Raw genomic sequence first — 121,896 nt, forward strand, 5'->3', positions numbered from 1 at the left:
GTAAAACATATTTTAAGAGCAGGTCTAGGACATGGGTTTACTTTTACACAAACGCCAGCCTAAACAGGTGGGTTTTGAGCTGGCTTTTAAAAGTATCCACAGTATCTGCGAGGCGCAGAGTTGCATTCCAGAGCCTCGGGGCCACTGCCTCAAAGGCTCGGTCACCACGGGTCTTAAATCGTGTGCGTGGGACAGAAGACCTAGAGCGTTTGACCTGAGAGTGCGGGCGGGTGAATAGGGGCGAAGTAGATCAGCTACATAAGCCGGAGCCTGACCGTGAAGTGCTCTGTAAGTGATGGTGAGAATTTTAAAGTGTATCCGAGATGCTACAGGGAGCCAGTGGAGAGATCGGAGTACGGGGGTGATGTGAGACCGTTGATTTGTCCTGGTGAACAATCTGGCGGCAGCGTTTTGGATGACCTGCAGGCGGTTAAGAGCAGATACACTGAGTGATGTGAAAAGTGAGTTGCAGTAGTCAATGCGTGAAGAGATAAATGTGTGTATGATCATTTCTAATTCAGGTGTTGATACTACAGATCTCAGTTTACTGATATTTCTTAGATGGAAGAAACATGACGTTGTTTCTAACTCACTGAACTGTTTCACCGACAGCTACATTTTCCATGATTATATTATCAGGAACTCAATCGCTCCTGTCTTTGTCGCTACAGTAGGTGATACTGTGACATTGTCTTGTCATTAAAAGATGTTGTAGATTAAATTCATCAGCTAAATGCATCGTACTCTATGGAACAGCTCTAATCTCTCCAGATCTTAATCCAATTTACTTGTGCTCAAAACACAAAGTTAAATATGCGTAATATGCTTCGCTGAAGGTAACAGATAGCGTGATCAGCATAGCATGTTACTGCCATATCTGTCATGGGGTATCGTTGGTCATGGTAACGGATTATATTAATGATCAAAGCGGATGTACAACTTGCAGTCATTGGCCGAAAATCAAAATACTGATATAAACAGAAAAGAATATAATGTATAGTCAGACAGGAGATCATTTAAGAGTTATTTGTTTGTGATTCATCTGATCAATACATGTTTTGTTCTACAATGTTTTTCCATTGTCCCATCATGTCCGATACTAATAGTCAAACTCATAGGACAAGCGCAGTGACCCAGTGAAGTACAGTGCAAGCAGCCCGCACCACTTCTCAAACGCAATCCTCCTAACAATCCCATCTGGTACAAATATTCAGCGTGACCTCCAGCTGTATGTTAGCATGCGTGTTTATTCATTGAGAACCCACAGCCTTTCTTGCATGAGGGTGAAGCCTGATCTTAAGGCAGGTTAGACCTCCACCCGTGCAGTTGGGGAAAGAGGGAGAGTAGACCTTGCTTTGTTCATTCAGAGCCACTGAGAGCTCTCCTTTGTCCTGTGTTTGTGCCCTCTTTCTCTCCTCCTTTTATGAGCTCATTTGCTGATTCCGACAAGGGCAAGATGAAGAGATAGAAGGAGGTTTTATTTTCTCCTGACCGACAACATATTCTTTGTCTCACCCATTCTACTCAATATAGCGATCCTTGGACCTTCTGCACATGCAATCTTTTACAATCGGATACAAAGAAATGCATCGCTTCCTTACAATGCAATAATGGAAAACATGTTCACAGAATGCCACAGACAGATTAATGTTTTAACATTCCGATACAGTTCTTGGATCCATGTATACATGGATCCATGGATCCATGTATACCAAGATATCACTCTATAGTATTTAGCATGGAGATACAATATGTAATGCATAAGGTATGCTTGCAAAAGATAACTAGTATGTATTGAGTCTTAATGGGAAACACTGCTTCTTGCTTGTAAAAAAAACAGAAAAGGGCGGGCGGGAAGAAATTACTTGCAATGCCCTTGCCTAAATACTTGGGAGTCATTTATATAGTCAATGGCAGGAAATAGTCTTGTTAACATCCCATGTGGGAATGGCAATTATGTGTGTGATGTTAAAGCTGTGAAGATTTGCAGGAATTGCCAGGCTCTCGCGTCATTTTAAAACGAGGAACCAGAGAGTTGTTTTTTGCATGATTGCTTGAAAGCAGAGCTAAGAGACTGTTTTCAAGTACAGAAGACACGGACGATATTGCTTTGCCCTCTGTCTGTTTTCAGGTCAATGCAGGAGCATCGGAGGCAGCGAAGCCAAGAAGCGACAGAGGACTTTTGAGACGCAGCTTGTACTCGAGTGACTTCACGCAGAGAGGCATCCAGCGGCACCAGGTTGATTGGCGTTTGTTTTGCGCTGGCTTTGACTGAGACCCCGGTGTGTTGTGCCAGCCAGCTGTGCAGCTACAAACCGCCACCGCAGGAAAATATGCAATCATCAGCCATATCTCTACCCCCCCGAGCACTCATTTGATGGTAGCCTTCTAATGAGGAACAAGCCAGACGACTTGCACCCGTTGCGTCCTTGCCGCTAACCTTTATGCAGAATGGATGAACTCCTGACATACAATGCGACTGGGGGACACAGACACGAAGCATTCTGGGATGTGTACTCGCACGTGACGAGTGTTAAAACGCCAATGGGGTTTGGTGTCACATGGACAGAAGGCGTAGCAGGTGCAGAAAGCAAACCTTTTGACCAGTCAGCACCCCTGTCGTCCTCCCTTCATCACCCTCAACCTTTCCGAGGCTCTGTCTGTCTTTCTCTTCTGCATTTCTTTGTCTCTTCTCCCTCACATATAGCTGTAAAAATCTCATTTGGCATGTATTAAAAGTTCTGCAGATAAGCTTGAACACGCAACGCATTGAGTGACAAGGACAGATTGCCACCTATTGGTAACAAGCGGTCATTGGTGGCAAAACTGTAAATGTAAAGGTGACATCATTCCTAACAAACTCACTTCAAGGAGTCTGTAAAGCTGTATGTATATTTTTGTAGAGATTTAAGAGACAGCTAATTTGTTTTAGGATTATTGTTGTTGCTGTTTCTAATTCAGAGACCTATCTTAGCTGAGACCACACAAAATACAAATTAGCATAACAAATCATTTCTATCCAAATTGATCTTTTTGTTTACGAGCAAAACAGCATTGCTCACAGCTCTGCCGTGCTTACAACTCGCTGAAATGTCATATTTCCGTTTTATGATTCTGCTCTGCAACAGCTCTCTCATCTCTTCTCACACTTTGAGAAAGTATATAAATAAAAAATGTAATGGCTCTTCCATTTAGCCGTCCCATTTCTCATGAGGCCCTTGAACTAATCTGAAGCCTCGGTGGATTTTTCTACCCTGGAGAAGTGTGTCATTGGTACTCTCATTTGAATAATATTAGAGGGGAGAAAGAAGTGCCATCATGAGCAAATAGCAAACCACAATCAAATCACGACATTGCAGGAGACAAGGAAATAATAACAATGACAGAAAGCTCAGCGAGACAGTTGATACGATGAAAATCAACAAAGAAATAAGTAAAATATATATTTCATAAAATAATTTAGTAAAATCAACAAATACAAATAAAACAGAAAAGCGATTCTGCATCATCATTTCTGATACTTCTTGCTGGTACTTGCAAGGTATTTTTCTTGTGATGCGAGTACTTTAACACAAGAAAATAATGTAACCCCGAGGTTCATTTGGTAGCTGGAGTATTAATTTAATTAATTTTCATCAGATGATGAAATCTATACTGCATGAAGATCACAGCACCTTGTGGTGAGATTGTTTTTGCATTGGCTGTTTCCAACTTAAGCTTTGAATCAAAATTGACGAAAGCTCCTTTAAGTGCTCAAATAAAATGGAAATTCATAATTTACTTCTCAATTGCTGCTTCCAAGGTCAATAATTATTTTTGTATGTCAGGTTTAACGTTGTGGTAGAGCTGTTGGTCATTAATGCTCCTCCTGGCTACATGTACTTTCACTTCAGTAAAAGATCTGAGTACTTTTCCACCACCGCTAATACAGGAAATATGCATCGGCTGCCCTCTTCCAAATATCCTCACATCTGACATGAAGTTAAATTGCTGTAAAATGATCCCTGGAGTGCTGTCACACTTTCAGAAATATAGTCCGGCGAAAAGAGAGAGAGAGACTGAAAGCAAGACTGACAGAGCGAAAGATAGATTAATGTCAAGGATGCGGTCAGCACGCGCTCCAAACACTCAAGCCACATGGCAATATGCAGGACAGATAGAGTTACCAGTTTGAGGTGGCATTAACAGCTTGAGCCTCTCATCTAACCAAACTTTACATCATACTCAGATTTACAGTTGTTAGTGTGATTGCATGTGAATATGCAAGTGGCACAGGCTCTGTCGGCCATATTGGAGGCCCCTTAGTTTATAGCACTGAGCTTAATATGTTCTATGTTGTGATTTTTCTCAATTTAACAAATGATTTAGTTGTGTTTCAGACATTTGTGAAACAACCTCGTTATATTCGACTGTGAACAACCATGCAAAAAAAAAAAACAGTACGGCATTTGACTTAATTTTGATTTGATTGTCATGAAAAAAAGCTTCAAACTCTTCAGTACAGCCCTTAAAGTTGCCTAATTTCCTAAAATTCTCATGATCCCGAACTGATTGGGCAGAGACTCAGAACTCAAAGCTAAATCCACCATGCATTTGACGAGGCGGACGGTCCACCGCATTGGTCCACACTGAATCTCAAGATTTAGAAAAGAAATGTGGCATACAGGCCTCTATATCCATGGTGCTCAGACATAGTCACGACTGTGATGTTTAGCTGACTTTTCCACTACATGCCACCACACTTCACGTTTAAATTGTCAACAATTAAATCAAAGTCAAACAGTACCTGTTCAACATCACCATGCTAGCATTGTCCTTGTGAGCATGTTAGCATGGTAACTCTTGTCTTGTTATATTTCTGCTTTTATTCCTACAGAGCCTATATGGTTGCTGTCACAAGCTGTAGTTGCTAGGAGATTGCCGCAAAATCTGTAAGGCCTGTATCAGAGGGTGGGATGGTGAGAGGTGGGGGGGCGTGAATGGAATCCTAACTTCATTAAAGTCTCTCCCATGCTCGCTCACTAGATGCATGTCTCTTTGGTGTTTAATGGTAAATAGAGGGGAAAAAAGGCGCGCGGGTCAGCCTGTGGGAAATTGGTGTCACTCTCTCAAATTAGCCGTTGCTTCGTGAATCTGAATAGAATAATTTGTGGTTGATCACTGCTGCCAGCAGGTTTGTTCCTTGCATAATTTCCTGCCATCGTAGGACACTACGTCGGAGTCGTTTGACATTTCTGGGTCACGTCTTGCCGACGAGGCATTTTTTGGGGTTCAGTGGTAAATTGATACATGGATGCGGCATGTTCCTATATTCGAAACATAATGGCATCATGGTTCCCTGAACGGAATGAGGAAGCAATGTTTTGAAGTCACATTGTGAAGGTAATATATGACGATGCCCCAGGGCAGAGTCTTCTCTCTTTCTCTCTCTTCTTCTAAAATACACAGAACAGTGAAGCCAGTATTGTCTTTGCTTTATTAAAAATGCAGACTCAGAGGTATCCACTGCAACTCTCTGTCACAGTGAGTACTTTCTGTTTAGATTCAGCGACCTTTCAGACCCTCTGAGTGGCTTAATTTCTAATACTGCAGACAGTAGGACGCCACTTGCCTCAGGAGTCGGGGCTCAGTTGTTGTAGAGTACGGTTACATTAACGCTTTCACTCTGAAACTCACTCTGGATTGGATTGGTTAAATGTTATTTGATATTTAAGTGTTATTTGATAGTTTATGTTATTTTGACAGTTAAATGTTATGCACCTTCCGCCACGACAAATTCCTTGCAGGTGAAAACTTGCTTGGCAATAAACGGTTCTGATTGTGATTCTGATTCTGAACTTTACAAAGTGCGAGGAAGCTGCGCACTATAGTGTATGCGCCATAGCGCTCATGCCATTTCTATTTAATCTGTTGAAATTTTATATATACAGTATATTAAAATAGTTGTTTGATTTCCACCCTCGCTTTTAAGATTTTGTCCTTGTAGAGAGTTTGTGATTATTTGGCTAAATATTTTTTTACCATTTTATATGGCTTTCTGTGATCTCGCCCTCACTGCAACCGACACTAAGCTTTACACTTATGAATGCGCGATGACAACACCATTATGCAAATGAACGTATGACGTCTTTTTTCAGCAACTTTTGGACCTACTGATAGCAACTTTTATTGGAAAAGAGTTGGCAACACTCACCATTCTGGAACACAACAGAGAGGCTACACAGACACACAAACACACGCAGGCATACGTCCTTCCTGTTATGCAGAGGCGGTAAGGGTTTAGATGGGAAAGGAATAGCAAGCGGACATAGAGTGAAGAAGGAAGGTCAATATGTCTTCAAATTGCTCTTTCTATCTCCCCAAGGGCTGGTAATCAGTTTGCCATTGAAATATATCATTGGAATGAAAGAAACAAGTACAGTAAATGCCTTTTGTCTGAGGGTCAGAACAAAACACGGAGCCCTTTACTCAGCGAGCTGCTGTGTATGTAGTATAAAATCAGAGTTGTGTGAGCTGGCTATATACTGTAATATGTGGACTTGGAAGAACAGAATTGTCCTGTTCCTCAATAGAAGAAACTTCAAAGCAGAGCGTTACCGTTCGTGCTTGTGACCACAAAAATGTCAATTAAATTCCCAAGATTGGCTGTGAAAATTCAGGTCAGCTGAAGAACCATCGAACAAGACATTTACTTCCATTGTTGTAGTAAGCATAGTCCGCAATTAGCCTTGCCTTCTTTTCACATTTTGTTTCAATAAACAGAATTATATACATGTAAATACATGTAAAGCTGGTATGTCATAGAATTTTTCGGAAATCAACATTATGTGCCAAACATTGTGAATACAAATTACGTGAGAACATTCTACCGTCAGTCCACTTCCTCCCAACACAGAGAGACACCTGCACAGTGAATACAAATTTTCATTTCAAAATCATTTCACAGATCATGCTGCGGATGCAATTGCTTGCAGGATTGTGGTGCCATCTTCCTTGTCACATGATCACCCTGCTTTTAAGACAAGTGCATGTATAAAGAAAGGTGAGCATCATATTTAGTGGTGTTGACATGCAAGGGAAAGCGCATTAGAGATGGTTACAAAGCAGTTATTGAAACCGATGCCAGTTTTGTTTACAATCTTGTGTAAATAAGTACCTGTTACAGGTTGTGTAAGTAACCACATAGCTGAGGGATGTTCAGTGAAGCAGAGAGTTTACATTTGGAAAGGGGAAAGCGACAGCTACGTTGAATAGGGATTCGCCTCCATGGTATCTACGTGCAAGAGCCAGGAGGGTGGAGTCAGTTTGTGAAGTAGATTTAGCCTGATCAGCTGCTGCATTACTGAAGGTGGAGACAGTCAGCTAGCCTCCAGACCCCTCTTCCCCTGTTTGTTTGGTGACGGTTGTCGCATTTTATCACAGATGAACCGACTGTGGTATAAAGCCGCCCCTGCAACATTTATTTGCATTCAAACAAAGAAGAACTGGTTTCGTTACAATGTATGTTTGGCCATGAGATAAACCTGGTTTATATTGCAGTTGAATTTTGAAGGTTACTAAATGCTAAAATGCACCCCTGACCTGGTCCAAAGTGCTGAACATTGTCTGCTTTCAAGCAAGCAGTGTTCAAGCTAGGTGGTCTGTTGAATGATCCACATGAGTTTCCATACTTGTTGATCTTCGAAAACCTTCAGGTTATAATATTTGTTTTTATCCAAGAAGCACTCATTCTCAGCATCTCTCCTCATGAGACTGCTTTGCTTGGACAGAAAACTACCAAAGTAAGCCAGGCAATTTCAGTGTTTTTGCACTGGAGTTGGCCTGTTTTTTAAAATTCTAATTTCATATTTTCAATCATCCACATTGGCAGCATTTTCTTAAAATAATGTGTAGACTTATTAAAGAGATGTCATGCTTCTCAACATGTGAGGACTACGTCACTTAATGACTTTATTGTGGGATAAACATATCTGGCTCAATCAGTTCATGTATGGTTGTATTCTTCCTCACGTTGGCTCGATGAACAGTAGCCATGTGGTGTGAAATAAATCAAAAAGATCTTTGTATTAAAACATGAGCATGTGTAAATTACTTTAATCTAGGCTACATGAGCAGAGCTCACTCAAAATGAACCTGTGTTGGAGGATGAACGATGTTAATTTGATGGCTTGGACTTGGTCTAAGGGAAGTGTCTCGTGCTTCTGTTTGATATCAGTCAAAGAAAACCATCTACTCATTTTGGAAAGTAGTAGATGGCCTTCTCTGTGTGCTGTGCAGAGTGAACGGACCAGACGAAGAAACTATGGGCTGAAAAAGTGATCTGTACCTCTTTATTTTATAGGTCTGTTATTTTCTAATCACTTCCTGAAAAGCATAATGTAATTTGGTGATAATTAAGAGCAAAATAGAGAGCGTTCTGAGACAGTTCTTGGTGAATTAAGTGTGGTGACTTTAAAAGCAGTTGTTGGTTTTATAAATTTTACCTTGAAAGAATTGCTCCATTTAATTCCTATACAGTTGAACTGACAACGCAGCATTTGATTGGAATAATTAAGTGGAGGTGCACCTAATTAAACGCTGTCTCTACTGTATCATTTATTTTTCTCAGTGCCAATAAGAGGTTTTTAGAAAATTATTTCTCATGTGGCGATCAGTGGTTGGAAAACTTGGAGGCAGGTGTGCTTAATGAGCGAACTGCAGACAGGTGAGTGTGATCAGCAGAGGAGGGAGAACACGCACGCAAGCACATATAGAGAAAATAAAACGGGGAGAAAGAGAGAGAGAGAGAGAGGGGGGAACACAGGGATGATGAAACACAAGAAAGCATAATTATGAGAGGGCACAGCTATAACAGGAGTAGGATTGTATGGCCCTGTAAAATAAAACATTACTAATCATTCCTGTGCCATCACTGTTAGTTTTTTTTTTTTTTTCTTCCTTGTAGTTTGCAGCTCAGCTACCACTTGTGTGAGTAATGAACAGTTAACCGCATTTTCAGAGTATGCTTTCTCAACAATGGTGTGTGTACTGTAACTGTTGCTTAAAGTACTGCGTTTTCATTTTGACTGCTGTGTAGATGGAGGCAGTACTTTATAAGATCCACAAAGTGGGTTGAATTGAGATATTAAAAGATCTTCAACCCTCAGGAGGTATACGGGAGTTCAAACGGGAAGCTGGGGGCCACGCCGGACCCGTGTCTAATAAAGTGGCAAAATAAAAGTGCTGCCAAGCCTCATTTCAAATCTACTTCCTCGATGCGTCTTTATCAGGTGAATCGACTGGGGCAGTGCTGCTTTTTACTTCACACTAAAGTGGCAATGGCCTCTTAGTACTTGTTGAGAATTATCGCAACTCGTGCAGCTCTATCTCTTGTCAGATCTATAAATAGTGCTTCCTGACAAATTTAGGTTGCCCTTATCAGAAAATTGAGATTTCACAGCTTTGAGGGTGAGATGTGAAGTGACACATCAAAGGACTTTTCCGCTGGGTTGAGCTGGGCGAGGGTCTGATAGCAAATGGGGAAGTATATCTCGCTCAGAAAAAAAGGGGAGCCAGATGAATATGGAGCTAGGGATGCATTGCTCGCCATCAGCTGGTGACAGGTGATTGTAGAAGAAATGGGAAAAATTGTCGAGGGTGTGGCAAGAGAGGGAAAGATTCATTTTAGAGCATGAATTACAATGCATTAATGTTAACACATGGAATCGTTAATCAGCTGCAATGCTGACTTTTGTCCACTCTTTCCTGTTTTACTCAAAATAATGTTATCTAAGACAAATGTATACAATGTAGAATCCAGCTATTGTTTTTTTCACTTATGTGATTGATGATGGTCATTGTCTACATAGCAGAGTAACAAAAATAAAAGGTGGTTTTGGATTTACTCTCAGCAAGCTAATTAAGTTAACTAGGTTCAGCAAAGTTAAGATGATGACTCAGCAATCATGCTTTATGAGAAAAGTCCTTCTAGCGGTAACAGACTGATGGTATCTGTTAAGACCCAGGTTGTGGGGATAATTGTCTCCTCAATACTCTGTCCTCATATGCCTCTCAACAGATGAAGTTGCAAAGAAAAACACAAGTCCCATCCCTTATGGTAAATTAAGAACAACACAAGTCCCATCCCTTATGGTAAATTAAGGGAAGAGACAGACATACTCGATTCCTCTACTTATTTTTAGTGCTCCTGCCAGTTGCAAGATTCCACCACGCCCGCAGAAAAACAACTCAGTCGATGAGTCTCCAACACAGCTGTCAATCACTACTTGTGAATTCTAATTTAACTGTAAAACTTTACAGTTTACCAAATATGAATCAATACTCTGTTTCTTTATTTCTCGCCTAAAATGTTTTCAGAAACTTGTCAGTGTACTGTTTAGCTGTGAAATTATGTTTGTTACCCGGCTGCCATTTCGTAGGTAGGTTGACAGTTGGGAAAACAGGCCAGAGTTAACTTTCTCATTTTACAGCTTAACAATACACTCGGGGTGTAACGATACGCGTATTCGTATTGACCTGTTCGTTACGAGGCTCACGGTTCGGTACGCACGACAAACCGAATACGTTTGAATAAAAAAAACAAAATAATAAATAAAAAAAACGTTATTTAACCAGGTAGTCCCATTGAGATAAAAAATCAGTTTTGCAAGATGTAAGTAACAATCCAAGATGTAAGCAAGATGTAAGTAACAATATTACATAACATTAAGGAGCAGTTTTTGTTTTTTATGCTTATGTGTTGCTAAGAAGACGGGTCACTTAGGTATAGTTCCATCATTGTTCAAAGTTAGTTGTAATGAATAAATCTATTTTAAAATCAAGTACATTTCTCTGGCATTTATAGTTTTCTACTGTACCGAACCGTGGCTCCACTGTATCGTACCGAACCGAACCGTGAATTTTGTGAACCGTTACACCCCTACAATACACTAAATTGGGTGTCTGAGGTGAGAAATAGGCAATGCAGGACCAGAATCTTGCGTAAGAGAATCCTCATCTCTGATTGGTTGTTTTACTTTGGGGCGCAGTGGAATCTAGCAAATGCCATTTGGGGCACTAAAAGGAGGTAGAGGAGCCTGACTTTTTTTACAGATCGTCTGTCACGATATAGTGACAGTTTAAGCACGAATGGCAAAGTTATTATTAACTACAGCTTTTGAAAAAGGGAAAACATTTTTTACAAGTTTCTCGTAAAAACAATATACATATTTTTGTATTTAAATAGTAAGGCAAGGCAAGGCAAGGCAAGTTTATTTGTATAGCACATTTCAACAACAAGGTAATTCAAAGTGCTTCACATGAAACCATTAAAAGCATAAAGGCAAAAGTAAAGGAGATTTAAAACATACATTGAAACAATAATCAATGTCTCCCTGAGGTACCAAAAACAATTACTTCTGTTGTATCAAAGTCAAAGTCAAAGTAGCTTTTATTGTCAATTTCTTGCATGTCAGGACATATAAGGAATCGAAATTACGTTTCCCACTCTCCCACGGTGGAACATAAAGTGCAAGCGCGACACATAAAACATAAAACACTTCCTAGGCTAGGTAAAAACAGATATCCTAGTTAAAACATATACTGTACTACAATAAAACATTCAATACACATAGAACGGGAAAAATGGGCAATTAATATAATAATGTGTGTGTATGAAAGTGAAAGTGGGCAATTAATATAATATAAATATAAATATGGATACATATTTACAATACTTCTGTACTGGGGGGGGGGGGGTCAGCTTCAGCTTCCCGTCAGGCTGGAGGATATGATTGGGGGGAGTGAGGGGAGAGAGTTCAGTGTCCTGACAGCTTGGTGGGTGAAGCTGTTCTTTAGTCTGGTGGTGCGGCAGCGGAGGCTCCTGTACCTTCTTCCAGAGGGTAGGAGGCTGAACAGAGTATGTGCAGGGTGACTTGGGTCGCTTACGATTTGAGTGGCTTTCCGGGTGAGGCGTGTGGTGTATGTTGCCTGTAACGAGGAGAGTGGGGCACCGATGATCTTTCCGGCTGTCTTTACAATGCGTTGTAGTGCATTTCTGCTGTGTTGGGTGCAGCTACCGCCCCACACAGTGATGCAGCTAGACAGGATGCTTTCAATGGTGCCCCTGTAAAATGATTTCAGCACTGATGTGGGGGCTTTTACTCTCTTCAGCTTGCGGAGGAAGTAGAGGCGCCGCTGGGCTCTCTTTGCCAGTGATGCGCAGTTGGTGGCCCAGGAGAGGTCGTCACTGATGTGCACCCCCAGGAATTTGGTGCTTTCTACTTGCTCCACAGCAGCACCATCGATGGTCAGTGGCGGGTGTACAGTGTGGCCTTTCCTGAAGTCAACAACAATCTCCTTAGTTTTGGTGACATTCAGCAGGAGATTGTTGTCGCTGCACCACGTGGTCAGAAGGTTGACCTCCTTCCTATAGTTGGTCTCATTGTTCTTGGTGATGAGACCAACCAGAGTGGTGTCGTCTGCGAACTTCACCATGTGATTGGTGCTGTATGTAGGTACGCAGTCGTGAGTCAGCAGGGTGAAGAGCAGGGGGCTGAGCACACAGCCTTGTGGGGCCCCAGTGCTTAGGGTGATGCTGCGTGAGGTGTTGTTGCCGACACGTACTGCTTGTGGCCTCTCACTAAGGAAGTCCAGGACCCAATTGCACAGTGGGGTGTTGAACCCCAGCTGGTCCAGTTTGCAGATGAGTTGTTGTGGGATTATGGTATTAAATGCTGAGCTGAAGTCTATGAAAAGTATTCTTACATATGAGTCTGCTTTTTCTAGGTGGGTGAGGGCTGGGTGGAGAGCAGAGCAGATTGCGTCCTCTGTGGAACGTTTTGCTCTGTATGCAAACTGAGAGGGGTCCATGGTGGGGGGGAGGATGGACTTGATGTGGGCCATGACTAGCCGTTCAAAACACTTCATAATGATGGGGGTCAGTGCCACGGGGCGATAGTCATTGAAGCAGGATGGAGCCGGTTTCTTGGGTACAGGTATGATGATGGAGGTTTTGAGGTGTGATGGGACAGCAGCTTGACTCAGAGAAGTGTTGAAGATAACAGTGAAGATATCTGTTAGCTCCTCTGCGCAGTCCCTTAGTGTGCGGCCTGGGATGTTGTCTGGGCCTGTTGCTTTTCGGGGATTGATGGTGGAGAGTGCTCTTTTCACACTTGCAGCAGACAGGCACAGGGCCTGGTCGTGGGGGGAGGGTGGGGTTTTCTGTGGGCTAGTGGTGTTTGTTGATTCAAACCGTGCGAAGAAGCTGTTGAGGTCGTTCAGCAGAGAGATGTTGTCATCACAGGTCTGTGAAGCAGGCTTGTAGTCCGTTATGGTCTGGATGCCCTGCCACAGGCTGCGTGTGTCTCTGCTGTCCTTGAAGTGGTTGATGATTTTTTCAGAGTAGTCCTGTTTTGCTTTTCTAATGCCCCGGGACAGGTTGGCTCTCGCTGTTTTCAGGCCAATTCTATCTCCGGCATTGAAGGCTTTGTCTCTGGCCCGCAGCAGCTGATGGACGGCCCCTGTCAGCCAAGGCTTCTTGTTAGCCCTAGTGGTGATGGTCTTTTTAGCGGTTACATCATCTGTGCATTTCCGGATGTAGGAAAGAACAGTGTCTGTGAGCTCCTCATTGTCTATGTTGTTATTGTACGTAGCTGCATGTTTGAACATGTCCCAGTCTGTTGTAGCGAGACAGTCCTTGAGAGCAGATCTTGATCCTTCCGGCCACACTGTGATCTCTTTTCGAACCGTTTTTTTCACTCTCACTCTGGGCCTGTATGCTGGCGTTAGCATAACAGTGAGGTGGTCAGAGAGTCCGATGTGGGGGAGAGGGGTGGCCTTGTATGCTCCTTTAAGTGAAGTGTAGACTAAGTCCAGGATGTTTTTCTCCCTTGTTGGGAATTTTACATGCTGGTAGAGATTTGGAAGAACAGTCTTAAGGTTTGTATCTTTGTTTAATTGAAGAAAATTCTGGCACATCCAGTTGTTGATTTGTTCAATGCAGTTACCCAGCCCTTGTATAGGATTATAGTCCCCTGGTGACATAGTTATGTAGATTTGTGTGTCGTCTGCATAATTATGACAACACACTTTGTTGTTTTCCATAATCTGAGCTGGTGGAAGCATGTAGATGTTGAACAGAAGAGGCCCCAGTATTGAACCTTGGGGAACACCACATGTCATTTTAGTCAGCTCTGATGTGTAATCAGCTACAGACACAAAGTATTCTCGGTCCTTCAAGTAGGATTCAAACCAGTTAAGTGCTGTGCCAGAGAGTCCCACCCAGATGTTTAGTCTTTCTAGGAGTATGGCATGGTCGACCGTGTCGAATGAAGCACTGAGATCCAGTAACACTAAGACTGAACTTCTGCCATTGTCTAAGTTTAAGTGGATGTCGTTGAAAACCTTAACAAGAGCAGTTTCAGTACTGTGGTGCTGTTGAAAGCCTGACTGGAAAACATCAAAGCAGTTATTTACGGCCAAGAAGTTGGTCAGCTGTTGGAAAACCGCTTTTTCAATTATTTTACTTAAAAATGGGAGGTTTGATATTGGCCTATAATTTTTCATCGTTGCGGAGTCTAAACTAGCCTTCTTTAGGAGCGGTTTAATAACTGCAGTTTTTAGGGCTTGTGGGAAGACACCTGAGAGAAGGGATGTGTTTACAATTTGTAAGAGATCAGTGGTCATGCAGTTTGAAATATTTTTGAAAAAGTGTGTTGGTAGAATATCCAAGCAGCAGGAGGATGACTTCAGATGTAGTATAATGTCTTCTAGGCTTCTATGGTCGATTGAATGAAATTGTGTCATGATATTTGAATGGATGTTATTCAGAGATCGGGACAACACATATCCTGTGGTTGGTGTGGAGGCACTGACTGCTTGTCTAATTTTCTGAATTTTGTCAGTAAAAAAGGAGGCAAATTGATTGCATGCCCAGGTGGATTGGAGATCAGCAGCTACCGACACTGGAGGGTTTGTTAGCCTATCGACGGTAGCAAATAAGACGCGTGTATTGTTCTTGTTTTTGGTTATGATGTCAGAGAAGAATGACTGCCTTGCATTTCTAAGTTCCAAATTATAATTGCGAAGTCTCTCTTTATAGATGTCACAGTGAACCTGGATATTAGTTTTTCGCCACCTGAGCTCAGCTTTCGACACTCTCGTTTCTCTATTTTGACCAGCATAGCATTTCTCCAAGGAGATCTTTGCTTACCCGAGACAACCTTCACTTTAGTGGGTGCAATGGCATCAATAATATTTTTTACTTTAAAATTGAAGCCATCTCCAAGCTCATTGACTGAGAGGCAAGAGAGGGCTGGTGTGGAGGAGAACTTCTGAATAAATAGTTCACTAGTGTTTTCAGAGATGTAACGCTTTGTCACAACCTTGGTTTGGACATTTGGGTGCAAGGAGATTGCACTCTCAAAGCAAACACAGAAATGATCAGAGAGTGCAACATCAGTCACAGCAACCTTGGAAATGTTTACACCTTTGGTGATGATTTGGTCCAGAGTGTGCCCCCTGTTGTGGGTGGGTCCTGTCACATGCTGAGTCAGATCATAGTTATCAAGGACACCACATAGTTCTATAGACTCTCTGTCCTGGGGATTATCAACATGGATATTAAAATCACCAACAATAACAACACAGTCAAAATCAATACAGATTACAGACAGCAGTTCAGTAAACTCATCAAAGAAGGTTGCACAGTATTTAGGCGGTCTGTAAATGTTTGGAATAAAGCTTGAGTGGAATTTAGAGCCACATATTCAAAATAACTAAAATGACCAAAGGACATCTGCTTGCATTGAAGAGAATCATTAAATAAAATAGCAACTCCACCTCCTTTCTTATGCGCTCTTGTTTCACTCATGAAACTGAAGTTGTGAGGTGTTGATTCACACCTGCACTGTTATCTTGATTAAACCAAGTTTCAGTGAAAAACAAAATGTCCAGTTTGTGCCGAACAATAAAATCATTGATTAAAAATGTTTTTCCTGACAGAGACCTGACATTTAATAAAGCTAAGTTTAATGTGGTTAAAACTTTCTTTGCCCAATTTATTTGGACAGGCTGAGGAGGAATGTATGCTAAGTTTGATAAGTTTGCATGTTTACTATTGTTTCTTCGCAGCCTCACCTTTCTTTTTCTATAAACTTGCAGGACAGGAATTGAAACAGCTAGCTGCATACAGGGCCCCGACTTTTCCTGGAGAGAGTCATTGGTGTCATTAGCCTTGTAGCCTGGACCCAGAAGATATCAATTATTTCCGTTATCAGGTAGGGGAGACAGAGGATGGTTGTGGAACCGTCGAGGAGTGTGTTTGGTTCCAGCAATGACCAGCTCTTTCATGCGGTCAGTGAACTCCAGGTGGGGGGTGGATGGGGAGAGTGTGAGAGAGGAAAGGGACCTGGATGGAATTTGGGGGATGGAAGTAGGTGCTGGGGAGGGAGGTAAAAACTCCTCGTCTAGGAAGGGTGGGGAAAGTGGGAGATCGGAGGCGGTCCCTGATGATGAGGTTGGAGACTCCTCCTTTTGGCTATCGTTAGGCGGAGGCATCCTTCCCGTAAGGTCTCCATGGCGATGCTGTGTGGTTATCTCTTGTTTAGACTCCTTTTGTGTCTTGTCGTTGGCAGTAGGGACAGACGGGTGACGCAGGGAGAAAAATAGGTTTGAGGTAAACAGTTTTACCCCTGACTTGTTCAGGCAAACTCCATGCGCTGTAAAAAGATGTCTACGCTCCCAGAAAAGGTAGAAATTGTTGATAAAATGTACTGAATGGTCAGTACATACAGTTGACAGCCATTCGTTCAGTGCAAACAGCCTGCTGAATCCTTCATCTCCTCCTCTGACTGTTGGAAGAGGGCCACTGATGAACACCTCAGCCTTAACAGATCAATAAAGTCTCGCTTCAGAACTTCAGACTGTTGTTTCACAATATCACAGCTTCCTGTATGCACGATGATGTTTTTTGCTGTGGGATAGTCAGCCACAATGTCCAGGATTTTGTCTCTCATGTCAGAGACCATATCTTTCGGAAAGCAGAGTATTTTGGTGTTCTTGCTGCATAGTTTTCTGACATCTTTTACAGCATAGTCACCAACAATCAGAGTCTCAGGCCCAGTCATTAGCTTTGCCTGCGGCCTTTTACTCTCACATTGACTCTCAGTTCTTACCCCGCTTTGAGGAGATAGCTGCTTATCCAGGTCATCAGATGATTTAGGATCCTGCGACAATGGAGCAAATCTGTTTTGAAGTTGTAGGCTTGGTTGTTGTGGAGGTGTTTTGCAGGTTTTACTTTCCTCAGCTGTCCTTGGCTTTGTCCGTCTGGGTGCAGGGGTTGAGGAGGAGTTCTGCCTGTGTGCTAGTGCAGGCCAGCCAGTCGCATCACAAATCCTAGGGCGCTGGGCTCTGCCTGTTAGTCATCCTCCCACATATTTTCTCTTCGGCTTTGCACCGAGAGAGTTCCAGGGAGGACTACCATTTGAAGATTCATTATCTGCTCTCTCCTCCTGTTTCTTGGTAGGCCTGGTTGTGCTAGTTAGCTGTGTCTTAGCTCGCGTTTGTCCAGTGTTTTGAGTCCATGGTAGAGTGGTATCATTCCCACACAGTCCATTTACCTCCACGTTTACTTCTAGTCGGTGGATTTTTGTTTCCAAGACTGCAATCTTCTGTAGGAGTTTGTGGGAGGCATCTTGCTGCTACTTAGCTTTAACTTAGCTGCTAGTTAGCATTAGCTAACAATCCAAATAGCTTGACGACTTTCTGGATTTGTCTTCACTCAAACGTTGAAGAGTGATATATGTGATATGTCTGGCAAGATATATGTGATATATCTGGCAAATTGAAGCAAGAAAATGCAAGCATAGGCAAGGGCAAGCAGCAAAGCGACTGCACTCTCTGCACTCTCTAGTACAATAAATTGAACTTCTGCAAACCAAGCTATCAAATTACAAAAGAAAAATAACATACCGTTACTGGCAATGTCTTTATGTCTATATCTTGACATGAACTTCCTTAACTTTTATAAAAATTGAAATGCCTTTCATCACTCCGATGAAAAATCATGAATTGCTCTCTTTTGACTACAGATTCAGAAACAACAGATAAACAAAGTCCAGAGTGAACTGGACAAAATGACAAAAAAACATCACGTTTCCACACAAGTAAAGAGTTCCATTGGAGATGGAAGGGTAAATGTCTCAACCTGACCCAGCATGTCACATACCATCCACATCGTGAAGACAGTCACTCACTGTATCAGTCGATTTTTGAGTGATTGTATTTTAGGTTTTAGGTATTTCTGTCCAAGTGAGAGAAGCAGTCTTTGAATAAACTCAATGGTGTACCTGAGCTGTTGAGGGTACTCCAAATTCAGGGCGTAAAGTCCGAAGAGTGGGCACATGGCATGCGGAAGATTGTCAAGGTCATCCATCACCACTGTTCCTTCCAAAACGATTGCATTATAGCTGTAGACTCCTGGTGCAGCGAGTGAGGCGAGGCCACACAGTCTTCAGCAATCACTGTCAGGATTCCCATGGAGATGTGGGATATGTCTGGAGGGTCATCGCAGTCCTAACAACAATAACAGCATTAAAACCACAAATGCATGTCAAATGTCATTTTGCATTTCTGTAGTCGAAAACACAATGAATATATTTGTGCCTCACAGCAAAACAAGGCTCCACAAAATCAATTGGGCATAGGTGATCAGTGCATCAGTGCAAGTATAGCAGCACTAATTCAGGCTGAGTGGAAGAGAAGTAACTAATACCAAAATATGAACAGAAGGAATGCATGATTGGGCATCCTGTGGTGTGGAATTAAATAAATTTGACAAAGTCTACTTACAAAGCAGATCTTGAAGAAGTCTGTGTTCTCTTCTCAAAGGATGACAGGAAGCCCACGGAGGACTGTGATTCGCTTCTCAGTAACATCTGTACTCTATAAAAAAAATTTCAACTCTTTCACTGGAGGCTCCGGTCATGAGTCCATATTCTTGGATATCAGAGCAGCAGTTGGATAACGTTTCTTCATCTCCTCTACAAGTTCCAGTCGTTTGGACTCCATACTTGTCTCATCTTCACCCTCAGGAAAACAATCTGTGTGGAGGCATGGAATTGGAGTCAATCTGGTATAGCTTCCATGTTTTAAGCAGTAGTGTTTGAATAGTTGAGCCCTCTTTTCAGAAGACAATAAGCAGTACTTACACTTCCAATTCATTGCCAGGTTTCAGCAAAAAACCCGCTAAAAAGTACGCTCCGTCTGCCAAGTCGTTGTTAAAAGTACATTTATTGTAGCGGGGTTTGGCACGGGCCAGCGTTAGCTAGATTAGCTTTAACGTTCGCTGGCTTTCAAAATCGAAGACATAAAGTTGACCTCCAACCCCTAATTAACAGATAGATAATACGGTAAAGGGCCGACTAGGTTTGCTAAAGTAGATAGCCAGTGACATTTTATTTCATTATGTAGCTGAAACGTACCTTCAAATAACTTGACGAAGTAGCGCTCTCCTCTCGCTTCGTGTATCCGCCATTACCTCTCGAGCGAAGACCGTCTTCAGTCAGGTGAAGTGTTGAACTGCGCATGTGTAGTCGTCGAATGCGGCCGAGTTCGGTCTCGTGTTTCTTCGGACTTTACGGATGGTCCACCTCACAGATTTTTTTATATTAAAGGTTACTTGAGCTGATGAGTTTCACAACTTTACTCACCAGAAAGTGTTCTTTACCATGTTTCCTTCAGTATAGTCAACTAATTAAGCAGAAATGAGTTACGGTCACTTTTTTTTTAAAGTAAGGTCATCAATTACATTTTACAGTACAGGTATACCTGTGTCAAAAGAGGTCCAGTATATCTCTGATCTGCTCTATTCACAAAGGCCAGTGGCTGTAGCCTCTCTGCTGATAGTGGAACAATCTTCAGCCTTCATCTCTCTCTCTCTGACTCTGTTGGCGAATTCACTGTATTAAAAACTGCTCATATCAGCCAAGGAAGCAGTTGTCAGTATAGCCTGAAGCATATAATATTTGTGCTTGTACCAGCATGTACAGCGCACATATCTGCAAAGTATGTGTTCCAAAGAATAAAGATCAAAATGTTCCATATCTCTCATGTGTTGCTCTCTGATTTATGTATGAAGGAAGGCACGCTATACCGTCACTGATAACATGCATGCGCAGAGATGCTGCAAGGGCTGTGTCATCTAGCTGATACTTTCAAACAGGCTTGGGTAGCTAACTAGCACCTTTATGAAATGAGATCCCTGTACCCTGAATGACTAATGAGATCATACAGCTAAAGACAAGGCAAGTTTTTTTTTGTTGACTGATTCATTTACATGGGTTCGCCATCCAGGGTTTCACCTATCGGGCTTCTACATGCTTAGCTGCTGCGTTCATAGTCTACTATATCAAGGCAGAGGAGAAGGAGGACATCTGCGAAGGGAGGGGGGAGGGAGACGAGATAATGTGCATGTATACGGCATATGGCAGTGGCGTTGCGGAGCCAGATCAGTAATAGTACTTTGACTATTGACATTGTGAGTGAATACTAATGAGACTCAGTTTATAGTTTGATTATTGGTTAGTGATGCCCCGTTATTATTAATAATCGTGATAATTTTACTGACATTAATAATTCTAATGATGTCAACTATTTAGTTTTATATATGCTGATAACTCAAACACGCTCCTTTTCGTTCCCAACAACTAGCACACACTGTTGCGTGGTATCATTGTCACTGCTCTCAGACACCACTGCTGTAATGTCTAGACGGGCTGCAGGTCGAACATTAAAATGCATGGAGCCCCCCAAATGATCAGCATCATTGGTGGGTTGGATAATGTGCTGAAGAGTCACTGATGCTCAGCGCAATCGAAGAGACATGGACTTAAGCCAAGCAGGCGGGGTCTGCTTAGACCTTGTTGAAACGAACAGATTAATAATTGCAGGATAAAATGGACTGGCACCACTCTATAAAATAACTTCATATTAAAGCAGGGGTAGCAAATCATCCCCTCTCACTGCCCTCCTGCTCAACTCCAAACAATAGCGTCTCCATCATAACTGGGTTCATTAGCAGCTGGTGTGACGCAACATTAGTTCTGCACCTTCCCTCGAACGCTAATAAATGTTCACCACGTCTAGATTAACACTACTCTCCCTGCCTTTATCATTGTACACTGTTCTTCGAAGCCTCAAAGGGGGGGTACACCTTCTGGTCCCTATGAATGGTAATTACGCACCCAACCTCACATTACCAGAAACAGTGGTGTTGCCGTAAACCCACTGCCATATTCATCATAGTTATTATTCAGTGACAGGGTCGTCTCCCCCTGCCTGAGATGCAGGGCTTGTAAAGACTGCCTCGCTGCCCGTAGGCCTCCTGTTATGGAGCCTGTAATTGTCTGATTGGCGCTGAGGAGAATGCACCGCTGTCTTGTGAATGGATGACCCAAAAGACACGAGTGCGGTCCCCAGGGCAGGCAGGCACCTATTAAGGGGTCCTTTCCAGTTTGACACCTCATTGTCATTGTTCCACACATCGAAACCCTTACACGCTATCGTTTTTTTTTCTTCTGCCCTTTGAGTGCCTTTGCCTCTGCCATAAACTATAACTTCTAAATTGTCTTGTTCAAAGAAAGTACACCCTGGCCCAGTTTTCTTGGCCGTGGGATGTTTGATTGCCCGGCTCGGCTGTATCGCTTTTGCTGCGAGTGGTTAGACAATGGTGTTCGAAATTGCCCGTGTCCTTAAAAACGTCAGTGTCGAACGGTGGTAATTAAATTCCAGACTCTCCGCAGTGGATAATTCACCTCACCATTCATGTTGTCCACGCACGTCACCTCTATCCACACAGACCGTACTTGGCAGCAGACGTTGGGCTTTCTGAGGCACAATCGCTCAAAGACCATTAAACAGAACTGTATGTAATATTTACAAAGGTTGGTATTTTCAATTGGTCTTTATACAGCGCAAGAGCTTCCCCCCCCCCACCATTACCATGCAGTGAAGAGATAGAGGGTAAGGAGGGTAAATACTGTGCATTCATGTCAAGATTATCTCTGCACCTTTTAGGCAGTGCTGGAAGCGGATTTTGTTTAATAAAGGGTTGATGAATGAATAGAGCAAGGGAGGAAGATAGAGACTGATAGAAAGAAAGAGAAACTCTCCTGAGCCTGAGCCATCTTAACCCCCTGCATTCACATGTTTAAGGTCCCTGCCTGCTTTTCTCATTTTTTCCCCCTGACAGGAGCAGGAGCAGCTCAACGTTACATCATTCAGCCACATCTGAGGGGTTTTTTTATTTTCTAAAAAGCATCAAAGGAACCTGGAGCTTTGAGGACGTTTTTTAGTTTCTTTCTTTTTAATCAGAGGAAAATGTGAATGGAGCTCTGTATAGGGCCTGTCATCTGTATCCATTTAATATGCTTCATACCCATTAGATCAAAGCCAAGTATTCACTGCAAGACCAAAAACCTATCTCGAGATTTCTCATGATGTTGTTTGTGAGAATTACTGTACTCCAAGAATAACTGCAGATGTGACTTTTCAACCTCTTTTGTGTGTCGGCCCAAAGGCAGGTGTGATGACCCCTCCCTTCCACTTGGGGTCTGTGCCCTGTTTGCTGTGTTTTCTGTCTTTCAGGATGTTGATTGGCAGGTAATGAGCCCCACGTGAGTCTGGTGTGGTGACCGCTATAAAGACGCACCATCTGAACATGGATTGCGCCGCTTCTTCTTTGGCTGACACGCTGCTTATTTGTTTTGTTGGTTTAGTTTTTGTATTCTTGAAATAAATGTGTATATATTACTTTTACACTTGTCCTGTCTCCCTTTTATGTTTCAGCCTTTGAGCCGGGTTGTAATACAGGCAACAATAGTTATCTTTATTTCCTGATCAGATTTAGTTCTTTATTTGCCACGGGTTGAATCCCCAAATCCCGTTTGTTACACAACTGTAATAGATTTAGCATGTGTTTTGTTAATGTACCAATACACTTATCGATCATGAGCGAGTTTCTTGCTGAAACTGGCGGATTCAGATGAATGTTGATTTAAATAGGCCCCAAAAAATGACTGACACCAGTGCCCATCCACCTTGCAGAACAGCCCGTCATTGCACACACTGTATTCTACTGCCAGCTAATTACCCTGTATTTATGAAAATATGGGATCTGTGAATAAAATGCTAATCAACATATCGGACACTGATGGCACTGTTAGTCCATTTATATTGTGTCACACTGGTAATGAAACGATGTCCAGCAGATGAAACAAAACGGTACAAAGGTTATACATCTTCTTACATCTGTGATATACATACAGGGGGTTGTTTGGCTTTTCTCGTTATCAGAGGAAGGACCACTGTGTGTGTGTGTGTGTGTTTGTCACTGTGTGTGTGTGTGTTTGTGTGTTTGTGCTCAGGTGAGATGGAAGGGGAGCCTCTAAGTCAAACAATTAAAGGCCGTCCGTGTGGAGGCAGACCTCTCTGTCTAGAGACAGTGAGGTCGGGGCAAATTAGACAGCCTTATCACTGTGTGTGTGTGTGAGAGAGAGCGAGAAAGAAGATGTAGTGCTTTACTGGTTGTCCTGGCAACCATTTCCTTCCCTTACCCGAGAGCAAGGAATCAGTTATTCATGATATTGTGTTATTGCATATAATCTGACTGCTGACTGCCCTTTAAATATATACAGTAGGAAAGCATGGATCAATTGTTCAAACCTGGGTTTCTATGGGAACTCTAAATGCATTTTCAGCTCACCAGCCTGGATTGTGCATGTACACATCGTGCCATAATCAATAAGGCGTTATGAGGTAGTTAAAGTGCTCTGACAGCTCATTAGAAGAGTCATGGGTAATTTACAAATGGTATATACAAATATGATATTAATGATTTATATTTCATGTGTTGCCTTCTGCATGTGTGAGGAAATACATGCATGAGGAATGAAAGAGTGGGAGCAAGATCAAAGAGTTTTAAACCGATCGGTGTGGGATGTTGTGGTCTTTTTGCCGGCACTCATGATGGTGTGCACAGTAAGTGCATATAGGATTGTATGGCATGTGTGAGTCCACGAATGCTTTCTAACATGCTTGACTTGTGTTGGCTCAAACACAAAAGTCGATGCCAGCGCTGATCAAAATCTGGCTTCAGTGTGGACAAAAGGGGATCGCAGGTGCCTTCTCACTCAAAATCAATTAACATAACATGTAAGCGCAAACAAATAACGATTTGAATCCTCGGAGAGCTGGATCGTGCTCTCTCTCCCACTCAAACTGTTTGCTGCCCAGTGGTAACTTGAATGTCTATGCTCCCTTGAAGTCATTTCTTTTTTTTACCAAATGTGAAATCATGGACTATCAAATGAATTGTACGGTCTGTTTTCTTTTAGCTGTACAGCTGAGATAAAGGGATAAGAAGCAGAGAGTATATTTTTCCACAAGTGAGTCTACAGATCCACTGACAGCATGGACAACTATTATTTATGAGTGCTCCCCATTTTTAAATTCACGACATGGAGCCTCTTGGTATTCCAGTAGATTACAAAACCCGTTATACCCGTATTGAGCAGGTGCAGTCACTTGTAAATTGCATAGTAAGTGCAAAATCTAGGCACTCGTGGTTTGGGATCATTCAATTTTTTGTCTTTAAAGCTGAGACGAAAGGTTCATTCTTGACTTGGCAGTTTACAAAACAGCTTAACACGAGGTCCATTCAATAGCCGCTATCATATTATATGATCTGCAGTGGAATTTTCTTTGTTGAAATGCAAGCGCATCATTTTGATAATTCAACATTTCCATTAGAACTGTGGTCAGCAACATTGGAGAAACCAGCAAGAGTAGATTTTCAAAGTGTCCAGCTGTAACACGCAGCCCAGTGTTACCGACTCCTTTCCAATGAAATCTGCTTGCAGCACTGGCTCCAAAAGTCATAACATCTTGCAAGGAAGTTGCTTAGCAGCAACCCTGACAGCCCGTCCCTTCAGGCCTCCCTCCACAGCCACTCACCCAAAATTATCATAATGACCGTAAACAACGGACATGGCAATTGTTAATACTCGCTGCTGTAATGCTGGCAGAATGTGGAGGACTCCGTTGACTTTAATGAGTACACGGGCAGAATTGAGTGAATAGACCACACTGACTGCTAAATAATGGTCACGTAAAGCAGATTAATGCCCATCAATGGTTTTGGAACGGATTCTTCAACAATCGGGTGTGAAGTTTGTGTTACATACTTACAGGATGAACAGCCTCCTAGCAGGACTGGGCGTTATTATAAACAAAGCTACATTATCTTTGTCGCTGGGTACCTATATCATTTTATTAAACGGGCACATGCATGTTTTTGCTGATATCGGTTCAAAACATTTTCCAAAGCTCTTCATGATTGATTGATTCATTAATTGTGTTTTCCCCATGAGGATATGTATTCACTGTGTAGGCACAAAAAGGAGCACACTTATTAAAAACGTATTAATAATGCAAATCACAGGCACATGGTGAATACCTGTACCGTGGTAGATCACAAACACACAATACAGCAACGAATAATCCATTTTGCAGCAGGATAAGTGGGGAAATCATTGAATAGAAGATAGAAAGTCCACTGCCTGTGCTGTAATACCTGGCCAGCCACCTCGGAAATCAACGTAACGCACCGGACAGTGTGTTCTTAACAATTTAGCCCTCGGGACATTCAGTCTGAAATTAAAGTAAAGCCAGGTTCTTTGACCCTGTGATCCTACGCTAGTGAACAGGACCTGGGGGGAATCCAAGAGCAGCTCGACTTGCTGAGCTAAAGCACAGACATGCGGGCCAGTCAGGCTCAGAGGAGGGTCGACGGAGGGTCACGTACACCTCCGAGAGCCGACAAGACAACACCGTTCGACCCGGCCCCGTCCATGTTTGAATTGAACAAACAACAGCAGATGGACAGAAACAAGATGGATGTCAACATGACACCGAATGCCCAGGAGAGGCATGTCTGCAGGCCAACTCAAAACTAAACCAAACAAACCCAAACAGCTGCTTCTCTGTGGTATGGCATTTAATTTGTTCGGCCACGCCTTCCCACTGCTGTCTCGCCCTCGGCTTGCTCCTATTTGCTTACTGGGTTTGCTGCCCACTGTGCCATCAGGATGTCGCTCATAGAGAGAGACGGAGCAATTCCAGGTAGACTGGTGTGGAAACGCTGAGTTTAACCAGAGGGGGTTGGAGAAAATGGCTTGTTCTGTCCTGTCTTGTTTGACCTGGCTGAGGCGGGCACCCGGCCACACTTGGCCTCTCTGGCCTGACGGATCACATAAATACACACACACACAAAGAGCTCGCCGTTGCATGGGTTGGAAGGCCTGCTGCCTGTTGTCATTCTCTGATCGAGTCAATTTCTGCCTGTGGATGGTCTCACATCACGATGCAGCCTTAAGTGGTTGATTGTTTGTGTGTCACATAGATGGAAACAAAAACAACCCAGTGCACATTTGAGAGATGGGCCCTACAGGAGGTTGTGAAGTCGAACAACCTAAAGAAAGCTATATATTAGTCACAAAATGATCCTAGGACGCAAAAAATATTATTAAAGACACCAAAAAACAGATACTTCCGGGAAAACTGAATTTTATTGTCTTGACAGCACCACACGACGACACAAAATTAAAATTTAAAAAAGTGTACGAAAAAAACGTCCTACTTTTTAAAGCAAAGTGAAATCTCGACTGTTAACTGGTGCTCTTGCCTGTTCTTTTACCTCTTTAGGGTTTGATTACCTATTTCTGAACATATTCAACAATGCAAAAATAAAGACCAGAATTATATATAAATGTTGGAAAAAATATTTAATACAGGTAACGAATGAACCACTGAACTATGTGCACTGGCTCAACTTCAACACTGAGTTTTAACCTGGTTTACAACACCGCTTCTGGGCCTATACATACATAATGTTTGTAAGAAGGGAGAGTGAATGTGAAAGTGAGGGAGACAAGTCAATGATATGCTCCACAACACATTTTGGCTGTGAGGAACTGACAGGTGAAGGGAAGCCAGGGAGTTCAGAGTCTGCAAAGTTAGTTAACTGGCAGACATATAGATGATGGCAGCGATATGAAGGTTGGAAGCCTGAAGGTGCACAATGTCAAAACAGGGAAGCAGAAACCTACTGAGAAACAGGGGCCGTTAGAGCACCTGTTGTGCAAGTCTATGCAATCTTATGCAAGCCCTTCTAAGTTCAGGGATGCATTCATTAGTACAGGAACCAAAGAGGGTAGATAAAAAGGTAAGATGGATGCATGAGGGAGGCAGCAGTGAAATTGAATTGCGACGTTGCAATAATGATTTCTTTGATCTGCTCCTTTCTCCCCTGTTAATTAATTGTATTATATCAACTAAAACTAAACGTACTGTTAATGTATGGTTGGGCAACTAAAACTAGTGAAGGGCACACTAAAAGGTTAGGTGTTCAAAACATGAGTCAAAGTAATTTCATCCAGTTCAATGCACATATTGATGGTCACTGACTATGTATGTAATGTCTCTTTAGCTAATGCTAAAGCTAATACACCATTTAAAAGCACATCGGTGAACGATAGAAGCATGAATCAAACTACCGTGACCTTAGGGCTCTGCTTCTGTTCATCTGGGATTCTTATGTTAAGGCCGATTGCGTCTATATGAGTACTACTGTTAACACTGCTCGTTCCCATATTATGACGTTGTCATTTGTGGGGTCTCTCCGTGAGCTTTTAACGAGGAAGTGGTACGCTGTAGTGGCTCAACTTGACTGCAATTCAACTGCAGTGGGGAGAATAATTCAATGCAAATGTATCCGTAGGGAGTCGGTTGAGATGATTACATACATACTACAAGATGACATGAAATCATATCATGCCATAATAAGGTCCCAATGTTTGGGGATTGCTGCAACCTCGGTGAGCCAAAATCCACACCAGGTAATTGCAGCCACATAAGTGTGAATGTAATTCAGTTAGTTCAGTCTGGTGCAATTTCCTCTCTTTTAAATCTTCCTGCCTCTCTCCCTGTATCTCACACACACACACATAAATGCTCTCTCCAAACTTATCTCCACATTCCAATGAGCACAAACTAATTCACTTAAAGCTGACAAATCGTACAGCCATATGCAGCGGAAACAGTCAGCTCAGCTCAGCTCTTTTGACCACTGCTGCGTCTTTTCCCCACATGAGTTCATCACTCCGAGGGGACCAAACCTCCCCCGTGCATTATGTATGCCCTCATAGACCGAATTGAAACTGAAAATGTTATGTTCCACTCCGCTGCTCTTCTAATAGGCTGGCTCTCAGTAACCAGGCTTGTGAGGCAATTACAAAGCAGAGCCGTGAGTCGAGATGAATCTCAAAGGGGGAGCAGGCACAGTGGGTGTGAGTGGCTGTGTGTGTTTATACTGGGGGTCTTGGCCAGCTGAGAGAGCTGGAGAGAGGTGAAGCCTAACTGACGAACTGATTATAAATGTCCTTTTTTGCCTTTCCTCTTTATGCTTCCCACTGTTCCGTGTGGATGAAGGAACTGAGCCCTGGCAGATCAAACGTGATGCTTCGCTTCGTTGGCTCAGCTTGAAGGCTTCCAATCAGAAACAATTGGGTGCCAAGTGAGAGCAGCCAAGGTTGCATCCTTATCCAACAATTTAAGGGGATGAAATTTGGGGCGCTTTCATGCTGGCAGTTTTATCTGAATCTGGGAGAGGTTTTGCCTAAAGCACTGGTTAATATTAACGCTGTTTCTGGAACAAGGCGCCACAAGTTTGGTTCCAGTCGAGCCGGGGTAGGCTAAATGTGCAGCAGAAGTGGAATCATGTCTACGTTGCATGGGAAGAACAAAGTACCCAAACACTGCTATCTAGTTTCTAGTTCTTCTTTGATTCTTCACAGTCTTTGAAAACTCACACCTTTCCGACATCAAATTTTTGCTTTGATAACTTCCCTTCCAGTACAAGTCTCAAGCTCCTTTTTTTTTCATCCTCCTCCACACAACCACTTCCGTCAAATGTGTGCGTGTACAAACCTTTAGATATGGTGGGACAATGCTTTTTACAAACAAGTTCATTTAAAAAATAACCTGCCCTTGAAGAAGTACGTATTGTTGCGTGCTAATATTGCTCCACCTTCCAAAACGGGCAACGATCTCATTTCTTGGCAGCAGTGGTACACAAAACGAGAACAACAGTAAAGACGTCCTGCAAGCAGACAAGGAGGGTTAAATGTAGGCGTGACAAAACTCTTGACTCCTACAAACAAAGCCACTGTGAAAATGGCATTCAGTGAGCTTCTGACTTCCTATACTGTCCTCCATCCCTGCGACCTGGGGCAATTCTTTCTGTACAGGTGAACATCTATTCCTGTCTCATGCAGCCTGAAACAAGAGAGCAGAGTTGGTCCGGTCCCCGCGGTTGTGAAGCTCCATAGAGAATTAATTAGAAAAGGTGGCTGAGGAAGAGCACAGGATATGGGTCTGTATTCTGGTTCAGAGCTGTTAGCACAGCTGCAAAGTTCAAACCAACATTTACAAGTTCACAAAGTTCATACCTACTTCCTGTCTTTATCACAGGAGCACCTCAGTGTTGACAGCAGCGCAGATGCTCATGTTAACAAGTCAGAGAGTCCCAGAGACGTGGCATAATGAGGATTTTAAAGTCAGTTGTGAACTTTTTTTAACAGAGCAGTGGAGGCATATATATATATATATATATACACACAATAAACTATGCCTTGGTACCTGCTCTCTGTTTGAAAGGAGCTATTTGAAGAGTTGGGAGTAAAGATGACATTTGAGAGCAGGCAAAGCAAGGAGATGCACTGTCAACTTCTGTGGTAAGCTACTGACTGGAGCATGTCATGGTCGTATATCCTTTGGATGTTGATACGCCATTTCCTATCTTTTGAACAAACTCGTTTAGCTTTGGCCATAGGCGGCGCTAGGGCATCAGGCATGGGGAAGCTAAAAAAATTAAAAAAATGTTGTACATTAATCTGGTGCAAGAGGCTAGATATGGGAAGTATATTTGTCCTCTTGAAAACAATTGTGTGCTCTAGTAAACAAAGTGCTTGACGAGATATATATGGTGATGCCAGGCAGACGCGACGGGCGCAGGGGGCCCGGTCCCGAGGTTCAGGCAAGGGGTGCTATAAATCTCAAGGCCAGACCTGTAAGTCACTTTCATCGCAGGCAGTTATCTAGAGCCGGTCATAGCACACCGCCAAGCCCCCTCCTTGCCTCTTAATAGCGCTGCCTATGGCGTGATTACATAAACGGTTTGTGATTTAAGCTCTGTCCCTGAAGATAATTCAAATTTTGGGAGAATCCATTGTGCTGTTGAGTTTGGATTCTGAAAGTGAAAGCCAGTTTAGCTTGCAAATATTAGGAGAGATCCCCTCTAAATATTACTCTTCAAATATGATTTTCAACACCTGCTGAATGATCGAAAGCTTCCACAGATTCAGGGTTGCATTCATACCACAATAGGATGTGTGGCTAGCATTAGCTGCCCTTTTTTCATGGGTTGATTTGTGCAGATGGAAAAAGACAAATGACAAAGTAAGAATTCCCAGCAACGAACAGTTCTTCGACATTATTACTCGATACATTACACGGTGATTAATATCACGCCACAAAGTAGTGGACTGAGTCACAGGGTAGTGCTCAAATGAGTCCAACAAAGGGCTCAGCAATGGCTAACCATGGCAGCCCCCTTCCCCGCCTGCGGTGATATTACGAACCATTTTAGTTCACGAAGATATTGTATCATGAAATTACCATACAAGTACAGACTTTGTAAATTGGGAACAAAACATTTAAGCCCCAGGAGAGCACTGATGTAAGAAGTGCTATCACTGAAGATGAATCTTGGTTTGACTTATATAATCTAAATTGTTATGCCAAAGCACTGGGATATCTAAACTAGGAGACTTACATTGTTTTTTGTATTAAATAAATTTGTATTGTTTTTGCAAGTTGAAGTGACGAATGTAGTCTTCAATAGGAAATAGGTGCTGTGATTCCACAATATATCTTCTTTAACTGTGTGAGGTGTTGAGTACTGATTGCAATTCACAGAGAGTTGATTGATTTTCACATGGCAAATAATAGAGCACTAATTCCTAATGAGGCAATGTCATTAAGAGAGAGCATCAACACGAGTGCAACTTATTGCCAGCTGCTTGAAATGCACTGTTGATTATCTTGCCTGGATTTTTCTTTCTCTTTCTCCTTTAATGTTTCCCATTAAGGCTTAATGGGAATGGCTTCAAATTGCACTTCCACGAGAAGACACACAACTGCATATTTACTGGAAACACTGCCTAGAGGTTAAAATGAACAATTTGTGTTTCTAGAGATATCCAGTGTTATTAAGATTTGTGTGAAACATACATACTGACATATGTGAAAAAGGACATCTATCTGTCTGTCTTTCTATCTTTCTATCTATCTGTCTATCTATCTGTCTGTTTTGTCTGGACTAAATGTTTGCTTTTTAACCAATTATGTAAATTATTACCATGATTTAAATCCTGCCTGAATTTTTAGGACTCTCAGATCTCTGCCCAAATAATGTAGAGTAAGTACTGTTTCCTGTTTGGACGGGAGCCAAAATACAGAGTCTTATGAAAGACACCACTATAAAGAATATGATTAGTTGATTGCGGAAGGAAGCACCCTGAAGGATCTGGAAGAGAGCTGTCAAACGGAAGGCGGTCAGAACCAAAAATGCAGCACAAAATAATCCGTCCTACCACACAAAATAACTGTTGAGCTAATCATCTCCTCCTTCTTCGTATAGTCTTCTTCCTCCTCCTCCTCTGCCACAATTACCCCCACAATTTTGGATCTATTATGATGCAGAGAGAATAAAGGGGAGAAATTAAGGTGATAAAGGGTGGAAAGACCGAAAGGGGAAGACTGGAGGCAAAGAGAAAGGGGTACTGGTAAAGCAGTGCTTAAAGTATTGCATGCACACACGTTCACGGGTGCTAGCAAACCCCCACACAGGGAAAAGACAGTCTATTCACAGCTAACTTGAGCAGCCTATACGATTGAGAACTAGGGTGAAAGGGGGGGGGGGGGGGGAAGAGAACAAGAGGTTCTGGATATTGGATCAGGGCAAAAGAACACTATTCTGACAAGATGTGGAGAGGATATGTCAGCTTTTATTTCCATCCCCCTCCTGCAGCTCTCTCTGTCAGATCAGGACTCATCTGCGAGGAGGGGAAAGAGGGGAGCCCAGTGAGGGGGACATTAGCCCTCAAGCGCTCACCAGAAGCCGCTGACACTCATCAGTCTAAGAGGCCTCCAGCTAAGGCATGGTGTCATTTTAGCAATGACCTTGATTGATTGGTGCCAAAGACCTCCTATCCTTTCCAAACAAGCTCTAATGAGTTTTAATGCATGGCTCCTAATAGATATAGTCTAACTGCCGTGAACATTGCCATATTGAGTAATTTTTTTCAAGTCATTTATCTGTTTAGGACTTGTTAAAGTGGTATTAAGTCATCGGTGACCTCTGTAGGAATTGCTCCGAGGAACTCTAGAATGTGTCACTTCCCTAACACTGTCCACCAGCCTTACCAAGCTTACCATTTTATACGTGTGTTGCCTGTAAGATAGATGGACAACCCTGTGACATTGCACACAGCAAAGTCTTTATAATCAGTTACATTTTGTTCCCTGGTTTTGCGGGCAAGCTTTGACTAAAACGAGCCCTAAATACACTGAACACCAATGACACTCTGGCTAATGAAGAAAGTTAATTTGATCCTTATCTGAATTCATGGAGTAACTATATATACCTACCAAGTACCAGGTACTCCCATGACAATATATCAGAGAGGATGGGGATTCTGGGTTTTCATGGATGGCAATGTTGGTGAGTAGGTTGATGAGCGGGTCCACTTTGGTCCAGACTGAAATATCTCGACAACTGTAGAATGGATTTCCATTCCATTTTGCACAGACATTCATGGTCCAGAGAGGGTAACATTAACTGACTGGCATTTCTGTAAAATGTCACGTCCAGCACCTTCATCAGTTCCAAATACCTGCAAAACTAATGGCATCCTAGTTGGTCTGCTTTTGGTCTGCTAGTCCAAAACGGGGGATAATGAATGCACGACATCAGCAAGATACTATCAAATAGTTGCCCAGAGCACACTCTTAACTGTCTCATATTTCGTATATTCTTTTTTTTGTGATAGGTTGCTATTATCTCCAAATTAAGCTGTTCTGCAATCTGCCACACCTCAAATTACACATCTCTGTAGCCTTTAGGTTGTTTGTCGTGAAGTGCTTTGGGAGATGAAGTGAATCTGCTGATTAAATGCCTTTTTGGATGATGATGTTTTGCTTATACAGTGGCTCTGAGTGATCAAACAACGGTCCAAAGGCTTTTGACGGATGTGAAAAAAATGCAGGCGACCAAACCTTTTCATGAAACATTAATGACGAACGAAAGTTTTGGAGTCTGTGTGGAACCTTCACAGACACAATATGAGGTTGTGCTTATTTTTCAATGTGTGACAATTTCTGATGGAAAAAACTGCCTCAGGGTCCCGAGGCTTTTAGTCTTGTTTGCAGTCCAATGTCGTCCTTTAAGAGTTACCTTACAAACAAAATGATTGAATAGAAAGCTTCTGTTGCAATCAAAATAACAAGTATGGCCAAGAGAGTTGAGCTCTGAATGCCAGAAATTCCAGCTACGGCTATCATCCCTGTCACACACCTTATTACTGTCATTTTGTGCAATGAGGCAGTGAAAACCCTCCTTGTTTCCCCTTTTTAAATGTCACAGGTTTGGGATCAGCGCTGACAGCCATAGGTCCACTTGGCTCAAATGTGAAGTGTTGATCGGAAGCAGCTCCTTGTGAGCTTTACAGTGCCATTGACGTATTGATATTCAGTGACATTTGAATTCCACAAGCTTCTCTTTTGTTTGTTTTTTTCTCACCATATTCATTTGATTTGATTCTTACATGCACTGCAACATACTGTTACTGTATCTCTTGATTTTCTTTTTTTGGGGGGCTGTCCACAGTCAGTAATTAGCAATGGTGTGGCAGTGTTTCCAGTAAAAACTGAAAACACTAGGGGTGTAACAATACGCGTATTCGTATTGAACCGTTCGGTACGAGGCTCACGGTTCGGTACGCATGACGAACCGAACAATACGTTTGAATAAAAAATATATATATTTTATTTGGAGACAACAGCAACCTATTTTTGTTGTTTTAAACCTTTATTTAACCAGGTAGTCCCATTGAGATAAAAAATCTCTTTTGCAAGATGTAAGTAACAATACAAGATGTGAGCAAGACCGTGAATTTTGTGAACCGTTACACCCCTAGAAAACACGTATTTATACCTGCATACCCTTTATCTGTTATCCAGCAGGGTTATTCAGAGTTATGCCAGAATGCATCATGGAAATGTTTTTTTTTTCAATTTTCCTCCGACTGACAGGTAGAGTGAAAAACGGGGAACATGCCCCTGTGACAAATTGGTTCTACTGTACAATTCATAAGTTTTCTGGGTGTGATCATAGCAGCAATGTCCAGACATGTCCATCATATTGTACATTGTGGTCAGAGTTGAGAGGATAAAGCATGATTTTTTGTGCCACATTACTGTAGGTGAATACTGTGAAATCCTGGATCTTTACAATATTTCATTTCATTTCCCATGGTTGAGTGAACAAAATGTCAAAGGGGCTTCGCTGTAAGCCAACAACCAGCACTTTATATGATTCTGTGGACCAAGTTATATCTTCACCACAAGCACGTCAATAGATCACAGCTGCTGTCAGCTACAGCTACGATATATTGACTGTTACTGCTTGTACTTCCAGCGCCATTACTAATTATGCTACATCCATTGTAACCGTGTCGGAACAATAAAAAGCCTGGAAGATAATTCAAAACATGTGGAGACAAAATATTAAGCAATCAAACAAGCATTCCAAATGAAGCACTCATCATCCAATTAGACAGGAAGCGGCAGATGGCCGCCTGAGGACAGCTGGTTTTTGAGGTTTTCACTGTTTGTCCGTCCATCAGTGTGTCAATCATGTGCTGCTCATCCTGAAGCTCTCACAAGTTTGAGACTGTCAAAAATCGTCAGGAATGTGTCATGACCGCCGTGCGTCACAGAGATGAGGAGTGATGTTGCGGGTGTATGATGAAGCAAGAGCTCCATCTAGTGTTACGGGTGCTTTCCATGATGACCAGCATTTAGTGCTTCTGGCCCAAAGGCTTCCTGAGAACCTTCAGATAGATGATTACAACATGAAGTTTCAACACTCTGTTCTCGACCCACTGCACTCAAACAATCTGTTGGTGCAGTAAATATTTGGAAGTTTTCCAATTCAATCCAGTATATTGGAATGAAATGCACTCTTAGATGAGTACTCTCTTTATTAAGACAGTCCAGTGCTGATATGCAACTTATTACATCACAGCTATAATGTGTTTGAGTTGGTAGAGTTGAGTGAAATGTAGTCTGTGTTTCAGGATTTTATCTAACTTTGACAAATGGTGAAATTTTGTTTTAGATTTTGGTTTATGCTGAGGTTAGAATTGTATGCAGGTAATAGTTGAAGGCTGAATTACCAGCTTTAGGGACTCTGTCTCAGGTCCCTGTGTTTCTAGTGGTGCCAAAAACCTATGGTTCACAGCAGATCACTTGGCTTTTGAAGAAATATATCGTAAATGTAACACAAAAGTATTTTTAATTCATTTTACACTCACCTAGATATTCAGGAATAAATTGCTGTGGCGATATCGTAGGGGACCAACAGACCACCAATTACACTATGTTCAATATGCATTAGTCTTGTTGAGAACTGAATCAAAATGGCTCTGTGGAAATGAAGTGTTGCACTGATGTAAAGTATTTTTTTTTTAAAGTGTTTGTAAGTGGTGCTGGATTATATTGTGTTTGTCTTCTTGTTTAAACCAGAAACTTGCGGCAGTCCCCTTATTATACATCCAATTTATTGTCCAGTGAAATCAACAAGAGCCATAATGGAGGGTGGGAAAAACACACACACACACACACAAACACACACATGCACAGAACTTCCAAGTCTTATCAGCTTAAGGCAGTGGGAGTTCTGTTTTCCAGCCAAACCACTGCAAACATATGCTTATCTGAGCCGCACAAAACACCTCAATATACTCACACACACACACACCAACCCAAACCCCCAGCCCACACTCAGTGTTTGTTTCAAAGTCAGGCTCCTGACTGCCGCGGCCTCATATGATTTGCCAGCAAGGATGGGGGGGAAGGAGCTTGTGGGAAGAGGGGTTTGGTCTGTTGAAGAATTAGGAATCAATGCATCAGGGCTGGCTTTGAACACTCGCTGTATCTCAGATCCTGCAGTTCAGAAGTGATGATGAAGAAAGGACAAATAGGCTAGGGTAGATGAAATATAAAGTGAGGGGGAGGAAATCACATAACCTAAGAGCAATGCTGTTGAGAAGGAGAACATGTAGTAAAAGATGTCCCTTTGACAAAGGTGAGATTAAGGTAAGGTTTTTGAAAAGGTTTGCTTATGGTGCTAAACTCCTTGTTCACAGCAGGGTCAACCCGGGCATTTCAGAGCTTACTCAACAAAGTGTCGACCGTGTTCACCCCAAAATCTAATTCCAAATGGTTTCTTATCAGGATTTGTTTTTTTACTGAGCCGGTGCAGGTGACGCGGCCTGAGCTTTTAGATGTCCTTCCCCACGCTGAGCTCCATTTGGCCCGACTGCTCGCAGCAGGCAATGTCAGACATTTACCTGCCATTGCCTCCCATGGCCCCCACTCTGCTCCAGCTATCATCAGGCCGTCTCACCATCTTTACACATGAATTTGCAGACGGAAAGGAAGGGGAAATGGAGGATAGATACCTTTTGATCATCACTTCTGTCCCAGTACAGACTGTAGGAGATTACAGAGAAAGAAAATGAGTTAATCTGGCTCCTCCAAATGAGAATGAGGTTCATCTCTGTCTGCTGTAGATTAATAAGGAAGAAGACTGCAGGTCAGAGATGATTAAGAGCGTAATGAGTCCAGAGAGTAGGGCGAGGGTGTTGGATGGTGCGATCTTGGCACAGCATCTTGCAGTCGTGTTGTGTTAATCGTATTTTTTGGTCTGGAGATTTTTTTTAAGAATGTATTTTGCTATGTTGTATAAGCTTCTTTCAATATGGGAAACATAAGAGGAGGAAGCAAAGGAAGAGTAGTACTGATGCAACTACTGCCAGTGCAGCCAATTCAAAAAATATACAACTACTCCTATCATGTAATCATGGGTATCAGCTTTGAATTGAACTAAGTTAAATACCTCAGCAACATTGATACAGAAGCAGATTAATGAAAACACAGGTACTTTGTAGATGAAAGGATGAATATTTTATGTATTACTGTTCTTCAACATGGATTGATAATAGAACCAAATGTTGGTAACATTACAGTTTTACTCTGATGGTGTGAAGGTCAGATTGTGTGTCTCTGTATCTCTGCTCCCTCCAGCCACAGTCACTGAGCATCACATACAGTAAATCTGACATTAAACTAGAAATGCCAAATGTGTAAATATGAATAATATTTTTCCTATCCGGTGACCTTGATGTTGAGAATTAAGTCATGGCAGCGGTCTGACGGTTTGAGCTGAGGCAGAGCTTTCTGTTGACACCCCACTGGTGACTCATAATTCGCCGTGGGATATTTTAAATTACAGACTACAGTAATTCTCAGCTCGGGAATGATTGCCTTGCTTATTTCTTTCCCTGAGTATTAAGAATTGACTGCCAAGCCATCCTGCAAACTGGCTTTAAAGTTATGAACTTGTTATTTATCACGGTCACAAAAGACAAAACACTGAGAGTTAAGATAATTTGATCAGAGCTACTCTGGAAAATTGAAAATTGGGTAGATTTAATTCCGAGCTGAGTGAGATTTGTGGATGCGTCCAAGTGTCTACATCACTCTTTAGCAGTCTGGTGAAAGTGCACTAAGTATTTTTGTAAATTTATACTTTATATAATCTAATATCTCCTTGATTAAAACAGTGCTGAATCACTTCATGCATCACTCACATTGTTTTTAGACTCCACAGAAGCTAAACAGGCACAGCATATGTACACGCTGTGTGTGTACATATGCACATATGCACTATGATGCGTACACCTGCACGGAGACACACACTCATACATATTCCTCTGCTTGACCTCCACCCCTTCCTCAATATCTGCAGGAATGAGGAGGTTTTGTATAAAGACAGAGGAGGAGACGGTATTTATTATAACCCGCTGGAGTCCCAGAGGCTCCCTACCTCATATTTCATCTTAATGCCTTACAGCCTCACTTTTCTTTTTTTTTTCTTTTTTCTGTCTCATCGTAGAAAACTTCAGAGGAGAGAAACAACAATGGCAAAGCAGGGGACTCGGTGTTCACAATCAGTCTCACCTTGGCCTTATCAGGCGCTTCCATATCTCAACAGATTAAACTGCCCTAAATTAGACTGTGCTCTCGCCGGACACGGCGAGACGTCCCCGGGGAGCCGGAGAGGAACGATGGGTTTTTGCTGGAGCGGGGAGTGTGGTAGCAGGCCTTGCTGGGCAGGCCATTATATGCCCTGCCATGCTGGTTGGGTGGGCCCCACTGTGCCGCTCTGCATCTATGGTTTCTGCTCCATGATGAAGCCTATAGAGCCCTTCATGACAGAGTTCCTCACAGGGACTTACAAGAATCTCACCACCGAGCAGGTGAGGCACTGAGCTATGAAATGAGATTTGTGACTGCTGCACGGTGATGGAGGCTTTAAGGTCATTAGGTTTGCTAGGTTTTTTGTTTTAATATACATAATATGAATAATCTAAATGCATGTAAACAAAGTTATGAATATACAGGATTAATCCAAATAGTGGATGTTTGGTTCAGACGTCTGTCAATGTATAGTCAGAACTACAGTAACTAGTTGCTTTATTGGTTACAAATGTAATATGTAAGTCATTATAATTGTTTTCCATTATTCATGCCCTTATGACATATTAATGCTGTGCTCATAATATTGGCATTATGTTGGCTATGCCTCTAATATAGTTTAGTGAACTGTCAGTTTAAATTGAGTCAAATAATATTTTGAATGACACCACCTGATAACTAAAGATGTAGCCTAACGTCAAATTACGTCCTTTCACAAAATGTTTAACCTGATGGTGGCACTAAAAAAGAGGTTCAGACGGTTACTGAAATAAGTAAAATCAAGAATGTATTAATACAATTTTGCAATCTCGCCAGTCTTTAAGATTATCCTTCAACGTGGGCAAATGTGTAAAATACCCATACAAGGCAAAGTAATCACATGTTGTGTTGATCGTTTAACATGTTGTCTAAGAGGATGAATTCTTATTGTAATATGTATTACTTCTTTACATTATTCACCATGTTATTTTCTCTCCATACATGGAGAGAAAATACCACCACAACTAATAATGTACAGCCACTGCAAACGGATGTAAGCACTAGCTCGACTAGCGTCAGCAGAGCTGTCCTCTTTACATGAGAGAGTTCAAAGCTTTTGGTTCAGACTGGAGGGAACGGGGGGAGCCTCGACAGCATTGTGCCTCACATGGGGGCATTAAGAAGAAACTGAATAGAGTCCTTCACGCCTCTGCAATGACAATCACTTTGTGATGCACAAGGCGGGCTGGGAGCCACTTTATGGCAGGTTCACCCGAGGTGTACTCATTTCATGCTCAACCATGTATGATGCAAATTACGTTTCAACTTGTGGTCCTGAGAGGCTGTTGAGATTCCATATGAAGTTTATTGGAATTTACTAAGTTGGTGAACAAAGTGCAGACTCCAGAGATTCAATTTCCTGTTCCAAACGTACCAATGAAGTACATTTGACACAAGAGTGACTAAGATATGCTCAAGGAGCTCTTAAGGATGCATTTAGACTGAATACTTACCAACACAGTTGGTTTGATCCATGCGTTTACAGAATGACTACCGCAGTGTTCCATGTTGATTTGCCACAAACAGAATTAGGAGAGTGAGGGTTGGGATATTAGCTAATAGCTCAAGTCTGTACAATGAAGGAATTTTCTCAGTTTTTCTCTCAAACAGCTTGCACAGTGGCATCTCTATTTCAATGCACATGTGTTTAATTGGTGTGAAAAATGTTCGGTTAACTGTTGTAGCTACTGATTGGTACAGCAGGGGTTATGGGTGTTACTTTATTCAGTTTACCCTTACCAAAGTGTTGGTTAAGAGGGCAGTTTGACCTTATTAAGGTACCACTAAGAAAATGAATATGGACACCAAAGTCATTATAATGTGTCCTCTGGAGACAGATGACTCATTATCAAACCTCTTATTTATGTAAGACTCTGACACTTCCTATACAAATCACTATTTACAACAACTGTCTGATCTCATTCACACACATTGTTTTGTTACATAACAGCTGATAGAGATCAGGCAGATTTGAAATTGTGCCACTGCCATAAAAACCCATCTTTGAATCGGATTTCAGTCGAAGCTAAAGTGAAACGCCCATAAACAACTGAACTGGAACAATCAATTTAATAACCATATTTTTTGCTTACCATGCCTTCCAAGCTGGTGCCATTGTGTTTATTGTCATAATAATATAATGAATCAATTTATCACATTATGAGCCTCATTCGAAGTGTTTCCTGTTCCATCATGAACATGCAGAAGTGATTTTTCATTGATTATGAAAAGAGGTAGAACTGCATGACGGAGTGCTGATCTCATCGTGTTTCCATACCAGTTAGGAATCATTTTCTAAAGAATAATTAGGTCTCCACCTTCCTCCATTTCCAGGTGACGAGACAGGTGTATCCCGTGTGGACTTACTCGAGCCTGGTTCTCCTCATCCCAGTCCTCCTGGTGACAGACTTCCTCAGGTACAAGCCTGTAATCATCCTCCAGGGGCTCAGCCAAGTCACAATGTTTTTGCTGGTACTAGTTGGCTCGGGGGTCCGCTCGGCTCAGTTGGCCTTCTTCATCTACAGCATTGCCATGGCAGCAGATGTGGCCTATTTATCCTACATGTACAGTGTGGTGCAGCCTAGCTACTATCAGAAAGTGACCAGTTATGTCAAAGGGGCCGTGCTGCTGGGCTACGCTGTGGGCGCTCTGCTGGGTCAACTGCTAGTGTCTTTGGGTGGGGTGTCCTTGTACTGCTTAGCTATTGTGACTCTCATCTCTGTCTCCGTAGCACTCATAACCTCCTTTTTCCTGCCCATGCCGGAGACTAGTTTACTTCTTAAGGGGACGTATTCTGCCCAACAGGGAAGCTCAGGTGAAGACCGTCACGACTCTGAAAGCCAAGACTTTTCCACGTGGGTTAAGAGCGTGACGGCTGCCAGGCACGTGAGGAGGATGTTTAGGAGACTCGTATTGGACTGCAAGAAATGTTATTCGTCTGCGGCCATGCTCTACTTCTGCATATGGGCAGCTACAGGGAGATGTGGCTTTTACCAGGTTACAGGGTACGTCCAGCTCCTCTGGGTTTACACGCAGCCTCACAACTTCACGGCCTACAATGGAGGGGTGGACAGCCTCAGCACACTGTCAGGTAACTAATGCACCATTACAAGCACCACTTTAACCAGCTTCAAGATGAACATGTAATGCATCGGAAATAATAATCCATTTAACAATTAACAGCCTTGACTGTAGGCTCCTTGCAAAGAAATAGCCCGGCACATACTGTAAATCTCCATGAAGTCTTTAACTCATATTTTTGTGCGGTTTAAGCGGATGAGACGTGTTTTATTCATTATTGAGTTTTAGAGGTGCTGGTAGGTGGATTTTGTTTTCATTCTACACATTCTGCGGCAAAAAAATAATTGAATAAATAGAAAGAAAGAACTCAATCCCTTTCTATTATCAGTACCGGTATTCACAACCCCCAAAGTACGGCGGACAATAGCAGCAACATTAATTAGAATGTTTAATTGCCTGCTCTCATCCCCATATGGGTACAGCAGCTGCTGCCATCCAGCCAGTACACTTTTATTGATTATAGAACTGATAGTCCTGTATTCCCCAGAAGCCAAAGGCAATTACTCTGTGTAAACCGCATCCAGCTGTATGCGTTTCACTTGCAAATGGTTCTACCCAACATGCAGTCAAGCTGTAGGTCCCTATGTCTGATATTTCCCCAAAGATCCCTGCTGTGTTCTCTTCTGTTCCCCACCTTGACCTCCCTGAGGAAAGAGAAGTTGGTGGAATCCGAAAGGGAAACTATGAATATGGATGACCAGCATGATAAAATACGGCACATCATTTACGATTTATGTTCAGTATATTAATAACTGTACGCCCTCGTGCTCGAAAACAACATTCTCTTGTAGCTCATTAGGATTAAGATAAAACAAAATGTGTATGCAGAACAAACTGAGTTATGTTCAGTAATATGTTTTTGTATGGTGTGATTTTCAAAGGAAAAGGAGTTACAGGCTTCCATCTTTTTATCTATGGTCTTAAGCAGTAATTACAAATAATTTACACTTCAAACATACATATTTATTTATAATTCAGTTTTTATTGCAAAAGAGGTAACGCCAGACACAATTAAAACAATAAAACTATAAACAAGACGACTGAAAATAAGAGAAAAAATAACAATAGATGTACATAGATAGCTGCTATGGACATATCCAATAGTAATGAATTATATTGGGAAAATGGCATCCTCATAGAGTTATCATTCATGTGTCATAATGTAAGAAACCTACCCTGCAAGAATCGCCTTTAGTAGCAACCCTTGTCCCACTTCCTGCGACTATCAGGACATCATTTATCACATTGCTATCGGACACTAATCATAATGATAACAAGATGACCTACAATGCAAGCCATCCCTCACAACCCAAGATAACATATTATAACATTGTCAGCTTAACTCCAGCCATTCAACATTGTAATTTAGTGCGCCCCATATTTTCAGAAATACCTCCCGTCTTTTGCGCAATTAAAAACTTGACTGTTGATAATTGGAGTGATGGTTTCTCCCAACCATTCATCAAAAGGGGTGATATTTTTTGTTGTTTTTTCAGTTTAGATTCAGGCCACACACACACACAGTTTAAAGCTTGCAAATACATATTTCACTCCCCCACATACACTACACACACAGTATGATGTTATCTAATCAGCGTGAAAAGCCAAACGCAGCGTGATGTCACATATTTTTCCTCTTCGATGCCACACATATTACAAAGTGGTTCATAAGCAGGGTGACCTGCATGCAGCTTGTGTTTGAACCTTCATAAATTTGGGTGAAACTAATGATGGCGTCAAGGTTGACTCAAATAGGGCATGAATACCTCAGATTATAAACAGAAAGTCTGTGTTACAAACTGTGGGCATGATGTTGGAAAAACATGGGCAGTAAGAGGCAACTCTGTGGAAAAAATAATGCAGTTCTTAAATCGGGATTAAAAGTCAGGATGCCCTCTCCATCAATTCTGACTGTTCTTCTTTTAGCCACACTACCTACATGGCTCTATCAGTGCTTTATGGAGGGTCTGCCCACTTCTTTGGTCCAGACCTAAATATCTCATCAACTATTTAATGGATTGCTGTGGAATTTGCCGCTGATATTCCAGATTCTCAGGGGATGAGTCTTAATACCTTTGGTGAACCTCTAACTTTCAAGATCTCTGTTAACACCTCTTGCTGTCACATATAAAATTGGTTAAAACATATAATAAGTACAAAAACATATCCAATTAAACTGAGACCAATTTAAACACTGTAGAGCCCAGCTGCATTATTGATTCCTCCCTATGAAGCTGTACAGTTGGCCCCTGCTGACCCTACTAAGCCTCCAATTGACACTGCTGAGGAAACTGGTCCAATGATTCAGTCTTCATTTGACCCACCTCTGCTAATCAGCACCCGGGGATTGATTAAGTATATCTTAAATACACACAAGTTCCAGTGGTGTCCATGTTGGACTATTAGCACTGATTGATCACGAATAGACAAGGACTTAAAGGAAATGTACACATTTAGATTAGTGAAGCAATTACACTTCGCTTCTCTTCAGTCGCGTAGATAAAGAGCTCTGAGTGAAGAGATCCATGTCTCTGGTGTTCCCTATTTACCCTCACCACACTGAACTCGCTTTACTTTTTATTCAATCTTCAGCAATTACAAGAAAGGTTCGACATGGCAGTTGTAGTTGTGGAAATTGTGATGAATATGTAGCAAGCAAGTTAAAGTGACGTGAGATGAAGAGTGGGGGGATGAAACAAGAGAGAATTTCAAAAGATAAAAAGAGGGCAAAAAAAGGGAGACCTAAAATAACCAATGCTTCAAAGAGCCAGTGGAGTCCCCGATCGTACATCCATCGACAGGGATGAAGGTCTCATAACTCCTTCACATGTCATACGAGGAGTCTTGTGATGTGTCTGGGCTACACTGTGCCACCTTGTGGCTGAAATGAGAAACGTCACTTTCCAAAAGAGAAGAGTTCAACTCGTCAAATGTTGGACAGAATTATATCGATGCATATCCTGCTGCTGAAGAGCGTCATTATTCCATGGAGACATGGATATTATGTGACAGATTGAAGACAAAGCTGAATATATTTGACTGTGTTGGGATGAACTGTGAATACATTTTGAACTAACCCGGTAGTCGTGCAGTGACTCAGAATGAATGTGTTCTCCTTTAGGAGCCGCAGCCACTGTTGCTGTGGGACACATGTCTCTGGAGTGGTCTGTGTGGGGGGAACTGGTCCTGGGGGGTTTCACGTTCCTGATCGCAGGAGCTATATTCCTAATGGATCGGACTGACAACATCTGGATCAGCTACTCATGCTTCTTCCTCTTCAAAACCGTTTACATGGCGCTCACCACCATCTGCACGTAAGAATGCATTATAGAAGTGTCAGCAGCACAACAGTCCACAAATACTGTATCAGTGTGAACACGTGCATGATTTACTGTGTTGAATTTGAATGTATGACACCACAAAGATGTTTTGTGTGTTAAACAAGTCTAGATATGCCTCACGGGCTGTAATGGTTCTATGGCGAGTGGAGAGTATTCTAAACCTCCAAATGCATCCTAACCGTATTTAATGGTGTTGTTGCACAGTTAACGACACAATCGCTTCGTGCAGCTTGATCCATCTTTTTATTTGTACTTACGTGTGTAATTTGGGCTCCAGCGATGCTTAATACTCAGGTTGTGCAAAGATTTCCCTGAGCACAACATAAGTCAATTACATCCACCACTAACACCACAAGATGAATGAATTACTCTGCTTGTTTTCAAACTGGGTTATTTTCCTTTATTTTCCTGGGTTATTTTCCTCATATCTTGTCCCTGCTGTGTGGGACAAAATGAAGAGCTTTCAGTCAAATCATTTTTAGCGATGGCAATGACGGTTGGCCGGTCCACAAACATTGGTCAAAACGGAATTATCTCAACAATTATTGGATATATTACTCTCGTGGTCCCTGAAATGTGAAATGTGAGGCTAGATTGCCATACAATTTGATACATGCAGTCCAACCATGTCCGCAGAAGATAAATCCCAATGTGGATGACTTATTGACTTTATCTGTTGCCACCATAAAGTTAAGGTTTTTACTTATCTTGTGAAAAACCTTAACATCTAATAGACGGATTGACATTCATGGTTCCAGACGATGTATCCTAATGACTTTAGTGCTGCCCTAACTTTTCCTCTATTGTGGCTCCCTGAGGTTGACACTTGTGGTCTATTTTCAATGAATTGACAGGAAACAAACACAATCGGGGTCATCACGTCAAACATTGTATTTGTTCAAAATTGTTGTCTATAACCAAATGAACAACAAATTATGTTTCCATCTGCCTCAGCTATACTTTTTTTAATTAGTAAAGGTTAGCATGCTAAAACCCTAAAGTAGAATGGTGAATATGCTTAATACAATCTGCTATGCATCCTCATGTTAACATTGTAATTTTCAGCATAATAGCATGCTGACTTTAGCTATACCACCAAATTGTCGAATTCATTTTTTCAATATTTGATTATCCTTTGTTGTAGGTCCAAGTTCATATTACTATGTTATAACTGAATTGGTCAAAGCGTATGAGCACTATCATGTACGTACTTCCCAGTTTTCAGATAGCCAAGATGCTGAGCAGGAAGCGCTTCGCTTTGGTTTTCGGCATGAACAGTTTTGTGGGCACGATCCTCCAGAGTGTCCTCACCGCCATCGTCATCAGCTCCAAGTCTCTGCAGCTCACCATCACCTCGCAGGTACTCACACATCACACGTTGAGTTCAGGAGATGATTTATCGGCTTTATATTTCATTCATTCATTCATTGAAAGTAGAATACTGAGTGATACCTATGAGCTTAACTTGGATTATAAAGATATTTTATTGGAGCTTAAATAAAAACAATTAAGAGTGCTGATTAAAGGCCTCAGAACAACATTATGCTGTTTGAAGGGACTTTTAATAAACATACAGAAGGAGACGGATCAAAAGAGAATGTTCGGATGATTTTTGTTTTTTGATTTACAAGTCATCGTCCACAGTGCAAGTAACCCCCTCACATCTTTTCAGTTCCTTATCTACGCCTCGTACTTTGTTGCCATTTCCCTGCTGTTCACAGTCCGAGGTGTGTATACTGTGCTCCACATGAAGCGTCCCGCTGGAGCCAACCAGACAGAGAGAGGCACCAACCTGCCAGAGGCCTCAAGCCTTTGAAGACCCCAATTATCATTTTAATCAAAACTGTCATCATTTATTACAGCAGCTACACACAAAAAAGATTAAAGATTCATACTTACATGAACATCAAGCTATTCAATGTGGTTGAGTTATCAGTCTGTCATCACCATGATGTAACTTATCGATTCTACAGACGTGCTGTGAGGAAATTAAGGAAAGTGCATTTCTTAAACGTGGCCACCAGAGGACACTACCTGCACAATGTAAAACAATGATAGCACTACACTGCAGCTCTGTGAAACACAGACATTTTAGACTATCATTCTGGATGTATGTTTTCAAAGTAAATATATCTAGTGTGACAGAATATGTGAATTATAACCTTTTGGACGTTCAAAGCTATGAATCTCAGTCGTCCTTCTCGTTGAGATGCTGACATGTTGAAATCAATATTGTTTCCAGTATGTTCTAGTGTTCACCTACGTGTACATATATGCCTGAGTCACAATGCGTATAAGGTTTGCTTCTTGTGTTTGTGGTTGATTGATGAAATAATCTACAAAAGTGCATCTACAGGATATTTATCAGGCTTGCATGAACATTTATGTAAGCTCTTTTATAAATGCTGATCAGCCTCCCGAGCACCAACAGCCTGCTGTAATGATGTCCAGTAAGTCTCATTCAATGTTTTGTTATGGCAAATAGCTCTATATGCCTCTCAGCTTGCTGTTGATGTTTAGACACTAAATCAGCAGTAAACTTGGGATTGAATTTGGTGAATTGAGGCATTATTATAGTGCAATAGGACGAATATCTTAAAGCAACATGTTGTTGCCAGGTAACAGACCCAGTTCGTTTTTTAAGGCTTAGCCTTGTTCAAACAGGTCTGAGTCAGTCTGCTCTAGCTTCTGATGGGTTTGTATGTGTACAACAGCTTTTATTATACATGTGTAGGGACATGATTGCATACGTGTTTTTTTGCTAATCATGTGCCGTAATCAATCAAGCGACCTCGTTACAATCAGTTCAGTGCTGTGATTCTCAGCATGTGGTGCGTAAACCTAATGCTCTGCATGTTTCTATTAGTCGATAAGCAATTTCTGTCCTCATTCATGAATGACACCACACAGCAGTCAGGCAGATAGAAAAAATGGAAATGACCCTCCCCAAGTGGTTGGATGATGCATGCGTAGTCACGTCTGACCTTTAATTCATAATTACAACAGTCAATAATAAAGGTCCCACGATGGATATTAAGGGCAGCTATTAGCTGGAATGAGCTGGCACATTTTACGTGTCGCACTTGCTTATTGTTAATATATTGATGACAAGTCCCTTAGTTTTGTCTGGTGTTGTTAAGACTCTCGTTAAATGTAGAGCAAAGAGCTTCTGGTAACACTTTGTAATAACTACACGCTATGAAGCATTAGTTAAGTATGAGTAAACACTTAATTCATCATTTATAAAGCATTGTTCCTACATACAGCCATATTCTTCTGAAGGAGAATCTCTTTGTTTTGGTTTTTACATGAATCCATGTGGCTGAGAGGTTTGTATTTAAGAGTACATTGTTTGCATCTTGTAATAAATATTGATATGTACTTGATCACTTTGTGTTGTGTCTATTTACCTTTTGTGGGGTTTCAGGCACTGATGGCCTTTCAATGTCATTTATAAATGCTTTGTAAAGCATAGATAGTCTTCACATTAGAAGAGGTCACACAAAATACTTAACAGTAACTACCTGAATTAATCATGAATTGCAGTGTTAATATGCATTCATAAAGCATATATTAACATAGTCCCTAACCATTAGCGAATATATCAATCATTATATATATAAATGCATGAAGGTACATCTAAATAAGTTATTAATCATTTACTAACACTTCATAAAGGATGTTATTAATCATCTACAACTCCTTAATAATTGGTTTGTAATATATTTATAATACTTCATTTACAAATGGGGAATCTATCATTTATAAAGTATGAAAACACAATCATGAAACACATAATAGAAGCTTGTTAATCAAGAATAAAACATTTATAACTGTTATAAATTGTATACTAATGAGTGTTAATGTAGGAACAATGCTTTAAAAATGATGAATTAAGTGTTTACTCACACTGAACTAATGCCTCACAGCGTGTAGTTATTCTAAAGTGTTACCGAGCTTCTTTTCTAGGGTTGTGTGACGTAGGACGACCTCAGACGGGTTTCGGAGAAGCAGCGGAGCAGGAACCGCACTACGCCCGTTGCGGAAGAGGACGGTAGTCAGCTGCTCGCGGACTAATATTAACGGCGTGAAGGAAGTGAAAAGGCTTGAACGAGCTAGGTGGTGCAAAATGACGGCCGTGTCTGTAAATAGATTAGTTGTTGGAATGCTGTTAAGCATTCCAACAACTGATCAGAACTGGCCATTTTAAAACATGTCATAACAAGGGAAAGAGCAGACATTTTGACTTGTCGTAGTTGGAAAAGTTAAACTGTGAATAATAACAATGGGTCTGCATTCTACATAAATGTCACAGTGAGCCATGACAGTGTGACACGGAGCTGACATGCCCACCCCAACGGAGCTGACATGCCCACCCCAAAACTGAAGCAGCTAAAGGATGTTCAGCCATCATTAATTTCATTATTCACACTTGTGCTTTTCCTGCTGTGACAGGTCAAAATGTCTTCTGTGGAAAAAAGCCTATTGGGATAATGCGTATGTCTCCCTGTGAGAATATATTACTGGAACTGATTTAAAGTGGAGTTAACTGAAATTTGAAGAAAAAAAAACTGCTCTGCCAGCGCTGTCAGACGAGGATGAATTTGGAGTCTCGGAGGTTATTCATGTGAATTCAAGCTTTCATGAATCTAAAAAAAGGGTGGGTACAGTTTATTCAGTTGTGGTTATCAGTCTTTCCGTCAGAGGTAGACACTAACTATATAGTGTTGTAAGATAATTAAGGAAGCAGGTTTATGATCATCCACCTCGTAACTCACGATCAGCTGCAAATAAACAGCCACCCACTTTATTGCAGTTCCCTGAGGTCACACAGTCATCATTCCCTCACCTCTGAGAGAAATGAAAGCAACAGCCAGATCACTTGGGGTTTGGATTTATTGAACGAGAGGCAGAAGTACGAAAGATCGACAGAATTAATGAGCTTTATAATACTTTGTCTTGACGCACCGGTTTACTCACCCTCGCACATGTTCAAATCATCGTGGACCGTACAGGTCATCTGCAGCGTCACAATGTATGTACAAAGTCAGAACTTCTTGTTGGGAATGAGTCGTCTGAACTTTACAGTATGTTAACCGAGGGTAAAATAATCATACTTAACCTGCGTTTCACTTGTTGTAGTCACACATCTAACAGCAATGAATACAAGTTTTAAGGAAGTGGTAGATTCAACAAAAAACGACGAGTTCAATTTAGTTTATTTTCTCTGTATTTATGTTTGCATGCATCTAAAACACTTTACGTTACTTTTTCTTTTACCTTTTTAATAGTCGTTAAAAAAAGAGAAAATAAGAGCGCTGATGGTGAACAAACTGAAAAAAAAAATATGTATATATAATAAATATATATATAATATTTATTTTATGCATAAGAGTAAGCTGTTACTACTTTTGGCTGCATTGTAACATCACACATTACCTCTCATTTATTGAGGATTGCTTCATGGTCTCCACAAAAATGATATCACCAAATGAAAATGCCAAATGTTTTGTCTTCGGAAGAACTGTTCAGTTGGGTGACCGTGTGATCACTGGGTAGAGTGGGAGAAATCACTTTGTACAATGTTCTGCTGTATACCTCCCACACAAACCTGTTCTACGGCCAACATGTTTGCCGCCACAGTTCCTCTTTTTCACACTTGTTCGACGCTAGTGGGATTATTTCATCTTGTTAAACTATTGGAAATACAAGGAAATAATTTCATTCATTTCCCAACTGTTCGTGTCTGCAACTGCCATGCAGGTCTACCCCAGTTTCTAAGATGTTTAGCAAAGGGGCACACAGGAGCTCAGACAACTTTCTTTTCTATTTATAGTTACAGTCAGCAATGACAACCAGGGTATTTCCCTCAATATAACTACTGTGACGGTTCCCTGCCATGCTCCTGGTTTGTGTGTGTGTGTCCCTTTAACGGCAGGAACCCGGAGATTGTAAACGGGAGACACCTGGGCCAGTGTGCCAGGATAAAGCTCCGCCTTCCTGGCAACATCTCCTATCACCCTGTGGAGGAGCGAGGACGGCTCGCGCCATGCACCATTTGTCGCTGGATAATTTGTTATGTCAAATAAAACTCTTTGTTTTGGGTAAACGGTCTGCGTCTCCCTCAATAGGTCATGGCCGACAGCCAGGTCGTGACAACTACATATGAGGCAATACTACTGTAACTACAGGTCCGGTACACATTCATGATTTTATTGGTGACACTTTTTGTATGACACTCACATGAGCACCCTGTAAAGACAATATTACATAAACCACTTAACTGGCTTTGTATGTCATCCAACTTGTTTTTGATGAATCAGTTCTATTTTCTTCAGTTTTTACTTTATTTCAAGAACATGTCACATTAAATACCCAAAAATGTAACACATTCCACGTGGCTGGCAGCAGTTTGGGGAATGAGTTACATCGACTGCATGCATAGTACTTTTAATCCAAATCGCTTTAATATGTTTGCTCCCATTCAATCATTTTCACACGCACACACGGCAGCAAGCTTCGATGCAAGTCACTGATCTAACCATCAGGAGCAATTTGGAGTTCCATGTCTTGCTCAAGCTCACTACGACATGTGGACAGCAGGCCCCGGTAATCAAACTGTCAACCTGCTGATGACTCATCCTGAAGACCTCTCCAGACATCTGGACCTTGAAGGAAAGAAGGTTACGTTTAGCCTGAGTTTGGTGTATCTTTGTGGGGCGTGACAAGGCCACCTCTGCACATATTCCACATTCACTTGATATCATGTTTCAGGTAAAATCAATGACTGAATTGGAGAAAAGTCGGCTTGATGTAGATTCATCGAATGTGCTGCAATTTTCCTGTACCAGTCCAACAAATCGGGATCCAGAGAGAAAAACGTCACTGTGTCCCCAACGATTTCTATTTCTAGACAGTTTGGGTGATTGAATTAATATTGATTTAAACCGTCCTTGGGCCGTATTCACAAACAGTCGCAGAATACTCTCCTAAAAATGTGTAGTTGCAGAGTGATTTAGAAACGTCTCAAAGCAACTCTGAGCAAGTAAGAAAAATAAACTTTGACCTAAGTGAGGGCACGTGGTTGACCCCGTTGATGCATTATTTTGAAGAGGTGTGATTGGTTGATCCACGTTCAGCGTATCTAACATGAGATCGAACACAAACATTATCCCGGCGCAACTCGTTTCACCGGGTCCTGGCAACTGAATCCCTTTTGTAAAGAATTGTATTTTTAAAAAGAATAGGACATTCATTACTCTGCTCATCTAAAGAAGCCTCTCTTCATCAGAGGAATCAAACCCTTTCAGGCTCCGAAGCTCTGTCATCCTCATCCCTGCTTTGCCAAACCGCTGCTACAACTTCAGCAACTGTACACTTCCTTGCCATTTGTCAATCCTCTCCAATGTCAACAAAACGACAACTACAGTGTTTATAAGATGATGGGTAGGTCCTTGGTTATTTCTTGAGCGTCAATTGGTTTCACTCAAAGTGTAGACGGAAACACAGATCCACCAAATATGCACAGTGAGAGGCAGGTGTGTCGAGCTCGCTCCTCTGCCTCCTAGCATGCTGTGTGAGTCACGTACGATCTCGCAAGGTTACAGACTTAAGCAGTGGAGAGTCTACAGATTCTGACATTTGAACTTTGTGGCAAAGATGTTTCTAGAAACATCAAGTAAACATGATGTACCTGATGACTAATAGGCCTATACTGATGACCTGCTGGTGTTGAGGGGGAAGCCCTCCAGTCTTCTCACCCCTTTGATCGAGCAGTGATCAAACACTGTGTGGGCACGCTCACTTGTATTTCTCAAGTGAAGCCCACTGCTCCATGCATTACTTTGATAGGTGGTTCTTCCATCTTCTCGCCATGCCACAACATGACATTGTACCCCAACTCATACAGAATGCCCTTGATCCGGGTTGCCAATGTTCAGTCTTCTATGAAAGGCCAGACTGATTCGGGAGGTTACTTGTCAATATCACATGGCAGGCACGTGGGTTAACTTGACACACACATGATTCAGTGGTAGGCTACGTGGGGAGGAAGGGAGCTGTACACTGGTGTCTCTGCTAAACATATGATCCATCTGGGCTAGTTCTCCATCCAAAATAAATCACAAATATGGCAGGACGTGCAACACTTGCAACACATTTCTCCCTCTTTCACCCTCTGCCCTCTAAAGTCATCTCCGCCTATGCTCTCTGGTCGCAGGCATGGATGGTGTTTGTCCCATCTGCTTCATTATGTGCATGACAAACATCCCCCCAAACCCACAGTTTCTGCTCTGTATGTCATTCCTCAGCACCCTAACACCCGAAATGATGCGGTTCAACTAAGTAAACTCCCGCCAGAACACTTTGCGCCTGCATTTTGGAAATGCCCAAGACTATTTGTACCGAACTAGAAGTTTTCCAAAGGTAAATAGACTACAAGTTAAGTTTGCTACCTAGCTAGCTAGCTAACTAACTGACAGGTTATTATTATTAATATTACTATGATTATTTAGATTATGTTGAAAACCGGGACATTCTCGTGTTTTATGGATATTTGTATGGACTCAGGACATTCAGCTTGAAACTGGGACAATCCCTGTCAAAACCGGGATGTCTGGTTACCGAAGGGAAGCCACAAGCGAGTCTTTTGGCCCAAATCAAGAACGACAATGCTGGCTCAAAGTGGAACACAGTCTAATCTCAGAACACAGATTACCACATTGAGGTTATGATTATGTTGCCAAACATCAATGAAGAAGCAATTTGTTTGCAAGCAAAGGAGATATATTTCGACAACCTGAAATGAAAAAAGTGTAAGACCTTCTCCCCTGCTGAGCCAAAATCCTGAATGCTTCCCCTTCCAGTTCGCCAAACAGTGTAATAAACAACGACGCACCTGCAACAGTTCATGGAATTTACAGACGAGGCATTCTAGCGGTCAGCAGTCAATTCCTCCAATTTTAGCTGCTATCTAGGGCGCCTTCACATGCCAATATTTAGTCCGTTTAAAATGAACTCTAGTGCGGTCAGTCTGGGGTGGTTCTGAAAGCAGTCATAATTTAGAGAGGACCAAAATAACTGGTCCGAGATCACTATTTGGTCCACTTTAATTTGAGCACTGTGAAACCGAACCAGACTAAATAGAAAACAAACAAAGTGTGAATTCCAGTCAAATTTGGACCAGCCCAAAAGGAACCCTTGATGACACAAAACAAAATCTAAAAATCCTGGTTTTGCTTCGTCATTATGGGATAGTGCGTGTGGTTTGGAGCCACGAAAACTAAATGCGACATTAAGAGCAACACACAATATTTACAAACTTTATTTATTGATTTCTGAGTCTTTTATAGTGAGATTAAACTACTCTAAATTATCTGGTAAACTTGTTTACACAGGTGGTTTAAATTAAGGCCATCTGTGCAAAACACAATGTGAAAAAAGGTGAGAGATTAATGAAGAAGCTGTAAAGTTAAATCTGACAGCCTGAGATAAACATGGAGGCAGACTCAACAACAATGACTAACAGGGTGAATATATTTAACCCTGCGGACAATCATTTCAGAATGTCCATGTGTTCCAGGGGTATTATGACCTATTTTAGCAGGTCAGTAAGCCTCCTTGTGTAAGTCATAATGGCTTTGTTGTGTAAGCCATAATAATGGAGATGAGGGATCAGAGGGGGAATGCTGGAGACATAGATGCAGAGGATTTTACACCAAAATTAGGAACCAATAAATCTACCAGACAGAAGCCCTACTCAGTGTGTGATGGTGGAAAGTTGATGTTGTCAAATTGAAGCCATAACACATTTTTGTAAGTCACAAAAATAAAATAACCTTTCACTAAGAACAGGTTTATTTTTACAAGCCTGCAAATTAAAAAACAACAACAAAGAAACAGCATGACATCTCAGGGGTTGCAGATGAAAATATGGAACAGTTCCATCAGATTGATTGAATTAATGTGTGCTGTCCCCATTAGATAAATTAGGTGGAATCGGGTTGTCTATTTTTCGATTTCAAATCAAATAATTTCTGTTGATGAGATCCAATACTAATACTATAAACAGTGATATTATAAGCATACACTATATGTAAGTAAGGTATTGGAATCTATGACACTTTAAACTTTTGTTTGTTTGTCGTCTTATTGTAACCATGATGAAAAATATATCTACAGCCACGTTAACGTCTCTGTAACCTCATACTCGGCTAAAATGCCAAGGGAAGCATGGTCACATGTTCACAATGACAATGTTAACATGCTGATGTTTAGCGGGTATCATCTTTACCATGTTCATCATCTTATTTTATTTCGCATTGTCATTTGAAATGTGTGAAATGCCAAACAGGACTGGGAGACGTGCATGTCAGACAATGTGAAGACTAATTACTCGATGGAGTAAGGATGTGTGAAATGTTTGCTTCCGGTAGATTTCCGATTCGTCACCCAGAGAGACGGTGAGGGACAAAGACGGTGTCTGAATGGTAACGCTACGATACAAGCATCTGCAGCGTCATAAAGGTCACGTATATCTGAACAACCATGTGGGCGGATATTTTCATCACTCTTTCACCCTTTTGTGGTCTGCTTCCTCGCGTTTGGAAAAGGGTTTTGAACACATAGTTTATGTATCTGCTCACTGCTGGATGACGGAAAAATAGAATCAGTCAAACTGCAAGATTTCCTTTCTCAGCTGTGAGGGTGCATGTGTTTCTTCTTACACCATAATGGGTGATTCAGGGGATCTATGCATCATTGCCGGGTGCGACGGGAAGATACTGTGGTTATGTAATTCATCAGAATACAGAAATCTCACGACTACTGGCTAAATCTGATCTTTTCAAACACCCCCATCATCAACTATTGGTCTTGTATTTCCACGCCTTCGCTTGATTCTTAAATTGGTTGTTTCAACATTTATATTTACGGTGTTGATCAATAAAAGATACTCCAATTTCTGAATGGTTTTTGCTTGCTCCTCGAGTTAGTTCTCTGAACCGTAGCTTTTACAGACTGTGTGCAACTCTGAATTCTTGACGCAATAGAATGATGATGTGTTTGTAAGTGTCTGAAATTGAGGAAAGAGAAGAAGAAGGATATAGACATGGAACATGTGTGTGTGTAGGCAGTGTTTTTGCATGGTTTTGTGTGTGAGCGTGCGTGTTTGTGTGTGAGTGATTTTATGTAACACTTGGTTGTCTATTCAGTAGCAGGAATTATCTGTCCTCTGCCAGGCTGCCGCCTCCACACTCTCAGCTCCTTGCAGATCATATCTTCCTCTCAAGATTGCAAGATAAATGTTCTGCACTCCCTTTCTATGCACTTACTTGTAACATATCATCTTCAATATGGTTTTATATGCATAAAGGTGCAATCGCAATTCCTGTGTGCTTTGCGTGCGTTTGTGGATATGCAATATGTACTAAAACACCCGACTTTAAGAGAGGAGAGAGATACTGTCAGAGAAATGATTTGCTTGCTGTTGCTACCAGAAAGAACATTCATGTTATTATTCCCATGGCACCTTCCGAGTGCTAGTTTGCATGTGTGCACTGTAGACGCTGTGTTAATTAGCATGTACACAGATGCACATGGCATGGTGGTGAACCTGCTGTGGTCTGTGCTTAGTGAGCGAAATCCATAGCATTTACTATAAATCATCTGTGGAATACTTAGTCTCGCCTAATAATGAACTCTCCTTTGTAGTCTTAAACCGTATCCGCTATTTCTCTCTGTCTCTTTCTGTCACATGCTCAAACAATTAACTACATAATGCAATGTAACATTAGCATCTTCAAATAGCTTATTGTGTCCATTTAAGTGTTAAATAAAAAACAAATATTCGGTGAATTTTCTTTTTTTTGGGGAAAAAACAACCCCAACTTAAAATCAGCACATTTCAGAAGCTGGATCCATTAAATGCAGAGCATTTATTCAGCACAAAATGAAAACAAATGCATTCTATTTATTCTCGTTTTCTGTTGAGGTTTTGAGGTAGCACCCCTGCTGCACTACACATCTCTTCAACCACAACATCACTGAACAGCACTTCTCCACTTCATAGATGTGTTCAGGTTGTCCTTGGAGATTTCCCCCGTGCAAACAAAGCTCTCTTCCCCCTCCATCTCTCTCTTATTCCACCCCCTCTGCCTCTCCCTCTATCCGTCTCGGCTGCTCTCTCCCCCCCTGCGATTTCACACCAATGAGCATGCCGCCTGTAGTTCCCACTCGCTGGCATCAGAAACACCAGATATCTTCAGCTCTACAGATTCATACAAATACACACCAGCATTGGCTAGACGGAGGCTGCGTTCTGCCAAAACACACGTTGGCGATAGGCAGTGATATATAAGAAGGGGAGAGAGTCCAGCGCCTCTCGCACACAGCAGGCTCAAGGTAAAGGATCCATATTCATTTTTTGGATGACAAAGTGTTATGTAATTCTGCTGTGGACAAAGAGCTCTAGACATTAGTTGGGTCTTTGTCATTCTTAGTGGTTCACCGGGCTGATTATTATCTGCTGCTTTGAATAGCTTATAGTTACATCAGTAAAAACCCTGTTGATGAACTGATTCAACATCTATGTGGAACAGTGGAAACAGTCAAACTATTGGAGGCGAGAAATGCAAGCTCCATACAAGAGTGTCCTATTGCCTATTTTCCAGCTCATTCAATGTACGCTTGTGTTCATTCTGTTTGGATGCATGTTCAAATTTCTGGCAACGTGATTGCTTATTCACGCATGCTTTCAGTAACATTTCCTGTGAGCAATACTGAAAATCAGTTCCCACCTTCCCACCTTCCCTCCCTTGATGTAAAAAGCTCTGAGGGCTTTTCAGTCCAGTAAATGTCACTCATCAGAGCTATCAAAGATGGAGGAGGGCTTTGAAGCCCACACAAGTGCCACCTCAAGGTGAGGTGTATCCAAACCCGCCCATAACATTTAGATGTTTGAATTTTGAACTCTTCTACCGCTACTTACCCTACCTTTGTATGTCATTGACCAGGACACTTGTTATATCTTGTTAATTGTTCATTTGTGAGCATTAGAGGTAATATGTACCTTCAGCACATAGCCAGGCTGGCTGTTCAACCCTGCCTTGTGTTCATCTAGGTGACTACTGGCGATCACTTCTTATGTACTGAACAAAACATGCGAGTCGTAACGATCTTCTCGGCAATTCTTCAATAAGCAAATGAGCTTTTCCCCCAAAATGTCAAGTCATATCTAAACCAATTGCTTATATTTCCCTAAACATAACAATGAAATGATATTCACACGATCTCTCTCCTTATGTTTGTGAACTAAATTCCTAGAAATCTAAGTTGGACCAGGTTTTAAAATATAGGCCTAGCCTTCAATAACTTGTATGGCAGCTGGATTCTCACGATGACAGAAGGTCACACAAAAATCTATTTTGTCAGGCTTCAAGTAATGAGACCAATAAGCTTCCTGTGAGCAGGTGTGGTTCAGGTGTGTGTGACACGATACGGAGAGGTGACTGTATATTAAATAATGGTGGCGTAGATACTGCAACGGTTTTATCAGAACTGGAGTATTTCTCCATTGAAAGAAGGGCAAAGATGGCCACTGAAGGCTTTTCTCGATGGAAAACTTTTTTTTGCTTTTCTCTCGACTGGCTTCGGAAAGCATTTGACAGATTGTTCTGACAATTATCTTTTGGAAGTTCTTGCCTTTTCCAACAGCTGTCAATGACGGCCTCTCAAATGGTTCTGTTAGCAAAGCAATCCGGCGCATCAGGTCGGATAGCCTTCTTGCAAATAAAATTAAGGTCAATGTAATTTCTTCAATCTAAGAAATGCTGGGATCTTTTGTTTGGTACAAAGTAGATCCACTGAAAACTGTTGACAGCCATGTCTGTAGATTATCTAGAGCAGCGGTTCCCAAACTTTTTAGGCCACGCACCCCCTTCTACATCCCGACCGGGTTCACGCACCCCCAACCCCCCCCCCCCCCACAAACACACACCTTAAAAAAAAAAAGCAACAGAGCCGCATAAAAATCGGACGAATGAGAGAACAGTTTGCTCGCGCGTGGCGTTTGTTTACAAGATAAAAAACACAAAAACTCTTCCTGCACCGTGCCTTCGAAAAGGTAACGGACGTAACGTTACGAAGGTAACGGACGATTGGCCAGATTGGCCACATCTGTAGGCTCGTCTACTTGCAGAGAGTAAAACTCACTCTTCTTCACGCGACCGACCAATGTAGCCAGGATGTCTTCGGACAAAGCATCGATGCGCGCGACAGTGTTGTTGGACACCGGGATCACGTCCAACTTTTTCGCTTCTCTCTCTCTCCAATCATACATTCCACCATCTCTTTAACATTTTCCCTCTCCACCACGCCTCTCCTTCTCCCTATTACGCGGTCAGAATACTACCACAACACGCCGCCTGTCTTCGGCAGAAATGCGCTCATCCACGCACGGGAACAACACCGAGTTGTAATATATACCTCCATAACACCCCGCCACTCTCGGCTCATACCTCCCCAGCAACGAGGCACATCACCCGGTCACAATACCTCCAGAATGTCCCCCGGGTGAAATCCGGGACTTGGTTTTATGGTTCCAAGCGGCGGGCGCTCACTCGTTGGCGCCGGGACGCGAGGTCTCCAGCCGCCCCCGCCGCGAGGCACCCGATCGTCAGGTCTGTCAGCCCTCGGAACAGGCCGCGGGTCAACAACTCGTGGGTGGCGGGGTAGAGGCGAGGCAGATCACAGAAAAATAATAAAGACTAGAGTACAGCAAAGATATGTTGATGAGAAGCGTATTTGTACGTCAAACACAAACGTAATCAGGGAGAAAATACGTTCGTGGTAAAACGTAATTGAGAATGCATTTTAGTTTTGGGGGAACGTAATTTTTAGGAGACAGGACTGCACCGCCATTACATTTTTCCTCTCGCGCACCCCCTAGAGCAGTGATTCTTAACCATAGGGCCGCGGCCCATGATTGGGCCGCGAGCGCCACCTAGAGGGCCGCGAAAAACTTTCAGTTTTGCACCTGTGGGCCGCGAGGGCCGCGGGACCGCATTGATCAATTGAAGACACCAGAGATATCACTGTTATCCATGAGACGCTCAGTTACAATACAGCTTCCCACCACCTGGTGGCGGTAATGCGTCAGTCTGTTGTTTAACAAGCTGCAATAAGCAGAAGAAGACACTCAGCTAGCCGCTAGCCGCTCGCCTGTAGCGAAAGTTATGGATAAGTTATTAAAAAGAAAAAATGAACACGACAGTGGTGCCATACCCCCCAAAAGTCTAAATGTGTGCGCAAGTACAACCCTGACTTTCTTAAGTACGGCTTTGTGAACGGAGGCAACGAGGCAGAGCCGAGGGCTCAGTGTGTGGAATGTGAGCTAATGCTATCAAACGAAGCACTGAAGCCTTCAGAAATAAAGCGACACGTAGCGACGAAACATCCAACGCTCGTGGGAACGTCTGCTGGGCTTCTTGTTGTGTATGCAGGTTTACATACACACGATAAATAAATGTCTTTGTGATCATCACATTCTATCATCTCATTTATTGAACAAGGGTTTTGCCTGTTCAACACCGGCATCCTCGATCCCCTCCCCTTCCGGTCCTACGGCTTGTTTGCGCAAATACGTCACAAAACATGTCCGTGTTTGGTATCCCAGCATGCCCAAAATCCTCATCCTTGCAAAGAAATCATCGATTTCCTTTCATTTCTTATGGTTTCTCCACAAAAGGAGCCCACACACACACTGTCCAAAGTCGCCATAACCGCTGCAAGTCGTATCTTGCAGCATTTCGACGGAAAAAGACACATTACAGACCCGACAACGTGCTAGCGGATGTTACCATGGAGCTCCTGCCTTCAGAAAACGCTAGTACTTATAGTACAAACCTTATCCTCCTCTTCCGTAACCCGTCAACCAACGTTTGCGTAACTGAGCTATTCTCATTCTCGTTCGTGCGCTCGGTCTCAGCCATTAAGCACAGGAAGTGCGCTACTCACACACCATGTCTTCGACCACATATACATAGTTTTTGCAATTTGCAAAGGCTAATAATAAAAGTAAAATAATATAATATCACAATATAAAGGGAGAAACACCTTTAGTGTGTCAGAATATCATATGGTTACCATGTGTCCATTTGGGTCTCCAAATGTCCTTTTAGAGCTCCGCCTGGATCTCTTCATGGAAGAAACACTGTAGAATGGTCATACTTTGTCCAATCTTCTTCAAATTTGAGGCAGTTGTTCACTGATAGTGTAGTTACAGCCCTATACTGTCCTTTACCTGTACAGATACAGCCACCGGCAGTTATTTATACTGAAACATACTTTTTTATTTTATGCGGACAAAAATCTTAAATTTTTACTGACTCTGAAGGCCCACTGCTCTGTTTCTGTATGACCTACAGGTTGTCTGACACTTTTGATGCATATAGTCAGAGTGGGCCCCGGGACACTTTGTACTTGAAAAGTTGGGCCCCGAGGTCAAAAAGGTTAAGAACCCCTGCCCTAGAGGCAGCTCGCGCACCCCACTTTGGGAATCCCTGATCTAGAGTAACACAAACACTGATTCTGGAAAAACAACTTGCTGTTTTCTATATTTAAGTGTTTTTATGATGTGAGCACCATAAACTAAATACCAGTCATTGCATTTAGGTGGCAGCAGAAAAAACGGACAAATAAATGATTCTAAATCGACTGTTACAGGTTGCGTCAGTATTGTCACCACATGTGGCGTTTGAAGCACGTGCACATCTGTTGCTCAATGGTACAAGTCATGCATGTAAGCACAAGCATACTATATGGAAACACATTTTCACATCCTGCTTATTAAGAGAAATGCTTTCAGTGTCTGCAATGCAAATCAAATAGCCTGGAACAAACTGATTACCAAGTGGCTAAAGGCAGGATGAGCGAAGACATGCGCTCAGACTGTAGCGCTGAGCTGTTAAATCTAAATAGAACAAAGCACATGTCCAGATTGAAAAAACAAACACTTCAGTATTAAGTACACCTGCATAACAGGGTTTGTTACACATGGTGGAAAATGTGAACGGTAGGATGTGCTCGTGAATAACTTTCAGGCTTACTGTGGCTTCATATATCTCCATCCATCACTGTTCTTTGTCATTCTCCAGATTGCAGTGTATGGTTATAGCTCATTCTCCTCATCAAATGCAGCAGGAACATACAAAACCCAGTCACAGCCCATCATCTTGGGATGCAGCCGACAGGCTCTGACTTTTTTATCAACCAAGCAAAATGTTCTCCAGAAGCTAATGCAAGTCAGTGGTGCACCTTTATCATCCTGAACACCCAGTGGCGCACATGTGCTTTCAATAGTCCTGTCCAGTCAGTACCGGGCAGAGTTATGAGTATAATCCGACATCGCTCTTTATCAGGTACTTGGCCAAAGATTGGGAAGTCGTCTTGACCCTCCCTTTACTTCTAAGGTGAGTGAGAGTGGCTAGAGCTTCAAGCACTGTCCGTTTTGAGATTTGTGTCAAATATGCAAAAGAGGTTTTTATTACAGAATATAAATATTTCAAGAGGCATGCCATATTAGGACAGTAGCTGTGAAGAGCTGGTTGGCTTTCTAAACATACTTTGCTGGATGAAAGCTGATCATCTTGCTATTGATTTGAATTGATTTCAGTCAATTAACGCACCTGGAAGTTGAAGCAACGATGAATCAAGTTTTTAAATTAACAATGGCTCAAATGACTGATGTGAAAGACGTGGCTCCTGGTGACATTTACTGTATGGCTTACTCTTACTTCTCACCAACCTTGTTTCTACAGACAGCTGTTTTCAGTCAAAAAACTCTTAGAATTTGACCGTATGCAGCCTGCCCAACAACAAATAGCAGACAAACAACATTTGAGATTGGCTGGTAAACAAGGTCGACGATTTAGCCGCTGAGGAGTTTGTAGAGACAAACAGAACTAAAAGGAGAGTGAATATTGGAACTTTGAATTTACACATCAGCAGAAAAATATCTCCAAATGAATGCTAATTTCACTCTGTGAAATATTGCTAATTACAAGTCTGACCAGTGCTAATGCACTCATCCACTGGCCAGTCATGACGCTTTTGCTAATGATTTGGGTCGTGTCAAGCTCCATCAGACTGATTAGCGAGCTAGCAAATCTGGTTAACAAAGCAGCATTGCTCGAAAGATATTTGTTGAAACATCTACCTGGTCAAAGAACTGAAATATTTTAACCATCCCTCCTGTAACAACAGATAAGTTGCAATTAGAGGGATGAGTCGTTTATGAACGAAAGCTCATGTAATCTTCACGAGCAGAACCCAGTCACTTGTTTATCAAGAAGGATTAAATCATGATGCGTCCCAAATAGTCCTCCAATGTTTTCCCAACGGACTGCACCATATATGCACCTGACAAAGCTCACACTGCAACAGTTTCTACTCGCTGGCTGCTCCTAAAGCAGATGCTTACATATTGCAACGAGGCTCTTCACATCGAGGATAACAGCAAGCCACCCAGCCTATCAAAATGGAGCACAAAAGACGACATTTCTTTCTGGTCTTTAAAGGATGTAAATGGAAATCATAAATTAGCATATACGGTATAATCTGAGGAAAAATACAAAATATTATATATATTGAATTTGGTCAAGCAGTTCCATTCTTTATCATCAGCGCTCATATATTCAGGTGTAATTTTCATTGAACTTCTATGTGAAATTTCAAACTATTACCATAAAGAAATGTGCCTGTGAATGTAATAAGCATATAGAAAATAAAAGTATAGGTGGATGGATGGACAAAAACCTGACCATCTCAATAGCGTTCATGTATATTGTTATAGATGCCTCCCACCCCAAGCTACATCTCTTTTTGCTGGTCCAAGCAACATTACAAAATCACAAAGGAAAGTGCAATGCAAAACATGTAGCAATGTAACAAAAGCATGCACATGATTGTCTGCACAATTCTGAAACAAAAAAGTGGCAACTGCAGAACACATGCAGGTGGAAAGAAGATACAATTATGAACATTGTATTATGTGTTGAGCAGATGGCCAATCTTTTTTCAGCTTGCCAAACAAACTGCAGGCTTGCACAGTGCAGTTCTATTCTTTCTGAGATTAAATTATGAGCTGCTGAGGTTTGTGAACTGGACACAGATTAAGTTGATACGAAAAAAAATAGATGGAGGAGGGCCTGCGTGGCGGGGGGAGTGACATTAATCGAACCGTACACGAGTGTAACCTCTCCGTTGATGAAAATGGTATCAGGGTGTTACGTTCTGAAAAGCCCCTGGGTAGCTCTATCCCAGATTGACCTATCAGGCTGTTGTGAGAAATGTACTCAGGTGTCATAATAGGAGAAGTGACGGGAGTGAGGCCCCAGAGATTTGTGGAACATGCCAAATAGTAAAGAACAGAATTCACTCATCCAAAGTTTTAAAAAGTGCTAAACGCAAAATTTAAAGGATATTTATTGCCTCTAAATGACTCGTGTAACGGCTGAGCCGGCAGCTTTGTAGCTAACGGTGCTAATAGCGCTAACAGAGTTTATACCTGAGGGGGAACCGGAGGCTTGGCACTACACTTACGACGAGCGTAAAGTTCAGAGGTGCGGTCATGAGTGAGCTATTGGGGCATACTCACATGCACTCACATGCACTAAAATAATTTTGTTTTAAATGAGCATAATTATTGATTATTAATTATTAAATATTGAAACCTAGTAAATACTAAATGGGAAAAACAATAGTGAAGAAGTCTGATTGGAAAATTATTTTGAACTGTCACCTTTTATAATTTTTGGGGGATAACAGGAGCCATATGTATCAAACGAATGCGTAAAACACGAAATACGTCAAGCATGCGTGTTGTTTGCATCAAAAATATATTCTGTTTTATAAATCTCTTCATGCAGACATGATCTTAGTCATCTGTTTCCATATTAATACTTCTACCTGCTGAACCACTTGCTCTACCTGTCAATGAAAAGAACGGCAGAAGTGTAATTATAGGCCTAAGCATTGTGCCACGGCGGCAAGATTCTCCAACAATGTCAGATCAGCCGTATATGTGACTGTTAGCTGTGGCACCTGTTTATTAATTCATCACAAGTACCTATGAGCAATCAGTGGTGACAACTAAATCATTCGTATTTAACATCAGAAAGATCATGAATGACTCAGTTTGAAGCACTGTAGAAAAGGCTTCACGGAGGAAAAGAACAATCGCATAATGAAAATAGAAAAGCACTCAGATCTCAGGTGTGTCCACAATGGCCGATGATTACATTAAAATGCATCAAGACAAAGTGCAAAAAGGACACTATGAGGACCTAAATACAATTGAAAATAGTTATTAAATTCAAGAGAATATAAAATCAGACATGTTTCAAATACAAGAAATTATTTAATAAAAGGCAAACCGAAAAGTCTTGAGCCTTGATTTGAAGTCCTGCAGTTTCCTGGGAGAAGCTTGTGAATGGACTTTGTCCATAAACCACTCTGTGCTTTAATAACCAACAGTAGCATTTTTCAATCAATTATTTGACAAACAGGAAGACAGTGTAGAGACCTCAGAACTGGAGTGATGTGAAGTTTTTGCAAATCCTGCTGAGACATAAATCATTTAATCCTTCACAAAGAATCAGCACAAGAAAGTCACAGAGAGGACAAAGAAGCAAAGCACAGCGTCACAGCTCAGTGGGTCTGCAGAGATGAGACAAGCAAATGATCCTGTTTTAATGCTTGTGAAGAAGTGGAGGGGGCAGAGACTCTGACAGCGAGTGAGTGACTGAATTAACAAGTTCATGAATTAGAATCAATGAATGAATATGTGAGAGACAGCTCCCAATAAATGAGGCTGTGGGAAAGCAGGACAGGCTTTATGGCAGAAGACTGGAGTAGACATAGATATTTACAAACATTTGTGAATTGTTTTATATGTTATCATTGCTATTAATTGAGTTGGTGATACTTTAGTTAGCGTGAATATTAGTAGTAGTTACCACAGTGTTAGAAGAAGCAGTGTTTTTGTATTAAATATTTAAAATGCAACTGGTCTCTATCAACACTGAATTACCAGAATACAGCGCTATCTGAAAACAGCATGTTGGAAGACTGACCCAGATTTAGGACAAAAACATGATCTGCTATAATTGGGGGCAACCTAAAGTGTCCAAGAATTCAGCTGGCTGCTATTTTAAGCTGCACTCAGCAGGAATGTGAGGAGGGATGTGACCTTAAGGCGCTCTTCCTCTAACTGGAGAGATGACACGAGACACACGTGGCCTTTAACGTCAATGCAAATATGTGCACTTGAGCATTCACGCACACGTCATCATGCTGAGTATATTACAGTCTATTAATCAATACTGTGCACGTTTGCTGCCATTTCTCAGCAGAAGATAAGGCACAGCGTATTCATTTGAATTCCCTCTGTGTACATGAATCTCATCTCATCATGCAAACCCCGTTTCATCATCACTTTGCAGCATGTCAGTTAACACGTAGCCATAGAACTGCTGGGTGTCTGCATACAGAAATGAGGAAACAGAGGGAAATCTGAAAACCTGCATTGCAGCAAGTTAGGTAACATACACAAAGAAGATGTTCATACGCACATGTTCGGACACAATTTCCCTGCTCTAGATTTTTACTTCCTAATCCACCAACCCCAACAGGGATATCAGACATCAGAGGTCTAGCGGATGTTGCTTGTGCTTTTAGATGCATGAGGCGCACTTGTGTAAATCTGAAACATTAAAGTGGCGTTGCGGTTTTTAGCATCTTTCCTCCAGGAGCCGGCCCTGCTGCATGGCTGAATAGAACATGCACTGCTTCCTCCTGACTACATGGGTTTGTCAGGGATTTTATAAATAGCTCAGTGGCAGCATGTGTCTGCACCATGCTGCAGACGAAGACTCTAGCTCGCAACAGTCAGCGAGCTAGAGATTTGTCAAGAGAGACAAGGAGAGAAGGAACAACAGGAGGGGCGGAAGAGGTCTGGCATCATGTTATTTACAGTTTGGCACACGCCAAATGGATTAATCAATACGTTCACGTCTCCCCTCATCAACTTCACTTGATGACCCTTTTCTGCTATAAAAAGGCACATGCTGACATGCATATGAATTCAACTTGAATAAATTTGTTGAAGGCTGGTTCCCTCTTCCAATATTAATGTACTAAAGCTGCTGTACAACGCGCCAGTTTTTTCATATTTCTGTTCCCATTTGTCCATGCCGCACAGGGATTCAAGGCCAAATGTTTTACATGAAATTCAAAGCATTAATTGCAGTGTACTGATGCATAGAAAACTTGCACCTATCATGGTTCTATTTAATTATGCAATCCATGAATGGCAGTGCACAGCTAGGACGAGGAGCTTAATGAGCATGACTCAGTGGTCTAATTTGACTCTGATGAAGCCATCAAAAAGAGCAAGTCAAGTAACAAGGCATGTGATTCAATTATTCATGGTCCTCAGAAGATACATCTTAATTGATGTGATTGAAATAAAATCTAAACCTCCATTTAGTTTCTTCTCTGGAGCTTTTGCTCACTCGTCATTAGCTGGCAAAGCTTGCATGATAAGTTCAAAAGCTCTAGAAGAGCTACTAAATAGACCTTGTAGTGAGATGGTTTTGTTACGGGAAGCTTTGAACTGGTTATGAAACTGTCTTGATTCAACATTGATGCCTCAACATGACCTACATGAGGAAACGAGTCCATCAGCGAGAAGATTGGCTATTGTTATCTCGTTTTTCTTAATGCTTCTCATCCGTGCTACCGGGTCGGATTCTGCCGTATCCTGAAACGATCATGCAGGTTCCCTATGAAAGGCCTTCAGCTCAGACTCCAGCGTTGCCTCTAGCCCAGACCCTGCTGCAGTAAAATTTGAAGTTTTCGAAAGGGAATCTGGTGCTCGGAAACACGACCGCTTTTGTCAACAGGGTCCACCAAAATCAACACGAAATTAAAGTTCCTCAAACTAACTTTACCGAGTGTGTCCAACAACTGTTAAAAACTAGCATGAGCTGCATGTTCCCCAGAGGATGTTTCCAATTCATTTGAGTGGTTTGGTGGCCTTACACAAATATTTCACTTTCGTATGTTACACAATGTTGTGGGTGCCATGTGTTTCATGAGCACATTTATGCTCTTCAGAGGAATAACCCTTCGCATTGTGCGATTCTATGACCCTCATTGTGCTTTTCATCCTTAACTTTATATTGTTTAGCCTCCCTGACTGCTTTCAGGACAGCGATGTATCCCAAATTAGTATTAGCGTAAATGTTAGAGGTGTTGGAATTCCTGCCATCATTGTACAAGAAAGGTCATCCTAACAGCAATTTTGTACAACCTTCCACAAGTCTGCGGGGAAATCTGATGTGAACTTCAAACTCATAGTCAATACAAGGCCCGCTGCATTATAATTTCTATTAATCCTCTCTGAAAATAAATCTACATTAGCAAATGAAGTGTACCTTGAGATGACATGCAAACAACTCTTCCAGTCCAGTGCACCTGTCTTATACATAACATGGCTGTTTCTGGGGCACACGGCACAAGCTGCGAACACTTCAGTGTGTTACTTGATTTATTCTTGATCGGTTGGAAACACTTCAGAAAGAGCATGTAAACAACTCTCCACTAAAACCCAAACAAATGCTCCCTCCTCACTGGAGAGTGTGTCAGGTATGTGTTGTTTTTTTAAACTCATATGCAAACTCCTATATTTACCCCTCTAGGGCTCACACATAATGAAAGCAGACCGCCATCCAATTTTCATTTCAAGGCAATAACAGAATCCGGATATATTAGTCCAACCAAAACACAAATGCACACATGCTGTCTGTCTCACACACAAACACACTTGTAACAAATTGTCCGAGGAAGATGAAGATACAAAGGGACAATTTAAAGAGCCTTGGCATTAATGTGGTGGATAGAGTCCATTAATTCAAGCAAATGGCTTCCAGGTGACTAATGAACAATACATTTAAGGCAATGTTCCCAATTGAAGGTTCAAGCATCAAAACAACCCACTGTTCCAGCTCTACTACTGCAATGACACCATCTGAGAGACAGGAATACTAGAGAAACACTTAGAGTGAACAGACAAATACTATGAAAACAGATACATGTTGTTTTAGTTAAGCACGTCATTGTCTATTGGAGTTCTCCGGAAACTTTTACAGAACAGATCCGTCACGAAACCTAAGATACCCCTCGGGTAAACACTGAACATGGGAAGACTGCCGTCCACTACTTTGAGGCCCATAAATGGAATGAGTTGGAGAGGATTTTAAAAATGTAATGTGTCATTCCACTGGCCGATTTTAAAACGTGTAATGTCAAATATATTTAGGTGGACCGTCACTGATGCTGTGTGTGCTTTTGTTATGTCTGCCTGGGTGCCTTGTATGTCATGTTCTTTTGTTTATCTGGTCATTTTTTTGTTTTGTCTAGCTATGTTTCTCTGCTGTATTCAGGTCTCCCAGAAGAGATGAATTAAGCAGAGGTTATATATATATGTATATATATGTATATATATATATGCAATATAAGCTCTTAATGCTCTATTAAAGGAATAGTTTGACAGTGAGGGGAAAACGCTTGTGAGCGTTATCTGAGAAGATTGAAACACTTCGAAATGTGTAGCTGAACCAAGGTATGAAACACATCTAATTAACACCTTATATCTTGTATGTTTAATCAAAACAAATTCAAATGTACTCCGGCTCATAACTCCAATGGTGAATTTGTTGTTTTCATATTATTTAAACACAAATATAATCTTGCAGGGTTTTTCCGAAAAAGTTTGGAATACTTATTTTTCAAGTTAGAAAGGGGTCAACATTTTCATTTTTTATTTTTCACCCATGCAGCATTTACATTTCACAGTGGGAGTCAAGGGTCAAAACCCCGAATGACATCAGAAAGGCGGTGAAGCAGAATTCATTCATTTGTTATGTCGTTGTCTTTACTCGTGTCATGGCCCTTTACATTCTAGCTTGGACGATTTTGCCTGAATGTCATGTCCTTTAGATGGTTATCATTCATGTTTCCTGTGAAATAAACCTACTTTTACACAAATGTGTTGCCTTTGATGGAGCATCTTTACAACCGTGCCCCATCTGGAGAGACCAATGTGTCCCGGAGGGAGAACAGTGACGGATAGTACATGGCAGCAGCAGTGTACTAATAAAATGCGACAGAATGTGATGGGGATGTGGTTCATTTCAGTGCATTCAATTCTTGTTGAGTGTAGTGAATTGAAAAAAAACAATGATTACAATTAAGGGCCATCATCTATTTTCCAAAGCCAAAGAAATGAATAATTTACTCATTATCAATAATAATTCTAGAGGTTGGTATGCAGTGTTCTATCGCAATGATAGCTTTGATTGGTGAAGTCTACGTCGTCTGTAAAAGAAAAATACGGCAAGCACAGAGCTGCAGAACATATTTTAAGTTCATGCAAGCTGGATAGTGTTACTGAGACTATCGGAGACACTGCTGCCCCTAGACCTCAGTTGCAGTCATGGTTTTCTTTAACTCTGCAAACTACACTGAAATAAGAAACCTTACCAGGGTGTGAATTTGGATATCAGGGATGTTTGAAGCTCCCTGCCGATTGAGGCATAATGATTCAGCTTCTTGCATATGGAGTTGCACCTGTTGTCGACCTCCAGTCCAGTCCTGTCATTTGGCCTTATCTCTCTGCATCTTATTGCAGTTGATTCACCAGGTCTCCTAACAGCATTTTAGAACGTATGCATAGGTTAAATATCTAAAGGGGCAGCCCAACTACATGAGGCATAAACATATGATTAGCCACCCTGGCAACAGTTAAAATATGGCGTGTTCTTGATGGTGCTGAGCTTACAATAAAAATGCATTTTACAGTTTTATGTAATTTGTTGACTACAAGCACTTAGTCTTAATATCACATTTCCACTTTGTTTTGGTTCTTCCACACATACAAAGTACCACTGGGTGATGTCACGGTGACGACCTCCCCTTCCACTTACATAAAGTCTATGCCACCAACTTTGTGAAGTCCTTAATAATTTAACTAACTGTACCGCTGATCTTTGTGAATTGGACTGTTTTTGGATTGAGGCTCATTTCCATGGAAAAGGGCAGATTTGCGCTAAATGTACACATAGTTCTTCATTTAAAAACATAAAAATGTGATGCTATTTGCTTAGCAGTGCAGTTATGGGTGCGTTTTACCCTTTGCGGGTGCTTTGAGCACAATCCTATTGTGAATTATTCCCTAGAAGATCAAGACTGAAGACTTTTTTGTTATGCCTTTAATTGAACCTCAAGGATATTAATCAATTTCCTGCATTTCTGCATTTTACGAATGTATTTTATTTCTTGAACTGCACTGCAGCAAATCTATTTTTTTGCTTTTTAGTGTTTTAATGACTGTTTTTAATGTTTCAATACATTTTTAAATCTCCTTTTCTTTTGCCGAATGTTTTGATGCTTTTAATGGTTTTATGTGAAGCACTTTGAATTGCCTTGTTGTTAAACTTGCCTTTTCTTTGCTGTTTTCTTCAGCAGGATCAGCACCATGAAGACCAGACTCGGCTGCCTGTCCAACAAATCGGACTCCTACAGTGACTTCTCTGAGTTCCTGCCTCCTGCCCACGAAACCACTGCCAGGTGTCTGAAGTGAGTCTGCCAACAAATCCTGCGCCAGCTTCTGTTGTGTTAAATAACTCTCTAGACCTCACACTTGGCCTGCAAAGTTTGGACGTGTTATGAAATTACATTCAACATTTTAAAACTCTTGATGGAAAAAGAGTCTTCTTTCAGATTGTGTTATTTCAGTGGGATGTTCAATGTAATGTACTGTCCTGTTAGCCAGCAACATAAATGAAAAATTCAACCTTTTGTTTTTCATATACTAAAGATTAGAGTGATACAATTTAACTTTTATTTTACTTTCTAATGACAACAGGGAAACATTTCTCTCAGTGACATTTAATAATGCCTTGATTTGCAAATATTACAAAGTAATATTATGCATAGGATGTGGGTGGTCAATTAAAGCCTCATGACAATTAAAGTACGTCCAAGGAAATGTGTTTTCCCTAATTTGTCAATCCAAGTAAACAGACAATGTGCTCGGACACAAAATAATGTCAAACTTTATTGAGAAACTTGTGGCAGATCTGGCATTATTAAGAGATTTTAAGCTGTCGAGAATGTTCTTCATGTTTACCCTAACGTTCCAAAGATGGAGCGGTGCAATAGTCATAATGCATCCCTCTAATCTCCAAGAGACTGCGTTCCATCACGTATTCACCACTTCATAAAGGAGCATTAACATGTGCAGCTATTGTTCTTCCATCTTATCTCCTTCCTCCATTCATCATTCTCTAAATTGAACCAGATAATTCAATTTCATGATGGCCTGTGAGTCGAGAGTATTTCATGCATCAAACTCTGCTGCCCTTCAATAATACATACAGTCCCATCTTGTGTTAGCTTGGGTTAGCTTCTTACTCAGGCAGTGTCCTTTTGTCTTTTTCGCCGTCAGAGTATCAACGGATGAGGTTGTTCGATGGTCGGAATCGTTTGATCATCTCCTGTCTCACAAATGTAAGTCGACATGTTCTATTTTTCACGATGAAGAAAATTAAAGACACTTTAATGTAGCAGTAATGCTTTTCCGTTTACGAAATAGAAATTGTCTATTTTTTGCAAAGCACAAGTCCATTTCGCCCCCCCCCCCCCCCCCCCCCCTCCAAGCCTGTCTTATGTAAGGCTCTCATCTCTGTGTTGTGAGGACTCCTTCCCAGAATGAGTCACATGTCTCTGACCTTCCCCATGGACCAAGCACACACTGGCACAGACTCACTCACACAAATCCATCAGCACAAACAGGACGGGCATTTCTTTTTTGAATTGCTAAAAAGCTTACGTGACCTAACATCAGCGGTATCGAATTATCTGGTCTGACAGATGAAGGAAAAACACAAGTGGATTCAGAGCTTGTGCACTTTTTGAGATTTCTTTTCAATCTCCAGAAGGACTCCAGCACACACTCTTGCTGCTCTTTGAGTGATAAGAAAACCAACCTTTGTCTGTCAACATCCTTGCCTTTTACTGATCCCCGGAAAGGAAAGAAATTTAAACTTGGATTAGAAGACAAATATTCATTCGGAAGCAGGGCGACAATAAGAAGCTTTCCTCCTGCTTTGATTTTTGTATGATTGATATTAAAAACTCTGATAGTACTTTTCTGGAGAACAAGTAAAAACAAATCATCTTAGGCATGAACTAGTTTTATGTTGTTAGATGGTTGCAGTAAACTGTAAAACAAATGTTTATTTTGCAAGTGACATAAACCACGGCTCAATAGGTGCCACAAGAAATGAGGAAAACAATAACAGATAGAGAACGCTATTTGCGCTGAAAAAGCCACGATAATAAAAGATAAAGACAACAAACAGGATGTACATTGGTGTATTGTTTAGAGCTGTAATTACCGTACTGCCTTATGATTCGACAAAGTTGATCCAAGTCGGTTGTAGTCCATCCCAGTTTATTTTGAGAACTTGGAGAGAAAATCAGTGTCCAAGGTTGAAAAGGAAAGTGGAAAATTTAGTTTTTAGGTAAATCAACTTCCCAGAGCACACGAATATCCCCGATATAAATTATTAGATCATAAAAGTTGTAAAATGCACTAATAACCGAAATCCTGTTCTTTTCCCTCCTCTGTTTGCCCCATGTAACCATGTAATTGACGCCCATTCATCCTCATCAATTATTTTAATATTTAGCTTTTATAGATCATTTCGAATGAAGCTTTGAATGTCTGTTGACATTTAAAAGAGAGTAAATGTGATTTGATGTTATTGTGGTTGTATAAATGTAATTCATGGTGCTGTTAGATTACTGCCAGCCCGCCCAGTTACTGCAGGAGAGCTTTTTGACTGGAGTGGAAACGCTATTTTTGAAAGGTTAAACGCCAACAAAAATGGGTTGCAGCTGAATGTTTTGTTACAGATGTAGATAAAATATGTTGATGAAATTTAGAAATGATCGCATCCATCTTTTTTTCCACAAATGGACATTACAATGTTCTTGAATAATAACAAATGTTTGGCTCACATTAGTCGGAAACAACACAGCCACCACTGAAATCTAATTTTATAAAAAGCATAATACTGCTCATATTAATGTAGTCTGATCATTATCTGACACTAGAAATAAAGAATTTACATGATGAATAAACATGCAAAAAAAGCAGCTGCGCAGCATCAAATGTTGATTGAGGATCGGAATGTCAAGCATGAAGCTTCAAACTATTCGGTACAACCCTAATACACTTGTGAAATAAATTACCTCTGGAGGAAAGGATGTCTGGATGTCCTCACTTTCACCCTCATTTCTCGGACATATTCCACTCTGGATGTTTGTCCAATTATTGCAGCAAGTCTCTCATCTGGGGTTACCAGATTGGATGGCCCTTGTCCTCCTCTTCCACCTGGATTCCTTCTACTTGGTCTGATCTGTTATTCTTCTTTTCGCTTAAATTTAGCATCAAACCGTTTTATTTAATTATTTTACCTGAGCCACAGTCCATATCTCAGGGGATACAACATTCGCAGCCTGAGTCTGTTTTTTTTTTATAATCATCTCTCCAGTGGAAAGTTATTTATATATATATATATATATATATATATATATATATACAGATAGATAGATCCATTTAGATTATTAAAGGGCCATGCTTCTTTTTTACAACAACTTCAGCGCTTTCTCCTCTTGGCAATCAATCGAAAATTATTCTGGTTCACTAACATTCGCACAGTGAGAAGAACAAAATTGGCCGATTATTTAATCCGACTATCAGCAAATGTTTCATGAAGAAGAAACACGTTGTTAAGCTAGGGATGAAACTACCTTATTTTCATTATCAGCCGATTGTTTTCTTAATTAATTGACATTATTTTGGCAAATACTTTCCCAGAGCCCAATGTCATATCCTCAGAAGTTTTGCTTTGTCTGAACAACAGTCCAAAACTCCTATATTAAAATTTACAATCCAAATATAAAGCAAGGAGTGTGTGTGTTCTTCGCACCTCCCTCAACAACATTGCAAGCAGCAATAACGGGCCAAGCAATCAGGCCATACCGACTGTCTTTGGCCTTAAACTAAACCTTGTTTCTCCAAATGGATTAATCTCAAATAAAACTCCACAGGGTTCTTTTCAGAATTTGAATCATTTGTCTTCTGATCCTATCGCTGCCGTTTCATTTGTACATGTGAGACATTCAATCATTGTCACCGACGTGAAAGTTGTGACTTTTCGTTTCTTCACACTTTTCTTTGCCTGTTGATGCAAAAGGCTTTTGATGGATGTCTCTTTCATAAAATAAATTCTTGGGTGTATTGCATTGTTTTCACAACCTATCTGTAATCACTTCTGAAACTAAAACTTGTTTTTGTGATGCCTGCAGTGTATTTTTTCCATTTAAAAAAACAAAACAATTTTCAGTCCTTAAGCAGAAAAGAAACTGCCTAGTTTTGTCCTCAATCGCAATTACCTTTCAAAGCTTTGGTCTGAGCTTGCAAAACTAGGATGAACCACTTTTCACACAGGTCTGTCATCAAAGTGATTATGGTGATCATATGAAACACTGCTGACAAAGGGATTAGAGACAGCCAGCCTAGACTGAAAGAAAGCTGTAAACACCCTGCACTCACATGACAGTTATCTGTTTTGTCCATATCAAGGTTCTGACACAACACCTTTGTTTGTTACAGAGCCAAGAATAGAGCCCCCCCCCCCCCCCCCAGGCGGAGAAAGCGTGACACACCTGCGTTTCCTTTTTCAATTGGCCACACACATTCGAGAGGTGAAATACAACATGCACCTGAACGCACATACATCACATTAAGTAATGTCAAAGCAATAAGACCACAGTACTGAATGTTCCCTTGATGGGTTGTTGCATTCACCTCGTCCTTAATTTAATTCAAAAGGAGGGATAGTGTTTACCAATTACACCTGACTGCATTCTCGTCCCAGTGTGCAGCTTGAGCCCCAACTGATTGTCTCAGCCCCAGCTGCTCCTAATTGCTCTGGTGTATTTAAACTTGAGTCTCTGGACAGCCTCCTGTATGAAGGCAAATCACTGTCAAAATCCGAGAGATGAGAGCCATGCGGGCGCGGAAAATCAATCAATCAGCCGAGCGCTTATTTTACTTTGACCGGTTTATACAAATTTGTGTAAATATGCTACACTCTGGAACTCCAGTAAACCTCGTCACTTGTTCTAAGTGTTATTCATTTTTTTAAAGGTACGTTAGTGATGTGTTTATGGACTTACTTTAGGTCCAACCATGATGTCTTTCTTAACCCAACTAAGTGGTCTTGTTGCCTCAACCTAACTGCAGCCATCACTGTAGTTTCGTTGCCTAAATATTTCCATGACCGTTTCACAGTAACGTGTTGTTTAAGGACACACAAAAAACCAAAGATGTGAATCAATGGTGGCGGAAATGTGCTATTTATTTTATGAGATGGGGTTGAGTGATGAACCTAGACAGAATTATCACCTGCATCTTTGCAGCTCCCCATAGCTTTACGTAGCTGTTTAGTGAATTTAAGTTGATGAATTAACTGTCAGCTTATCCATCCATCCATTATCTTTAACCACTTATCTTCTTTAGGGTCGGCCATTGAGCTTAAAATAAGGTAAATAGTGGTGAGATATTTTACATAGATTTTTCAACAAATAAATGTGTTAAGATGTTAGATGTCATCAATACATTTTTGGTGCAAAAATGACTAATTGTGGGTTTCAATCCACATTTATAAACATAGCATGCTTTTAAATATTTCACCACTTCATCACAAACTACTGAAATTGACATAAAGGAAATATGCCAACTGTAATCTATGATGATCCTACCAATATTTAGCATTCTCAGTGGAGGTCTTTGGTCTCTGAAAGCTTTTCAGAAAGTGTGTCACTTGGGAGAAAAACCTTTCACCCGCTTTCCAATAAGTCCAAGTAGACAAGAGGGAACACTGTAAAAGCTTGCAAACGCCCTGTTGCTTGTGATACCACAGTTACTTGGGGACTTCTTCAAACAGCAGCACTGTGTGTGTGTGTGTGTGTGTGTGTGTGTGTGTGTGTGTGTGTGTGTGTGTGTGTGTGTGGGGGGTGTGTGTGTGTGTGTGTGTGTGTCTATGCAAACCTGCTTGTTGTTGTGTACACACTCGTGAGAATGTGTTTCTATGCAAGTAATATTTTTGAATATGCACAGATGGACCATCCCCTCTGCTCTGCCTAGCTTTATTAGGTAAACAGCAGAAAGGAGAAGGGTGTAAATAATGTCAGTGTGACATGAGCCGATAGAAAAACATGCCCTTCCTCTGTGTTATCATCAGTGGGGAGCACATTAATTGATCACTTATCTTGACTGTTGGAGAAGGCAAAAAAAAAGCGATCTCTTTGTGGGAGTATTTTGTTCCAATTTTGTTTGTGTTCTAGTCATGAGAGACGTTTTCCGCTTCTGGGAACACGGGTGTGTACATACTGGAAAAATATCAACCTAGGGTGAAGGGTATTATGACATGATCAAGCTACTCTATGATCAAGAAGAACAAAACATCCAGTATCCTGCTGTACAGAAATAGGTGTTATGCTGCAATTTACAGGTCTCTGTAAAAAGTCCGTCAGAACGCTGCAGCTCGAGTCCTCACTAAGACCAGGAGGGTGGATCACATCACTCCAGTTCTGAGGTCTTTGCACTGGCTTCCTGTCCAACAAAGAATTGACTTTAAAATCCTGCTGTTGGTTTACAAAGCACTGAATGGTTTGGGACCAAAATACATCTCTGATCTGCTGCTACCTTATGAACCATCCCGACCCCTCAGGTCGTCTGGGACCGGTCTACTTTCTGTTCCCAGAGTCAGAACTAAACATGGAGAAGCAGCGTTCAGTTTTTCTGCTCCACATATCTGGAACAAAGTCCCAGAAAGCTGCAGGTCTGCTGAGACACTCAGCTCATTTAAATCAAGATTGAAGACCTTTCTGTTTGCTGCTGCCTTTAATTGAACCACGTTCAATTAATATATTAATCAATTTCCTGCATTTCTGCATTTTACTACTGCATTTTATTTCTTACACTGTTTCTTTAATTGTTTTTAAATCTCCTTTTCTTTTGCCTTATGTTTTGATGCTTTTAATGGTTTTATGTGAAGCACTTTGAATTACCTTGTTGTTGAAATGTGCTATACAAATAAACTTGCCTTGCAATATCAATCATGTTTGTGAAGTGCCTTTGTTGTTTTTACCTCCTTCCCTTACCGTCTCATTCATTTCTCCTTTTCCAGATGGCCTGGCTGCCTTCCGGACATTTCTCAAGTCAGAGTTCAGTGACGAGAATATCGAGTTTTGGATGGCTTGCGAGGAGTACAAAAAAATCAAAAGCTCAACCAAGCTTGTGTCCAAAGCAAACAAGATCTTTCACGAGTTCATTGATATTCAGGCGCCCAGAGAGGTGTGTGACTGCTGTGTTTTTCTTTTACAAATATTGTTTAGATATACTATAGTGATTGTGATATCAGATTGAGACAAAGGTTTAAGATTACATTTCACATAAACACTGCTGTTTCCAAAAAATGTACTTAATCTATGTCACACAAACTCTGTAAATGTACTTTTGCTCTACTAATCTAAACGTTTCACCTTTTTCATGAAAGTCAGTCTCTTGGTTCATTCGTTGATTGTTAGAACGTTGATCATGAATTGTGCAACATTTGTACAGTTATTGGCTAACATGATGGATAGTCCCACCTCAGTTTGGTCGTTAGCTTCATTTCCTGTTTTAGATTACTGACTGGATTACAGCAACGACTCCCCTTAACTAAACCACACAATAGGTCATTTTGTCATTACCTCCCCAAATGATTTATCTGATCTGAAACTGCCTTGGTTTGGTCAGGTAGATAAAACTACTTGGTAAAGGTCAGGTGGTGTAGAGTTTGTGTAACTTTGACTATGACTTACTGTGAGGGACCTTTACTTTGTAAAAAAATAAATGTGTTTGCTCTCATTATCCTGTCAGGTAAACATTGACTACCCCACCAGGGAAAAGACCAAGCAGAGCCTGGGAGATCCGTCCCCAACCAGCCTCAACGAAGTCCAAGCTAAAGTCTACAGCCTCATGGAGAAAGACTCTTACCCACGATTCCTCAGGTCCAAGATGTACCAGGGTATAGTAAACAGGGCAAATGCTCAAAGTCAGCGCAGGTCTGTTTGACCGAATCCGATGAAGACCACAGATGACATCAAACTGGACCTACACTGTCAATCGCTAGAGTTAACCCTTTGACATCATCTCTGAATACTGTGAATCTGCAAGGATGGGGCGAAATGCTTGACTGTTTCCCTTGTCTACACCAGCTCCATGCATGCAATCCCTCTAGAAACAAAGTGTCTTGGTGGACTGCACTCTTCAGTACAGAAGAGATTTGACGAGGATAAGCTAATTGTTTTACCTCCAGTTAGTGCTGGGCATTTGACATTAAACAGGTTACAACTATTAAACGGATCAAGCAACGATTGATATTGTTTAGCTGTAACTCAAAATATTTATTTAGAATTACAGCTGCTAAAAATATGATTTGAAAATGAAGAACTTGAGATGCAGCTGAGAGAGTTGAGGGTTGTTTTCAGTTGAAATGCATATCTCATTTCTACTGTAGGAAACAGAAAATCAAGGATCAATATCAAACATAACTTCAGCAGGACCTTTTTTAAATTGAAATGTAAATGCCAAAGCTTTATTTTGGAGCACTTTATAGTTTCTAATCCTCTTGATTATGGACCATTTCGGTAATGGATTTAACTGATGTTCGACGTGATCTCTGCTGGGGCATGACTAATGCAGTTATTACCATGGAGGTCTTGTATTTTTGGTCAGAAATAAAATAAATGATACAACACCATTTCCTAAATGCAATTGGCTAGCTCCATTGGTTGAACTTGATTGACTTGTTGAGGTTTACACAGTCAATGCCTGTAAAAAAAAAAACATGTACTTGACTAAAAGTAGGCTAGGGTGTTTATTCATTTCACCGGGAAAGAAATATGTAGGGAGATAAATATCATTGTTTTATCGCCCAGCACAACCTCTACTTATCTTCAGTTCTTTAGGAAATAAACACCGTCGTACGCAGGTGACTCGATCTATAGGGTAGTTTGTGTGCTTACATTGAACAATGAAGTGAGTGAACACTTAATATCTCAAACTGTGCCAAATTAGATATCGATATAACTACATAATCCTGTGTATTGTAAACTCTTGCAGGTATTCTATGTGTATAAGTATAATGAAGGGTTGGGTTACTTTTTGTTTTCAATTCACTCTTATTCAGGGAGCAGAAATGTGCTATCAACCCTTTTGAGATGTTTCTGTATGTTGTATATACAGTGCATCCTTTTGGAACATCATTCATTGGCGACCAGGATTATGTCGTGATTTATTATCATTCATATCTTTTTTATTTGATTTAGGCCATTATATTGAACTGAAAAATACAATTGTTAAATGTAATCTCTTACAATCAACATTGGATTTAAAATGACTCAATATTTGGCTAAATTACTGACCGGTAATTAATTACAGTACCTTAATAAAGTGAAAATTGCAATTTATTACATAATTAATTTGCTACAATTTACCGCATAATGGGCATGCAGTGCTTCATTAGACTAAATGTCAAACATTGGCCTCCTGCTAGTGGTGAATTGAAAGTGACAGCCCAGACCCCCCAAATAATCTGTTCAGAGTTGAAAAATGTGTTGTGCAAATTTCCTAAATAATTTTCAGCATGATGCAATACTCAGAATAACTATTTAGATATCCTTCAACTTGTACAGTATGTAATGAAAATGTCTGCAAAAAAATGTTTGAAATGTGCTCCCTCAGCATTTGCACTCCTTTTTAAAATAAGATTTGAAATGATTTCAGGGAAGACAAATATTTTTCTTTATTGCATGTGCACCATAAAAGCCAAACTGTTGGAAATGCAACCGAACTGGCTGAACAACATATCACCCTATATGGTATGTTACTGTGTTCCACATGAATGTAACCTTCCCACTATATTTTGCGATTAAAAAATGAAACTGCATCTATATTTTGTGCGCTGCGTGGCCTTATTCTCATAATACCAAAAGGGTATTAGACACTCTGATGCAGAAGATGTAAATATAATGCTCAATTCGTCAATATATTTCCAACACTGAGTTAAATGCCTTTTATGTGATACATGCCTTGTCAACCTATTCTGCAGCTCTGTGGAGCATCATAGTCGTGTTCATTGTTTGGTTTAACAGCACATTTACTGAAGTCTCAGCCCTCTCATCATCAAATTTGCCTCTAGAGCCATCAGCTCGTTGTTGAATTATTTTGGCCAAATCATTTCATGCACGATAGCATTTACATTTCAGTGTATCCAAAGTTGCTATAGAAATCACTCTAAAACAGATCTGGAATTTGCAGAGTAGCTTAACGTCACCCAATTGTGTTTTTGGTACCTTTTTCTGGCGTTGTGCAATTAGCTTGCCATATGATGAACAACTAATATACTAACCTTTCATTGTAGACTGTTTGGAATAAAGTGTGTGCACTACATGTGCAAATTAAGTGGAAGAATACCTGTAATGTAGTTGGCATTTTGCTAGCAAAAATACAACGTGAAGTTTAAAAATTTAAAAATTTCCGTTGTTCAGATTCCAGGGTGTGTTTTAGTGCCTGCAGGGTAAAACAATAACAGACTGCTGTTTATCATTCAACAGCCATTGTTTAGGTAGAATGTGTCAACTCAAAATACAAGGCAAGGAAAAACACTTTCTTAGTTGCGGTATAATTCCAAATTATGCTTTGTCATCTGGGTAAAATAAAATACACATGAAGAGCAGCATATACATACAATCACCTTTTTAACATTATGTCACCACAAATCTATATGTACACTGTACCATCAGGTCCCTAATAAACCAAATTCCCATAGGACTGGATTGTCCACTTGTTTTAGTCACAAACAACAGTCTCTGGGAATAACAGTACCTGCTGCTCCAAGGTATTGACATCAATGATTGTTTGTTATGATCTCCAAGGCAGCAGGTACATTCATAGTGTGTGTATGTAATGTTGACAAGAGTCAAATATCAGTCCTGTTGTTGTCAGGGTCCAACGTTTGGCAACCCCACCTATGGGGTACAGCAGAAAAACACAAAGCCATTCAGCGTCAAGTTAATCATTATCAGTGATTTCTCCAGGGCAAGCACTGGTAAAGGACCGCCTACAAGTCAGTCATTTAACAGCTGGAGGTGGTTTTGTGGGAGAGAACATCACTGTTATACTTTATTCATGACTGTGAAATCTGTTTCAGCTAACCCTGCTCCTCTCTCGTTACACTCTAATACACACCTCACGATACACACACACACACACACACACAATGCAATGAGCTTTCAGGTTAAAATGAAGTTCACACGTGACAGCAGAGACGTTCAGAACACAAATTAAGTCAAATAATTTCCAATGCAGCTTGACAGGTTTTGCCCTTAAAAATATTTGTAGCGCAGTTTTGGAAGAAATTAAATGTTAAATTAAAAATGTCAGTTGCCTCTGATGACACAACCAAAACACGTTCACAACATTCAAAGACGGGGCACGTGTTGTGCCACGTGTGCTTGCTCTGGATTGACTTTAGCACCGATTAATAAATAAATTACTTAATGATATGAGCATTTTTTAATTAATTTAATTCTCATTTAAAAAGTTCCTGGTGAACAGGGTTGGTGGCATGTTGCCATCAAATACTAGTAAATATGTACACAGGAAATGATGAATACCATCATGTCTGTTAACAAGATGGGGTGGTGATATCCAAGAAGGCAGTTCAAAGACAGATTAGAAGGTGGCATATTGTTGAGAGGAAACAGGGTACACTTGATCATCCTTAAAGTGGGGGAATGGGTTTTTTTTTCCAATCAAGGCACATATGAAAGCCCACTTTGATGTTATATAGTCCGATTTGAAAGGAACTCTGGGATTCGTATGATAAATGGATAACCCCAGGTGATGATCAATCCACCTCAGACAATCTTTAGGATGCCAATCAAACTGTGGAATAATCCATAAAGAGAGACTGAAATGTCTATAAATATTACCTTTTTGTTTGATTTTCCAAAAATCGCAGCAAGTGCCTCCCATTCTTGCAGATTCAGTGTTCGGAGATGATATCAACACATTGATAAATGATTTACAGTCAGGGTGTTTTTTTGTCCATTCCGATCAACAGACATCTGCTGGCCCCGTGCATGGATGGTATTGAGAATATCTTGGTACATATGGAATTAGTCCAGTTTCGGCCCAATGAAGATGAAGCCTGATGACTGTGCTCATCCTCTGACCAGACCTGCAACAGCATTTTTGGTTTTGCAAAAAAATAACTTTACAACTATTAAATGGGCTGCCATGACATTTTGTACAGATATTCAGGTTGGTCAAAATGACACTTGAAATATCTTCCTGCTAAAGACATACATGGTTCTCAGACGGTGGATCCTTATCACTCGCTGATCTCCTGACTTCTCATCTAGTGTGCAGCTCAAAATTTAAATTTGTCTACACTTTGGTTTGTGGCCAAATAAGTGCTAATTACCAAATGTTACCATGCTAATGTTAGCATTTAGCTCAAAGCACAGTTATGTCAAACATCTCTCTACAGAATCACATCTCCCACCTGGTACTGTACATTAAGCCTCTAGCCAACTTATTCTGTACTGCCTGAGGTATAACTACACACTGTACTACTTCCATTCAGTTCCATTTCAATTCTTGAGAAGCAGCAAAAGTAGGTGGTGTGACCACACTTCTTGCATAACCTTAACAGACAAAGAACGGAGTGCAAACTCAAAGAGAACATCAAAAGAAAATACACAATGTTGGAACATGAAGTGATTTGGGTATTAAATAGTGCAAAAACAGCATAGTAATGGAAAACATTTTATCACTTTGAATCTCAGGAGAGTTTGCATATTGTAAGCTCGGCTGACCTATCTAAACAGGCTCCTGGGAGTAGTTGCGGATCATAGTGTTGCTGAGGGGCGAAACACACTCCAGTGGTTATTGTTTAACGGCCACAGTGAGCATCTGGTCGGGCCTGCGGCAGGCATGCATGCCCCTCTTCTCCCCAGAGGCCGAACAGACAGATGAGCAAACTGACCACTTCACACATTTGTAGAGGCCTGGGATAAACAATCTCAGCACTTTTTGTTTAAAGAGTGAATACGGTTATATTTGGGTGTTCAAAAATGATCTCATATTTGAAAATGTTAATTGCTAATCCAGATCATTAAGCCTCCTCCTCTCACATAGCCAGACTACATCTTGAGAATTTAGCAAACATTTATGTGCATTTTAATTAAACAAGACCAAGGCTGTATACAGTTACATTATCATTATGAAAATACATTACTCTGAAGACAGTTTAACATCATGGTGCAAATATATGCTTTGAAAACACATGTGCAATGTCAGCTCCATTTACAACCCAGCCAAACAAGGATTTGGCCTCATTTGAAGGGGTTGCTGTATTATATGTATTATCACATTCCCAGCAATGGCAGCAATACAAACGTGTGATCTGTCATTTGTGGAACTGCATGGCCTATTTGTTTTATATTTTAAATTAATGGTTTTTCATTTTAAAAACCCTTCTTGGTAAGAGTTGAATGAAAAGATTGATAAGTTTAAAATGTTATAATTGTGTAATTCCAGATTTACATAGGGTACTGATGTGATGACGACAATAAAACCCTTCATTAATCAAGGATTTTACATTTCTTTTGCCTTTCGAGATATATATCTGGCATTAGAACATGAATTTGCTTCACTCATAATACTCAACTATTAAATGAATAAACAATGCACAAGCATCAGGACCAAAACATGTTTAATCATTCGTATTGTTTGTTTGGATCTACATTTGAAACATTTCTAATATTGTGCAGATCCATAGGCCAGAATTTCCCAGCAAGGCACTCGTTTCTGTTTCAATGTTTCCATTCAATTATTGGTTTAAATGGGCTTCCAGCTGTCCCCCTCCACTCATCACTGAGTCACCGCTCTGAGGGACCTTCAGAAAAAAACAAACAAACAAAGAAGCCGATGTAATGCCAGGAAACATTACAGACACTTCCTGTGGCATTGACACGAGGCTAGGATGTTGGGTTTTCCCCATAATTCACCTTCTTTTCTCCAACACAAACACATGCAGGGCAATTACTCAAACAAGATTGCTTCTGTGGTGCTTTCAGCACTTCCTCAGGCATGAAGTCACACCAAGTCTGCGGAGAAGCTCTCCCCCATTGTCTCCACTTAGTTTCATTCAGCGCACATGAACATGGGGTGTACACGTGCATCAGCAGTCTGGCAGCGCACTGGAAGTTCACACATAAAACAACTTGTTCAGTTAACTTCGAGTGTGTCATCACAACAGCTGCTCCATGTGTTTGTTCTGCAGCCTAATGTGTACATTCTGTATTGTGGAAGTGATTTGTGATCAGCATTGCAAAGCAAATTTAACAGCTGGTCCTTGATGGAACATGTCGAGAGCTAAATTGTCCTCCAGAGCATAATAGTTTTTATTTTTTTTTAGCTGTGTCGTAATCTTTAGTAGAAACAAGTAGCAAAATGTTCACCAAAAGATACAAAAAGCTAGGGTTGATAATGTATTTTAGAAACTTTTTTTACATCCCAACAGCAATAAATAAATCAAATGCTCTGACAAAAGAAAAGGAACAATTTGGTGTCTGTGGCTGTTGCAGGACTGTTGTAAGATTACCTGCGTGCACTCATTGTGCGTTGCCTCAGTCTCCCACAAGCTGCTAGCTTACTGAGTACTAGCAATAGCCATGTTAGGCTTTAATGGTCATTTTGGAGGCTCTAGTTTGTCGTAGTTTTGACTTTATTTGCATCGGGATGTCTTTCAATATTTAGTCTCATTAATGCAGATAGAATGTAAATTGTTTTAGCAAAGACAGATAGATAGATATAAACTTTATTCATCCCCAGGGGGAAATTAGCTTTCCTAATCAATTCGCAACTGACTGTATGTACCAATGGAATGCACATAGTACTTAAGCATTTACTACCTGTGGGCTTCAATGGTAGCACCAACGAGTAAGTTTACTAAAATGACTTTTTCACTGTGAAAAACCATCAACCACTATTGCATTATAATCCACATGTGTGCTATCTGTATTGTGCTCAATCTCTGTCAAATTGCTAATCACAAAAATGTGTCGAAAAGAACAACCTCTGTTTGTAGCTAGCACTGTAAGGTGCTAGTGACAAAAGAAAAACTTCAACTCAATCTCACAGAATTCAGCAAAACTGACTTTTTAACTCCGAGGAGATGCATGCAAGTTTTGAGCAGGAAAAGCAGTTTTTGCACACAATACATGTTGTCATCAAGGTTTCATTTAAGATTGAAAATCTTGCTGTTGTTGCCTGTTGGTGGTCTTTTTGTTTCGGCATACTCTGTGGGTGTGACAGTGAGGTATCAGGGACCTCTTCTGATTTATTTGTCATTTTCTCTTTGGCAACAATGCATTGGGATAAGAGCATCCCCCAAAGAGAGGATGATCCCCATCCTGCTTTTTCATCTTCGCAGATGGAGGTGAACATTGAAAGGACCACACTGAGCTGAAGATGAGCTTTCCCTCCATCACAGCTGATGCCACATTAAATTGAAAGGTCCTCGCCAGGCTCGAGATGAACAAAGATGGAAAAAGGACTTCCAATATCAGGTAGCCTGAGGTAAAAAGGCTTAGTCCGAATGCAAATGATATGAATAGAATTGTGGGTTGAGGTAAAATAGGGCCCTGAGACGCAAGTGTCCTAAATTGACCTCAGCCTTGAATCAGTCCCAGAGGTGAAGAAGCAAGCGAGGAGTGAGATGTGACCTTTCGTTTGGAACTCACTCATACAGGTAAATGTCACTTCTGGTTTATCAGGAGTGTCTGGTGATGCATTTCCTTGGTGCGATTCAATATTATAATGTGACACATTAAAGATAAATTGAGTTCAGTTTTTTTTTTTCAGTGTTCTTGTGTAAAGGCCATTTTGAAATTCAGAGCAGATAAAAAAACACACAAATCATTTTTGACAGGAAGAAATGAGTTCCTGAAGTAAATTTATATAGTTCTGTTTTTGTATCCTTCACCATTTCTACAAGAGATTAAGTTGCATCTCTAGCAGCAAAGCTCTCATTCAAGACTCACTTCATTTGTTGATTCAGAGTGTGTTGTCGTAAAGGAAAAAATGCCAGGAGCCTCCTCAAAGCATGAGGAGGCAACCACACTGGGATTCAAATAATAAGATTGAAACCCAGAGTGACATGTCAATAAATGTTCCAATGTTTGCATATTTGAAACAATCTGTAAAAATAAAATGTTAATCTGTCTAGGTTAAACCAGGTGGCAACATCTGGTTCTTGAAAGTGAAGCCAATGTGGAAGTGCCTTAAACTTGCATTATTTCTATTAACCATCAGGGAGCGATTCCTCTTGCTGCAGGTCACTACCACAGCATTGTGCATGTTTTCTTTGTAGAACTTTAACGCTTTTACAGTGTGTTTTCATTCAGTTAATTGCAACATTTTGGTCACCTGAAAATGTCATTTTCAGAATCTGGTTGCACTAGAAGGCCAGCAGTGTGCTGGGGTGTCCACTGGATGTGGTGGGAGACAGGAAAGATGATGACTAAGCTATCATCCCTGATGAACAACACCTCTCACCCCATGCGGGACGCCCTGGCAGCTCTGTGCAGCCGCCGGCTGATTCACCCCCGGTGTGTGAAGGAGAGGTACCGCAGGTTCTTCCTTCCTGCCGCTGTCAGCTCTGCTCCCAGTAGACCACACAACACTAACACAAAACAAATGTGCAATAAAAAAATAATCTGTCTGTATGTATAATATTATGATTTTATTTATGTTATTGTGGATTTCTGTACTTTTTTACTCAGTTGATATTCTTTACTGTTTATTACTTATTTATAATACCTGCTGCTCTTGTTTTTTTACCATGCACCTTGTTTGCACTATCCACTTTGCTGCTGTGATCCTGTAAATTTCCCCACTGAGGGACCAATAAAGGATTATCTTATCTTATCTTACTTATCTCCTGCCTGTCGTGTCACTTCTGGTTGAGAAAAACCCAGATGATGGTCAAAACGCAGACTTAACGGTCCGCAAACCAATGTGGGACATCACGGTGACTACGTCCACTTCTTATCAAGGTCAATGGTTAAAACTGAGTTAAATTTGGTGGTAAATTTGGGCAATGTTGAGATAGCTTGGTTAAATTCTGACTCTTTTTAGGGCTGAAATCTAGGCAAAGACGCTCCAGGGCATTGTAAGAAAAGCCCCAAACAACCTCGATACTCAACGCATCACAGTTCACCAGACAGTGTGTTAGCGATGACCATTTAACCAATAGATTATTGAATCAAAACATTTTCAGGGGGTACTATCCCATATGGTGGTCATAAGTGTAAAGGGAGGTATGACAGCCTAAGGGCAACAAACGGCATAACTAGGAAACTGCTAATCAGACATTAAAACTCTCTGTTGATTAGATCTAAGATAGGGATTTCACCCAAAGGGTTTTTCTGAGAAATAAGATGTTAAAGCCCTCTCTCAAAGCTTTAATTCATGTGCACATCTGTCTGTTATTCATTATATTTGTCACAAAGGGTTGAATGATAAAACACAGGGATGGCCTGCAGAGCTGGTACTTTGTTCAACTTTTTATTTCTGAGACACTTTTAGTGTTATATCTGTCTAATAGAAATATTGTTTGCGCACATAGTGATGTGGGGTTGGTGAGTATGTGTTTCATCCTCGAGCTTCAAGGACAGTGAATCTCCAACTTCCATAAAAGCCCTTTCGCTCAACAACGTAATAGACTTTTTCTCTTCGCTCTATAATAGTCTAGTTTCCGGTTTGCCGTGTCAATAGGGCTGTCAGAGACGCAGAAGTGTGCTGACATCACAGTATGAGTGTACGAGTAGGTAAGTGGGCGGCCGGGATCCCCCAGGCTTCTCATGCAAACCTTTGTTCTTCCCTGGCAATGAAAATGGTGCAATTAAATCCTCCCCAGCACAATGAATCTGGACAAGTTCGGACATCTATTGTTCTTCACCTCCAGTCTACGTTAGCTGACTCATCCTAATCTGTGCTGCCTTCTCATGGTACAACCAAAGATCTTGTTAAATGCTTCTGTATCACAGGAAGTGCACTTTGAGCTATTACATCTGAAATGACACAATCATCATGCACCAAAAAAGGTCGCTTGTCAGGAAAACACATTCAAATGTTTGGATTATATCGTTTTCTTGTAAACCACATGTTTAAGGAAATGATTTTACCCATTTTAAAAAGTTGTAATACACGTTTAAGCTTGAGATCTCTACCAGTTCATGTTGTCTGGAATACTTCAATCCTCTGAATTAGCATTCCTGTCATGAACATCAATGCTTCATGTAAAAGATGATGTGTTAGTCTGAGCTTTTGTTATTTTAATTAAAAGAGTAATTATTATTCCGTGTCAGTATATGACAACACATTTTCTTGGCATTTTACTTTCTCCATCTACAGAGGAAAACATATACCGACTGCTCTTATTGAAGACCCTGAGTATAGCTGCTTTTTAGTGACACATTGATGTCACAATTCATAAAAATAACTATCTGACAACAAACCTTTTTATATCTATCAATATATTTATTTATTTATTTATGAGAGTTCATTTCATCTATCACATGGCCCTGTTGGGTCTCAAGTCCTTGAAATGCCCATGGTTATTGCATGGCGGGTGAAAATACAATGTTTCCACTGTCATCTGTGGTTTATTTCTCTTAATTTCTGTATTTGCTCTGGTTGCTCAAGATCTTGTTGTAGCTTTGAATCGAACAACAAATTCACAAAAACAGACATTGTGATTCATTCATATTGCTGTACCAGGCTGTGTTTTCTATTTTGGAAATATGCCAGCTAGAGGCCACTGTACAGCAGTAAGAATCATAACAATTCTTCAGTCTTGTATTGCCTTAGACTCTAAGGCTTAGAGTTTCTTATGCCAAACAAGTCTAAATTACATGATGAGCAAACCTGAGATAAGCAACCTGCAACTCGCCATATGGGAAACGTTTCTGCTTCAGCTTCTGTGTCGAGCAGTTGGCTTTACAGTAATATAATTAAACAGAGTAAATACCACACATCCTTCCCATCTGTCCCTGGAATGAACACCTTTTATGAGGTCCATAAAGAGGCTGGGTGTGATCGTAGTAATCACTAGATGGTATTAGTGTATCGGCTTGTAAGGTAATACACACAGATTGATCGATTTGAAACCTTAATTTATACAAGCTCTGTTGTGTGTGTGTAGGTGTGTGTGTGTGTGTGTGTGTGTGTGTGTGTGTAGGTGTGTGTAGGTGTGTGTAGGTGTGTGTGTGTGTGTGTGTGTGTGTGTGTGTGTGTGTGTGTGTGTGTGTGTGTGTGTGTGTGTGTGTGTGTGTGTGTGTGTGTGTGTGTGTGTGTGAGAGAGAGGATTGTCATGAATTCAATGTCTGAGGAAAAAACTGTGAGCTTACTTGTGCCAAGTTCAAGAATATTCCTTCCTTTTGAAAGGTACACAATTATCTAACAGCTGGCTACAATATTCTCACATCACTGGAATTGTCATGTGTGTAAATTAGTTGTTTTTAAGGAGAAGGGTGAAATGAAAACACCAAAAGATTTACTGTGGCGTGTTTTCAGGGACATGCAAGAAAAACATCAGCGACTTATCATTTCGCCACCCTTTCTCTCTCTCTCTACCTCTCTCTCTCAACCTCTCTGTGATTGGCTGAGAGGGCTGATGACATGTCAGAAGCAGGGGCGGTGGGACTATAAAGCCTCTGCTCTGGCTTTCAGACACAGACAATCTCGCTCCCTACTGAGCTTTACCAAAAGGATATTTAACTGCCACCTGCTCGAGAAACCACCCTTACCGGCTCCAACCTCTTGCTACAGTATGTGCAAAGGACTGGCATCGCTGCCTACCGGCTGCTTGGAAAGGTACATGGAGTTTCATGCAAACACTTACTTGGCTGATGTTTCATTGCAGGATATGGAGGACAGCTCTGTCTTTGTGCATCTGTGTGAGAGCATTTGAGACGCTAAAAGAGTCCGTTTCAGTTTATGCTATTTTTAGACTTCGTGTGGATTCTGTGTGGTGAATTGTACTGCACAGTAATGGCTTGCCAGTATGCAATGTTGATCTTGGGAAAAATGTGTCTAACCTGTTTTATTTTCCTCACAGGGCCAAGGAGCTGAAAGCAATGCTGGGAAGCATTCTGCAAAAATCCACTTGGAATCTATCCTGCTGCAAAATAGGGCAAAATAAGTAAGCATCACACAAACTGTGCTATATGTTCCTACAACTTCACTTTACATTGTTCACTGTGTCCTTGGTTGAAATTCTGGGTGAAATCTAATCTTGCTTCATCTGTTTTCAGGCCAAACCTGGAGGAATGCCTTAGGTGGAAAGAGTCCTTTGAAAAACTCCTGTCCAGCAAATGTAAGTAAATATCTAGATTTATAGCATTTTTTGACACATTTGCACACTAAACGGCACGTGCAAATACCAGTAATCGCATACTGTCGTGACGCATACAGACGCAAGCAGCCCCTGCGGGGACCATTATGTACAGTAAGTAATTCAATTTAACAAATTGTCTCTCTCTCCTCAGATGGACTGTGTGCCTTCACTGCCTTCCTGGTGTCTGAGTTCAGCGAGGAGAACATTTTGTTTTACTTTGCCTGTGAAGATTACAGGAAAACCAAGTCGACTACCAAATTACCAGCCAAAGCCCAGAAGATCTACGATGAATTCATCGGCAACGACGCGCCACGGGAGGTAAGGAAACACCAACCTCAGCAGAGGATTAGAATCTGCATCCTTAAAGTTAGATGATGAGGCCCCAAAACACACTTTCCAGATGGGGGGAAAAAACTAATCTGGTTCTTTCTCCTTGTCCTTTTTTTCACCAGATTAACATCGACCACGAAACTCGTGACATCACCAGAGCAAACATGCTGGTGTCTTCACTTTCTTGCTTCGAGCCGGCCCAGCACAAGATCTACATGCTCATGGCCAAAGACTGCTACCCTCGCTTCCTCCGCTCTCCGACCTACAGGGATCTAGTGTGCCAAGCCAAACCAAACGCCAAGGCCACCAAGAAGGTGTGAACTCTCTCCATAGAGGATCGTTTGTGGTTTGCCTCAAGGTTTGAGAAGGCAAGAGATGCATGACGTTATCTGCTGCACCATGAAGCTGGACTCTGCGGGTGCAGACGCACAGATCGCCACGAGAGCAGCCGTGGATGGCGCGTGTTCTGTAGACGCCGAGGATTGAAGAGAAAAGGAGAATGGAGGTTGATGCCTTAAATGGATTGTTGAGTGAACACAGATGATGTTTGGACATCATGTGAAAGTGCAACAGTCTGAGTGACAATCAAACAGGAGGGAAGGAGAAAAGCACTCTTTTATTTGCCAATAGGCAAACGTTTGTGGTTGTGATGTCTCTCTGTCAACGTCTTACACTGTTTATTAACAGGCATGTAAGGTACTTACTTATTTATTCGTATTTATTTGCCTGCGAAATGTGTTCTTTTTTTTACTAAACATGAGAAAATGTGCAAATTATATCATAATATTTATATCACTGTTGTCTTTTTTTACATAACAGCAAATAAAGTAAATTATTTGAAGAAGAAAAATGCTAAATTGTGTTGTCCTTATTGAAAGAAATACATGGTTTAAGTATTTATTTTTTTATCTTTGGAATTTACAATGAGTTGCTGAGCAGGACAAACTTACATATGACACAGTAGCACTTATGAAAACACGTTAACTATGATATTTCTGACACCAGCAGTATTTTACGTATCTCACATACTCAACCCAGTGACCTAGATGAAACATCAAATGTAAACATATGTCAGGTGTATTATGTGCACAATGACGTGCAAACTCCATCTCAGTCTGCTTGTTAAATCATTCACATGACCGAACGATATATTTGCTGTGAATCATGAGGCCTTCTGCAGCTGATGTTGTGTGGAACTGTTATTCACCTTGGAAACACGCTCTGCTCTGCCTCATCGGACAATGACAACATCCGTCTGCCCGGCGCTTTTGTCCCATATGTGAATGAGAAAGAGCTCTCGAGCAAACAGGAAGCAGAGAGAGATTATGTGACAGCATTAACGCAATAGGAAGAGCAATAAAGCGTTATTATTACGTGCTGCTGTTTGCACAAGCCATCAACTCCACATAAAAATAAGAGCAAAGCTGCTACCTCTGCTGTCTGCAAACCAAGCATGTAGGAAACACAAAGGATCATACAAAAGCCCCCTCTGCTTATAGCTAACAGTGACATTGATTACAGTTATCTAAGGCTATTATCATTGCATTGATAGAGTGCATTTCAGCAGCAGGCAGAGTACAAAATGTGGCTGAATGTCCACTTTGTGTATTCAGATGTCATCAGTGTAGAGTGGAGCCAGTGTCAGGTGAACAACAGCTGGTCCAGAGGCCTGATGCATATGAACGTCTCATAATGCTGCCTCCCTCTCCATACTCACCATTTTACCTAGATCTTATCCTGTCAATGGCCATCTGTCCAACTGGTTTTACTCTGTACGTTTTGCCATGAATATTTGGAGGGAAATGCATTATTTTTACATAAACGGCAAATTTTCACAATCATCTAAGGCACTTGCTTGGGAGAGAAGAACTAAATGCACTTGAAATGTTGGTTATGAGCTTGTACTGCACTCAACATATTCACAGTTGCGTGAACAGACGTTTTCAGTTGAATGTTTTTCTTTGATGGTGAAGACCAAACCAGAGCTTAAAGTAGAGCGAATATTGAACTTGCAGACAGAAATGTGAATCCAAATGAATATTAATTGAGCTCCCTGTATAATGGATGTGAAAGTAGGCACTTGTTTGCTAACATGTTAGCTATAGCCTCTAGATAGTGATAAGTGGTGGCTCTGTATCTGTCAGCTTGTTTGAGTTCATCTGCCCCCTAATGGCCACAAGGAATTGATGCAGCTTTAAACAATTTTTTGTAGTGCTGCATTGTATTATGGACAACATGGACCAACTGCTAAATAGAAGCAGACAATAATTTCATTTATTTATATGAATGTAACTAATGTTGGTCTGTTTAGACCTTTACTGGCAGAATGCAAGGTGAGGCAGAGACAGGTGGGATTTTCAGACTGTGTGAGACTGATAAACAGTAAACACCTGTCTGATTACCAACCCTTTCATATAGAAACTACAATATCTAAGACCTGAAGTCAGTCTATTTCTCAGCTTCCCCCCTGACAAAAGGGAAATACATCGTTCATATATATATATATATATATATATATATATATATATATATATCAAAAACCTAACGCGAACCCTGCTCTCTTCCATCCTGAAGTCGTCCCGTTTTGCCCAGCTAGAACATTGTTACTCATAAGAGGTCACTTGGGGGGGAAAGCACATGACCTAAGTTCGTTTTTTTGATGATTTACTGAATTGTATCTGCTGTGGTTTTGAGATATCCCTTCCAGAGATTTCTACCACACCACATCACTGGAGTGAACAGACCCTGTGATGCTGACGGCAATATTCACTTCCAGAAACACTAAACCACAAACATCTCTGTGAACAGTAGAACTACTTTCCTCTGAAGATAAAGTTCCAATTGGACTATTTTTGAATGAATGCTTTCCTTAATGATAAAACAGATCACTAGGCCTCTGCCACTTGCATCCGGTTTAGATCTGTCTGATTATCAGTCTTATAGAAAGTGTTATTACATTTATATATTAATATAGATATAAGTATAAGTATAGCGCATATTATAAAAAGTCACAGCTTTATCCACATGCTGTTCAAGCCAAATTGAGTGCAAAGGACAATAACATGATTGTACCATTTTTAGTTGCATTCATGCCCATAGCACTCATAGTGCTCCAAGCTAACACTCAGCTGACCTCTACTCCACAGGGTAGGACGCTCCAGTTTATTTTGTCTTTCATTTCCAACATTAGACAGAAAAAATTGTGCGTTCAAACAAATGCACATTATACGTGTTTGTTTTGTAACACAGGCTTCAATTGTGTTTTTTCATGGTTACTAAAATAAGTCATTTTAAATGTTTCAATCATGTTAATTTCATTCTATAAAATCATCATTGTGGGTATTAAGTCAGAAAGAGATTACATGTGTCCCGATAAAATGTGTCTCTGCATGTCTTGTGGGTGGTCTTGCACTGCTCATGTTCTGTACTTCCAACAGCAGTAGTGTGAGATATACTAATGAACTGACACTGACATCTAGTGGTTTGAGTTGTAATCACTAACTTTGCCAACTACTGGAAATTTGTAAATAAATGCAGGATTAAATAAGTTCGTCTTTTCATACCAGTGGTGAACAAACAGGGGGTTGAGATAAAACGACAAGAGTCAAATTCAACACACGCCCATAATCAAGGCCATCAATTAGATACTACTTCAGAAACGTTTAGTCTTAGACAGAGCCAGAATCATAGTTATTTGAAAAGGTACAGTGTGTAGCATTTAGGGCAATATATTAGCTTTAATATACTATTCATAACTGTTTGCATTAGTGTATAATCACCTGAAACTAAGAATCGTTGTTTCCGTTGACTTAGGATGAGTTGTTCATAGGGAGCAGGTCCTCTTCACGGAGTCATGTTCATGTTACACCAAAATGTTACTACAGTCTTGAAAACTGAGGGCTGAGCTAAGGGGAATTCAGTTGGTTGCAATCTGCAACCACACTGCTGGTTGCCACTAAATTCTACACAGTGTGCCTTTCAAAGCCTTTAGTTAGTCAGGAATATTGGTTGCAACTGTCAGGATCCCTGTCTGACCCGTTGTGTGTTACCTCTGTTTCCCCTGATCTCCTCTCCTCATGTGTTCTGTCATTCCCCTGTTTGTTATTGTGTGCCATGTGCTCTGTTTTTCCTCTGCCTCCAGACACCTCCCATGGCCACACCCCTGATTAGTGCACAGCTGCGGACACTCCAGCCGATTACCTGCTGCAAGCTCACACACCAGATTCTGATTCTTATCCCTGGTCCTGCAGTCTTGGGTTGCCAGTCCGTACCGTCTTTCACCCGCTTCAACCCCGTACCGTCTTCCACCGTCATTCCTGCAGGTCATTCTGTGTCGGACCAAGGGATCCACACAGGTGATCTGCCTGCCCTCCGGTGTCGGTCCACGGGTAACCACACCGTCGATCCTGCCTTCTGTACAGCGTAAAATAAAGTCTGTTCTGTACCTGAATCCTGTCTCGTGGTCTGCTATTGGGTCCTGCCCTGAACTCCCTTGACAGAAACACAGAACCTCTCAGGGTGGAAAAAGATTCTTTACACCTGGTAAATAGACAACACATCACAAATAACCCAAATACTGATATCTTCAACATAAGAAATAATCGCACCAATCAAATTCCAATGAATGCATCGTCGACATTACTCCATTTGAATGGTCACAAGCCAAGAAGGTTGGGAACCACTGACTTAAAAATAATTATTCAACATTTGACTTCTATATTTTAATTTTGAGCAACACTGAGTCTCAGCAAAAAGATTGAAAATGTTTTTCCAGGGGTGATAAAGCAGCACTGACTGCCTGCATGAGTGTTTGTTCTACAGCACCGGGGGGCAGTGAAACGCTGTGAATAAACCTGAACATACAGGCCTGTCTTTTTGTTTCTCCTTAGTTTATCTGACTTTTGACCTTTTAGGACAAACATGGTCAAATAAAACATGAATCTAACTTTGAGGAGATATTAACGAATTCCTCTCATATAAATAATTGATGTTTATGAGTGAAAAGTAGAAATGAACTTGAAAAAATAGGACATGTGCTCATGTCCCAAACGTCAGTTACAGACTGACTGTTAACAGAGCCAATGTACTGGAGAGCACATACTGTATGTTCATCACAAGAACGAACCCTTCAGAACCCTGATAGCCCTCGTCACTTATGGCTGCATGAGCTAGAGTTTAAAATAGGTGGCAAGAAAACATTGATCTGAACCCCTTTGTGGCCACGAAGACGAGAGCAGTAGATGACCCCAATGTGCACATTCCTCAGTATCTCCCCCAGGAGTGGACATGTGCTGTGCGTCTCCCCGACACAGACGCGCCTCATAGCCTGGACCCCCTGGTGGGTGGAGGTGCTTTCTTTTCCTCCCATAGGATGTCCCTCACATCCCCTCGTGCATGTCTGCTGCTGTGTTATTGCAACAAAGTAAGAATCAAGGAGCAGGATGTGACAGGAGACGAGGTGCAGTTGGAGAGGATACATGATAAACATATTAGATGAGTGGGCGAGAACGCAACAGCATATTACAGTCCCAGCGTGGGAAATCTCCTTGTGTGGGTCCCTTGTGGAAACTGTGCGAGTGACTTTCAGTTCTTTGGGGTTCACTTCCTCTGTGCTCTAAGGATCACATTCAGACTTGGAAAAAAATAAAGGCTCGACACTTGAATATCTGATGCATCTTCCGTTCTGTTCCTCGGTACAATTAGTTGGGTACTTTTGAACATAAAGGATCTGGGTATAGGTCATGTCATTTTCAAACTGTACAGTACATTTTGAACATAAGGCAACTATTTAGATAATTGTAGAAAGAATATAGAAGGACAAATGATGTATTAAAGATAAATGAAACCATATGTCTACATTATAGCTCTACAAAAACAATCTGTCACTCACTCTTGTTTAAACATGTGTAGCAATCCACTATCAAGATGAGGTAATTGAGCTGACGTTGGAGTGTTGCTGCATATTGATCCACTCTAAGGTTAAGATGACCATTTTTCAGCTCTTATTATATCTTTCACCTGGGCCAACCTTAACACTTTGTCTAAGCCTTTCATTTTGTTCTGGCAAGGCTCCACGCTTATTTCAGAGGGAGGGTGTGTGTTTCGTAAGGTCACCACTTTGAACTCTTTGACGATCTTGATCGCACGTCGATTACCAGCATGCAAATGTTGACGTATTTCTGCTGTTAGACGCTTCAATAATTCGTGCCAGATGTTTGCACAATACCAAAGTGGGCCTTGCAACACATCTCTTGATCTGGAGCGGTTTCAAATGGAACAAAAGAATGCTCGTTGATTCCTTACCTCACATCGAGCTGTGTGTTCGTCAGAATGTATTGCTCTGCGCCGCAACACTTCCGGATCAAAAGCCAACTGTCGTTAGAGTTTGAACTCGGTCAGACATGTGAATCAAAGCAGGATTAGAGAGCATTTATTTTTGATAGAGTTTAAATGAGGTCATGACATTAATTGCAATGAATTTATCATTTGGTAGTCCCAAAAACATGCAAAGTTCACAGATCAGTCTGGAAAATCATAATCTACATCAGCAAGCTGTGTCATGCTATATGTGCATTAATAACGTATTAGTAGATGTTGTCTTCATTTCTTTTTTCACTTTCAATATCAACCACCACTGTGAACTGCAGTAAAAAAAAATAGCCAGCTGGTTCTGTCTGGTGCATTTCTATCATAATACCAATTATTGCGTATCGTCCCAGATAAATAACTGAAGAACCATGTTTGGACTTATCTGTGGAGTATTGGTCACGTTCGGCAGGTTATAGCCTGCCATTGCCATCTCATGCAGTCACCTCTGTATTTGAAATATTAATTTACTTTCGCTGTGTAGTCCGTCACTTTTTAAGTTCATGGTTCGCAGCTAACAGTGCAAACAACGGCAAAAGTGCTGACATAGCTAACAGTGTTTCCCTGAGGGGGGAACTGAAAGGAGGGTGTTATGTTTCTGCATTGAACTAACCAGTGGTGCTCGCTCACATGCACTAACGGACACTAAAAGGCAACACGGCCTGCCTGACTTTGTAAACAGAGCCCAAAGTTTAGATTAAAACATACAGAGTCTCTCATTTCACAATTGTGCGCCTCCTCATCTCCTCGATCATATGGTTTAAGTCCACACCTCAGGATTTCATAATTAAATGCAAATGCACAAAATAGTGTGCCCTTGATGTACAGTACTTCGTTAGGCTTTATCTATTGGAAGACTTCTGGAAATGTAGATCAATTGTGCTGACAATTTGTTCATCTTTTTCAGAGCAAGGACGACACATTGAAACCTATGAAAGTATGAGTTCCCATCTTAGAGTCCATTGGCTGCACATACAGTAACATACACAGCACGGGCCTACGTCATGTGACTCAGAGCTGAGACAGTCAACAGATTAAACCTCTTGAAGTGCTACTCGGTGCATTAACCCCTCCTTAATGTGAACAAATAATGTGACATGACAACGTGACGCAATGTGGAAAACATAATGAGTTCTTGTTTCCACCATGTGACTGCAGACTCTTCCGTTCACGAGCTGCACACAGAGAAACCGTAGTCGCCTCAAGCTTTTGCTGTTTCTTTTCTGTGTTTGTTTGATTCGTGTCCAGATCTCTGAAAACCAAACACACTTTATTTAATTGCTTGTGATAAACATTATTGTACTAAAGTTGGGGTTTATCTGATCCGATAGAGATGTTGAAGGTATTTAGCTGTCAAAATACACAGGAATAACTTGTGAGGTTGGACATGTCTATCTGCCAACACATGCATTTCCATGTGTTTTATGAGGCTGTAAACTTTGCTGCCTTTTGAAACTCAGCAAAAGCTAGAATGATATCCAAACTGTAAACTTGTGAAAGCCCACGTAGCACTGCAAAAGGAGTTCAGCGGGACACTGTTCATCTTATTTTCTATTGGTTTAGCTCGTGTAAGCTCTGTTACATAAAATTGTGAGCATTCAGTGCTGACCTCTGCAATGGAAAATCCATTTTCTCTCAAAATGAAGTATGCAATTTATTTCTCTAAGGCAGGAATGATAAGGAATGCTTCATTATTTATCCTCATGTTCAGGCCACAATTCTGAAACAGAAAAATCTGTTGCTATTCAAGAGAACACTGTCCTTTCAGCTGCCCTCTGACCCCTTGTAAGAGCCACGTTCACAAGAAAAGCCTTTGCCAATTAATGATACTGTGGGAAGAGTGATTTAATTTCCTCTGTAGACGGGGCACTGAGAAATTGGACACCTTTTTCATCATCCTGCCAGGTTTAGCACGGCCGCCATAGCAAGAAAGCCAGAACGGGGGTTTGTAGCAGATCTGACACCAATAAAGTGATGAGTCTGAGGCTAACGTTAAAAATCCACAAAATCTCCTGAATGCCTTAATCCAATCAGTCCATGGTGCTCTCTCCCTCCCTCCCTGTCATTGTACATGTTTATCGTATCAGCAATTAGCATCACAGTTATCACAATGCACGGGATAGTTATGTCATATCCTGTGCATTGGGAAATGAACTGAAGCACTCAATGTTCTTATTTTAATCGGCTCCCTGACATCTGTGTTTCTCTTTCACTATACTAAAAGGAATGAAGATGTTGGAGCTGAATTCTTTGAGTCAGACTGAAAGGTATTCACAGGACAACCAGTTCTCACTCCAAACTCGTCAAACACTGACGCGTGGTCAGTGGCCCTCGCCGTCTGATTCCGATGCACCGGGACAAGCTTTACGATTGCATGCGAAGCACCGGGCTTTCAACTGACTCCAATGTAAACCCACCCATGTCATTATTACACAGGCTGAGCAACTAATGTACCTTGAATGGCGAGAAAGTTCTCCCAGGTTTGTCCCAGGAGACCTCTGTTCAAGGCCTGCATGAAACCAAGTCATCGCTGACAGATGTTACCATAGTTTTGTTTTACGTAATTCCCATAGTTTGCTGAACAAATGTAGTTGTTCTATGTAAGACATTTTTGCTTTGTGTAATACTAACCAAGTACTTTTGTTGCGTAAGTTGACGGAAAAACAACTAGCTTAGGGCAATGAACAAGCTTTGGTATTTGATGAGTTGAGTGAGAATGTGTTGCAGCGGAAGGACACAATCACAGACCCAATATGACTGTGGAGCTTACCAGTGCCTCTGTAAAAACTAAACATAAGTTTCATTACAAGAACATTCAAACATGTATCTAACCATTGCTTAGAACTGATTTTCCTGATCATGGTCTTGGGGGCTGAGAATATCCATGCATGCATTCGATGAGATGCAGGGTGCACCTGTCTCCAACTGAACCAGCACCCAGAATATATTTATTTTGGTTGTAAGGTCAGAAACCCAAAGTACGCATGAGCTATTATTAACCATCTTATTGTAGGGCTGTCTCAGCGAAAATAATGATTGTGATGTGTCAGAAGATTTTTTTAGAATGCAACTAAAATAAAGATCACGATCATAAAATGCAAATTAAAAAAGCCCTTTTGGGGAATTTCTTACTTTGGCAACAATAGATTTAAAAAATACTTTGCACAAAGACGATGAACGGGCTAAATGGAAAACGTGAACTGGAATTTCTATTTTTTTCTTAACACAGAACTGTATGGTGTTATATAATCACATGATAATTCTCCACATAGACGCCTTTTGGACCATTTTCAAGCCTGCTTAGAAGCAAGACATGCAATTGCATAGCAATGAGTGATGCGTGTCAGTAGATTGTGCACACTGGATGTGTTTTGCCGACCGGAGCCTATTAAAAAAAAGACATCACATCCGTAATGTGTTGGCCAGAGCATCAGGCCTTGAACAGAACTGATCTGGGTCCAGAAAAGGAAATGACAACAGTAAGGCCCAATTATTTACCACAGAACCCCTGCTGCTGACATCACCGTGAGACTTTGTTTCCTTCGATTCACACACATTCACATTCTCCTCCAGAGCCCCCTTTCTTTGCAATGTTTATCTCACAGCTCCCATTGTTGACCTTTAACCAGTGGGAATCGAGTGAAATGTCACGAGAACTGTCTGCGTCGCTGTAATCTGAGCAAAGGAGTCATAACAAAGTTCAGAGATTAGCCCAGGATTGGCGCAAAAACGTGCAGATGAGCTCAGTACAGCAAGTAAAAACACAACATGATTATTACTTACTGCATATCACGTGTTTGGCAGGATGCTAATTGCAATGAACTGCCTTTCCATGCAATATATCTCTTTATTGTGCCATTTGGTGCCCATTACCTTTGAGAAACAGTATTTTATGGCGTTGCCTGAGCTTTCTCCTGGCCATTACCTCTGTAAATTGAGCGTAGAGCTTCTGTCAGCGTGGTAAACAAAGCACCTGGATGCCAACTGGTGGCAGTTTATTTGATCAGCGGTACAGCTATTGCCGTTGCCCTAAGTACACAGCGACTCAAAACCCCATCCCTTCCTGAACTTTGGCTTCCAGGAAATTCTGTAATAAAAGCAAACCCCCCTATGTAGCTTTGCATGCTTGCCTTGTCTGTGCAGGCCATATTGGAGCGAATAAACAAACAAAGTGCAAAGCGACTTAAGCGTGCACCCTGTTATTGGATTCAAATCTAAAAAGCAACGTAATGAGATGTTAAGGAAAATATTTGTATTTGCTGTTGCTGTAGTTTGACTTACTGCTCCTTATGATGCTTTTAATTAGGTAATCCAGTTGGTTCTTGATATTTTAAGACTACACTTCAAGCTTGTGAACTCGGCAGTCAGAAACACCATAGTTATTTTAGTCCAGTAGTTTATTTCTCACCTTTCATGGAGTCAGAGATGTATTGCCGACCTCAACCAAAGTTTACAAGAATCTGCTTTAACTTTCGTGTTTACTCCGAAAATAAAAACACTGATAACAAGACAGCCTGATGTTTCGGTCAATTTTGATAAGTGCTGAACTTCTGTAACTGTCAGGCCTCTATTATGAGGCTGGAACAAGGGCGTTAATAACATGGTACTAAAACCGGTGTTTCTGAATAGAAACCAACAAACAAAGCCCTTTTAATTGCTACTTGGTGCAAATCATGGCGCAAAGTTTGCCTTGTTTCCCTTTTTAAGTCATCTGGATGTTCTTTGGAACAAGGCATGTGTATCTATTTGTTAGTAAAGTTTAACTGTGTGGAATTAGAATTTTCCTGTTCTGGTTTATGTATCAGGACATTAATCTCATGGGGCTCCTGACGAGCAGATTTTGAGAATTGTTTACTTTCAATGTTCTGTACTCATTTTGCACATTAATCTGTCACCAAAGTGAAAAAAATTGTGCAACACTGTGTGAGATGGAAGTCTCTAAAGTTGTTTTTTCTTTTTACTTGAAGGCAGAATTTGAAGGATTTTCCTAAAAATGAAACAATGGACTAAAAATGTCTCTCTCTCAATCATCAGTTGTGACCCACAATGCAACACCGAAAAAAACCACAGCTACAGTGGGATGGTAAGGGGACAAAGCTCGTTTCAAAACAAGATTGGATCTGGGGTTGGCTTGGTTGTGTTACAATCCACAACGAACAAATCCTAATATATGCTTAAATATATCAACACTATGCTTTCCATTTGTTTTGGTGTACTTTTGGAAGTGTATGTAGTGGGCTGCCATACCTGTACCATATATATTTGAAGATAAATCATCTGTAAGATACAAGTTGTTGTGCTTTGTGCTACATCAGCTCTCACACAGGGTATTTTTTGATAGTCAATATGAGACTCAATCTTTTTTGTTAGTCTATTTGCTTGTTTGTTAATATAATTAGTTTCAAGGTGTCATGGTCCTCGGGGTTTTGTTATACTTTGTTTCTTGTTTTAGTTTGAAAGTCCTCATCTTGTCTTATTTTACCCATCTGCCTTTCTTTGTTTCCCACCTGTGTGACCAACTTCAAAATACGGAAACTGCTCCAACTGAAGTTAAAATAAGAACTAAATGCGAGTTACAATGTTGATTTTCAACACTGTACACCAGATGCAACTTCATTTTATTTCTGTCGAAATTAAGCTGTTTTAGCAGAACGCAGTGAAACATGAAAAGATGATGAAGTGAAATCGAGCAAATAGGCATAAACTCAGGCAACTGGCAAATGCAAAATCCATTAAGATGAAAACTCAGCATGTGATACTCATTGTAATTGATAGCCTCACAATCTTTCATAAATAGCTTTAGATCACAATATCAACTGCACACTGTTTCTGGATCTGTCGGTTAATTGAATCCTGAAAGCAAACAGGCCCCTCCTCGGCCGTCTACACATTCCAGTCCGATTGGCTTAGCTGTTGGTCCAAAGCCCAAAGGGTGTCCCTATAAAACTCCCCACCAGCTGAAACACAGAGTCAGAAAGCAAAAAGGACTCTGAGACTCACAGGCAACTGAATACACTCAATTACTGCAACTGAAAGCACGGGAAGATGTGTAAAGGATTAGCTGCGTTACCCCAAACCTGCCTGGTGAGGTGAGAACTGCATCATCACTTTACCTGTCATGTCTTAGAAGTGGTTGGATCTGATACAGTGTGGCTACTTTTCAAACCATTTGAGAGTGGCTGATTTACCCCGTTAATGAATTAAAACGCATGCTGTCATTCTCGGGTCGAGACTTTCCATCTGGAAGAACTCAGAGGCTTTAAGTTCATTTTTGTGAAGTTTTTACTTTCTGAAATGAATTGTTGAAAAATGGATTTTCACAAAACGGCAGACTTTCTGAACTGAAGGAAAGCTTCCGAACTGTTATGCTCGCTTACGTGTTTTAAGAATATTTTGCAATAGCTTCTGCAGATTAGTCAAGGGCGTCAGAGAAAGGTATTGTGTTGCTTGCACTCTCAAACCTGAAGGGAGGTCGGAGAGGTTTCTAAACCTGCAGAACAACTTTTATTAAAGGGTTTACATGAGTCAAAATATAACATAACATTTTCACCATTTGGTTATTATTGGTTTTAAAATGTGTGCAGGTCATGTTTTGTTCATTACAGTAAATTTAACATTTTTACATTATAGATAATGTGCAGAGTAACTTTATAACTTAATACATTGTTGTACTGAGTATGAGACTTATGGGACGGAATCACCAAAAAAAACAAATAAAAAAGGGCAAGTAAAAAATAACAAAATATCTAATTTGTTTTTAAACTGTAGCTGCTACTTTTTCCCTTCTGCTGCCTCATTCAAAAACATGAGAACTTTTTTGTGAAGAACTCTTTTTGTTGCAAATGAAGTTCTGAATTTGATTAATCAGCCAACTGACACTTATAAATGTAATCTTAGTGTCTTGTATAAATACAATATATCAGAGTTCTCATCTTGAAAGCTTAGGTAAACATCATGACTAGATTATTATTACTTCCATGTCTAAGAAGTTAAAACAAGTCACACACACGTCGTCTGCTTTCTGTCATCCAGGGCGAAAGAGATCAAGTCGAAATTGGGCATTTTACTGCAGAAGCCAGAAAATGCCATCGACCTCATCATCCCCTACCCCGAGAAGACTGAGAAGAAGCCGGAGAAGCAGCAGAAGTGAGTCTCTCTCTCTGTGCCTCTGCCTCAAAGTTTGCTGGAGTGTAAACCAGATAATCGATGGTAAAGTGGCCGAGCAGAGCCCAGAGCACCTTAAACCTCTCCAGACACTGACTGGGCTCAGCTGTTACCGTTTGATGCTACAAAGCCTCATTTTATCAGGCATCACCTTGAAAAGACTGGGTTACAGATCATTTATATGATGTATAAAATGTTATTTTTTTCCTCTTAAAATATTATGGTATTTTTTAGAAAAGCAGCACTTTATCTAAAAGTAACCCATAAAAGTCGTGAAGCTTTGTTTCAGTTCCCTTTAGAGTCATTGTGGTGGAGACCATACAACTCTTCATTGCGCTCCTGTCACTGTAACTCATGCTGATAATTAACAACAGCCCTTACATTTCTCATCAAAAGATGATATTGTAAAAGCATTCGTTGTCATCCAGGTACAGAGTTTTAAATCTTTGTTTGCTTTGACTTAGTGTGTGATTACTGCGGATATGTTCCGCCTTTTATCATCCTCACACGGTTAAGCTGAAACATCTCAGCTGCTTTGGAAGCAGCCGAAATGTCTAAATGCTCCCCATGTCTGGCCCGGTTCATACAGCAGACACAATCCTGGTGGATGTTTTCCAGACTTGAATCTGTCAGCAGAAATCAAAAGCAGAGTCTGGTTTTGGGAAACTGGGAAAAGTCAAATTTGTATTCATAGCGTTAGTTGTTTTCACTCTGTTGAGTTTTTATTTCGAGTACATAATGTTTGCTCACAAATTGTTGTGTATAGGCCTATAGAGAGGAAGCCCCTCAAGCATGTTTGTAGCTTAAAGAGCTTTTCTCACACTTTCCTTCAGAAAAGATTGTATTTAAGAAAAAAAAATCACTTTTTGAAACTTATTTTTTAAAGTAGGATGTCTCTTAATGCTGATGTCCATGGTTAGACTTGACGCTGCAGTGCTCTGAAGGGGTCTTTGGTGCATCCCTGTGGATGTCTCTGGGGTTAGGTTTTGGGGGGCGGTCGCGTTCCCTGCCTCTTTCAGTTTGGGTGGTCGCTGGCCCTGCTGGGTGCCTATAGGGCTTCTGTAGGGATCTATAAACTACTCGGTAAGTCTGGGTAAACAACAAAAAGGCTGAGTGCACTGCAACATTATGCAAATGAAAATAAACATACGAACAGGATAATTCATGGAATGTCTCATTTGTACTTGGATGTTTTCTTCTTTACTTTCTTGCCCATAATGGATATTTTGGAGGGGTGAGTTAGGGTTAGTTCGTTACTTTTGGGATACTTTGAACAAGTTTTTCTGAAGATCACAGACTGAACTGAAGTATTTTGTGTGCAGGCCGACTCCTGAGGAGGCTGCTCAGTGGCGTGAATGTCTGGACCGAGTCCTGAACAACAGCTGTAAGTTTGCCCTCATTTACTCTCTCTCTCTTTCGTCCCCATAATGTGACTGCATGAACAGATTTTTGTCCGAACAACATGATCAATGAGAGCACAGGGTAAATTAAATTTGCGTAGCCCAATTTCACGAATCACAAACTAGAATCAAGGTGCTTCAATAATAAATTGAACACCTTGTTTCTGTATAACAGCATCAAGGAACTTACTTAACATTTTAAAGTAGTATATATTATTCAGTAAACGTAACATTACTCTAAAAACCTTCTTAAACTGACTCCGTGATTTTAATAATAATAAGAAGAAATATCACATGTAATGTCTCATGTAGCACGTATCTTGCAGATATATCTTTCTTCTCCTCATAATGGTGCCATTTATTCAAACCAGCTTTTTCCACACAAAGAATCCTTGTTTAAATCCCAAAATAGACATGTTAAGGTTGTCCTTTTACTTGCTGCTCTGCAGCCTCGCTTTGTTGATGTCCTTCCAACCAAACAATGAGAACACCATGATTTCATACCAGCCAAAGCTGCAGTCTTCCTCATGCAACAGCTTGAACTTTGGTGAAACTCTAACCTTTCCAAAAGGAGCAAACATGCCTTCGAGGTCTGGTTTCTGTCTAGTAGACTGTTGAAACAGGTACCCGGCAGGGTTTGGTTCCCATAACAGCAATATAGTGTGGCAGCCGGAGGGGCAACCTCAGAGGAGAAGTGGTAGAGGGACGATATTGCCTGACATGGAGGCGGAGCCCCCATGTCAGGGAGTGGAAAAGAGCGCCAAACCACCATCAGCCCAACAAGCAACACCTGAGGAGGAGAGACGAGGGAGCGACCACACCCTATCAGAGGAGGAGGAGGGGACTATAAAAGGGCCCCGGACACAGGAAACTAGGAGAGAGTAGGAGTGGAAGGAGACGGAGAAAAAGCAAACCCATTGGAGACAACTGCCTTACCCCTTGATCACCCTGGAACGTCTGACTACCCGCCCGGCTCCCGACCCCTGCCTGTACGACTACCCTGCTCCTGCCCGCGCCCTGGACCGTATGAGGAATACCCGTTGTGCACCGAACCGTGGAAGTGAACACCGACCATCCCTCTGGAAAGCGGACAGTGTATTGTTGAGTGTCTATCCTACCTCTATCCACTCTCTATATTCAGTAAAAACCTCACTTGCACCATTTATCTACCGACTGGTTGTGTTTATTGGTCCGTGTTGTCGTGAAACCCCCTTGCCACCCCGGGGGCTGTCACAATTTGGTGGAGAACGTGGGCACAGTCCGGTTCTGGCAACACTGACCGATAGACCGACCGACCCAGTAAGCATGGCCACCCCGGTGCCATTTCAAGAGCTGCTAGCGGGGCTAATCGCTAGCAACCAGGAAACCCAAAAACGCCACGAACAAGCCATGCAAGTACAAATGCAAATCCTCCAAGCACAGCAGCAACAACAATACCAACAGCAAGTACACATGGAGAAGTATATGGAGGTACAAACCGAACGCGCGGAGGCGATGCAAAGCGAAATCAAGGGCATGTTACAGACACAACAGGAGCAACGTACCGTGGAGAAAGCCAACCCAGCGCGCTTCCTTCTCAAGCAGACGGCAGCTGACGATGTTGAAGTGTTTTTTCAGATATTCCAGACAACGGCACTCCGGGAAAAATGGCCAGAAGAGCACTGGGCTGAGTTGATAGCCCCCTTTTTGATCAACGAAACGCAAGTAACGTATCAGGACTTAGAGCGCGCTGGAAAAGTTGACTTCCGGGTGTTGAAAGCGGAAGCGTTACAGCGATGCGGGGTCACGCTGTTAATAAAGGCACAACGATTTCATGAATGGACATATGACACCTCCCTTTCTCCGCGAGCCCAGATGCATGAGATCAAGAGGATTACGACGGCCTGGCTGCACGCAGAGCCCACCGAGGTGTCGCCCACCGATCGTGTCGTCATGGACAAATTCCTTAGATCCCTCCCGTATGAGGCAAAAAAATTGGCCGGCCAGAGAAACCCCCGCAACCTCGAGGAACTGGTAGAGATCATGGAGGGTTACCACGCAGCACAAGCGTTAGTGCGTGGGGGAAGAAACCCGAAAGTGGAGGGGTCCACCCGCAAAGAAAAGATGAGAACGGAGGAAACTACCTATGTGTCTCCCTCCTTTCCCCCAGGCTTTCCCCGACGTCGGCCGGCGTTTGGACCGGAAGAGAGGAGGTGCTACCACTGCGGCGAGATCGGGCACATCGCCTGGGAATGTCCTCACCGCCAGGACGCACCCATGCCCACGGCCAGTGAGGGGAGTCGCCCATGCGGACTGATTACCGGATGCTGGGCCACTCACGAGGACCACATGCCCCTCACCCCGGTCAAAGTAAACGGCCGCGACGCCTCCGCGATGGTGGACTCCGGGAGCGCTATTACCTTGGTGAGACCTACGTTTGCTCAGTACCCGCTCCTAACCGGCACCCGAGCGGTCACGTGCATCCATGGGGAGACCCGCGAATACCCCACCACCGCCCTCGAGATATACACGACGAGGGGTAGATACGTCGGCACTGCAGGAGTAGTGGAAGGACTCCCCGTAGAGGTGCTGGTCGGCCGAGACCTGCCCGTGTTCCAGGAGCTGTGGCGCAGCCTGGTGGTGAAACCAGGTACGACCCCTCACCGAAAGTACAAGAAGAAAGCCATCTGTGGGCTGGGGGAGGAGATCTCCACCGATCCCCTATCGGAAGGAGTCGCCAGTGCCGTGGCCCGGGCGTTGGTGGAGGCCACCCAACCCAACCCCGAGGACGTATATGCCACAGCCGTCGAGAACGACGGACCCTCCAGCCCCAGTGAGCCCGAAGGAGAGGCGCCGCCCATCCCCGAGGAGGCAGATACCCCCTCCCTCGAAGAAGAGGAGCTGGCCGGGCTGTTTCCCCAGGACCCGGAGGAGCCCATCTTACCCGGGCCCCTCACAGGGAGGTTTGGGACGGCCCAGTTGGAGGACCCCAACCTAGCCCACGCCCTTCGGCAGGTGGCCGCCGTAGACGGACGACCACTGGACGGGGTAAGAGACCTCCCTCCCACACATTTCTCCATTTATAACGGGCTCCTCTACCAGGTAGTAATAAGGGACGGGGCCCCCCTCAGGTTGTTACTGGTACCCCGTCCTTTCATACCCTCTGTCCTCCAGTTAGCCCACTCCCATATCCTAGGTGCCCATCTAGGAGTGGAGAAAACCCTGGAAAGGGTGAGGGCCAGGTTCCACTGGCCCGGAATAAAAAAGGCCGTGGAGGATTACTGCCGGAGCTGCCCCGAATGTCAACAAGTGGCCCCACAACCCCATCACAGAAACCCGCTGGTGCCCCTGCCGATCATCACCGTCCCCTTCAGCAGGATCGGGATGGACCTAGTGGGGCCACTACCCAAGACCAACAGGGGACACAGGTACATCCTGGTGATAGTGGATTACGCCACCCGGTATCCCGAAGCCATTCCCCTACGCTCTATGGCCACCAAGGGCATTGCAAGGGAGCTGGTGATGTTGTTTTCCAGGGTCGGAATACCGGAGGAGATTCTCACCGACCAAGGAACCCCGTTCATGTCTAGGATCATGAAGGATCTGTGTGGCATGCTGAAGGTGACCCAACTGAGGACGTCGGTGTATCACCCCCAAACGGACGGACTAGTAGAACGATTCAACCAGACACTGAAAAAAATGTTGAAAAAAACCATGGACCAGGACGGGAAGAATTGGGACCAACTGCTACCCTTCCTGATGTTCTCCATCAGAGAGGTGCCCCAGGCATCTACCGGATTCTCGCCCTTCGAGCTCCTGTACGGTCGACGACCCCGGGGGCTACTCGACCTGGCCAAAGAAGCCTGGGAACACCAACCCTCCCCCTACCGCACCATGGTGGACCACGTCGAGGAGATGAGGGTGAGGATGGCATCCCTCTGGCCCATCGTCCGAGAACACATGGCCGAGGCACAGGCGGCCCAAGCCCGCGTGTACAACCGGGGAACCCAACCCCGAGTGTTTAACCCAGGGGATCGGGTGTTGGTCCTGGTACCCACGGCGGAATGTAAGTTTCTAGCCCGATGGAGGGGGCCGTATGAAGTGATGGAGAAATTGGGGCCGGTAAACTACCGAGTCCGGCAACCAGGTCGGAGGCACCCGACGAAGGTTTATCATGTGAACCTGCTCAAGAAATGGGTGCGTAGGGATGCCATGCTCTGTTTCTCTCTCTCTACCCTCCCAGGAAAAACGGAGCCAGTCGAGGTACCCGTGGGAGAAGAGTTGACCCCCCGGCAGAAGCAGGACGTCCGGGAAATGGTGGATCGGTTCCGGGACGTGTTCTCCCCGGACCCCGGATACACCACACTGGTGCAACACCGGATAATCACCGAGCCCGGGAAGAAGGTGAAGCTAAGGCCGTACCGCATCCCCGAAGCCCGCCGGGGGGCGATAGAGAGGGAGGTACAGAGTATGCTGGAGGCCGACATCATCGAACCCTCGACGAGCGAGTGGTGCAGCCCTATAGTGTTGGTTCCGAAACCCGATGGCTCAGTCAGGTTCTGCAATGACTTTAGGCAGCTCAACGCCATCTCAAAATTCGATGCCTACCCGATGCCCCGGGTGGACGAGATGATAGAGCGCATCGGGAGGGCCAGATACATAACCACCCTCGACTTGACTAAAGGCTACTGGCAAGTGGCAGTAGCCCCCGAAGACAGGGAAAAAACGGCCTTCACTACTCCCATGGGACTGTACCACTATAAGAGGCTGCCGTTCGGGCTCCACGGAGCCCCCCCCACGTACCAGAGACTGATGGACCAGGTACTACGTCCCCATCGAGAATACGCGGCAGCCTATCTGGACGACATCGTCGTGCACGGGGAGGAATGGGGGGCTCACCTCCAAAGACTGGAAGCCGTCCTGAAAGCTCTGCGAGGGGCGGGGCTGACAGCCAACCCCAAGAAATGTCGCCTCGGCCTCCGGGAAGCTGACTACCTGGGGTACACCATCGGCCGCGGCTGCGTCAAGCCCCAGGTAGGGAAAGTCGAGGCGATCCGGGAATGGCCCCGCCCCCGCACAAAGAAACAGGTACGAGCATTCATTGGGCTAGCTAGCTACTATCGACGGTTTGTTCCCCAGTTCTCTGCTCTTGCAGCACCCCTGACGGACCTAACAAAAAACCGGCTGCCAGATCGGATCGTATGGACGGCAGAGACCGAGGACGCCTTCGAGAAGCTGAAGGAAGTACTCTGTTCTGAACCAGTGCTGGTGACCCCGGACTTTACGCAACCGTTGGTGGTACAGACGGATGCCTCCGAGACCGGGGTGGGTGCCGTCCTGTCCCAGCTGAGGGATGGAGAGGAGCACCCGATCACATACGTAAGCAGAAAATTATTACCGAGAGAAACGAGATACGCCACGGTCGAGAAGGAATGTTTGGCCATCAAATGGGCTCTGGGGGAGTTGAGATATTATCTGCTGGGACGACACTTTACCCTGGTCACGGACCACGCCCCCCTGGTATGGATGTCCCGTTCAAAAGACAATAACGCCCGGGTCACCCGCTGGTTTTTATCCCTTCAACCGTATGCTTTCTCTGTTGTCCACAGATCCGGGGCCGCTCATGGAAACGCGGACGCCCTGTCAAGACGGGACGCCCTAGGTTCCTGGAGCAGTCCTCCCCCCAGGTCGGATTTAAGGGGGGGGGTATGTGGCAGCCGGAGGGGCAACCTCAGAGGAGAAGTGGTAGAGGGACGATATTGCCTGACATGGAGGCGGAGCCCCCATGTCAGGGAGTGGAAAAGAGCGCCAAACCACCATCAGCCCAACAAGCAACACCTGAGGAGGAGAGACGAGGGAGCGACCACACCCTATCAGAGGAGGAGGAGGGGACTATAAAAGGGCCCCGGACACAGGAAACTAGGAGAGAGTAGGAGTGGAAGGAGACGGAGAAAAAGCAAACCCATTGGAGACAACTGCCTTACCCCTTGATCACCCTGGAACGTCTGACTACCCGCCCGGCTCCCGACCCCTGCCTGTACGACTACCCTGCTCCTGCCCGCGCCCTGGACCGTATGAGGAATACCCGTTGTGCACCGAACCGTGGAAGTGAACACCGACCATCCCTCTGGAAAGCGGACAGTGTATTGTTGAGTGTCTATCCTACCTCTATCCACTCTCTATATTCAGTAAAAACCTCACTTGCACCATTTATCTACCGACTGGTTGTGTTTATTGGTCCGTGTTGTCGTGAAACCCCCTTGCCACCCCGGGGGCTGTCACAATTGCTTGTGTGCTTGTTAATCATTTGTACATTTATATGTATTTATATTGTGTGTTAGACAGCCATGTGACTATTTGTTTGTTTAATTGAATGAAGATAATGATTTTCAGTGTTGCCGGATGCATAATCAGGTTTTCAAACCTCAACATTGGCAACAAAATCTTGAAAATACAAATGAATAAAATGTAAAGAGCTTAATTTTTTTAATGGGCGTTCTTTATCAATGGAAGATTTAAAACACACATCTCTATGCCTTATTAGGCCTAGGTGCATACTGCCAATATTCGAGGGCGCAGAGGCAGGTTGCGCCTGACGTTGTTTCGCAACCATAACCAGCTAATCATATCATTGAGGCCATACAGTCATGCTACTTACCAGGAATCCCGATTTCCGAGCTGATCTTCTCCAGCCGTTGTTTTTCAAGTATGTTTTGAAATATTGTCTGTGGTCCATATTGTTTAGCTCTAGACGCAGCCGTCGCCCGAACCTACCACGACAGCGCGGCTCTCGTTTTTGAGCGCCTTCCGTGCCTGTACATTGACACCAATGTCTTTGACACGGCATGTCCGACACCCTAACGGCTTATTGGTGTCTATTAAATTGCACACATTTTGTGTGTATGTGTGTATATATATATATATATATATATATATGCGCGGTACGCGCAAACTCTCCTGCTAATAAGTCACTTAAGTTGCCCCTGCACATCTGAACAGATCCACCTACAGATGTTGCTGCGCAGCTGATATTGTATGTAATGGGAGCAGCGTTTCCTCTGCAGAGCTCAATGGGTGGTAAAAGACCTTTGTTGCTCCTTCTGCACAGTCTAGGGCAAAGAGATGTATGTTTTGGCCTGTGGTTACATGCCTGCGGGAGTGTGCATTATGCATCCATGTATGTGTCCGTGTGTTGTGGTAAAATCTCCAGGGAGAGCTGTAAACGATTCCGCCAGCGTTGATTTATTGCACGGGTGTTGCAAACGGCTGTGCTGTGATCATTTATCTGAGCTTTTGCATTAACATTATTCTTTATGGCATCTCTCTTGTTAATTCCCATGGGATTCTCTCTGAGTTATTTCCTCTCAAATGTAGAACTGCCCTCCCTCCTTTGCCGTAAACAAAATAAATTGCATAACTCAATGCATATTATGAAACAGGAAATGAATAATGTACGACTCCTCTCTGATAAAGAACATGGCACTCGTGGAGAAATGAATCTAATTTTCAAGTTGTTTTAATCACTTCTTCATTTTCACCGATCACGCTACTGGTTCAACCTATGGGGGTCAGTAAAGTTAATTAATACTGGAATTAATTTAACGGACATTTTAACAGAATATTGTAGAACCATGAATACGTGACAAACACTGAAGCTACAATTTCTGCTGGTTGTTGCCGCTCTGATACACAAGCAGCCATAAATTGGCGTTTGTGCCTGTGCGTGAGTGCCTGCTTCTCTTTTTATGTGTTCTTGAACTGAAGGTCTGTCCAAAAAACAGAGCTTGATTGTGACTCAGAGCTATTTTGAACCAAACTCTTTTAGATTGGAGATCAAAGCCTGAGGCCACAGCAAAAGGCTTATCATCTGCCGCACATGTTCATTTCAGACAATGGGACCTTCGCAGGCATTATGTTGAACTACAATGTTCTTTGCTCAAATGAGTGGTTGTTTCAAGTCTTATTATGGATCTGGTCTTAGAATAACCACTGTGCTTTCACAATTGTCCAAATAAAAGTTGTTTCTATTTCAGACACTGTTTATGACATTTCTGAAAGGTAGTTGGCTGTTTTTGTAAATAGAAGTACAGTATGCATTTTTATTTCTATGATTATCTGGCTGGAACAATATCAGGAAAAAGGGGATGTTCTCCTCCCTTGTGTCGCATAAAACAGTCTTTTTCCTGATAGTTCCAGAGAGTTTTGGGAAAACTAATACCATAACATGGGAAGTCACACTTTCCGCTCTAAAAATACCAAACCTCTGTAGTATATGCCACCACTTTATAATGTTGATTGTGCCTTCCTTTCATTTTCCATTACTTCACTTCTGCAAATCGTGTAATCGCTTTAAGACATGGAATCTGGAACAAAGCTGGCTTCATCTATCGCTTAAAATAATGTTTTTTTTGGGCCCAAGTGTCTGTTATGTAAATGTTCCATTATATTTCAAATGTGACCGCTTCATTACGGAAAGAGACACAACGGTCATCTGATTATTTGCGAAAGGCAGCAATGTCACTGCTGTAAAACAGGTGTGACTAAAAAAGATGCATCACGGATGTAGTTTTAAATCTTATTTTGTCCTTCCTCTTAATAAGTGACAATATATTAACAGAAGTGTCCACTCAATTTCATAACTTGAATATATAATTCTGGTGCTTATATTTACAGCCTAACAGTGCCCAATCAAAGCTAAAAATGATGAAACATCAGCTTGTGACTCACACTTAATTTCTCTCGTGCTGTATGTAAAAGCATTAGGCTGACTAAATAGCTAGCTTTGATGAATGTTTTTTGGCATTCTGTGGTTGTTTATCACCACAAGGGGGAAACGTGGATGAAAACACAATTTTGTTAGACATGTTTAAACTGCTACAGAAACAGTGTTTTAGACTGTCCTTGGAACATGGAACAGTGCAATCTCAGAGGCTTATTCAATTGCCAGCATGTTTACTTTAAAATGTGTTTGTGAAAAGGGCCTTCAATATCACTTCTATATTATATTGCCTGATAATACCGTTCTCTCTCTTATAACCTCTCCTTTCTCCATCAGATGGTCTGGCCGCTTTCCGCAGCTTCCTGCAGTCAGAGTTCAGTGAGGAGAACATTGAGTTCTGGATGACCTGCGAGGACTTCAAGAAGACCAAGAACCCTGTGAAAATGGCCACCAAGGCCAAGAAGATCTACGAAGACTTCATCCAGTCTGAGGGACCCAGAGAGGTAAGTGACTCCTGAGACTTCACCCAAAATATATATATATTCAGCCGAAAAACCTAGCCCAGTGCCAACTCTTTTTACAATGAAAGTAGCCAGCAGCACTTGCTCCAAAAGTTGCTAGATCTAGCGAAAGTCAGCAAGTCTGCAACACTTCAGGCCTCCCTCCAAAACCTCTCCTCCATGGTCAAATGGACTGTACTCTACGAATGGCTTTTCTACTCTTCAGACAACTCAAAGCGCTTTAATACGAGAGTCACTGAAACTGGTACCGATACTGGTGCCCTCATTATGTTGGCAAAGAGGATTTTGTCAGCAGGTTAAGATGAGTAATATAGCCTTCATTTAGGCAACATTTCACTCCTGACAGAGCTATTTAAAAGCCAACAGTGCAGTCAAAATAAAAGGAAAAGTGAAATGTTGGAGAGAAAGTTGCCTGTATAACAATTTGCATACATTTGAAGATTAACGGCTGTGTAGAGGAGAAATACAGGCGCGCTTGAGTGTAAACAGATGAGGTTACAGACAGAAACAGAGAACAGCACAAGGATGAGAACAGACACACACACACTTTCTAAAGCGGTTCCATTTTGGGTCAGAGACATGGCCTCTACTTTACTGCATGTTAGAAGGAACTGTTGTTTCTTGTACTGATCTACATTTATTTCTATTATTGCAGAGTTACAATCAGTCTGACTATTTTAAACCAGGTGTGTTAAACATCAATGCGGTCTCTCCTAGATCTTCTCCAGAGAATATTTTCCGGGCAACAGGACTTGATTTAGTTTGCGTTTGTCTCCTCCACCACAGGTGAACATTGATCACTTCACCAAGGATGTGACCCTGAGGAACCTGGTGGATCTCTCCCCTACCACCTTTGACCTGGCCCAGAAGAGGATCTTCGCCCTGATGGAGAAAGACTCCTTTGGTCGTTTCCTTCGCTCTGTGCAGTACCAGGAGCTCCTGGTCAACTAAGCCAGAGCAGAGTCTGAGGAGATGGGGGGGGGGGGGGAGGTTTCAAACAGCAGTTAGTTAATATGAAAATAACAAGACACGTTTTTTTTTTAATCAGGTATTTGTAATCAATTACCTTTTTTGTAAGTACAGCTCAAGAAGCAAAGACTTATTTTACAAAATATCCAAAACAGGGCGAGAAAATTATAATTCCAAATTACAGTTTGAATGTAACTTTAAGTGAAAGACTGCCTTTCGAAATAGCCCTACCTCCCCAACCAACACACACACACACGTTCTTGAAGTTCTATACCAGTGAGGACCTTCCACTGACAACATTTATTCCTTCTCCTCCTAAAGAAAGTGAGGGTCTCCCAGAATGGTGCCAAAAACCAGATTGGTTCTCACACAAAAGAAGAAGTACAGACGCAACATATTTACACACGGGGTCAAGATCCACTTCAAAACAGACAATGTGTTTCGAAACATACAACTCAATATATTTAGTTGTGTCAGCTCTTTATCTTACTCAAAACACGCTTGTGAAATTACCTGTTGAAAACATGATCTGACTTCCACAACGTGTTGTTGCAGGTTTGCCAGGCACGTAGTTTTGTGTAAAGCTTGACCTCATCGACTGCTATGCATTCTGTAGCAGACTCCATACATGACTTTCTTACAAAGAGCCCTAATGCAGGGCCGTTTCTGATAATTCTGTTGCAAACATTAACCTTAAATACAGGCATTTTAAAACATAACCCAGTCCTTCGCTGCAGACAAACATCTTATATCATCGTAGAGTGACTTTTAAGTACTTTGTGTTTTTCCCAAGAAGCCTCAAAGATATGGAGTGGCTGAAAAGGATATGACCGATACCAGTTTCTGTCTGAGAGAAAATTATTGGGGAACTCTAAATAGACTGGCAGTTACACAGTTGGCTGTTTTTAATCAATTATTTCATTCAAGGTAACAAAGTGGATTCTCTTCTAGTATCAGTGCACGAGTAATAGTTACCACATAAGTCCTTTGTGTCTCTAACACTCAGTCAGTAATTTCAGGTTTTCAACAAACTCCCCTTTTGGTATCGATGAATCTGTGAGAGCCATCCTTGAGAATAGTGCTGGCTAGTTCAGTGGTCGAGCTCCTTGGCTACCACTAAACTGCATGTTGGGAAAATCAAGTAGGAGGGAATGTGAAGAAGTGAACAGAGCAGCGGTTTTAACAGAGAAAAGGTATTTTTCCCATGTGATGTTACCAAAGTTTTATAAGCATTCAGAGTCTAAAAAAGGTCCAGATCTTATACGCCAGTGTAAAACATGAGGGACAGATCTTGCAGGTTTGCAGCACTAAACAATACAAATGCTGGTGATTGAGAATCCTTTTTAAGGTGGTATTTTGAGTTACAAACCATGCAACCTCAAATTTAATTTTGAAGTCATGAAGGGAATTTAAGGAAATAGCACTGCAATCAGATGAGTAGATACAAAATAGTCAGTTGATAAATCTGACATTATATGCACTTTTCTGTTATTGTTCGGGTAAACACTTTCAACCACAAGTTATTGTTCACTACATGCTGTAAGAACATTGGTACACATAACTTACACCAAGCTGAGGCATAGGTGGATGCGATGGTGAATTTGGTGTGCAATGTTTGAGGGTCCTAAATGTATACTTCAGTTGACTGCAACAATCGTTAAGTGTGATTATATGTACTCTTTAATGCTTTTTTATATTTAACAAAAGCAGATGTATTAACCAATGTAATAATATTGCTATCTAGATATTCAGCATTTCATAAGTCCTTATTGTTCCCCATCATGCAAATATCCCACACGAAGAAAAGGCCATTGGAACATCAAATGAATATCTGAGAAGTTTATTTAAATTTTCAACAGCATTTGGCAAGGGTCCATTATGGCACAGATTAGCCATTCTGATGTCATAACCCTAAGTGTCATACACGTCAATAATCATCCCACAGAAAAACTCAATGAGGACTTTAACAGTGCCGAGTATGCGTCATTTGATGTAGTCTTGTATGTCATTTCTGGAGTATCATATAAAAATATATGTGCATACAATTCCTGAAGATGTATTTATTTTTACATGTAAATATCAACTATTTACAACCAATTGTGTCTTAAGTTATTCTTAAATACAGCAATGGAACCCATGATTATATGAATGGAGAACAGGCAAGGACTTTTCCCAGACTCGTTTCACTGTCATAAAAGAGGAAACACCTGACTTTTGTTTTTCTTCATTAGATCCCTATTCCTAATATGTGTGTACATAGAAAGCACATGATGATTGAGTCTTTAAAACTGCAATGGAAAAACTAAAACATTTGGAGTAAAATGGAGAAAAATGCCACAATCAAGTAATTTAATAATGAAAAATATCAAAAGTGGTGCCATGTGGAGTTTTCTGTTCGGTGTACATTCAGTGTAACTCACAAAATGCATTGAGCTCTAACAAACATTTAGGGAGATCTACAGAAACATTCATAACTATGTTTTCATTGATGTAAAATCAACTCAAAAACTGAGAATGGTGTTTTTGTTTGCTTAGAATCAGCCCTGCATATCTAGGGAACGGGTCATCTTCCCAGAGTCGTGTTTCTACAGTAGCCCAGAATGGACCAACCAAATACTGGCTCCAGAGAGGGACTGTAAAACTTTCAGTGTGTTTTTTACCGTCATTTTCAGAAACAGTTGAACAAGGTGAGGAGAGCGGAGGGTTATTCCGTTGGTTGCAATCTGCAACCTCACTGTTAGATGCCACTAAATCCTAAACACTCAATCTTTAACACCTCTAACACAATACAACCGTCATGACACATGGCGTCTCCAGCTGCCCCCTTTTCACTAGGAGGTTGTAACACATGGAAGCTTCACAATACACCCAAAGGATCCCACCAGCAGCCCACCCAGAGCTGATAGAGTGGAGTGACATCACCCCCACACGAGCTCACCAATTTTGAAGGTACATCCATATCTGTCAAATCTTGTAAAAATGTAATCGAATTTGTAAACGGAGTTGGCGTAATCTGTTTGCAAAACGTTTGATGGGCCGAGGCCTTACATTTTACAAACTTCCAAGGAAGTCTCTTGAGTCGTTCTGGAATGATCTTTGTAACTATCAAACAAACAGGACGGGAAACATCCTTCAAACTCTCAGGATAATAGCTCTTAGATATTTTTAAAAACCTCTTCCCTGTTTTTCTAATTCCTCCCAAGAGTAAGGTAATTGTTTTAAAGATCAAAGCAGCATGTGTAGTGTTTGCCTCAACAAAAGAAAACCGTCAGAGACGAGTAAAAATCAGAGCGGAAGCAGATGCGGCTGAGGAATTGTTCTGCCAACACAAACACTGTCAGAGGCTCGCATGGAAGCATCCGTTACTACCACACTTCCGAGAAATAGATGGAAAAGGAGGTAGTGAAATTCTTGACGCATGTTTTGTTGAACTCTGCTTTTAAATGCCTGGTCTCATTACAAGACAGAGCTGGAATTTTGTCATGCCAAAAAGGTGTAAATATTTCTCCCAAAAAAGGTAGTCATTTTCTGTACTGTATCTATTACTGTTCTTGAAACCTGAACGAATATAATTAATTCAGATTCAAGCAGATAAACACTTAACAGCAAATGCTTAGACTGTATTACTCTGATTACAACCAAAGAATCTTAAGTTTCACCCTGATACATGATCTGATTTTCCTCCAAATGTGCCAGGAGATGAAGAATTACACTCAGACAGGATTGCCTAATAATGTTTTCCTGATAAAGTTTTCCACACAATAAATAATTTCTTCTGCTTTTCCTGTAGTAATCAATAGCCCTCGAAGCACAAACAGACATATTTAAATCTGTATCAAAAACAAGATTCAGACTTGTGATAAACCACCTGATATCTGAATGTGGGTTTACTATGGTCATCTGTTTTTTGGGAATCAGCGTCAACCTATTGGAGAGACCTACGTAGAAACTGAGTCACACATATTGGCATTCGGTCATGGGAAAAACAAATTTGTAGTCCCCAGGGTCTAAAATAATCTGTTGACAGATAAAACTAATAAACCATAAAACTATACTGCGCTGTTTATGTTTACTCTGGCGTCATTAACAGGCAGATGCGTGGGTGTAGCAGGATCGGTAAACACATGGGAAACACATGGGAAGCTGATTGCTCACTGAGTTCCTCTTGAACGACAGCAACGCTGACAACATTGAGGCAAAAAGTTTGAATGGCTTCAGGGCTTGAGAAATCTGTTGCCGAGTGACCGCCAACAAAAAATGGACACAGACTTCCCTTTGTGAAAATGAAAAAATGATTTTGCTGAATAAGTGAGAGAGATTATATTTAGGACCAAGAAAAATCTGGTCTCACACCCAAATCGTAAAATCAGTTCTCGACAGCGTCTGATACCGATGCACCGAGTTTTCAATTAACTCCAAGGTAAACCCACCCGCGTCATTATTAAACGGTCAGAGCCACTCGAATTAAGAGCAACATAGTCCACACAGGGCGAGTGGGGGGCAGGGTTGATGGTTCAAATAAACACAGCCAGAACTTTATTTCAGGAGACCACTGATAGTGTCCAGTGGGAAACTAAAAGTAAACGTTGGCATTTTGTTACGTTTCCACATAAATATATATATATTTAAAAACATGAGTAAAATCCAAACAGGGTCTGCAAACTGAAAGTAGCCTACGGATCGGCTCTAACAGGATGTAGCCGTTTTTTTACTTCCTCTGTATTCTTTGAAGGCGGCTGAAAACTGTCCGACTTGAGAAGAATTTGATCCATTAACTCAACCCAGATGCTTTTATTT

At 41.6% G+C, this 121,896-nt stretch overlaps 4 protein-coding genes across 4 annotated transcripts; all 4 read left to right on the plus strand.

The window, feature by feature from the left end:
- Positions 1–38,567: 38,567 nt before the first annotated feature.
- On the plus strand, positions 38,568–46,755 carry LOC306776093 (thiamine transporter 1-like; the record flags this gene model as incomplete). The annotated part of the gene is made up of 5 exons (XM_079266678.1): positions 38,568–38,759; positions 40,852–41,608; positions 44,720–44,912; positions 46,158–46,299; positions 46,612–46,755. 5 exons carry the CDS (start codon positions 38,568–38,570, stop codon positions 46,753–46,755), a joined length of 1,428 nt encoding a protein of 475 aa, XP_079122804.1.
- Positions 46,756–71,532: 24,777 nt separating this feature from the next.
- LOC306776248 (regulator of G-protein signaling 8-like) lies at positions 71,533–79,251 on the plus strand (the record flags this gene model as incomplete). Its single annotated transcript, XM_079266874.1, has 4 exons — positions 71,533–71,633; positions 72,505–72,566; positions 78,323–78,489; positions 79,057–79,251. The coding sequence occupies 4 exons, from the start codon at positions 71,533–71,535 to the stop codon at positions 79,249–79,251; spliced, it is 525 nt and encodes a 174-aa protein (XP_079123000.1).
- An 11,833-nt stretch (positions 79,252–91,084) lies between these two features.
- On the plus strand, positions 91,085–96,407 carry LOC306776094 (regulator of G-protein signaling 5-like; the record flags this gene model as incomplete). Its single annotated transcript, XM_079266679.1, has 6 exons — positions 91,085–91,128; positions 91,373–91,456; positions 91,569–91,630; positions 91,803–91,969; positions 92,104–92,295; positions 96,123–96,407. 6 exons carry the CDS (start codon positions 91,085–91,087, stop codon positions 96,405–96,407), a joined length of 834 nt encoding a protein of 277 aa, XP_079122805.1.
- Positions 96,408–104,328: 7,921 nt separating this feature from the next.
- LOC306776347 (regulator of G-protein signaling 5-like) lies at positions 104,329–119,144 on the plus strand. Its single transcript, XM_079267007.1, has 5 exons — positions 104,329–104,436; positions 105,380–105,493; positions 106,834–106,895; positions 115,946–116,112; positions 116,917–119,144. The coding sequence occupies exons 1-5, from the start codon at positions 104,393–104,395 to the stop codon at positions 117,079–117,081; spliced, it is 552 nt and encodes a 183-aa protein (XP_079123133.1). The 5' UTR covers positions 104,329–104,392; the 3' UTR covers positions 117,082–119,144.
- Positions 119,145–121,896: the final 2,752 nt, after the last annotated feature.

This window comes from Melanostigma gelatinosum, assembly GCF_949748355.1.
Source record: "Melanostigma gelatinosum genome assembly, chromosome: 4".
NCBI lineage: Eukaryota > Metazoa > Chordata > Actinopteri > Perciformes > Zoarcidae > Melanostigma > Melanostigma gelatinosum.

What these genes read in the sequence shown, in the direction of transcription:
- LOC306776347 (XM_079267007.1), top strand. Translation starts at nt 104,393, where the DNA reads ATGTGTAAAGGATTAGCTGCGTTACCCCAAACCTGCCTGGTGAG. An exon ending in CCGAGTCCTGAACAACAGCT is followed by an intron (nt 106,896 to 115,945) that starts GTAAGTTTGCCC and finishes TTTCTCCATCAG; the next exon opens with ATGGTCTGGCCGCTTTCCGC. An exon ending in AGTCTGAGGGACCCAGAGAG is followed by an intron (nt 116,113 to 116,916) that starts GTAAGTGACTCC and finishes CCTCCACCACAG; the next exon opens with GTGAACATTGATCACTTCAC.